Consider the following 144,179-nt stretch of genomic DNA (forward strand, 5'->3'; position numbering starts at 1 on the left):
TGCAAACACACACACACTCCTGAGAAGCTGAGAATAGAGTAAAATTCAAGAGGGTCCTCAGCTTTCATAGATTTTAAAACTACACATGATATTGATTGCATGAATGGGAATTAAAAACTTGTCACTTTTTTGAGGGTTCACAAACTCTACAAATAAATGGTAACTATCACAAGTTTAACTAATGGTAGTGGAATACAACTTGTTAATACCCACTGGATCACGGGAGAAAGCAAAACTATGGTTCCACAGAGTGAAAACCTCCAGTGAGTTTCAGCTTGAGATATGTACCTTAACAGGCAAACCACTACATGTGTATGGTTGACCGATTTATCACCTGTTTTGCAGAAATCACTTATATGTCAGTGGGACTGGTTTGATTTTACTTTGCAAAATCGTTGTATCTTGAAAATACTCAAAGCTCAAAAGTACAAGAAGAACAGGTTCTGGTGGTTTGTGTGTCCTACCTTTGCAACTTTTTTTTTTTTTAATCATCGCATTTTAATTCCCTTTAAATCACTGCAAGATGAAATGTCATGTTTTAATGACCGATTTTTATAGCCTTTGTTAGACATAGATGCATAAATATCATTCTGTTTTAAATCCCTAAAGAAAGAAGAAAATATCTGTGCTCAGAAGAGATAAAGAATGTTCCTGATTTTGAAAAATAGGTCTTGATTCAAAATCTCATATTTTAGAGGTTTTTTTACCGGCTTAGGAGAGTTGTGAATCAATTAATTGATTAATGCCCTATCTTATGGAGCGCATACAATCGACACTGGCTTCAGGGAAATTCTCTGAGTTCAGGGTAGCTCTGTCTTTCTTTGATTATGCTAATTGCTATACAGAAAAATATTTTAAATAACATAAATAAAAAAGAAACATTATTGCTGTAATCAGTCAGCCAAAACTGGAAGGAAAAATCAGTTTTGCACGACCCTGAACAAATTTTCTTGGGAGTCAGTAGAAAGACTTGGGATTTTATGGTGGTCTTCCTGTTGATTGCAATAGACACCCAAGTAGAACATTCTGCTTTCTGAGTCACATTTGTGTTCCTGCTTACTATGTGGTTCTGCTGATTCTAACATTGGACACCAAACTATGACTTGGTCTTCTCAGAGTTATTTTTAAGCTAATTAATTAGTATTAATTCCGTGAGCTCCTGTGATGGAAGACTCCATGTTAGCATAATGTACTGCTAATGTGATTATTTTGTACGAGTAATTGGTAAATTGTCCCTTAAATATGAGTTTACCTTAGCCATGATGTTTTGAGATCACTTGCATCACTTGAATCAGACTCTAACTATAAATAGATTTCATAGACAAAATTTTCACTGGGTTTGCTTTTTTTTTTTTTCCAGATTCTTATATACAAGACCTTGAAGGTGAAATGTACACTTACTCAGTCACAAGCCAAAGATTTAATGTCCCTCTAATTAGAAACAAGACCAGTTCTGTTAATTTACCTGAAGAAGGAAAGGCTGTGCAATGGAGTGAGCATTAATCTGGGTCTCAGGAGACCACCACTCAGCTCCTTGCTCTTCCAGGTACCTCCCCTGTGACTTTATATGAATTGCATATACCCAGATTCTGAAAAGTATTTCATTACCTGCCATTAAAATCTCATGCAATCTCAGTCAGCTACCTAAATCACAGAACTAAAAATAACCCTATGAAAATAACAGATTTGTGATATCTCAGAATATTCCCTATTCCACTTAAAAACACCATCTATATCTATCGCATTACTTACAGATGTTTGCTTGGTATTGCTACCTGTTTGACCTGCTTATATATATAGTTCATTAAGAAAATTCCTTGATTTACCTCGAAAAGCTATTCCAGTACTTAACATGCTTAAAAGGTTTTCTGTGTTTCAGAACTGAAATCATTCCATGCCTCGTTGCTTCACTTAGAAAATGGGGTGACTTTTATTATTTAATTGAACTGCTGAAAGAATAAAAATACTTTCATCTGAGAAACTTATATTAATCAAGTTTAGGTGCTGAAATCAATGTACTCCACATTTGAACAGCTTACTTGAATAACTAATCAAAACTAAGCACTGCAATCTAGCAAAATTATAAACAGTCCACACAAAAAATCTGAGACATTCAAACATAGCCAAGCAGCCAAGCTACAAAGGTTTTTGAGCAAATCAAATTCTGTTGACAGCAACAAAAACATTTTGCCAAATATAGATTATATTCCTCCATAGATATTTTAAGAAAAAAAAGGACTAATTAATTGCTGTATTTCACTGTGTTACCCTCACCAACTCCTGTTATAAAAATTGAATGTGAAAATACTATATGGGAAGAATACACCACAGAGGAAATACACTCTTCCTACTCATCAAGGCACAGTGATAGTATTCTTTTCAAAACTGATCTCTGTAAAAGTGTAACAGATGCTGACAAACACAAAGTTTCAAAAGAAGACATAATGCCATGCATCCACAATTTTTAAACTTTATAGTTCAGAATTCATATCTTCAATAAAAAGTTAATTTTTCTGATTCAGAATATGATTTTAAGCATCAGTTTTATTCCTATGAAAAAAATAAATAGCTATCAAAATTAGAATTCAAGATTTTCAGACAATCAAAATTAAGTATTTGATTGGTCAGTTATAATTTTCTGTTTGATTACTAGATCATGAAAATGTTTAGAAGTTTGATTTATTGCCTCTGTGGATACATTTATTTTAGACTTGAATACTGAGGTATTGGAGAGAATTTCCTTCTATTTAGTTTTCCCAATAATAGACTTAATGGGTTTTTCCCAGGAAATATCAGGTTGGATTTGTTTGGCAGCTGCCATTCAAATGACAGATTAAGTTTAAACAGCTTATTGCATAAATTTTGGAAAAGTAATCACTTCATCTTTGTCAACATTCCCTTTCCTACAACAGATTTTAAAATCTGACACCCCTTCCCATATGTGAAATAACAAGAAAGGTGTTTCTCTGTTTCTTGTCAGAATTTTCTAACAGAGTAGGGATTACTGGTTCCTAAGATACATAATTGAACATGTGCTCTGGACACAATTTGTTCAGCTGTGGCTAACTCAGGTAAAACAGACAAAAATCAGGACCCTTTTATCATTGTAAGTCACAAGATATTGAGCTTGCACTGTACCTTCATCCCCAATCACCTCTGTAAGTACCGTCTGTGCTCCTCATTTATGCTCACCTGCTTTCTAATTAGCACCTTGCAAAGCTGCACACCTGCAGCAGCTCTGTTCTCACCTCCCTGCACATTGCCCATGAAGTCTCCACAGCACACCCTACGCAGAAATAATTTTGTCACTACATCATTATATACCTCCTCCCCTTTGAGGGAATACAGGCAAAAATCAACTGCTTAAAATTATGTTATTCTTGGGGAACAACAGCTATTCCTTTTCTTTTGCATCTTTACAAATTTTCACATAAAGTTAAAATCTCACTTGTCCAATGTCAGTATTACAATTGACTCTGTTAAGACCAGGGTAAGGGGTCAAAACCCAAAAAAATTCACCAACCAACCAACCAAAAAAACCCAGAAACCCAGAGTTTTCTCTTTGGATCTTGTTAACAAGGATGCCAAACCACAGCCAAATGTTTTGAAATGCTCTCACTGTTGAAACATACTTTTGCATTAGGTGCATTTCTTGTAAAGTCACACCAACCCTGTTTTCTTGGCCTGGTTGCTCTTGATGAGGGGTTATTTTATTTTTCTGTGTTGCATCACATTTTGTGTAAATCACACGCACATACAAACACACACCGCACCCACCCACAAGCCCAGCTGCTCATGAATAACCTAATTGTGAAGTAGTTCTGCAAACCCTGAACATCATGTGGACAAAAAGCATCACTTCGGGGGTGTCTGGTGCTTGGTCCGATTTTGAACTGTAGTAAGGAACATTGTCTTCTTATGCATTCTCATGCAGAACTGTGTTCCTCTGAGCCTCTGTCATATGATCAGTACACCCTGTCATAGACTGTATTTTCCTCTGATTCCCAGACAGCTGTGCATGTGTATGTTTGTGAGAGTATGTACACAAGGAGTGCATAGAGTGGTAATCTGCCCTAATATTATTTAAATCACAATCGTACAATTGTGATTATTAATGATAAATTCAATGTATAATGGAACTTTTTTTAATGTTACAGGGGCTTTATTTTTACTCTCCACCTATTTGGTATACGTCTTATTTAAGGAAAAAAAAATTGAATAGTCTATGCTTTTCTTAATCCCCTAATGCCTGTAAATCTGTTCCTACGTGGTCACTTATGCCTCTTTGAAGCAGATGGGGTAGGATGTTAAACGCTACCCAAGCAGAACTATCATGAATCACTCTCATTTTGTGGTCATGTTGCAGAGTTGTAAATAACTTCACCAAAGCCAATAAGCACAGCTTAGACAGTCAAACGCTCTCTTAAAATCAGAGTATTGCAGTCTTCACAAAACGTAAAGTTATAAAACACAGGAATGGAAAATTATGGCTGGGAAGAAACTGTGATCCACATTACTAAAATTGGTGCATTTACAAAAAACATGGAGTAAAGTATATGTATGTGGAATGACATTTTCTACCTGAGCCACATCCTCTGCTTAGCAGGGTCTGTCTGTGCCTTCAGCGTGGTAGATCACTGGTCTGTCAGCCAAGGACTGGTCTGAAAGGTCTGTGCTGTTTCCTGGTATTTTTAAGAAAAGAACATGCAACGAATCCTTGTTGATGAAAACAGTCATAATCCATTGACTTTAATGGCAAAACAGAATTAGGCCTAAAAATATATGCAAGCAATTTCAGAGCAAAAACATTTCAAGGAAATTGCAGGGAATATTTGAGATATTGGGACCAATATAGACTCCAATATATTCATCAATAACATAGACAGTGGGATCGAGTGCACTCTCAGCAAGTTTGCAGATGACAACACCAAGCTGAGTGGTGTGGCTGACACACTTGAGGGACGGGATGCCATCCAGAAGGACCTGGACAAGCTCGAGGAATGGGCCTGTGTGAACCTCATGAGGTTCAACAAGCCAAGTGCAGGGTCTTGCACCTGGGTCAGGGCAACCCTCAGTATCAATACAGGCTGTGGGATGACGGGATTGAGAGCAGCCCTGCCTAGAAGGACTTGGGTGTCCTGGTGGATGAAAAGCTGGACATGAGCCAACAACGTGCGCTTGAGGCCCAGAAGGCCAACTGTATCCTGGGCTGCATCCAAAGAAGTGTGGCCAGCAGGTCAAGGGAGGGGATTCGACCCCTCTACTCTGCTCTCATGAGACCCCACCTGGAGTCCTGCATTCAGCTCTGAGCCCTCGGCACAGGAAAGACATGGATGTGTTAGAGCAGGTCTGCAGGAGGCCATCAAAATTATCAGAGGGATGGAACACCTCTCTTATGAGGACAGGCTGAGAGAGTTGGGGTTGTTCAGTCTAGAGAAGAGAAGGCTCCACGGAGACCTTCTTTCTGCCTTCCAGTACTTAAAGGGGACGTATAAGAAAGATGGGGACAAACTTTTTAGCAGGGCTTGTAGCGATAGGACAAGGGGTAATGGTTTTAAACTAAAAGAGGGTAGATTTAGACTAGATGTAAGGAAGAAATTTTTCACAATGAGACTGGTAAAATACAGGAACAGGTTGCCCAGAGAGGTGGTAGATGCCCCATCCCTGGAAACGTTCAAGGTCAGGTTGGGCAGGGCTCTGAGCAACCTGATCTAGCTGAAGATGTCCTTGCTTATTGCAGAGGGGTGTGATTAGATGATCTTGAAAAGTCCCTTCTAACCCAAACTATTCTATGATTCTGTGATCAGAACTTTCATCAATGAAACATACTTTAAAAAAATTAAAAAGCATGTTAAGGTATGGAAATACGCAATACAATTTGACTGCAATATACTTACATGCAAAACCCACAGACATTTGCAATGTAGAGATGATGTTGCATGTTTGCAAGTCAACAATAACCAAATACCAGCTTCACAGTGTGCCTCTTGTGATGACACTCCAATGGATTAGCATTAAATGATTTCTGCCAATGGAGTACAGTTAGTATAAAGCTCAAGTTGGTCATACAACTCAAATATGTCTAAGAATTTAATGTAAAATATTTTTTAAAATATTGAATGAAAATAAATATGGACTGGAAAATGTCACGAATTTGGAATTTACTGGTTGGAAAAATATTTCTTTGCCACACCTTCAGAAGGGGAAAACCCCATCCCGTTTCCTGTCCTAATCCCTGTTCCAACTTGCACAGCATATTTAGTTCCAATGAGTGCAACTACTTAGCAGACACATTCCTGCCTAAGAAACCCAGCCAAGTGTTGAGATTATATCTTTATTTAAATTGTAAGATAAAAATAGTGCCACATGCATATTTTTGGGTAGTACTTCTCCCTACACCATGGTATTAAGAGCTAGATATCAATCTCTGTAACAACGATTCAGTGAAACAAGCCATAACTCCAAAATCTTGTTGAAAAAATGCCCATTATATGGTCACAGAATCACAGAATGGTTGAGGTTGGAAGGGACATCTTGTGGTCACCTGGTCCAACCCCTCTGCTCAGGCAAGGCCACCTAGAGACAGTTGTCCAGGACCCTGTCCAGACAACTTTTAAATATCTCCAAGGATGGAGACTCTACAATCTCTCTGGGCAACCTGTGTGCCAGTGCTTGGTCACCCTCACAGTAAAAAAGTGTTTCCTGATGTTCAGAAGGAACCTCCTGTATTTCACATTGTGCTCATGGACTCTTGCCCTGTCACTGGGCACCACTGAAAAGAGCCTGGTTCTGTCTTATTTATAACCTCCCTTCAGATATTTATTCGCATCGATAAGATCCCCCAAAAAGTCCCAGTTCAGCTTTATGTATCACAAAGATTTGTTCAAACCTGTTTCAGTGTTGGGCCAATGTTTAAATGTCTGCACTAGGCAGCAGACAGCTACTCTAATACCTAAAGCATGGATATCTGTCCTTAGTAAGGTGAGTCCTGATACTGTTAAACATGCAGGACTTTTCAATTTTTTTTTTTAACATTATAAATCATCCTGAGAGCCCCTCTACTTGCTTTCTGAGTTAGCAGAAAAGCTAAATACCGGTTTAGACATGAGCCTGTCCCTTTTTGTGTCCATACGCTCCAGAGAAGGGACAAAGTAGCCTGAATATGTCTGTACTCACCCATATAGTTAGGACTTCATACATAATTAGGGCACAATGCATAGAAAAAGCTAAATATCTCTGATGGGGCACTTCAGCATTTATGCACACTAACAAGGAAACTGCCTTAAGCCCATCCCCTGTGGGGAATTCAAACCAGAGTCATCTCTTGGCCTTTGCCCCCAAACTAGCAGGGGTCATGCTTTGTAAACAGAAGGAAGACATCATCTAGCCATGCATGTCACCATCCAGCTTCTCTAATACTCTAGTGGTTAACATGTTCAGATGAGGTGTGAGGTTCTTGTCTTTTATCAGTGACATCTTCTTCTAGGAAAGTGTCCAGCTACCCAAATACAGGATTTACTAAGAAAGAACACACTTCACCTCTGTGTTATAGCTGGACCACTATATAGCCAAGAGATAAAGGTAGTTACTTTTCTTCACAAATATTTCTTCTAGCTCACTCTATTATTATTCATAATAAAAATTGTATTGTTTTAAGTGCAGTAATCGTGTATAATTGACTAAATCTACTAGGCAATCTACCTCTATTCTTTGTTGTTTCTTCACCATATGCATTCTGAAATGACTCTATGCAGTCAAAGAAAAATTGCTTATCATATGTCAAATAAATGTGTCCTACAGAAGACATAGTTTATAAAAAATATCTCATACATACATAAATACTGATATGAAGGTGCTTATTTTGCATTACCAACACAATTAAGTCCTGTCATTTTTGTACACAGCCTTGGGAATCAGTTGCCATTAATCAGAGGAAATAAGACAGTAAATACTAATCAGCATAAAGAAAAATAATCTGTTCTTTTCTGACCACTACCAAAATAAGATGCAGTTGGAACACAAGTCATTTACAAGACTTCTATGTTTATACAGCCAGAGAATTTAGCATTTTAACTAGACTTCAACTGATTAAACATAATGTCCCAGTGACAAGCCAAGACCTGGACTCTGAAAATTCACACATGGCATCAATATAAAATATTTTAGTAACACAACGGGGAGACTAACTCTTAATAAACTATTTCTCCAAAGAAATCTGCTGCTTATGAAATACATGCCACATTCTCAAAATGCATGTTTTTTCTCAAATGTTTTATTACCCTCTATCACTCCAGTTAGTGTGAGATGGAGGGTGGGGGTTAGATCTTGCTAATTCATGAAGGTGACTATGAAAACTTCCAAAAAAGTGGAAGCCATTACTGTTCAATCTGCGTTACTTATTTTAGCCACGTGGTATGTTTTATGCATTGTGAATGCAAGAGTTCTTAACCCCTTTTTGCTTGTATTCTTATATCTTCAGGTGTAAAAAAGACTCCTTGAAGATCAGTGCAAACAATCTTACCATTTATGGTAACCACAACTGACTACACAGATATTCACATACACAAATAATAGAAGTTTTCTGTCAAATACCCAGCGAATAGTACAGTAACACTTGCATCTATTAAGGAAACTCATAACTTAAAATTTCTCTCAAGGTTTCTCTGATATCTCTGAAAATTTTGTGGAAGAAAATATGTCCAGCACCTGTATTTTGTATCAAAATATCAATAATTCAGATTTTTGAATGAGCTTTTTGATATAACAAGGTATGTTCTACAGAGGCAATGAATTACAAACATTTTTACAGACACTTCTCCTTGTTGCTTCAGTGTCAATATGGTTCCAGTTTGTTGCAAAAGGTACTGTTATATCCAGACTTCCTTTAAAAAAAATTATCTTTTTGGCTGTACTAACTTTTAAGCCAATGTCTTACATCTTCCCCGTGAAGTGTTGTATATATGTGCTTCATACTTTAGCTCTGCAGAGTCATGAACAGAGAAGGGAAAATGAGCTTGTAAAAATCTGTGGATTATGGATATATTCCTACAAACCTTGTGCTGGACAGTAGCAGAGCTGATGGCTGCTATTAGCAAAAAATTGTTATGGTTCTCCCATGTTTCAGCGATACAAAAGGGTGTACTTGCATCCCCTATGTATGAATGTACTTTTAAACCAGCTAACTTGGCCAAAGTAAAAAGGAATTTTACCTTCATGAACCCAGAGTGATACAGTGAAAAATAATCCACAGAAATCTGTATGTGGCACTCCAGTGTGTAAATAATTCATCTCTTAATCTCCTCAAAGATTGTTGATGGACAAACATGTTATCCAAATATAAGAGTTTCTGTTATTTTACAGTTTATCAGCCTGTCTCATTAATTTTTCAAGCTCTTCCAGTAACAAATACTTACATTATTTGGATAAAAGGAAAGCAGCAAACAAAACAAAAAATTGTTTATATCTTCCTTAAAGTATTTCTCATCTATGGAATTGTTGTAGCTAGCTGCTTATTCAAGTAGAACACATTTTATCTCTCCTTGTTTAAATTCATGGTATTAATAGTTGTTTGATCAGATAATTATATAATTGCATAAAGTACACAGCTACCCTAAGTTTGGAGCTTTTTTATTTAAGGAGATTTAAATATACCTTCACTAGTACTGTAACACTGTAGATACATTTTCCCTACAAACCAGCCTGTTGAGGAGGTGTAAGTTGCATTGTGTCTACAGGATTCATGGATAAGCAAACAAAAACAAACACCGCTGCACATATTTGTGTCAGACAGCAGTACGGATATATATTTCTGCTGCTGAAAACGTCATCTTTTTATGTGCCCAGTTATTAGAGCATGCACAAAGCAAAGTACTTGAATCAATATCCAGTAAGCCAAAATAAAGGTACTATAATTGCGACAGTCATAAACTGCCCATATCAACTATTTTAAAGCATCTCTTAACAAAATGAATTTACATATTATCACAAGAACAGCTAAGCAGATTTAGAAGGGGTATTTTTTAGGAGTAGGTTAGTTGAAAAGTATTTTTAAATATGAAGGACACTATTTTGCTTCCATTAAAAACAAACAAACACAAAGGGTTCCACTGCAGGAGCACAGAAACTGAAATGAGCTTTCTGACTCCAAAGCAAAGAAAGAGAAAACCCAAACAATCATTTGTATGTTTCTGTTCAGAAATGCCTCACAGCTGCATATATTCCTATGGGAGCTTCCTAGAATACATGGAAGGGAATAATTAATCAATGTTTCATTTAGGTGTTTGTTTTAGACTTTATTGTTTATAAATAAAACAATATATTTGTTTATTTATTGCCTTGTGTACTGTGCCTTACAGCAAAACCTGATAAAACGTATTAGAAATTAAGTATATATGTTTCTATTAATACTAAACATATTTTGTAGTGGTTATTAAAACCACTAAATTAAGATTTAGTAGATAATTGTCTCAGAAAATTTTGTGGGATGGTTTAAGAATCCTCTACTAAAGAATGCAATGCCATATTAAATTATGTTGAAAATTAACATAAGCAACAGAGAGCCAGCAGAACAGAATGCAAAATTTTTCAGAACATGAATAAAAATCCAAGAGTAAAATATTTTGGTGTTTAAAACAAACAGTAGGGTCACTTTGCAGAGACCATTTTTCATTAAAATGTTAGGCATGCTTATTATACCTACTGTACATGGATTAGAGGTGCTCTTTTTAGTAAAGTAGATAACATCCTATTGATTGAGGATTTTTTTAAAAATCTGTCATGCATATAAGGCACAGATTATGGGTCCATAATTATATGCATTGCCATGAAAATGTTGTAACAGATGTAAGGAGTTGTGCTGTCTGTTGTGCAAATGAAATGAAGAGCAAAACCTATTTTTTGAAGAAGACTGGAAAATAGAGCAGGCTCTGGCATACACTACGCACCTTATCGCACACTTGGATTGGTCAAATGGGTTTTTGCTGTTACTTCAGACAAATCTCACTGAATTAAGATTTCTGAAGTAGTGAAAAGAAGAAATAGTAGTCAAATAGAGGTAGCTTCACAAGTAAGAATATTCAATATTAATTTCCTAAGAAATTACTAAAACGTGCATATGCCCATTCACAGGAGCAGGAAAGGTGCTGCACGTTTATTATGTCTTTTCTTCTGAAAAATTTCTTCAGACTATGATGGAAAGTTATAGCTCTGCTTTTCCACTGACAACCTCATTTAACACAGTGATCACAGATGATTGCCTCTTGGTCCCTTGGCAAGGGTCAAGTTTCTAAATTCTCTCTGTATTTGTGCAATTCAAACTCATTAAACTGATATTGCTAGCTGTTGCCAGAAGGCTACCACAAGGTTAGGGATAAGTAGGCAGACTGTCAGATTCATTTTCATTACTTGTGAGTAGGTGATTCCCTCCTGAACAACTCCAAATATAATCTATTTTTTTTCTTTGTTTTTATCTTTAGAGGTCAGAATATCTCAATTCAATCATAAGGACTGCAGAACTGAAAACTGTCTGGCATCAGATTTTGTTGCATTTCATAGTAAGGAGTAACAGTATAAAATATTTATCTTAAATACTTTCAGAGAAAGATAAAGCAAGAACACAGGAACGGTGGCACCAAATAATCAGTATCACTCTATCACTGTAACGAAAATATCCAATTGGGATGTAGCTGTCCTGCAATGAACGCAACAACACGTATAACTTTAGCTTAAATTTCAATGTCATTCATCCTTAAACATTAGACTGAGGCCATCCTTTTTTTATGCAACGTACAAAATAGTGCAACATCATTTATGCATCAGCAGCCAATACCTGTCCATGGAGGTTCAGAATGGTGATGAAGGACAATAAGCCCAACAAATACTTTCTTTTGCCTGTCAGACAGAATCAAGTGTCCCAGTCTTAAATTTCATCTTTTATTTTATTTAAAAAGTTGTTTTTTTAAGCTGCAATGCTGTTTTTCAATACCTTCAATATAAAAAAATTAAGCAGAGTTTTTTGTTCAGTAGCTAGAAACTTTGATATATAATTACTTTTTTCCCACCCAGTGTATGCATACCTAGGTCACTACCAGCGCTACGTTGCAGAACTGTATCATTTGTTTAGCATTACCTGTTTAAGAAAATGGAGGAGATTAATTAGTAGAATCAGTTTCCTCCCTGGACCATTTAACTTGTCACAGCAAGCACAAGGAAAAGGGGTTTATCCCCACTCCGGCTGCGTTACGAGCCCAGCGCCGCACGTGGACACCCCAGCTGGCGGCAACTGGCACGACGGCTGTCCCCAGGCCCCTGAAGGTGCCAGGTGCGCACGGGGAACTAAACGTCCACCCGCGACCTGGCATGTGCTAATGAAATCCCATTGCCAGAATTGCTCTTGGTGAGCGATGGGGTCAGCAGGCGAGGGAGACGAGGGCAAGGTGGAGGCCCACCAGGAGGCCCGCGGAGGATTGCTGGGGTGAGGGCCACCAGTGTGAGAGGTGGCCATGGTGACAGGCCCCACCACGAGGGAGGCCGGGCGGTGGAGGCAGCCGGGGTGGCCGGTGAGGGAAGCCGGACCCTGCCGGGGGGAAAGGGTAGCCCCTCAGGGAGGCCACCAGGGACCTGGGGAGCTCAGGAGCAAGAGCTGGAGACACCAGTCCTGTAGAGAGGCAGCAAAGGCGGGTCCCGCATGGGGGAGACGGAGGCGCAGGCCGTGAGGGCCGCAGGAGAGCAGGAGGGAGGAAGGGAGAAAGGAAGGAGGAAGGGAGTGAGGGAGAAGACTTCGGCATTAAAACTTGTATTTCTAATAAAACAGAATTAGGATTTGCCTTGTCAAAAGTTATTGCTCTGTGTGTTATATTGTCCTATATTTCATTAGAGACAGTATTATATTGCACATGCAGGCAGAAAATTGAAGTAACAGCCTGCCTTCATCACTGCCTTTTCTACTTTTGTGCTTTATTTTCCTCTCTTATTTTCTGTCAACAAATTTTTATTCCGAAATGGTTTTGCACCAACATGGAGCACTGCATCCAGTTTACTCTGTGCTGCAACCAATTTAGAGTAGTACAAATCAAACGTCATCTCATAAGAGGTGACATAATAATGGAGCAGTCCTTTTCTAGCCAAGGCCTTCACATTCCCACACGAACATCAGTTCTTCCCTTTGACTATCTTTCTCTGTGATGGCCAAGTCAGCAGGCTAATATTTTGTCATCCAAAAAGACAGTTGTGCCTCTGCTGTAACTCCGGCACCTTTCATGGAAACAGAACTAGAACAAAGGGATAAATAACCAGCTTGCTGTAAAGCCATATACAAAAGCTATTGAATAGTTTGGGACCATTCCGGCTACACACACAAGTTTTGGGTCAAACCCCATTTAAGGATGGGCCTATGGCACTCCTGTTACAGAGCTCAGGCATGATATTGTCTAATTGCTGAATTTTGTAAGAGGAACACTTCTGCTACATAGTTAAGTCTCCAACTATAACTTCTTTGAAATAGTCTTTTGAACTCCATGGCCAAAATGTCCCCGTATGTGTTCTTCCATGACTCAACATAGGAAGCACCATCCTTAAAGGTGTACAAATAGTTGGAAAGAATAGTCAGCAAAAATAGCACAGGATTATTTGTTCACACAGCCTTCTAGTTGGACAGCTGTGAGGAGCAAACACAGGAGTAGCAAAAAAAAAGGAAAAAAAAAAATTATCTCAATTGGTTCATAAAAATTATTATCAAATACTGTTTTCATTACAAATATCCAGATGTATACATGATTAAAAAGAGGAAAGATGAAAAGTCTGATCATTAGATTCCTGATTTTGCCAAGACAAACATTTAAGAAATACACACACATACGTATACAGAAGCATAAATGTATGTACAGTGAAAGGGAACTCTGGAGGTCCCAAATCAGAGTCAACTTCCAAGACAGGTGAGATTGCTCTAGCTTTGTCCAGCCCAGGTTAGAACAGCTCCACAGGTGGAGATTCCAGAGCCTCTCTGAGCAGCTGGTCCAGCCTCATGTTCTTAGCCACTCTGAATCTATGGTCATTTATATATTATTCATCTGTTATTGAAGTATAACACCCTCATGGCAAAGAAACCCAGTCACATGTCATCGATATTCACTTTGTTTTGCTTTGTGTATTTATGTAGAGAGTACCTAACTCCCTGTGACACAAACTGAAGAAACTAGTAGATAGGATAGAGGAAAATCTTTCTTTCTGCAGTTAAGAGTAGAAGGATTTGGCCACATGAAGCTGTACTGATATTTTCCCAGAGGTATTGACACATGAGTGAAAGCTCATAATCAGGTCTTTTTGTTAGCACTAGATAATATCACATTCATTGCAAGATTGGTCTCCAATCTCAGAAGGGCACCTTGAAATCCATGTACCTCTAGGGCAAAGAAGTCACTACAGTTTTACTAGCTGTAATCTGTAACAATAGTTCAGATATATATACAGGCAAAAAAGTCTGGAATAATCTGACTCTGATTCACATTCATAGTTTAAATGGAGTCTATCTTTGATCAAATTATCCATCTGTCTATTTGTGTGCATATTAAAAGAGAACAGAAAAAATTCAGAAGAAAAAAAGAACAGTTATCTAAACGGTAACTTGGGGGATAAAATATGGTCTTGATCCAGGAGATAGAGGAAAACACATGGCTTTTTGGATAGCCTTTTTGGAGGGTCAGAGGGGAAAATTATCTACAGATTATCAGTGTGTAGGTGTCTGAAGGTAATGATGAAAGGGAATTTATTTTTAAAACAACATGGTGTCAAAACAGGCATATGCAATTTCATCATAGATTGTTTAATTGCAAACCCTTATGACATACACTAATACAAAAACATCCATTACAGTGATATTATCCCTTTCTTAATTCAGCAGGATGGCAACAGTTTTTGCCTAAAACATTCTGAGTAGCCTCCACTACAAAGTTAACCATGTTTACCATGTAATTCTGAATTATTTGGATTTGTATTATATTGTAACACAAATGCTTTCAAAATATTTTGGAAAGCATTTCAAAAGACAAACTTAATCCAATTCTGTCTGCCAGATCATCCACATGCTGAACCTGGAAAAATCACATTACTGCATGAGTCAAGTTTCTCTCATCCTTTCACCTAATTTTGTTCTCTGATTTTTATGTCAAAGATATAAATTTAGAAATATTTAGAGTCAGTGCAATGTTGGAGGGAAAATAAGTTTTCTATTCTTGTAAGATCAGTGATTTAAGTGTTTTCTTTTATACACACACAGAGTCATGTAAATTATTCACATAAACACATGCTAGTTTTGATGCTATTTTTAGTGCAAGATCTAGTTAAAGACTTGGATGCCTTAAACACAGTCTGAGTGTCCTATCATTGATCTTTTTTCTCCTTGTGACTGAACAAGGCATTCATAAGTGTCAAGACCAAATGGCTCTTTCTGCTTTTTCTCTCAAGCAGCTGCAGAATTACACGAGAAGAGAAAGAAAATTGAGAGTGTTATATTGAGAAATGGACATGTTCATGCATGAATTTCAAACAAAATGTGCTGGCAACACAGAACAAAGTTCACCGTGTAATTCCAAATACATTCTTCGGGTAATTTTTCAGAGGACAGTGATCACAGAGTTAGTGTAATAAAGGCTCTTTCAGTAAGTGAACTGCTAAAGGAACCAAAAATGCCCTTCTTCTCACACACATCTCTTGAAGCGTAGATGTAAAGCCAAGACCCTGCCAGCATACTGTCTTTCTGTGTGCCCACTATGTTCTATATGCCTGCTACTCTGCTCCATATGTTCTCCTGGACTGCTTTTTTCTTTTCTGTGGGTGTCTCCTGTGTAATTTTGCTTTTCTCCATGTCATGCCTTGGAGAAGAGAGGGACATTCTGAAAGGCTGCATCCCGATTCCTGTTAGAGCTCCTTTGAATAAAAAGGACTCTTCTCATACCATACTTCTAAAGTACAAGTCATATGCAGAACATTTTGAGCTGGTAGAGCGCTCTCGTTACAGTTCCAGGTCTACAGGTGTGGCCTGGGAAGTGGATGTATCTGGAGCTGCCAGGATTAAGATATGTAATTTATCTTAACCCACATGAAGACCACAGGTAAAACTATATTAATGCAAAACACAAAAAGGAGATGGAAGCTTGGAGATGTTCTCAAATGTAAGCTACCACCATAAAAATCAGAGAATGTGACATCAAGATTCAGTCCCCCTGGAAGTGTAGATGTTACAAAGGAATGCCAGAGTTACGCTGGTATGCGGTGTATTAGAATATTCTAATATATGCTAATAGAATTTGTTCTGGTACTAAGCTGGAGGGAATAATGCATGGAAACTTGTATGTAATTAACAGTCGCCCTTGTATCTTAACAGGATGACCACGAATCGATCTATTCTGTATCTTTGATGTGGGCTAGCCTATACCATGCAGCTATTTTCTAGATGGTAATCTACACAGCATCATGAATTCAACTTTTCCTCTGTTTTGTGAAAACATAAGTATATTTTGCATAAATGTTTACATATTTTAAATATACAGTTTCTTAGCTCTTCCTGTCTCAAGACATGCAGTGATACTTAGACCTGAAAAAAGAGTATCGGTGGTGGTATAGCAGATCCACTGTAAATCTACAAAGAAAGCCTAAAGCCAAAACACATACACAAGAGATGGAGAATAGCTCTACAAAATGCTTTTCAGTAATTCTCCACTGAATGGCCATGAAAATGCATTAGGCATAGAGATGGGCAAACACAGCTGTGGATTCCTCTGTGATCCTGTATCAAGAGCTGTTCTGTGGATAATCCATTTAAAAATGCTCTTTGGCCTGAGCTAGCATGTGCCAAGTTTCTGCATCAGTCATGACATTCTGCCTTGCCCAGATAGAAGCCAGTCAACAACTAATGCGATTACATGGCCACGATAGTTTTTAACAGGAAAATGGCTTAGAAACTTGCAATTGGATTTGAACTGATAATCTCTTGAATGCAAAGGTGGCTTTTCATGTACTGATGCTGAATGACTATTTCTAGCAATGCAAACAGGAGACAAAAATCCAGAACAAATTTGATTTTCTTGGTGTTTTTTTAAGGCTTCAGTGTGTTAAAGTGTTCATCACTTAGTTTGGAGGTCGTACCTCAAACATTTGTCTGAGAAGAAAGAAAGATCCATCTGGATACAGTGGATATATTCTGATCAGGAAAATATTTACTGTAAATGGGCTGTGTTCCTTGCAATCTACATTGCAGGCCATTGCAGCTCTATTAGAAGGCAGCAACAATCAAAGATGTCCATAAGCATCATTTTCTTCCTTTTGAAAGTGCAATTATAGTATAGTGATTTTTGCACTGTTTTCAGCTGAGAATTGCTTATTAACTATATATGAAAACTTAAAGTATTATACCCTAGCAGCACTGTTTTATGTTCTTCTAGCAGAACTAAACTCCATTTCAGTTTAGCAGAACTAATTTTACCTAAATAGCCAATATGCATTACTTTAGACTACAGGACGAATGAGACAAAACGCATATCACACTAGTGAGGCTAATTGTTGCATTTCATTCAAGTGAACAGCAACTTATTAAACATCAGCTTGTTGCACTCATTTCCCTGTCACCTACATTTTTTTGCCTTCTCAACACATGGGCCTATCCCAGCAGCAAGTTTTAACTCCCTCAATCACCCAGCTCAAGGTGTAAACTCAGCTCTAGCTGGAACAAGCAGAAGGCACTGCAAATCCAGAGTAAGATGCAGTATGAAGATTACCTGAGCAGAAGCATACAGAGCCTACATTTGCCTGCTTCGCTTTGTGTATCAATCACAAACAGCACTTTTAATGGAAATCTTGGAACTTTTCCTGGGTCATCTTATTATAATTCAGTTGTTAGCAATTACTTGATAATTTTACTTAATTAATATTTATTTTTTTAAATCTCTCTGCAATTGGAAGCACTTGCATTTTCCCCACATTTCTAGTCGGGAGAAGCTATCTTCAGGAGTTAGCCTGTAGTCTGAGGAGCTTTACTGAACGCAGGCGTCCTTACATGACCTTAGGCTGACCCTTGCTTGACACTCAGTAAATCTAGGCTATGGTAAAACATTGTGGCTTCTCTGCAACTTGATACATAGAGCACACCCCTCATATTAGGTTCCATTCCTGTCTACAGTTGCATTTGCCTGCCAGTCCTTTGCCACTGGAGAAAACTAGAGCTGTTTTTCTATGGTGAGTTGCCGTCCATCAGACAGCTCTGCATTCTTTGCTCTGTTACTTGTGTTAATACTTCTTTCTACAATGGGTTTTGGGGTGGGTATTTTTTTTCTTCTTTTTTATGTAGGTTTTTTCATACTACTTATTAGTTTTTCCTTTTTTTTAATTTAAGCCTTTTAAATCTTACAAGTGAGTTTATTGTTGGCAGAAGAGGCTGGATTTCTTGCATTAAAAACTGACATGCTCATCATCCTTTATTTTGAATAATTTATTATTCCAAACCCCAAGAGTACCTTACAAAAACCCAAAACCATACCTCCTGTGAACATACCACACCCATATCCACAAATGCTGATCAGTTGAGCACTCTCCCTACAACCTAATTAGTACATCTGAGCCATTTGCTTTTTTGCCAAAGTAATCTATGGCAAAGAATTCAGCCAAAAGCATGTGAACTCTAAGTGTTTTTGTTGCTTTGCATCTGAAGTTAAATGACTTTTCAAACCTCAGACTACATTCAAAAAAGACCAATAAAAATGCATTACGTCTTCATACAGTGGGGAAGTTAGCAGCTCTGTGTAAGCCTCTTCCCAGAAAATCTCTGGATCTTGCCTCAAGATACCACGCGAGAAATATGGGCACAAACTGAACAGGATGGGTAGCGTTTAAGGGTGGGATTCATGAGATTTAAACCTCAGCCAAAGTTTCAAAGGGCTGGTTCACATCCAAAGACTTGACTGTCAGTTTTGAGTTGTGCCAAAACAAACCAGGGACCTAAAAATAAGACTCTGCATTGTGTCTACCATCTTCCTCCTTGTTCTATTTTTTTCCTAAATGAAAGAAAAGTGCAGTGATACAATGCATCAAGAAACAGAAGGAAAACAAAGGCGTTTTTTAAACCTTTTCCCACTGAACAAAGAGGTGATCCAAATGAGAAAGAGTAAGCAGACAACTGGTTTATAGTCCACATAAGACAAAGGAAGAAAGAAAATAAGGCAAGTCCATCTATCCTTCTGGCTTTAATAACTCATTCACTTAAAAAAGAAAAAAAAAAACCCACAAACCTCTTCTAACCAAGTTAGGTTAACAGACTAGTGAGGCTGCCTGTTTCCTATTCCATCTTAATTATTTTTATTTTGCTAATTAATTTTGAGAATATTAACATTAGCTTTAATGTTGAGGTTCCTACTTCTTTGTAACTAGATTAAGTGATTCCAAGGTCTTTCATGTGTTTTCTAGTTCTCCTTTCAACAGCTTTCATAACTGCCTGCTTCTATTTATACTTCTCCTACCGCAAAGCCAATGTCAGTGAGATACTTCTCTTGCTCGTAAGAAATGTTAAATCTGCTATTTTTGGAAAGGGGCTCAGCATCATTTGTGCTGACTAATTACTTTCATTTCTTTCATCTTTTTTTTTCTGTTTTCACCTCTTTTATTTTGCATTAACCCCTTACTGCTAACATTCTCCGGGCAGCAGTCTGGTGGAGCCAGGCTACCATGGCGCTGACAGCTCCTGAACAATAGGCAGAGATGCTGGAGTATTTCTGTGTGACAGGCTGCAAAAAACATCCCCGCTTTCTTGATACAGTCACATTCAGAGATAAGCTGTGATGGGTCACATGTTTTCCTTTCGCACTGCTTGTTCCTGCCCAACTGAGCAATAGCAGCAGGGAGACATTTTTCTCCTAGCAGTCATCAAGATGTAATAACAGGATTCCTATTGTTAGAGAGGCAAGCCTTGCTTTTGTTGGCACCGATAAGAGTTTAATGTAAACATCGGCCTTGAAAGACGGCATACTTGTAGTTAAGAGAATACAAAAATGTCTAATAATAACATATCTTGATTCTAAATTCTGTCACGTGCTTCTGAGATTGTCAGTCTTTCCTGCTGAAGTCATAAACCTAACACCATACCTTAACTTACAGCAATTCTATAAAAGACATAGAGGTCAGAATACAAGGTGGCTTTTCCCCTTCATGAAGCTTGTTTAAAGCTAATACTGAAAAAAGCCAGAGCCTTCTCACAAAGAAATGGATGTAAAAATAAAGGTCAGGATCCTGGCTCTGCCTGCCTCTGCCTTGGCCAGAAGAACCACCACAGCAAAGACGTGTAAGCAGCTCACTTTGTGCTCCTTCAAAGGGCCAGCAAGGGTGACGCTGGCATGTGGTATGCATCAAAACACAGTGCCTCCTGTTCTCTGGTATTAGCTATCAAACTTGATTTTACTCTGCTCCAGGCCTGCAGGTGCACAAAACACTTCAGGAGCTCCTAGCCCAAAAGATCTTCCAGCTTGTTACATGCTGTTCCTACCCTACTTGCAAGCAACAGATCTCAATACAAGATTTAGCGTGATTTATATCTATCAAATGTTGTTTATAGCGTAAAGTAAATCCTTCTACAAACCAGACAATTTTAGGAGTAATTGGAGGTGATGATAAGCTTTGGTATACTGGCCTGCTATCTCCAGGTTGCAGAAAATGAATGGAATGAAGTCACTTAGTATTTGGCTATTACTATGTTTCTGATCCACCAGAGCAAAATTATACCATAGTGCAATGCAAAGTCAGGAGAAAAATAGCAGCTCTAAAATATCAAGTTTGTACATCTAACACTAGTGATTTAAACCCATGCTCAGACAGGTAATAAACCTGATCACCAGTTACAGAGGTCACAGGACCTCCACTGAGCCAAGCATCTGATTTTGCAGATTTGGTTTCTGGTTGCCAGAGCACTGTCCAAATGTAAAGAAGTTTTTCAAAATACTATATAGTTTATTAAAAAAGTCATCAGTTGCCTGACAATAATTAGCCACAAGATCATAGAATCATAGAATCTTTGGGTTGGAAGGGACCTTTAAAGGTCATCTAGTCCAATCCCCCTGCAGTCAACAGGGACTTCTTCCACTAAAGATCCACAGTGTCATTAGGATCGGAGAGATCGGCCGTAATGACATTCATTTTTCTATTGCCCACATAAAGCCACGGGTAATGACTGCCAGATATATCCTATCCACTTTGCCTAGGTCCTACTGCCACGGAATGTGTATGACATGATTATGGACCTGGGCACTTGCTGTACTATGTCAGACATTTTTTTAAACTGCCATCTTCCAGATTCATGATTTATATTTAAACTGTCTCTAGTACCAGTGCTTTAAAACATAAAATGAGTGTGAAATCAACGCAGTGATGTCTCTCTGAGTTTACAGTCTGGAACAATGGATTGAAATGTCATAAATTGCCTCGTATTTCCTGGCAGGACATTATTGCTGAAGTCTGGTGACAATTCTCTTAACATCAATTATTTCACCACGGATTCTACTAGATCACTACTTGGTAATCACCCACACCGGACGCACCTACAGCTTTTGACAAATGTTTGCTGTGTGAGATTAAAGACATTCACATCTTTTCACTGCATGTTTAAAGTAATTCCCTACCTGGCCAGCAAAGTTGGGGAATGAAGAAATATGTCTGCCTTCTGAATCAAACCGGTCCCTCGATACTGAAAACCAAACATTGTCTTATGGTGTTTTAGGTGCCTGAGGACCCAATTATCCTTTCTCTAACTGCTAGCCTTCAGTTTCCTTTTAGCTTCTCAAATGGCTTGTGATGCTGAATGTAACCAAATGATATTTAATATAAATGTAATACTAGAGGAACAGATAACTATTCAACAAGGCTGTGCAAGAAAGTGGAAAACAAGAAAGAAATCACACTGAGTGACCCAGCTACTTAATTTCATGGTGCCTACCATACATTTCAAATCCAATGTGTGTCAGAAGCCACTGCTTATCTACTGTATCTAGATTGTCAGTGATATCCATGGATAGATACTGCTACAAGGAGAGGTTATTGCTGGGTCCACAGAGACACCATCTAAACCCTCCTTGCCAGAAAACTTTCCAGCTTTCTAATACGCAGCAAATCCTGCAGCATGCAATGAATGTGCCACAGTCACCTTTCTGTTTTCTGACAATTTTCTGGCCATGCTTTCCTCAAGAACAGTTGAATAGGTTACTCCATAATGTGCTACCATGCCCGTGGGAGAAAAAAAGCCAGAAACAGTTTTATTTACTAAAAACATATGCTACCTTTTTCTTGAAGATCATTTGGTTTCATTTGGTTAGCATAAGGGAAAGAGGGGGAAAAGGAGGGAGCAAGCAATGTAGAGTAAACTGTACCCTACCCTCTGAAAGCAGCATTTGGCGTACAGTCAATTTACTCGCAGTTTCTTAGTAGCGATAATTAGCAAGTCAGCTTCTGTCTGACTGTCTCCTGTTCAGTTGTGTTTTGCTATCACAGTAGTTCCAGTCATCTTCTTTCTTCCCATACAGCAAATCTACCAGTAGATGAATTATTCTGGCACTATTTAATAATTCATTTTTTTATTGTCCACAGGGTTTACATGTAGCTATTTTTGTAATGAGTGAAATTGCATTACACAGAGCATTTTTGAACATTTGCCCTGTCACATCCTTTGCAACTCTTATATTTGTGGAGGATGAGTTGAACAAAGTAGTTTACGAGCTAGATATAGGCACCACTAAATGAAGGACTAGCTCAGGATGGGAGCAAACTTTTGGGATTACAGTTGCAGTCCCAGGGCAGCAGCATTCCCAGAGGGCAGAGAGAGGTTCAGATGAGAGAGGGTGATGAGCCTTGGACAGGATGGCTTTATGCGTCTTCCAGAGACCAGTTCTTTTTTGCTAGACTGTGTTTCTGATTTACCTGTACTGTCACAACAGCTCCAAGGACACATGTCATGACAGGTTTTCCCCCACTTGTGTACAGAAGAAATGATCAGGAAAAGCTAAATTTGCATGCTGCAAATGTTGAGGCCTCCAGACATTGAGGCAGGCCTCCAAACTCTTTTCCCCTTTTTGTCCCTTCTTCATGAGACACCTTCATCTTTTCACCAGGTTTATTCCGTCTTCTTTTCTTCTTCTGTACTCCTACTTTCTACTTGTTCTTACATTTTAAGGAAATTTTCATTGTATTGCTGTTACTTCTTCCTGCAATCAACTATATTTTTTTCAAATTTGGGGGCGGGGGGGAACATGAGGGACTTTTTTGCATAAATGTACAAATAGATTGCTTCTCACTCCCATGATGTTAGAAGGAGGGCAGGTCAAGGAAAATATAGAGGATTAAAACCACAATTGAATCAAAAATTCTGCTTTGCATTCATGAACTGTTTATGAGAATAAAATCTTGCCACTGATTGTCTAGCTACAATCAAGATGCACATCCCAAGTGTGACTAGTAAAAACTCTGTGACCACAGCAATAAAGCTGCAAGAACAATACCAATCAGACAGGAAGAGAAAACAAACACTGCCAAGCACAGTGTTTATAGCTTTCTTGAAAAGTTTTACTGTATGTTGGCTTGGAATAGAGAGAAGAGAAATAGTAAAACTTTTTGTATTTTTGGAGAAAAATAGTCTCATGTTGCAATATCAAGGAGACAATGCACTGCAAAAGAAATCTGTAATCCTGACTGAAAAAAATATGTATATAATAAAAATGGAACTGTCTAGAACCATCTACTATCCAGCAGGGATGAACATAAATAGAAAAAGAAATAATCACAAATAGATGCAAACTGCCTAGAAATGAGGATGAGTATAACAAGCTCCAGTGAAACTTGGATGATAAAGGAGCTTTTAAAAGCAAATTTTCCTATTCAGGATAAATAAAAAACAATTAGATTGCAGAGAGATATTTAACTATGATAATTCATACTCTCCACAGGGATTTTTAGAGTGCTAAATCTAAGGCCAAGGCAAAGAGCAGTCCAAACTAGAAGAACTCAATGGACAAAATCAAGCTCACAGAAAAAATCAAGAAACTAAATTAAGATCACCTATGCCATCTTGATTCAGGATCCCACCATATCATCTGCTTTAGCATGGATTTTATTACATGTTAATTATTCTTTTGCTACATTCAGTGAATAATTGCAGTACACAGAGTAAGATGATGTTTATTTCATAGGAAGCAAGACACTAATTTTTCAAAGCCTCCAGCTGCAGTGAAAATGAGACTAAAGGTGCTGCGCTGACAATCCCCTCCATTATAAGAGCAGGCCCATGGGACCAGGTTATGAGGTCATGCAAATAAAGGTAACGCTACAGCGTAAGAGGCAAGCTTCTGTCTGGCATTTCTTAATCTTGAGTATTTGGGAACTTTGTACTTCCTTAATGTGTCGTTCTCTGTATGTATTTTCTAAAATGTAAACTGAAGTAAAAAAAAAAACCAAACAGAAGTTATTGTATCATGGTGACGATCTGTATAGGTTGTCAGTAGAATCAGGAACTACAACAGAGGGTTGATGACACTCAAGGAGTACGTGACTGTGGTCACAGGACCTTTTGCAGTCTTTACCCACTCTTTTCCATCTTCTCCACTTTGTTCCACACCAGGCTTTTCCCCCATGGGTTACCTGGGTTTTCCCTTTTCCATTCTTCTTGACTGCACAATGATGATTTCCCCCTTTCATCATCTCACTCTCCCAGTTTGTCCATCTTGTCTCAATACTTCACTAATAACCACGTTTGTCCCTGATGATCCCAGCCGCCAGGCTTTGGTTTCTCTCTGCCCTGTCCCTGTTCTGCTGAGCTGTGTATCAAAGCCTCCTCCTCCTCCTCCTTCTCCAGCTCACAGTCCAGGATTTTCCACCTCTATACTCGAGGCAGGCACTCAGAGAGATTTTCATAAAATGATCCTCTAGTTCAGAGAAGAAGCCTAATTTAGAAGCCTCCCTTTCTTCACAAACTCTACAGGATTTTAAAGCAAAATATCTTTGTAACTTGCAAGCCTAATCTTAGGTGGTACATACGTCATCTACAGTGCCTGAGCAGTGACAGTAGTGATGGGAGATCCCCTATTTATCCCGGGATATAATCTTAAGTTTTTTACTGATGAAATCTAAGAACTCTACCCAGTGGTTGTATACAACAGTTCTTCAAAACCTAGAATGGCTGGATTTTGAAAGGGACAGCAATAGGTGACAGAAACTTAGCACAGTAGACTACCCTTATTTTCATGAGCAAACATTCAAAAAGAAGGAAGACCCTGAATACTGCTGTTGTATCTGAACAATCAACCATACATATGGATTGAGTTGCCTTTAAGAAATAGGTTTTACAGCAATTTAAGGATACATCTCTTCTTACTCTGTTCACACCATAGTACTGATGAGTACGTTGCTTTTAAAGAGACTCAGTTATATTATCATAAAAATAAACATCCCTCTTGTTTTCTTCTACATAACAGAAGTTAATGGGAAACCTACTCTAGATAGGTATCTTAGTATGATCATTCACAACTTATACAATAAGAATACATTAATATAGCACCACTTGCCTAAAGAGCGTCACTATGTAGAACTAACATTTTTCCATTTATTCAGAGCAAATCAACAATTTGTGTGGCATTATACTTCACAGTTGGAGTTTTTTTCCATTAGTAATGCAATGTTTACTGCTGGTTTATGTTGACTCTTTTTTTTTCATAAGAAGTATTGTAATTTGAAATGTGGGTGACACCTATTTTTCAAGCACAAAGTTCTAAAATATCTTGTAGTCAGGCAGCATTGCTAGTCACAATCTCAGAACCATAAAAAATGCTAATAGAAAATTCCTGGGTAGCGGCTCTGACCCTCTCTAAAAGCAGATGATGATCTGATGATGATCATTGTATTAATTAAAACACTGATTATGTGCTGGTGGCTTCCATTGTACAACTCTAGCTCTTGAGAGATGGCTTCTCTGTAATTCATGACTGGCATTGATTTGATAGGGAGAGATAAGTAAAATTTGCTTTTTACACTGAAAAAATTTAAGATGAGGAAGGCTCTAGTGTTCAAATTTTCCAAATATTTTCTCAAAAGTCAGTCTCTCTTCAATATTTAAGGTGGGTGAAGTTTTTTAATTTAGAATATTTTCTGATTACCAAAGGTATAGTTTAATTTGGATTTATTTATGTTAATCTCTGCAGTTGTTCCCAATGATTCAAATAAGATTGATAACATATCACCCACAAGAATAAAAGCTTATTAGAATGAGTCAATTATAATGAGAATTTATAATTTGAATCTGAAAGGCAGCACTCAAGTGGAAATTATTTTATTTTAAATTAGCATCAATCTGAACTTCTATAATTACCAAAATTTTCAAATACCATGATGTAGCTGAGCTATGTGATTTTATACTACACACTCCGTGTATTATCCATCTAATTATTTAGTTTCTGGGGATCATATACTAAGTCCTGTGATGCACCGATCCAGTATAAAAACTGGCAAGAGGTAAGGAGGCATAAAGCTCACTCATGTATTCTGCCATTACATTTCATAAAACCATAGAATAGTTTGGGTTGGAAGGGACCTTTAAAAGTCATCTAGTCTAACCCCTTTGCAATGATTTTCCATGTATTGAACCAAATCCCTAGCTTCCTAGTCCACACAGGGTCCAGCTGTAGGATACCAGTTTTATACCAGTTTGTAGCTCCACTTTTAGCCACATCCAACTCATTCAGGGGGTAAAATCCTCTCCAGAGACCAAGGTGCTACTGCCATTAATTTACAAGAACTCTGGAAATGTCAGAATGGCATAAGAACAAAAATGTTACCAAGTCCATCTCCCTCCCTTAGGCAGGCTAGACCATTCTTAACGAATATTCACCCAGTCTCTCTTTCAAAGTCTCCAATAATAGAAATACTATTTTTACACTAGGCAGCTTGTTCCTGTTATTAATTACCAATGTGTTTTGAATATTATCATTTTGCATTTAACTTAAACCTCTCTTGTTGCAAATTCAGCCAACATTGTCCTTATCCTCCAGTGGACGTGAAAGATAACTGAATACCGCTCCGTAACAGCCTCTGTATACTGGATGATATATCCTTTAAAAGTCTTATTTTTCTAGACTAAGTTAACTCAGTGCTTTCAAATTGTCCCCAGAGATCATATTGTCTAAATCTTTTACCTAATCTAGATAAATTTTTAGATACCTACCTACCTAAAAATTTACAGCTAAATTTTTAGCTGTACTCTGAACTCATTCTAACTTGCCTACATCTTTCATAGAGAGTAATACCTAAAATTAGACACATCATTTTACCTGAGGCCTTACTAGATCTGGAAAAAACAGAATAATTACTACCTGTGTTATACATAACACAGCTGCTAATACCCTCTAGAATGAAATTTGCATTTTTCTAACCACATCATACTGTGGATTTACATTTATTATGTTGCTGTATGCAACATCTGCAAAATCCTTTTCTGTAATTCTTCTGCCTAAGGAGTGATTCCCCATTTTGTATTTGTTTGGGGTTTTTTTTGATCCCCAAGTGCCTAAATCCAATTTCTTTATTGGATTTCATCTTACTAACTTCAGAAAATTTCTCTAATTTATCATATTTGTTAAATTCTCACCTTTTTTTCTTTGGTATTGATATATTTTGCTGTTGCAAAATTTAATTAATTCTTTAAGTGAGTTAAAGCTTTCTATCCTGATAGTTTTTCTTCTTTCATTCTGCCTTCCCAAGACTCCCTACCTATCAGCACTTTGAATTTGCTAAATCTCTGTTGCTGAAATATATTTCTGTCAGTCTTTATCCTCGTCTTCCATCCATGCATCCTCTTCCTAGAATCCCAGATACATCATAATCACTTACATCAACATGTCTTCTGTCTTTGGATTTTCAAGTGGTATTTTCTGGCTAGTTAGAATCACAGCTAAAACTGCTAGTACTAACCATTTATTCAAACAAAAATATTGTGTCCAGCTGACAAGTTGTTATGCCTTGTGTGAAAAGTAAAATTACTCTTCCAAAGACACAAACTTAATTAAAAACATCTACTGCAACCCTGCTATTTTGATGCATTACATAGCTACACAAAAATAGCCTCGTCCATCTACTCCTTCTGTTTGGCAGTTTATAGTAAATCCTTACCATTAAATTAACCTTATTCTTTTCCCCTTTCATCTTCACCCAAGTATCCAACCACACTGCCTCCTCCTGAACTTCAGAGCAGGTATGTGTACGTTCTTGATCCACAGAGCAACAGTTCTCTGTGTTCTTCCTTCAGCACGGGAAGGGTTTCACCCTATATTTAAACTAGGCATGAGTATTGTAACTATTTCACATAAACGTTGACTTATATCCTGAAGCCTCAAAACTTGCCTGGATACTTTTCAGAGAAAACAAAGGATGACCTATTGTAGTGACCTGCATGTGTACCAGCCCAAGAACAATGCAGACGAGAAGTGCATGTAAGGAGAAGCTGGCTGAGTAGGCATTAAAGTGGATGAACATAAAACGGCGGTATTTTATTCACACAACAAAATGCCACACAACATAGCCAAGCGAGTAAACAAGAAAAATCTCTAACAGCCCTATAATTATCATGCAAATTGAGATTAATAATAGTAGAAATACTCATCCCATGCTCTTCTAATCAACAAATAGTAGATTACAGGGTAATTAGTAGGGAATTTATATATGATTATTAGGCTGTAGATTACATGGTGACTAATTACAGTAGCAATCTGAAGGCATGCTAATGACCATGGAAACATCTGGCAAAAAGTACATAAATTAAAGGTGTAGCATGTCCTAGAATTGCATACATGATCAAACATGGATATAAATATAACAAGATATTTTTCATTATTTATGAATTTCTCCAAAATAATGAAAAATAAGGCATCTAAATAACGTTTTTGAAAAACCACAAGGTAGGTTATCAGCACAAGATTTAGTATAAAATATTATTCATGATTTATTGAATGACCATGACCATAAAAATATCTGTGTCAGTTACACTAATTTGGAAAAAGCACAATTCTGGGAAAATTTAAAAGCCTAAGCAATATGATGGGCACATGTTATTTTTGTGACTGTCACTCTTAATTAATTCCAGTGAGCAATGTATAGGACAATCTCTGTCCTTTCAAATGAGAGCACATCCTTAAGAACATAAAATCCATGTGAATTTTTCCTGAAAATCTAAAAAAAAAATTTATGAGATTTTCTAATTCAACCAAATATAGAAGTGGCTTCCTATGTCCACATAGGGACACCATTTGTATGATTTCTGATGTCGTAGTGTATGCAGCAACTATCTTGGGTGAAACTATTGGAGACTGAGTCTTAATGAAACTCAGACCTTAACTCAGGAGCTAAAAGTGAACTTCCAGTCTTAAGTTTGGATAACTTTAAAAACAATCCTCAGAATAAATTAACATAAAGCACTATTTTAGTACGATTATTTTAAAACAGTGATAATTTATTTCCTGGGAAAAACAGAAGAGAGAGTAACTTCTGGGCAATAGAGGAGAACATTTGCACAGCCGCTGCCATATCCACTCCTCCTTTTATCAATGTCTGCTTTCTAATGCATTCTCAAACAATAACAATGATCTTTAAAATTGATAGAGACTTTGTAACAGGCATGAAAAGAGAGCAAAAGAGGCAATGGAACAGAGCATACACTCAGTAGAATGTTAATATAAGAATGGAAAAGTTCAATGCTAGTAAAAAGAATAAAGTGTGGGAGAAAGAACATCTAATGAGAAATAATATGGAAAGAGTGTAGACCATACTCTTGTAGCTGCCTAAACCAGCTTGACTTTTAAGTTCTACTTATAGATGCTAAACAAGATCAAAAGAGACTCATTCTCAAGGAAAAAAAATGATGTAGCATGCTTCATTCTCATATTAGTAAGGACCTGGGAATGTGCTAGAGAATATTAAACTGTCCAGTGCTGTTTAGCCCCATGGAAGATGCTTCAAAAAGTCTTTCTTACACAAAGGCTGCATTCTACTTATCAATTCGCAGTTCTCATAAACACTTGAATCAGGACATATATCATTTGATCTGTGAATCTTCCGTCACTCAAGGCAGGAAATATTTCTGATACTCTAGAACTGCTTGATTTCTTTTGAGAGTCAGTTTGGAAGGAGACCTTGCATGTATAGTTCTTCCCCTTGCGGCGCAGAAGACTGGCTGGGTTGCCCCTCTGGCATCATCTAGCCTCCTTAAACTGGTACAGAAATGTCATGGGCTGAGGAATCACACAGAGACGAATAAATGGTTATTGAGTAGCCCATTTTCTGGAGCTAGAGATGCAGGGATCAAAACCAGGGGTGTTCTCAACCTCAGAAAAGTTTAGGAAGCCTGAAGCTATTTCTTTTCATTTTGTGCTAATATTTTACACCTTCTCTGCAGGGCTTTTCTCCAGGGCCTTTTGCCAGACAAAGCTTAGCAGTGAAGTGACTCCAGTATTGCTGTGAAGACCACGGTGAGGCCAGAGGTGGAAACGGATACCTTGGGCTGCAAGATGCAGTTAAAGCAGCAGGCTTTATAATTACTTACATAGCTTATATCATACTCTGTCAGCATGTTTCTCCTCTTCAGCTGAATTTTTATTTCCATATGATCCTCTCTGATGTTTTCTTAAAAATGTTCCCACACTAAGGTCACAACTACAGGGCCCAATAGCGTTAATAGATTCACCTGGTACAACATAGAAGCAGCATTATTGTTGCATTAGCCATCATTGCACCTGAGTTAGAAAGCCCTGCTAGCTGGGTACTTGCATGACTTCACTGCTTCCAAAATCCTGAGTGAGGGTAGACAGGCTCTGTTCCACCCTTCACACCACAGTGAAAACAAATGCTAACTTCTTCCTGAGTTGCTATCCTTTTTAGGGAAATCCAGCTGCTGTATTTACCTTATGCTCATCTATCACCAATCATAGCAACAACTAATCAAGCCATTATGACTCAAAGGGAATTTTTGCCAAACAGATTTTGAAAAAAACTAAGGGGTCAGCTGATAAAATAAATATATGTGAAATGGATGAGAAGGACAGAGAAGGACAGTTGGCATAGGAAATCTGCTAAATGTGTATATCCCTGTAAAATAAGTAAAAATTTGAATCATTAGGGATCAATACATTTTTAAAGACATGTGTGTAAGACATAAACAGATAGAAATGCTGCTACAGAAGGTAAAATAAGTCTAAAACAGCAGAAGGGAAGACAGCTGTGAGTGATAATGAGTGAAATATGTCAGAAATTGTCACAGGTTTTACAGAAATGAGAATTAGATAGAATGGAGGGTAAGTAAGTTTGTAGGCTACCAAACAACAAAAAATAGCGAGAGCTACAAAACAAACTGTAGTCCAGAATGACGAAATAGATGAAAGATAGGGAGAAATATGGAGAAATAGGTTAAATCTGTAATGAGGAAGAACAAAACCTAACACAGGTAAGTTAAGATGTATTTTACAGTAGTGCAGGGTCTAGTCTTCAAACTAAGAGCCATGACAGATTTTACATATTTTATAAGTGGTGAGATGCAATTACAGAAGAAAAAAAGAGATTAAGACAGGAAAAACAGAGATGTGAGATAACAGAAAAAGGAATGAAAAAATGTAAGAAATCAGAAAAGATAATTGCACCTTGATAATAACTGTTGAGAAATTCATATGGGGACCTGTCTAATAGTTGTGGAAATGTGTTTCAAAGGAAGGTAGTAAAGAACTATGAGTGATAAAAAGGAGTCAAGATTGGCAAGATCTTGGGTTGAATTTGGCTCTGATGAGAGATTTCAGTAACAAGATTACAACAAAACAGAGACATTAGAATGTCAGATTTCTTTTTCATCTGCATGAAGATGGGTTCTTCCCAAATACTTGTGAGGATAAAGCCAAAATAAGAAAAAAAGAAAACAACAAGAGACATGTCTCTGTTATAATGCACTATAGGAATGCAAAAGAAATAGGAATACAAAAGAAATCACTTCAGTTGGAATCAACTCATGGAGTATATTGTCAAGGACTACAGTTTTAAGATTCAACTGTGAATGCAGTCCAAAGAATGCTAGAAATCACTAAAGACAGGTTTCACTATCCTTGTGTCTTTTCTGACTGTTCTCATTAATTTTGATGAACCAGATAATTTCTTAGGTAAAACAACTATTTTCATAAGTAAATTTAGATAATCAAAGAAAGCTTTTTTTTTTTCTTTTCTTTTAAGAACAGTGGTCTTATAGCTTTAGATGATATCCAGATTCAGGAGAAAACACAAGTGTTGTGATTCCACTATATTCTGTAGTGAGTCAACACTCAGCAAGAAATAGTTTGACAAAAATACATCTGTGAGGTCATCACGTTATGTGGGTTTCTTCAGCTGCAGCACCATTACACATGGCTCACATACGTCCTCAATTCCTGACCACCTCTTCAATTTTTCTGGGAGAGCTATTTCTGCAGCTGTGTGATGACCAAAACCAAGGAGCTGGTGAGGCTGGAAAAAGCCCTTTCTTTCTATTACATTGGTTTTCAGCCTGATGACTTTACCAGGACAGTTCACTGGGTGGTTGTGCAACTGAGGGGACAAGTGGACGGGGCTAGGGGAAAAAGAAACAATCGGCTAACGGCTGCTAAACTTGGACTGAATCCCATTTCACCCCAATGGTTGAGGTGATAAGGCACGTGCATTTCCAGATTGATTTTATATACTACTAATCTGCACATCAAAGGTAAAGTCTTAGCTTTGCCCACACCGCACTTGCCCTTGACTCCTCTCGCCTCCACTTGCTCATGGGTTACTACTAGTTCCTCACTCAGCGCACTGGGCTCTGCAACTCTGGTTTCAGTATTATGTTAGTGTAGTTATCAGTGCTCATTCTTTCTTCTTTTTATGCCACAGAAATAATCTAGCCCTTCAGGAAGAAACAAAGAGAATTTTGCAGAATGGAAGTAAAAAACAATTCCCCCGCACTCAGAGAAATGGAATTTTGTTCAGAAAGCTGTGTGCTATCTGTAGTAAATGTGCCTGTTTTCAAAATTTAAACAGTGACAAAAATCAATTTTAGATGAGATTTCTAAATGAAAACCAAAGATACAGAATGGCATTTTACATTGTAATTATATGCTTTTGAGAAAGTGCAAAGCTTAACTGTCTTAGTGGCACCTCAAGTAAGTATCAAATGTGTCTCTAGAAGAAAAATGTTAGTCTCTTAAACAATGTTTAGTTTAAATTTGAAACATTATATTTCAAACTAAAATATGGCAATATAAATTCTGATTCTAACCTAGCTTTAAAAGTTCCCTGGGTCAGGTAAATGAATTACTCAGAAAATGTCTGATTTTCATCAGCATAAACCTGGATAAAAACAGGAATACTGAAATAGACTGAAATAAGTGGTAGACTATTTTCATGTTTGCATGTCACAAAAGCAAAAACTAAAGAATAAAATAGTGAGTTAATAATTTGAGTTGTTTTTGGAGGCAACATATAAAATTCTCATAAAAGTTTTGATATGAACACTTCCTTACTCTAATGATATGAAACTTTGCTAAGTAAGGACAAATAGATACCACCAGAAATCCTTTGGTGGTATAGCAAGACGTCTTGAAGGGCTCCAGAAGTCATATAGTTTTCCTCATCTTAAAATAGTTCCCTACCTTGATCTTACCAGGCTTCACTGCAGAGGAGGTATTCTCATGGCCTTGAATGATTGTCACAGCTTCAACAGGAACACTTCTCAGAACAGAGGCAGACCTTCCTCTAATGCAAAGAATAATCTTTTCAGGGTATTTACATCATTGAAGTTTTATTTTGGGATGTCTAATGCATAATCACTTCTAATGACCACTGATGGTATTTCTTTAATATGGGGTGACCCAGTTCTTTAGATTATACTAACATGTGTGGACTAATAGAAAATATTTTAGTTCTTTGGAAGGCTTTAGCACAGAGATTTAAACGTATCAATGATGTATCATTTGCTAGTCTTTTACTGCTGCACTGCACTGTAGGGTTCATTTGGCATTCATTTCATATTTTCAGCAAATATATAACACAAAACAAATGTACATTTCTAATATCATATTTCCTTTGCATCAATACTTCCACTTTCAATACTTATGCTACTTTGTGAAACTAAAATTTAGTACATATTTGGAAAAGAATAAATTGGGGTACTAAAGAAATACTTGAAAGTGAATTCTTGAGTTTCCAGCAAACTTGTGGCATGAGTGCACCTTTTCCCTCTGTCAAATCATTACCCACTGTCAGAAACCAAGAGTGTGGTACTTTATTTTTATGAGGTATTCCTTGATCTGTGGTTATGTCATGCTTTTGGATTAGCAGAACATTTCACACCCAGTGAAGTCAGTGTTACATGTCATAAGAATATGAAGTTTGAAGCTTCGTTCTGCTGAATTGGACCGATTTGGTACAAACGATTCCTAGAGAGCCATGCCTATAATTTAAAATGGTTCAGTGAGATCAAAGGTAATTTTTCTTTTCTTTTTTCACTCTAGTCTCACCACTACTGGAGAAAACATTTAAATTATAAGAGTTTCAATCTAGTAAAGCACTTACTGTTAAGTATGTGCTTAGGTTGTTGTTAGCCAACAAAGCACTTAAACATTTCTTTCATTCCTACTGACTTCAAATCATATATAAGCTTCAACCGAAACACACATATTTGCTTTCATGAAACAAAGCCAAACTGAGAAATACATTTTAAATGGCATTATCCAAGAAAAGCTTCAAGCTGCCATCTGATTTCATTAAAACTCATTAAAGATTTTATCCTGCTCAAAATCCCTGTGTATAGCTGGGGAGATTAAATTGTCTACCTTTGAACCTTATCTAAAGTTAAAACATTTCTGTCAAAAATCTTCAAATAAGTATCAAAGCTGTCATATTATGTTCAGCAAATAGCTACTGATTTTAAAGAAATAAAAATAATCTATGATGTAATGAGATTGACATGCAATATTTGTAATATTGCCAAATAAATGCTAGTAGTGCTTTTCAAATTAGCTAGCGATAACCACTTCTCACTGAATCTCAGAAATAATATCAGCAATTCTCGCATCTCTTCTCAAATGTGCAAGTCATCTTGGTGCTGCCTTTTTTTTCCCCAACAAATATTATAAAAGAAATAACGTAGCAGACTACACCACTGAAGATCTTGAATATTTATAGTGAACAGAGTATCTGTTAATGGTCAGGTAAAAGTTACTCCATCCCATATAACAGAGTAGAAGAGTACTAAATAAACCTGAAGAAACATTTGATGTCTCCATCTTCCAATGTAGCCTTGTTACTCCACTATCTGTAACACCACCATAACATGATTTTTATACATTCAGCTCTTGATTTCCTATCTTCTGAAAACCTGCCTGCATGTCCCTTTGTTAAGATCCTCACTCATCCTAGGTGACATCCACTGGAGGCATAGGCTGGCACAGTCAGGTATTACCACTGACAGAAAAATGAGGTGGTCCGCTGTCCAGCCTAAAGAGCATATCGCTCATTCAGAAACACCTCACCAGCTGTTCCCCTAGTCAACTGTACCCTAAAACTTGTACCTCTGCATTTTTAGGGAAGCACTTCTGTCTCTTCACCACTGTTTCTTTGTGAAGTCCCTGTATCCCCTTACCTATGTTTCTTTCTGCAGTACAGTAATTTTCTTCTTTTCAATTCAAGAATTGAATTGAAATTTTCAATTTCAATTCCCCCAGTTCCAGATGTTCAAATTCAGATACTAAAAACAACTCATGAACCCAGCTAAGTCATCCCTAAAAAACTTCAACCCCCTCCCATTAATTTTAGAATGAGATTCGTATCTGGAATCAACCACAACTTACATAAACTACAGATGCCTTCACACACACACACAAAAAAGTCATGTGCTACCATATGTGCATTTATTGCCCATTCCACCTATGGGATTTGAAATGGACAGAGCTGGCCAGGAAAAGTCATGTATGTTCAAATCCAGTTTATCTCTTCAGCAGCTTCTACAGACTGAGCTACTCAGTTCCCAGCGAAATGTAAATCTGCCATTCCCCACTAGAAGTTCAGAAGGAAGCTGCAAAAGGAAACCCTGCCAAAGCTCTCCTCCGAGGGGCTGTCGCTGGGGCTCAGAACGCCTCGGCAGCCCCCCTCGGCAGCGCCACTTGGAAGCGCTGCCCTGATCCCACTACCCTACCCACCCTGCATTTCACTCCGTTTTGAAACAGGAACGCTCCTTCTCCTTGGCCTATATATCTGCCATTGTTTATTATTTACATTTGTCATTTTTCACATCCTATGCTTTTCTACAGTGAATTTGGGTATCCTTTTTAATGGAGAATGTGAAAAAGGGGAAGCCATCTGGCACGGTTTTCTATTCATTTTTGAGTAGTAACCTTCTCAGCTGTATAAGAGTCACTGGGAGATATGAACCTTGTTCTAAGCAAGAGCCTGCTTGGCTGTCTGATGAAAGGGTGTGTAAAACCGGAAGCAGATAAGAAACCCACAGTATATAAACATGAGGAGAACAGCTGCTTAGAACATGACAGCAGCACCACTGATAAAGTGGTTAAAGGCAGTAAAGTATCTGAAGAATAACAGTCACAAAAAAGGAGTAACCAAACAAAGATCAAAACCTTATCCCCATGCTACAGGACCTACCAAGTAGTTAAACGCAGCCCAAGTTAAAAACAGAGTGAACAAAAAAAAAATTATTAAAATATATATAGACAGAGGTTTTTTAGTAAAATAGATTATATAAATCTGTGTGGTTTTCATGACACATATAACATACAGGAAAGAGAAAGAAGGAAAATAGAAGTGTTCAAAATGAAAATAAATTTATTAAATATATTAACTTTAAAAAATCTTTCTGAAATAAGTGCAGAAAGAGCATTTTTATGGTTTTTGTTCTCTCCCCCACCTGAAATCCTATTTTTTCCCTCTTCTGTTTCTAGTTAATAGGTTCCAGACATGCACAGGCACATCCGAGAGCAGAATAGCAACAAAAACTAAACTTATACGAGGAAAAAAAAGTGAGTGCAGAGAGATAAAATAGAGTACAGACACATTACATAAAGTACATTTTAAAAAATAATACATAATAATAAGGGCACACAAATAACAGAAATGTCATACCTTACACCATTCCTAAACGAAAGGTCATCGCCTTATTCTTTTGTATCTGTTTATGCGTCGCAGACCAAAAGGAACAGGGGCTCTAGGGGATTGCGGTGTCCCCTTCTCAAGCATGGCGAGAAATGGAGAAGAAGAACATTCAACAGAGGCCGCGGACCCCAGTTTTTGCCGTGTGAAGCCCATCTGGAGCAGCTGGGGACTGTGAAGAGACAAGCCATGGCTGAAAACAAAACCTCAGAATTCATTCCAATAGAAAACTAATGCGAGGTCTCTCTTGCTCTGTGGTACGCTGATCAGCGGGCAGCTCCATGCCCCGAATGGTGAGCCCAGTGAAATCAATGGCAAAGCTCCTCTTGTTTTCAGCATGAGCAAGATTGCCCATCACATTTATAAAGGATAGCAGCAGCTACAAAGTGTCATCTGGAGTTCCAGTACAATCTCCTAAACAACTCTTCGACCTGCAGTTTCCTTTACCTGCAAATATGCCAAAAGAGGAAAAAAACTACAGTCAGAGCCAGCGAGAGCCTTCTGCACAAGAGGAATGTCTGTATGCATGCAAAAAGCCATCCACAGTATTTTGGACAAACTTAAAGTATCACAAGAATTGCCTCCATTAATGGCAAGGAAAATACTTGGCATGTTTAAATGGTAATGACTCCAAGTTACAATAATCAAAGTAATTTTTAATACAATTTAAAGTTGTCATATTTTTAATATATAGATATATATATCACAGGCAAGGTGAATAAGTACATAACACGTTGTAAGAAATTTACTAAAATGGAGAGAGGGAAGCATCAGAACTAAAGATCCTTTTCCTTGTAAGCTGAGGCTCCCAAAATTTTCGTCTTTTACAAAATCATAGTGTCTTCTAAGTTTGCACATCAGTAAGTGCAAGATTCACATTAATTTCCATTAGGTTTGAATCAGTATCAAAACAACCATCTTTTAATACTTGAAGCATGTCATTATTAATTAATCCCAGCAAACAAACAAACCAACCAACCCACCCCAAGTGTATGTAGATTATACCTCATACAAAGCTTCTGTCATCACAGAAACATCTCTGTGCCTATAAGGAGTAGATAGGTGGATGAACAAAAATAATCATGGCCAAAAGAGAGAAACATGTTGAGAAACTTTGCAAAACAGTGGAGATAAGCCTTGATAAAGTGAATTTGTTAATGATGAGAATAACTCCTCTGCCTCATGATAGACATGATCTGATTGCTAGACATACTAAGCTCAAAGCTGGCAAGGAACGTTTCCATTTATTTTTAGCTGACTTAAAGCATCTCTTCTTCCTAAATGAATTTTTCCTCTGATTCAAGCCACTGTCTTCCTCATTCTCCTCAGACTTGCCGGAAATTGCACTGATAGTGCATCGGTTGAATACAGTTACCTATCTCCTGAAATGCTATTAGCTTGAATTCCAGCTGTTGGATTTTACATTTAATTAAACAATCCTAATTTCATCTGGATAAATTTGTAAAATTACATCAGTGTGAACCCTGGATAACAGAATGGCTGTGCACCAAACCTTGGCTTTCTAAAAGTTCTCATTCTTAACAGAACTATGAACGAGTGATGCACTCCAGCTGTCCAGAGAAATGATCCATTGCCTTCCAACAAACACAAACACTGGAAACAAGATCAGCTGCTCAGTATAGTAGGGGAGTTATGTAATTAGGTATTTTGCACAATCAATGAACTATTGATTTGCTTATGTGCTGCTGAACTCATCTACATTTGTATTCTGTATTGCCTAACATTCACTGCATTGTGTATTTATTATATTGACTACTTTGCAGATTTTACACTACACAAAAGCAATACACAAAGAAAAATAAAATGCACTATAAATTAGCAAAAAATGTGAGAACAGTAAATGAATTCACATGTAAAGCCCTTGATGGTAAATTGTCCTTCTTCAGGACTGAATGTGACCAGCTAAGTGGTATATGTGCTTGGACATGACTTGGGGATTGCACAGATTTATAATGACTTTTCCAAAAAGCTACAATGCTTTTTTTTTCCTGAAGTTCATATTTAAATGGGAAAGATGACTGAATAAAATGTATTTCCATTTTATATTTGAAAACAGATTCATTCTCAGTTTCATTGCTTTAACAGTTTTATGCTTTTTGGTTTATGTTCCCGTTCATAAAAGCACATAAGTGCAAGTATGCCTGTAAATTCAATCATAGTCATTGAAACATTGCATCTTGTGACTAATTCCATTGGCTTTAACAGAATCTAGGCACTTGCTTAAAACTAATAGAAATTAAGTAGGTGCTTAAATACTTTGCTTAATGAGTCTGCAATGACTCTCATGTACTGAACAGTTCATGAACTGAACTGTAAATAGAAGAATGAATCACAGTTATATCACTTCATATTTGTTTGGCAAAATACATATTTGATTAGCAGAAAAAGAGTTTGAAAATCATCCATAAATTTTATTTCATACAGAGGAGTATAAAACTTAATTCTAAAGAAATCTAAAATCTATTTCTTCACCTTCAGTAGTGATCAGATTGTAAGAGTATCAGCAGAAATATTTTTCAGGTTTTTCTATACGCTTTAGCTCATGTTTCTATAAGGATATTAACTGATAGTGAAAAATAAAGGTATAAATCAAGATAGCTTGGAGTCTTAAAGTGGTAAGTGTGCCATTACAGAACAAATTTACAGAACTTATAGTATTTTAATTAAACTAAATTAATAAATTACAGAACACCAGAGAACAGATTAAGAAAAGAATATATTACTTCACAGCAGAAGATATCAGTTACAGATAATAAAGGTATAATTAATGTTACTGGATTCAATTGATAATGTCCTTTCTCTTCACAATTCCATTCCATTTTTAAAGATGTAGCTATCATGCATGCAAGTATTTTGCTTTCAAATAATAATTAACAAGACTTGCTTACATTTAGCCACGAATATAAATATTTATAAAACATCTTTGCATATAAAACATCTTTTACATTATCTGTAAAACTCCGGGGACTGTGGTATCATCTTTGTTTTAGAAATAAACTACAAAGACTTCTAGAGAGTTGCCTAATCTTGGAGTAAATAAGGGTCAGACTTTGCTTAGCTGATTTTAAGTGTTACAGAAGCAAGAGGGAGAATGCCAGCCTCTTGCCTGGAGCTAACCTGGGTTAAATCTAACTACATATTTCCTTACAGAGCTAGGCAGATACCTCCAGAATACAAGAAATTGATAATCTAAATGAGGTGCCCATCTCTTTCCTCACTTTTTATGGCCAGCCTCAATGCCACTGTGAGGCAATTTATTCGCCCAGAACACTGAATGCAGATCTCTTTAAAAACCATTCACGGGAAACACTAACCTCGGCTGCAGCCATGTACATCCATGGCATATTCAAAGTGCTGATTTTTTATTTCAAGGGGCAATAGGAAGGACAGCAAAGGCATAAGCAGAAGGAAGTAGAGGATAAAGCTGAACCAGCAATCTGCCTCAGAATTCCCCACAGCTGAGTGAGAAGGGCACTGAATGCCCTAAAACTTTGCGCGTGGCAATAACATGGGGAACTGATCTGGCTAAAAACCCTAATAACTTTATTTTTTAAACAAATCCCTGAACTAATTCCTGAACTGGCTCACCTGGGAGCTACATACATGTCAAATGCAAAAGCAAGGGCACGGGTGGGACTGATGGTGCGAGAGAGGGAGGAGGATGACACAATTGTGGCAGCCTGGATTTGGATCAGCTTAAAATGAACCACACCTTTCTAAGCCTGAAGCTAGTGTAAATTGTGACATGGGAAAAACCTGACACTAAATCAATGAGGATACGATGGACTCTTAATACTGGCATCTTTCTCACTGATGCCTGTGACTAAAGGAATATTTTAGCTGTTTCTTTTTCCTTGTTCAAGTCCTTAGTCTTGGATATGAAGATATTAACATGAAACCAAATAGAATTTTAAAAAATGTTAAATTAAAAGATTTATTCTGTTCATGTGTTAGATGTGTGTGCCTCAGAAAAGACATTACATGGAATTTCACTTTAAAGGCCCTTTAACTGATCTAAATATGGGGAAAAAAATGTTTTGGCACACAAATTTCACGTTTATCTAACTGAGGACTCCTTGATGAGGTAGCTTATTTCCCTGAGATTGGTAGCTACAGATGGGCTTTATTATTCTGTTTGACTACCCTGAATGTTATAAAGTTCACATAATGCATGTCTTGCTACAAAAAAAATTGATAAAGCTCATACCAATTTAATCATTTGTGTAATTTATAATTTGACAGTAATCTTTGCAGATTTGATTTGAAATATAAATAAATAAATTGATAAAATTTGTAAAAACACACCACAGTTACATGCCATAAATTGTATAAATAATTGTGTCTTGTACTATATTTAATTTCTACAACTTTTGCAGCATTCCACAGAGCAGTGAACCAAACACCTCATCTCATGGCCACAGTAAAAAAGTAGTGTCTGTGAAGTAGGAATGCACGATATGGGAGAATATGTCCTGCAGTTGCCTGCCTTAACTTAAAGGAAGGAGGCTGGCATGAGAACTCCTTTCATACAATTAAGATCAAAAATGCTGGATACTCCATTTGCTGAGTGACTGCAATAACCAGCATGCTATCCTGAGTATTCAAAATGAGATGTGCTAGTATGAATATACATAACTAGTTCTTTGGGGAAAAGAATGCACGAAAAGAATGAACAAAAAGTTGTGCTAGTGCATTGCTACTCTATTTTGCCTTCCATCTGAAGAAAATACCACCATCTGCCTTTGAAGAGCTTGTCCAGCACACTGGTATTTCAGTGTCTCCTATTATATAACACAGCGTTCCTCCAACATTTGTTTCTAAAAAGGTGGCCATGACTTAATTTTGTGAGGGGAGCAGTTTTGCATATATGTGAGATATGCTTTCAGAATGCTTAAGAGAACAAGTTCCTCAGCAAACGTAGGCAAAGCAACGTCTTGTTTCCAGATCTCAATCTAGTTTTGGCAGAAGCTAGGCACAAACTTGCTCAGACTGGGCAGAAGTCTAGACACCCAGTAACAGCATTTCCATGTTTGAACTGGCTAAGTTGATGTACTGCCGAAGCGAGGCATCAACTCGGCAAGACTCGACAGAATCACGGTTTTGGATGTAGGCATCTACATGGTATTCTTGGTGCTTAAATTCTCATTTGGATTCAGCCACTCATAATCATTTAAATGCTTTTTAAAAAAACATTAAACATAATCATATTAAAATACAAGTGTGATTGATAGTTGCTTTATGAATGTGTAGATATGGTGTGACTGTTCATTCTACGAATGGTCTTATTTCCCTACTGTGAAGGAACTACTTCAGATGGGTGGGACAATTTTCCCCTTCCTTTGTCACGGGCAGGGATTTCTTACACGAAAGGGTGCTTGTTTACTTCATAGAACTTGCCTGATCATGAGCTTCTTTAGCAAAACAAAACAAATGAAAAACACATACCAGCACTAATTATCTTTACTAGTTATTCTTCCTCCTCAGAGCAATCCCAAGTTTTTAGGCACTGTATGTAATGCGACAAAAGGAGAAGATAGGGAGCTATATATTAGTAATAACTACCATTGAAGGACTTCTCCATTTCCTCCCTACAGGTTTGAACAGGTTCCCTAGCAAACTTGTTGTAGTAGTTTTACTATGATGGTGATGGTAAAGTTATGTTTTAACAAGATTTGTAAGGAAAATTATATATTTGTAGGGAAGAAAAAAGCATGCTTTCAGGTAGACAAACACAAATCTACTCAGACCGCAGGAGAGACTCTTTTGTCTGCAGTCATGGAGACATTTAAATGACTAATTCCTTTCTCAGAGAACCAAAAGACCAAGAGTTAGGTGCTTAAATCCTATTCCATTTGCATGGTATGTGTATCACAGTGTGCCCTCAAAATGACAGGGAAATATCTCTCTTATCACTCATAGATAGTCAGGTAGAAAGTTTGTAATCCTTTCCATTATGTTAAAATTGTGAACCAAAGGTTTTCTTGAGGGGAAATAAAAAACCTGCAAACAAACAAAAAGGAAGGAATGGGAGGTAGGTTAGTAATTTAGCACCCAAAGAATCACTGAGCTACCAGTGTGGCTGTATGTGCAGCAAACTGAAGTTTGGCAAACGTACATACGTGAAAGGCAGCATGCAGTAGCCAAACTGACATCTCAGACCCTTTTGGCTCCTCAAAATTCTGAGCTTATGAAGGAATATAAGTATACTGAATACATTTTGCAGCTGAAATGGAAGAAAACAACCAAAAGTCATGAGTATTGAGAAAACTATTTAAACTACTGTTCTCTGTATTAAAAATAAAAATCTCTTTTAGTAAGACATTCACTATCTTTGGAAAGAATAATCTGTAACATCTGGTACTTTTAAGGGAAAATGAAAATAGAGCTAACCCTTCGTGTAAGCACCTGCGACGTAAAGGAATGGAAACCTAAGGCATTAAACTCTGCTTTAAGCTAAAGGAACCTGCTGTAGGCATCTACTGGATGTGTGGGGAAAGTGAAAAAGATGAGAACTATGAATTACCAAGGGCAAGGGAAAAGCTAAAATTATTCAAAAAGTACCTGTGACCAAATCTTCACATATTAAGTTAAAACAGTGGCAAAAATGAAAGACAAAAGGAGAACAGGGCTGCAGACCTTCCTACGAAGCATGGCCAAATGGGGCGAGAAACTAAGTTTCATTTCCACTATTGCAATCCAGTGGCCAGCTGTACTTCCACAGGCAATTTATGAAGGTATGAGTTTTGATTCTCAATCTTGTATTTAAAGAGAACAGCACTTTCTTTCCCTGAAGTATTGTGAATAATAATCAGTATCTGCAAAATAAATTCTAAGTAGGTTATACAGAGGTGGTAAAGCAAACTAGTAATACACTGACATTCTAAATATAAGCATTGCAATTATATTGCTACAACTAGTGAATGCTTTGGATGCCTGTCTAGCAAGGCAGGAAGCTAACTTTAATCATAAGAAAAGAAACATTGCACTGAATGGAGCTAATCCGGTGCTTACGAACCTTGCTGAATCATAGGCTTTTTGAACGTGTGCTGTCATACAGGCCACCAACTGTTGAAGCATGGCACTGGGAGGCTCTTTAAAGAAAGTTTTAAGTTCCTGAATGCAAGCAGTTAGATCACTAAGTAAAGTTTGTAGCATCAATAGAAATATCAGTTGAAAGTAAATCAGTACCTTCTGTAAATTATTTTATGTCCTTTTAAACATCTGAACAGTGAATGATTTCTTAGTTTTTACCAAAAAAACAAAGGTTTCAGGAAGATCACATATAGATCTTCTTGGATAGACTGAATTTAAGGTACTCTCTCTTGAAAATAATGATCACAATTAGCTTGTACCCTTTCCTAAAAATCATCTCAATTTGCAATTATTTGGCTAAAAAAACAAAGTTGCATTTTTATACACACCGAGATTTCTTCACTGTACAAATGTTTATTTTTCAAACTGTCATCTTAAATAAAATTTTCAGTTATTCTTAAGAGACATTTGTTGGCTTGCTCATCTTTTGACCAAGCAGGAACTAAATTTACAGCCTGCCAGAACATTTACAATTTGCAATTTAAGGAATCTTTAAAATATTCCATTCAAGGCATGTATCATGACAATTTTTGTATACAATGTACAAAACATCATACAAAAGGAAATTCAGTACATTAGTGAAGGAAAATAGAAGCGCAAAACTTGCGTTCTGAAGGGTACACAAATGAAATTTGAAATTTTGTAGCAAAAGTGACGTCATCCTCCTGGACTGGTGATTCTTTACACAGGCTGACAGGAAGCAGAGATGACCTAGCATTTTTCCGAATTAGTCATAACCCTTCATGTCAACAAGCTAAAAGATAAAAATACATGTTATATCCTCTGAGTATCGTGACAGCAAACGAAACCGTAAGGATCTTTTAAAATTCGGGAAAGATGTACATAAATTTGTAATTTCTCTATATAATTTAGACATTTATATACTTTTTTTTTGTACACACACACACAATTATTTAAGCTACTCCACACAGAAACCAGTAGGCCTCATATACAGACGTTTTCACATTTAATAAAAAAGGAGATGCAAACTGCCACCTGTGTGACTTGATTTACACACCAGCTTTACAGACATCCTGCTTATTGGAGCATAGGGTAGGGGCTGTGAACTGTGTAAATCTGGGCCAGCACAAGGCATGGAAAAAAAATTTGGATTTCCTTCCCCATTTTGACACGAATGCTTCTCAGCGACTTGGCTCACACGCCTGTTTTCCCCGTCTTTCAGCATAATCGTCAACAGTTTCCTGGCCGCTGTGGAAGGAGCTATATTCGGTACTCGAGCGCGGCTGCGTTAGGTGCCGTCCCAAATACTTTGCAGGCTCGAGAAGGGAAGACGGAGGGGCTGCGGTGATATCCACACCCACTTGAAAACACGGAGTAACATAAAGCGTGAGAAACCCTTTGAAATGTGCGGGCGAGGGACATTCGGTAACCCTGAAGCACCCGAGTTACTCCGACGCGCGGGGAACGGCCGGCTCTTCCCAGAGCTGTCAGCGTGAGGCCCGGCGGGCCAGGAAGCCGCTTTACAAGGGCCCCATCAATCACTTTTAACTTTCCGTGGGGAGCGGACGGGACCTGCCCCCGTCCCCCCGGCTGCCGCCCGCAGCAGAGCCGCTCTGCCCCTCCGGCGGGACGCGGGGGAAGGACGAGAGAAGGGCGCCAGCGTTACCAGCCCCGCCGCCGGCTGCGCCCGCGGCGGAGGGCGAGCTCCGCACTCCCGCCGTGCGGCGGCGCCGCGCCTCTTTCCCCCCGCCCCGCTGCGGGGCCGTGCCGCAGCGGCAGGAAGGCAGACCCCGCCCCTCCGCCCCGCGTGTGGCGCGGCACGGCACGGCGCGGCTCGGCCCGCCCGGGCTTACCCTCGCCATTGTCTGTCTGCGCGGCGGTCCCTGCTGCGAGCGGCGGGCGGCGCGGCGGCTGGCCGCGATGCTGAAGGGCTCCGCGCCCCCTCAGAGGCGGCCGCGGGAACGGGCTCCAGCCTTGGGGAGCAGCCACCCCGCCTGTTGAAGACTGAAACTTTGCGTCCCCGCCGCTCCCTCTCCTCCTCCTTCCCCTCGCCGGCCCGGCGCGCCCTTCTCCATGCGGTGAGCGGCCGCGGGGCGCCTGCTCGGCCCCATGGACGCCTTCAGCGCCGCCAAGGCCAAAATGGGGGCGAAGAGCAGCGGCGAGGAGGCGGCAGCGGGGCTGGCCGTGCCTCAGCCCGCCGTGCCGGCCCCCAGCCCCGCCGGCCCCGGCTCGCCCGCCGCGCCCGAGCCCGCCACCTACAAGCTGGAGGACCTGGAGACCCTGGCCACCGTGGGTGAGTGCGGGCAGGGCGGAGGCGGCGGGACCGGGGAGGAACAAAGGATCTGCCCAGGTGCCTGCCTGCGGTCGTGCCCGGCGGGAGGCGGGCGGGCCCACCTCCCGCCGTGTGCGCCCCCGGAGGTACCCTAGCTGCCCCCTTCCCGGGCGCCCGCTTCTTTTTTTTGTTTCCTTTTTTTCCCCCCCCCCCGCTCCTTTCTTTCCCCCGCCGTGACCCGGAGACGCGGCCACTGGGCGTTGTGGGCCCGTTCTGAGGCAGCGGGGTTGGACCGTCGACCGTTTAACGGCCGGCAGGTGCAGTTGCCCCCCCCCCCCCCCCCCCCCCCCGCGACCGCGGCGCTGGGGAGGGGGCCGCGGGCTGGTGTTAAGGCTGCTCGGCGCCGCAGGGCTGCCCGTGGCTGCCGTACGCGGCTCGGAAAGACGGACTGCAGCCTTCGCGTAGCCGGGAAGCTGTGCCTTTGAGCCTGCGGGGGCTGAGGGCACTGCCTGTCGCTGGCGTGGCTGTGCGGGAGCGCTGGCGGGCCCCCGCGCTGCCGGCGTCGTCGTCTCCGGCTGCGAGATCGCGGTTTTTTGATCTGCCGCTGAACGGGCCCGTAAGCGGGTTTGGCCTGTCTGAGGTGGGGACAGTCGCTGCTGAAGCCTAAGGACCTTTTGGTATAAAACCTGATTTATCTGGTTTAACTTCATTCAGCTGCATTCGTGATAAAAAATTCGTCATTTAAATGTAGTTGTCGGGCTAGTGGAGAGATCAAACAGGTTAACCGCATACAGCTAAGTATATTACAGAACCCCAACGCGCTGTTGTCCTGAATATTGATGCAAAGATGCTTTGCCTGTGTGGAATTCTGGCAGAAGGCAAGGTTGCATCTCGCATCTACCACTCTTACTCAGAACTGCCTGTAATCAACGGTGTTGCAGAGTAAATGCATGTGTTTAGTAAATTGGCATTGCAGACCGAAGTGATGATGTTCATTGTGTTCCTATCCACTGTATCTGTCTGTGCATTGTGTTTGAACATACACGTACGTGTAGTTACATACGTTTTTGCACCTGGTTTGTGGGATTGTATGTTCGGCGATATGGAAGTTTTATTCTTTTTTTCTCTATAGGAATACAAAGTGATTTTGCATAGATTTAGTGCTGTACATCTAAATTTCCCCTAAGCTCTCTTCAGCGCAAAAGGTGTGATTTAAATCCTTTCTTAGTGAAGTTGATGTTTTTAATAAGTCTTTAAAAAAGGAGTTGGGGAGGCCTAAGATTGTTGTGATCAGTGAAAACCACGTTACCGTCTCTTGAAGTGTGAAAAATTATGTAAAAAAACAACACATTTGAAATGTAAACAGTCGTTTTATTGATAAATTAATTGAGATTATATAGGAGACTGCTAAAAGCTTTATGATGTCTTTTTTCCCACCAGAAGTGGTTGATCTTGTTTGTTACACGATGACTAGTTGCTGTGGATATAATTATCATCACAGAAGATTATGACTTCAAGTGAAGCATAGGCTGCAGAAAAATAGTAATTTCTAAAGAAGGTGTAATAGTCATGGAAAAGTTCCTGAGGCCAATGAAGAAATGTAGAAGCAAACCTGGTGTCAGTTCAAAACAGCCTATCTTTTAAGAATGTTCTTTAATGTGCTCCTTAGAGGTTAAGAAAGAGGAAAGTCATGATTTCACAAGGAATAAACAGAGGCATAAAAAAAGAGAGCCTGCTTGATACAGAGAAGAGAATAAAATGTAAAAGGAGCGGATAGCTGCCTATCAGGGCACTGACAGAACAGTCTCCCTTCTCTGTCTTCCCCACCTTGATTTTTTTTTTTTTTTTTCTTTCCTTGAATACCTCTGACTGAGATGATGTCTGTTCTTTGCCTGTGGCATTGGTTGTTTAGTAGGGAGAAGGAAAGCAAAACACAAAACTTGAAGGGTTTGAAAACGTGTACAGATAGATAGATAAGGCCTTACCTTATCAAAGAAGCTGAACTGGCTTATTGTAAGTTGGTTTTAAAATGACATGCCTGCGCACCTCAGTGAATACTGTGAGGGAAGAGATCAAGCTCCTGACCAGGAAGCAATACAGCAGACTCAAAGTGATACTGAAAGTGAACGCATTTATACCTGCCTCTGAGTGGCAGAGTTTATAAAAGATGCAATGCCCTGCAGTAGTGCATCTGAGATCTGAGCCAGTAACTGTGTGTGAGGTTGGGCTGCTCTATACGCGCACCTACCAACATGCTACATTGCGTTCTCAAGTTAAATGGGCTGCAAGTTATGTCAGTGCAGAATACTATGTAGATGTGTAGTTTAGCTTGAAAAACTCATTTTTGCTTGGCTTAAAACCTTTTTTAATTAAGTTAGTTAGCTTAGGTTTATATCACGTGTACTGAAAGAGCGTATCTACAATTATTTTTTTTAACAGTGGTTTAAGATAATATTACCTTATTCTGTTTTGATCTCCCTGAAAAAATAGATGAGATTTTAATGTATTGTCATAAATTTCACAACAGCAATTTAGAGTCATCTGCAATAGCAATTTTCGTTTTGCTGATGTTCTTGAAAGCTATGTGCTCTATCTAAGATATTTGGAGATGTTTGTGGAGGGGAGGGGGATACTCAGAAATTACAGGACAAGAAGTTCTGGTATCTTTTCTGCTAGAATCATTTTTGTTTATAGACCTATCCAGGCTTAGAAGCGGTATGGCCTTGGAAACTTTCGACTTGATAAAATGCCAAAATAGGGAGGTGAGCTTCATGCTCTTACAGCTGTTTAAGAGTAACATTTAAGGTAACAAAATGACATTGGTGTGTGAGAGTGTGGTCATCCATTACTTGAGGCACCTACTCTTGGAGGATGGAATAAAGTTTGTGTAAAAATAAAATACAATTTGAAGGAGTACCTGCTTTGAATATAATAGCTACTGTTTCAAGTATCCTTCATAGTCTAAGAGGATTAAAATCTCTGTTAACCCGACCATCGTAATCCAGGCTGGATTGGATGTGTTGGACACTCTTGCCTGGTTTAGCAAAGAACTCACTGTGAGGGAGGAAAGAGCAAAAGGGGATAACAGTTTAGCATAATGATTGGGAGGACATTTATCTCCCCAAAACGTCCCACGACTCAACCTTTGTTCCAGTGTTTGTGAGCCCTTTTATCAAAGGCATTGGGAGCAGAGAGCAGAGTACAGGTGTGCTTTTGGGAGAAGTGCCCTAATATTTAGTCAATAAAGTGAAGTTATGGGTTTGGGGAGGGCACAGGAGTGGGGTGCATGCTGGTTTCTGGCACTAAGAGAGGTTGAACAGGAAGAATATTTCTTTGAGGGTGCTTCCTGAGAGGTTGAAGATGTGGCTTTGAACCTTTGAGATGTATGGGGTTTTTTTAACTAATCCTATTATATGAAAGGTGAGTGCTCTTGCTCTGAAGCTATTGAAGGTGCCTGGTTGTCCACTTCTGTTTTTGAATTAATTATCCTTCCAAAGGAGGTCAAAATATGAATGTTTGCTCAGCACGCTCAAAAACTGCTCAGACCAGGCTGAAATATTCTGTGAATCTCAGTTGAATTTACACACCTAGCTGTGCCAAGATTGAGGTAGTTCTGTGCTGCACAGAAGCCGTGACTACCATGTTCATTGAAACTTAACTGCTGAAAGTTCATGGCCCACCTGTGCTTGTCTGAGCCCATTTCAGACTTTTTGTAGGCCTGGTCAGTGGAAGAGAGAGACTATGAATACTAGTGGCATAATTTCTGAATTATCCATGTTTTTGATGAGCATTTAACAAGAGCAACTTTCCTATTCCAGTAGCCATAGCTGTTGCAGTCAGACACCTGACATATATCCCGAGCTGGAGATACTAAATTTTTAATTATGCCATAATAAAGTAGTAATTCAGGTAAACTAGAATAATAAATACAAGAAAACCAAAGGATATTTCTTCACTTTTGGGTAGGAGGAGTTGGGAGAACAAATGTTATATTCCTAAATGAAATGTATGGTAATAGGGAAAGGGGAAGGAAGAGAACTCTAGGAGGAGAAAAATGATGAACTTCTTATTGCCCTCTCTCCAGAGATGTGTTTCCTGTCTACTTTTCAAAGTGCAATGAATTCCATAGCAGGCTTTATAAATGTAAATTGGGGTTTTGCAAATCTATTCAATTGATTGAAATATTTTAATAATAGTATTTTCATGTGAAAAGATTTTTTTAAACAACTGTTCCCATGAAGTGCTTTACACTAAACAAATGCAGAATAAAAAATTGGGCAAACCAGTATTTTAATTTTTATGAGCATGGGAAAATTTTAAAAAGTACATGGGAAAAGTGAGGCATAACATATTTTTAAATACATAATTTCACTTTGTTCACATGCAAAATATGCTAGCCAAATATATTTCAAATGGCATTATATCAGCAGGACAGTAGGACAGAACTGTAGTTTAATGCTGTAAGAAGGAATCCGTTCCTGTATAGGACATTACAGTGCTATTTTCCCTATGTGTAGTCTAAGTAGAAAATTCTGCACCAGAATAGCTAACTTTTTTACTAGTGAAGAACACTGATGGCTTTTTTTTTTTTCCTCATTCTTACCAAGTGTTATTTTTGGTTTCACTACCGAAGTCCTCATCTATTTAAAAATACTATATTCTAAGGGATGTGTGAGCTTTTTTTTTCTGTTTTGTCACCTTTTCTTGATACTGAAATGATAAATAATAATCCATTATTTTACTTGTCAATGTCTTTAAATACCACAAGTTTTGAAAGAAAACATGGTCTGAATGTTGTGACTGTAATGGTGACCTGAATTCATCGTTTCATTTGTACCTCTTTGAGACTTTAGTCATAAAGCTAAATGACTTGGATTTTGTTTTCACTCTCTGTCTGTGGAATGTCTTTCTTGCTTAATTTTTCCCTCCCACAAGATCATACCTGTCCTGAAATAAATCCTTAGTATTGTTATAGCTGATGTTCTGGAGAGAAAATGACCAGGTATGACTCAGCTTTCTTCTCTTGCTTTTCCTGTTAAACACTGCTGAGGTGAATTTCAGTAGCATAATGTTTATTGTGAAGTAGGCAGCAACAGGTCCTTTCCCATAAGGTTCTCGTTCTGATCAGGCTGGAAAGAATGTATTGAAACAAATATTCTCTTCTTCCTTATACTCTTACTTTTCTGAACTTTCTGAAAGATAGAAGTCTGAACATGTGAAAACTGAAAGTTCACATTTCTGCTTTTCTATCTGCAGTGTTTAAAATCAGTGTGGAGGTAAATGGCTAGTGTTTGCTTGTCATCTGTTTCTTTTGCCTTAAACTTATTTAAATATCTAACTGATTGTGGAAGGGAATTCAGAATTCTTTCTCTGATGTTGTGAACTTGATGGTGTGTTATAGAATGGACTTTGACACTCAAACAATAATTCTTGAAGATAAATAATTTGTTAAGTTCTATAAATAGCACAGAGGTGCCCAAAAGTGCCTGTTGCAATGCAAATAATCAAATAATCTGGAACCCAGCTAATGCTACTATTTCAGAAATAAGAAGCATGCAAAACTCCTCTCCCACAAAACCTAAAGCACCTTGCGCCACACCTTCTCCTTGACAAGTTTATGCTTAAATAAAACTGATCTTCCAGGTGAAGATACTGTTGAAAAATTCTTCCATTGAAAGTGTTGTGTCTCAGCCCAAACTGAAAAAGATAGAAAACCTGAAGAGAATTAGAGATTTGATTCCCTGCCCCCCCCTTCTTTAAAGGAAGGAAATAAGAACTTGAAATACTGGTGGTTGACAGCACATAGGCTCTTAGGGCTATGTTTAGGTTCCTGAGTTTGCATGTCTGGACTGTTTGTAGTGGACAGACCTTTTGGAGATGGATGTCTTGATATTTTGGCTTTTCCATACTGAAAACTTCAAGAAATGAATTCCAAGCTAAAGTGCATTTAATCCTGGTTTGGTCTGCTTTAAGGGTGATATGCAATATATAAATATTAGAAGAAAGAAAAGGGTAGTGGGGTTTGTGTACCATTTCTGTTTGTTATGAGAGGCATAGACAGTTTACCTAGCAAGGTCTTGTCTGGGCATAAGCTGTTCTAACCAAATTAGTTAAGGTTAAACAATACAATTCCCTTACTGTTGATTCTTACCCGTGTAAAACATCTTCAGCATTAGCTCGTACTACTGGGGAGTAGTTTAACATGATATCTTTGCTTGGGAAAGCATCCTCCCATTTCTACAGTTTTAGAGGGGTTTTTTTGCGGCTTCAAAGATGTTGGTAAGTAAAATTTTGCTGAGTACTCTGTTAGTGTGCATCTGGGATATTCAGGTGGTAGGGAAGACAAATTCTCAAAATTAGACTGTATTTCTGTTTTCCCACAGGAAGACTATCTTTCAAATGAGAGAAAAAAGTGTCCCTTAAAAAAAAAAAAGACAGGGGGAAGGTATGTGATACAACATTCTTTTAACCACTGTTAGCACTTCACATTAGAGCACTGGTTCAGTTTTTATTTGAATTACATGTCGCTTTATTATTCTTTTTTAATACTGAAGGTGTATCAGAGTTTTTTCCCTTAGTACAGCCTCTTCTTTACTCTAGAGACTGTAGAGCACTAAGGAAATTCACCTGGGAGACAGGTGAGTAAATTGTGAAAGCAGTTAACAAAACACATTATATTTGGAAAGTGAGTGGAATGTTACAGAATGAGAAAAATAGTAAAAAACCACTTACGTCAGTCTCTATTATTGTATTTCTGTGGATAATTGTAGTCTTGCTTTGTTAATTTTGGTAAAAGAAATGTTCACACTTTTGCCCTTCATATTATGTTTACCATTTCATTTTTGGTAAATAATGTATTTCAATGGTATTGGAATAATTTCAGTTGTGATGGTAAGACTGTAAGCTGGAAAATTAAAGATATGTCTCTTGAGAGGTTTCAGGGGGTGGTGTTTGAAATGGTATCATCTCTGAAGCAGTGAATGATGCTTGTTTTCTTCTAAAGGTTAAGAGGGACAAAATAGATTAAATAAATAGATTATTTTAATAGATAAATATAATAATATTTAATAATAAAATATAATAATTTAAATAATATTTAAATAGTATTTTATAATTAATATTATAACATATGTCTATAAAATACCAATGGCGATGGAGTGTTAGACTTGTCTGTTGGGTTGATTTGGTCAGTGGAACCATTCCTGAAGTCTTGTTTTGACCCTCAACTTTCTTAGTCTATTGAGGGAGCAGGGAAATCCAGCTCAATTTGACCTACATTATCATAGAATCATAGAATAATTTGGGTTGGAAGGGACCTTTAAAGATCATCTAGTCCAACCTCTCTGCAATAAGCACCCCTGCAAACATCTTCAGCTTGGACCAGATTGCTCAGAGCCCCGTCCATCCTGACCTTCAATGTTTCCAGGGATGGGGCATCTGCCACCTCTCTGGGCAACCTGTGCAAGTGTGTCACCACCCTCAATGTGAAAAATTTCTTCCTTAGATCTAGTCTGAATCTACCCTCTTTTAGCTTAAAACCATTACCCCTTGTCCTACCACTACAGGCCCTGATGAAAGTCTGTCCTCATCTTTCTTGTATAAGCCCTCTCCTTTAGGTACTGGAAGGCTGCAATAAGGTCTCCCTGGAGCCTTCTCCAGGCTGAACAACCCCAACTCTCTCAGCCTGTCCTCATAGGAGAGGTGTTCCATCCCCCTGATCATTTTTGTAGCCCTCTTATGGACCCACTCCAACAGGTCAAAGTTAAGTTAAAATTATATTTGAGTAAATCTGAACTGCACCCCTCAGGCAATTTGAATACTTTGTGAAGTAGTTGGTTTTCTAGTCTTGTGACTCTTTATTTGTTGAGGAGTGTTTATTTAATACCAAAGTAAAGGTAGATTGGTTATATGGTTTTATTTGATTTGCAATGTATTTCATAGCCCTTAAGCTAACAGGTTATGATGTCTAAACCAGACTAATTTTAATGTAAAATCTTATTTGTTCTTGTTTATTTTCTGGATATTCAGTTTGAATATCACCTACATCTTTCTCTATCACATTATAAGTTAAATGTGTATATGTATATGCATATATATTTAAGTTTATATAAACTCATAAAACTTAACTTCTACAATGCTACTGCTTGATGTACGAAGAGTGAGAATATGGAAAAGTCTTCTGCTCATTTTTTGTCAGCATATATAGGACTTCTTCATTCACTATTGTTAGCAGGCCTTTCAGCAAACTATTCATGCAGTATCGATAGCATGTAGGAATTTTTAATTTTTTTTTCTTTTATATTTTTGACTTTTTTAAAGGTTTGATTCTGAGCTAATTTTTCATGAAAGGTCACATATCTGGTATTTGTTAATTTGATTCCAACATGCAATTTACAAGAATTCAAGTGTAATGATTTATATTTTGCATTTATTGGAGTACTTGAAAGGCAGCTCAAGGCAGAAGAGCTAGATATATAAACTATTATTAGCAGTTATAACCTGTGACTTAGACCTGCATTTGTTTTTCTTGTGTACACTTGGCATTGTCTTATGCATACTTTTAAAAAGCACTAAGGCTATCAATGCAATACATTATTTTGCCTGGAAAATGCAACTACATAATATCTGACATTGTTTGATACAAGAGGAAAGCATGTGGAGTGCCAAGGTTTTAATTTTTTTACATGATTCTTACAAAGGAGGTAATGTTTTGTTACAAAAATCATATCAAGTGACCATTTAAGGTGCCCATTATGCAGCACTTTTTATGAGGTTTTTGTATGGTTCTTCACTAAAATGTAGCTTCTTATGCCACTTTCATGGCATTTACTTAAGTGTTGTTCTGTTTGTACTGCGGAGTAAGTGGACTCTGAGCAATCTGAATTATTTACAGTAATGACGCTGCCATTATAGTTGAAGGTGCAGGGAGCTCCCTGGATTAAAGCAAAATGTCTAGTTAGTATTGCTTTTTATGCCTCTCAGGTATTGCTCCAGTCAGTAAATTAAATGCTCCAGAATTCTTTAGGTAGATGTTAAGAGAGCTATCCCTCCAGAGACTCTTCAAAAACAGGCTAAACTGGGTATAAAATTTTTGCTTTGCTGATCTACTAATTTGGATGCACTGTAATAGCTACATGGATGGCAAATGTGAAAAATAAGAGGTTGGGAGCTGACTCTGTTTATGTAAAACTTCTGGGTGCTATAATATCAGACTCCTCTAGCCACCTGCCCCAAAACTGATGACAGACTTCTAGCCTCAGACCTCTTCCCTCCGGCTTGGTGTTAGCTTCTTACAGCTCCTTGGGTGCAGGACATGATAGCTTGTACAGTTTTAATTTGCATGGCCTGCCAAAAATAACTTAAGAGTATGCATTGGAAATTTTTAAAATTTTAGTTTGGTTTTGGGAAGATTAGTGGGTAACTCCTTGTCTGTCCCTCAAGAACGAATAATGAGGACAGCTGCTGGTTAGTCTGTTTCTGGGATTCTTGTCCTCTCTTTCATCAAAATGTTTCGGGTTGCATGTCAGTATGCTGAATTTGTGTTTTGCGGCCGCTAAACTCTCCCTGACTTGTGACTTTCAAAGGCCTATGAAGACTTCTGCATTATGTCTTTGTTTTAACCCACCCAGTTGTCACACTCGGAAGGAGTGGATATAGAAGTTATACTGAATCAACAACATTGTTCTTCCTTCTCTTTTAGTGACTGGCATAGTTCAATCCATTTAAAATAAATTCATGTTAGCAACCATATATGTAGAAATAGCTTGTTCATTAATATCTTTGGAAATAACGTTGTTTGGGATATAATACATTTCAAAATATTTCTAAAAGTTTCCCAGTATTGCAACTTCATTAAAATTATTTTGTTTAAAAGCTTTCTGCATCTCTTCTAGTAATTTCACAGCGAGTAGCAGTTATTGGATCTGTTCATGGAAAATTTTTCTTGATGAAAGTCGGTTTTGTTATTTATTTTTTTTTCCTGTTAGAAAAGGCTGCTGGGAAGAAGCTGTGAGAAGGACAGTGTGTCCTACAAGACAGAACCATTAGAAGGAAAACAATGTAGCTGAGAAGAGATTTGGAAAGAGCCTGCAAAAAAGAACTAACGTCAAAGACAATGTAAAATATTTTAAAAGACATGGAAATCCATTTCTTTTGGGAGAAAAGGTCATTTTTTAAAGTTAATTTTTTGGGATTTCAGTTGTATACAGTTCACCCTTCATCCTTTGAAAAGTAGAACTAATTTGGGCCATATCTGTTCCTGATGCTATAAAGGCCTATGAAAGCTATCCCTTTTAAGTGTTTAATAAAATAAACTCTATCCTTTGTTCTAAATGTCTAAGTGAGGTGAGTTTCTAGAATTATCTCAAGTCTATTTATCTGCAACACTTGTTGTAAGCTGAAATATTTATCATGGTGATGCTAGAGATGATTTTTTTACTGCCTTTGTTAGGTAGGCCTAAATTTTTCAATGCTCCTACTGCACTGTTCCTTATGGATTAGGCAGAGTACAATCCTGTTGCATTGATTTGGGATAATTCTGGGAAAACAACGCTCTAGAAATCTGTGATAGGACAATCTGAGTGGGCCATGTGCATTTTGTGAAATAACAGTATATGAGATCTGAAATCTAAAGGACATTTTGGAATTATGCCTTTCCTTCCCCACTTGGGGTGGGGGGAGGAGCAAAACCCAACAACTTAACATGATTTAGTTTTGTGAGCAGAAGTTGAGCATAAGATGTGGCTAGGGTGTAATTTCATGAATATTCAACTTGACTGACATCAGAGGCAAATTGAGAAATAGAATCTCAAAATCCTGTTTAGCAAGATTTTTAATATTCTTTTAACATGGAATATGTATGAATTGTACTATACTGCAGGTAATGTTACTTATCAGTGAATGCTTTATCTGTTGAGAAGAGTTTGCAATATGTGCTAATAGTAAATAGAGAAGCAACATTGTGAAATGGGAAACGCAGAAGACACCTGGCTTTGTGGCTAATTCACCAGTTCCTCAGCAATCTTTACTGACAGGTCTGCAGGTAAACCCATCTAATGTAAAACTAAAGCAGAAGTTGGTTGCATAGTTACTGATTTCATAGCTTGAGTATTCCTGTTTCACATTGTTTTTAAGAGTTTCCTTGGAGTGAAATGGTGATTAAAAAGGTGATGAAAGCCTGCAGTGTAAATAATTTTGTCTTTAAATCTTGATCTTTGAATGTTGAATTGCAAGTGAAATACTTTGATATTATGTATTTGGAGACAAAGGTTCACACCTCCATGTTAATTTCTAAATGGTTGTATGTGAAGAAAAAAAATGTTAAAAGTGCTTGATTTGGTAGGTATACCTGGACTTGTAGTTGTTGCTAGTTAATACTGAGTGTGCAACGTCAGCAGCTGTTACTGCTTCATCTGGAAATAAGCCAGCTACAGATTCACTGATACCCTAAAGTTGGGCACTCTTGCACAAAATATTGCCAGTTTATCTCCTGTAATAAAATAGATTGATAAACCTCCCCCTAACCTTCATGTGTTTTGTCATTTAAAATATTTGTAGGAGGAAAAAATTTTCCTGCTGGCAATTGGATGTATCAGCTAGGGAGAGATTCAGAACTTCAGATAGTCCCAGACTAGTTGTGATTTCTAGACTAATTTGCTTTCATTTTTGAGATGTGAGAAGATGCATTGTTTGAGAACAAACACAACTCTGTTGTTTGGCCTCCCTTGGTTCTCTGAAATATGATTCTTGAAATAAAATTAAACAATGATTGTAGTAATAGGGGGGACCCCCCCCCCCCAACCTAGAAATGCTAGGACACTTGGGAGAGGGAGAGCAGAGAGAAGGAAAAAAGCCATGCTATTTGATCACACTGCTTTGGAAATCCTTCCATAGCATAGTTGGTTTAGTTTTATAAGCAACACAATTTTTTTGTGTGTGTGCAAACTATCGAATAATTTACCATAAAGTATAGTCATATCTAAAGAGTTTTGCACAGACTCATTTTAAAGACTGAGGAACTCAGTAAACTTGACTAAAAAGGGCAGTACAGTGAAAACAGGCACTTAGGGGCTCTAAGTACCACATTTATGTTACTTAACTTGTGTACTGGCAAATCCTATTAAGGTTAACATTTAATTTTTATATCAAGAAGGAAGATATTTGTATTAGTCACTGTCACAGTTTTTTCCTGGTACCTCCTGAGGAGGTATATTTTGCACAGTGCAATGGTAGTTTCCTCTTCCATCAATGACGTAAGAGGACCTCTTATATATGAAATAATAATTTCATCAGTCTCTGTCCTGTCTTCTGAGACTGTTACTTGTTCCTAGGAAACATGCAAGCATCTGAAACAAACTGCAAGTTCATTTCATAGAACAGTAAATTTCTAATATGACAAACAAGAAAAATTATTAGGTGTATTTCGTCTCTCTTCAGGGCAGAGGTATGCCTTTTGTCTTTGCTGCTGAAAACTTACATGCTTCAGCTTCTGTAAAAAGTGTTAATGGATGATAAACTAATAACCATCAGATACCAGTAATTTTCAGTTACAGTTGATTTGGGCTATATATGAACTGATGACCTGGCCCAGATAAATTGCTTTTGTGTTAATTTCCAATCCTTATATCTGGCCCTGCCTTCTAATTGTAGCACATTGGTGCTTGTGCGCTATTTCTTTAAGAGTAAATCCTGAATTATAAATTATATTGAAATGCTTGTTCTTTAAAATGAATAATTTAAAATAAATTTCTGTTGAAAGGTGTGCTATGTGAACTATAATAGTGAGTGAACCTCTTAGTAAAGAATGATGCTACAATTTTGGAGAAAGAGTCCAGAAGGGCATGTCGAGTACTCTTAGTGTGTGAACTATAGCTCATGAATTGAGTTAGCTGTAATTTAATCTAGCCTATCAAGGCAGTGTTGGATTTACTATTCATTACTGCAGACTGTGATCCTGTTTTTAAATATGTCAGAGTAGGTTAAGATAATTAATTCTGAGATTTTATGGAGCAGGAGAATGTGAGAGAGTAGAAGTGAGAAGCAACTATGGTAGTAAACAACAAACAAAATAAATTAACCTGTGGTTGGGTAAATGGGTATATGTGTGTGTATATATATAATACCGATACATATGGGTATATGTTACTAAGAAATTTGATGTATGATGAAGATATACATAGGATAGCAGAGTGAAGTAACTGAAAATCTAAAACAAAATACTGATTCTTAGGAAAAAAAGAGATTTTGGTTTTATTTTCAAGATTTGAGTATTAAAGACTAACTGCGTTCAGTGACTGGAAAGTGGGAACACTGGGGAGATAAAAAGGGCTCTGTATGGCTGCCTAGCTCATAACTGTAATTGTGATATGATGGATTGGAAACTATGTTTCTGTTAGTAAGGTCTATCTACTAGTCTTGACTATCATTACTACTATATAATTGATACTCTTTATGACCATACAGAGCATTATGAGCTAAGATCTGGGAAGTAACTGGAATAGAGCAATTGGTAAATCTTTAATGCTGAGAATTGGTTTCTATGCAGTGTTCTAAATACATTATATGTAAAAGTTAAACTCTTGTGTCTAGAGTAGAGATTTGTGAGAAAGGGTGTAACCAGGTAATGCTAATCACGGACTGATGATTTCAAGGTTGTGATCTCGTGATGCTTTTGACTGTCACAGATAATGGAGAGGGGCTTGGCGGGGGGCGGGGGGAGTGTGTGTGTGTATTGTTCTTAAAGTGTTGTTTTCCATTTGGGGCATTATTCATGTGAGCCAGTCCACTTAGGATGGAGAGCTGTCCCTGTATAGTTAGTGTATTGTCCAAACAGTTGTCCTGAACAGTTTTTAACATCTCGATTGGCTTTTCTTGTGTACATGTCTTAAGTGATTTGCCACTGTATTACTTGGAGCTTAGTCACCATCAGGTTAGCGGGTTAATCCAATGTGGTGTTAGGCTGAGATTCTGCAGTTTGAGGTGAGTCTTGAACACTGTATTGCTCCTAAGTATGAGATTTTATCAGCCCAAGCTCAGCATGTGTGAAGAGTTGTGTGGTCTTTTCTTTTCAATGCATTTAAAAACTGAACTAAATTTTAGTGGTTTTTTCAGTGTTTAAAGTGCTTCCAGATTTTATGGCAACTTCTCAGGTCTTGTGGAAGGATTTGTGTAGGGTATGTGCTCATGTATGTGCCTACTGTTTTCCTTCTGCTGGATTTATATGGATTTTTGTCTATGTTATTATTCAAATCCTGCAACGTGAGGATGAGGTGACTTCTTTTAATTTTAATGGAGCCGGTCCTTGGATTGACAGATAATATTTAAGAAAGGCCTACTCATAAACAATTTAGAAATCATAGATTTGAACAAAATTGCTATCAGAAATGAGACTTGAGATCTGTATTTCAAACGATGGTACAGAATTTAAAGAAGCATATTCTGTGCCTTAATGGGACTAAGTAGTGTTCTGCAATACAGGTTTTGATTTTCTTAGACTTGAAGCCTTCTCACACTACACATACTGTTTTATATTTGGTAGGCTGGTTATTCTATAAAACTAGCTATCAAATAGTATAAAACGGGTCCAAAATCACTTACCTACATTTTGATAGAAATATTCCAAGAAGTAATGAGCTCTTTTCTGCTCTTCTCCAGTGTTTAAATTAGCTTGGAAATTTAGGAGTGAATATTGCAGCTTGGTAAGTGTAAATTGAGGTAAGCTAAATTGTGCTCACCTGTCCAAACAAAGCATCCTTTTGGGAATCTTAAAAGCCTTGGCCTATGTGTGATTGGAGCACATGTACTGTAGGATATTTTATTTCCCTATGTCATTGGTGTTTAATTTTGAACTTTATCCTTCTCTTTGCTCTTCATGTGACTGTATGAAGAATTCTCAGTTTCATGTTGTGACTCATGAATAATTTCAAATTTGATAAATCCTTTATTATATACATATGTATTCACTCTTCCAATATTTTTGTTCAGGAGTGTCTAATAGTGATTGCAAATGAGATTTATTTCTATAGCATTGTATACTAGTCTTGCTTTTGGATGGGGAAAAATTTATTGTTTAGGGAGTTCACATACATCCTTACCTGTTAGTGACATGCTGCATCTTTCCACCTGTGTTTTCAGATGTATGAAATTAGCAACCTATATTTAATGCAAATGGTGTTAAAATAAATATTGTACCTTAGATGATTTTATGCTTTTTTAAATTAAAAAAAAAAATAAAGGAAAACCTGTACAGAAACAGTGCCATCTGGTATCAGCCAAAAAGTCTATCCTTTCTGTTGCAAAATGAATCATATTGTTACAATTGTTATGATGCATGCCATAGCCTCTGAAAGTTACTTTAGTATTGACTGTAGTGACCTATTCACCTCTTGATTTCCATTTTCTTGTACAGTTTGTTTCTTGAGAGTCACTTTGAAAATCAAGGTTGTTGCACAAAAGGAATTTATTTGTGGGTTAAGTGTACTCGTTCATAAATTCTCAGATGTTCTCATCCTGGTTCATCTTTGTCCATTTAAATAACTGTCAATTACGTACCACTTTCTATTTAAAATCTTTTTTGTGGGTTTGGATAGTTTTCTTGGATATGGTATTCAGAGGTATAATATTGGAGAGAGACTTGATCCCAGTTTGGAGATGGGAGGGAAAGGAAAGTGTGTGTATAAAGCTAACAAGGGCAGTTGGCTTCTAACTGTGTAAACTTCGTAGAGTAGATTTTCTTTCCTATTAAGAAGCTGCATAGTGACAATAATAGGACCTAATTTTTCTTCTGTTTCTGATATTCTGTGTTTCAGTCACATAGCAGACTGAACTGATGTTTGAAAACAGAGCAGAATTTTAATTGAGTTTAGACTTATGTTTCTGCGTTATAGAGGAAAAAAAGTGTAGTGGTGCATATGATCCTGAATAGCGTGAAAAATTTGAAGACCACAGTCCTTTTCTTAAGTGTTTACACTAAACATAACTGTTAAATTAACACTGGCATGTCTTCAGTAATACTAGCTATTAATACAAAGAATATATTCAGTCTTTACTTCTATCAGTAATGTAATTCCTGGGCACTATAGGGATTTTATTCTTAAATGTTTAATTGATATTTGAGAATGGAATTTGGAGACTGGGATTTTGAAACTTAATATTTGTGTTAGTGCATTTGTTCTAGTTCTATATCAGATATAACTTTATTTAGATATTCTAGGCTTGCTTCCTCTTTCTCACATAACAGCTCTTTATGTGGAGAGTATTATGATGTCCATTCTAGTGCCAAACAACAGTGATTTCATCACTTTCCTTGGACAGTGTTATACTATTTTTTGTATGGTATAGTTTGAGAGAATTTGGAAGGGTAATGAAGACGTGAAGTAAATTCTAGATACATAATGCATTTTTACTCTGTAGTCTCAGGAATATCAGTTGACAACTGCCTCACAAATATAAACAAAACCTTCCCTTTGAGGAATACTTTGTTCCACTCATGAATTCTCCAGGTATTAACCCTTAACCAAAAATAAATGCATTTGCAGTGCTTGTTCCAGATTGAAATAGTGTTTTAGGAGAAGGTTCTTACTGGCTTGTAGCTTGATTTTGTTTTGTAAAACTTAATTTATGGAAGATAGAGTACAGGGTCTCAGTGGCCCGGCATGCTGTTCATAGCTTATATGCAAGGAAATTATTTGAGTCTTTCAGGAAGGTATTAATTTTGCTATAGCTACAACACTAAGTCCTTTGTGCATATTATAATGAAATCTTTAGTACTCAGTACAACACATTCAAAACAAAGGTCAAACTAAATAAAGTTTTCAGAAAAGGGCTTAGTTGCATTAGAAATCTTTTTCCTGTTTTTGTCTGCATAACAGCTCAAGTGTAAGGTAAACATAACAATAGTTTTAAGTACCTTCTAAGACTCTCTTGTGCTGTATAAACTTTAATAGCATATGTAAAATTACAGATTATATGGGTAAATGCAAGCTTGCAAATTGGATGTGGTTTGAGCTGTAAAAACTTGAAATTTGTAAAAACTGCATCTCTTCTTTCTGGTGTGTAATGTCTGTTTATTAACTATATCAGTGTTTTTGTAAAAACTGCTAGATAAATAACCTGACCTTTTTAATAGCACATCTGTAGTATTGTGCCAGTAAGTTTTAGTTGGGTCACAGTGCTGAAGATTATGAAGTTGTATAGGTGTCATTTGGCACAGTTTTGGTGACATGTATGAAGAATTTAGTGAGTTGCTAACATTTCTTTTTTCAATGTCACAAATGTATACTTCCTTATACAAACTAACATATTCTGTGTCAGTAATTTCCATGTTATGAAATCCCACATGCACTTGTCAGACCATGTAACTTTGAGGTTGGTTTCATCTGTCTGAATTTAGACCTATGGACTATCAAACCTACAAGTGTAGAATCACTGTATAATCAGCAGAGGGAAATAGGTACTTCTGGGTTCATAAATTGGATGTGTAAAACTGCTCAACTGACTATAGAAGTGCCTTTTTCTCTCCTCGACTTGGAAAGGATTCCATCTGACTGGTCCAAAGGTAAGCCCTGTAGGAAGCAAGGTCAAGTTCCAACTCAAGGTGTCTGAGGTGGCTTTTGGTTGTTTGCCTAAAAGACGGAGAAATTCTGTCTCTCAGCTTGTCTTTGGGGTACAAACAAGCTAGTTAGTTTTTGGCTAACCGTGTACAAACAGTAACTTTACTGCTTCAGTTTTTTTGTATTGTGGAAAGACTTTATAAGTTCCCACCATAAATTGCAACAGGCCAAGAACAGTGGCAGCCTTTCAGGACATACATCCATTGTATCTTTTAATGTCGAACCATAAAGAGATGATATGGGGCTATGTGATCTTCTGTGGTAATCTTCTATCTTTGAAATAAGAAAGAACTCCCGTTTGTCATTTTTCAAAAATATCAGTCTTAAGGTTTGAAGAGAATCTGAAGAATGAACTTTCTGATGTTTCAAGGCCTTTAACTAATACTCAGTGGACAGGCTTTGTCTTCAGTGTGACTGTCCACAGGTGTGGTTTGGTGTTTTGGTTTTGGGTTTTTTGTTATCTTGAGTTAGCTCTAGGTCAGTGAAATTTTTAAAATGAAAGTCAGAAGTCTGAATGAAAAAAGGTTAAACTTAAAAAAAAAAAAAGGGGGTGGGGTGGGAAGGGAAAAGTAAGCCACCACCAAACTTTAATTTCACTGCTAATTTGATAGAATTTGCTTTCTGAATATTAGTGTATCTGGATTTTTACCTGACCTTTCTAGCTAAATCTCAGTTTTGCTGGTATATGTGTGTGTATATACATGTACAGGTGTGTTTCCAGACTAGGGCCTTCTATGCTTAATTCTGTGGTAACACACAAAATAGTAGGGAACAAAATAGCTATTTTGTGAAACATGCAAGAGAACTAAAATGTGCTGAGGGCATTTAAATTAAGTCAAAGTCTGTGATCTGTCTTCATCCCGGAGCTCTTCAACATAATGTGCTCTTCAATCTTAATCTTTAAAAGCGTTGTAGAAATACTATATTAAGTAGCAAATAGATAAGCTGTTTTAAAAGTATTTAAAAATACAGTTTTTGTGCACTATGTGAAGTCTGTTTCTCCTTTAGCACTACTTTAGGTGAAGATGGAAGCAAAATGTAATTGAAAAGAATGTATTGTAAGAGGTACCAGTCCTTCAAAGGCTGCTGTCCAGCACTGGTGAAGGAGGAAATTGATCAAGTACAAACAATATGGTTTTTATTTCATTCATTCAGCAATAATAAACCTTTGTATTTTAACAAGATTTTTTTTGTTTGCTTTTTAAAAGGACACAGTCAAGGATATTAAGCCTGATACTTTCTTTGCACTAATATGGGACTGACTTGCATCAAGTAGTTCTTTCGGAGAAAATAAAGGAATAAATCTGCGAGAACTGAGTTTCAGAACAGGCCAAAATATGCTGATATTGTAAAAATCCTGGAAGTGTGTAGAGGCACATATTTCTGGGTTGAAAAGGAAAGTGGCTAATTGAGTGTTTAGATGCCTACTAGGTACCCCTACTTAGCCTCACATAGTTCAGAGGGGGCTGCTGTTAAAGTTTTGACCCATGCTGCTGCACATATCTCTGATCTTTATCAGACACCATGTAACTTTAACTTCTATGGAACAAAGTGACTCTTTAAATCCTTCATGGATTATTGCATTTGTAAGTGTTTGTTTCTTAGTCATCAAGATGTTTATTTTTCTTAGACCATGACTTTTGGGCAGAGCCATGTTTTGTAGTTGTTTGGCTAGTCAACTTTATTCTAAGGTTTGCCGTTTTATTTGGGTATAATTATAAGCTTTATCCATAATGGTAGTTTTGCAGTGAAATGTAGGACCTAATATGTTCAACTGTAGCAATTGACAGAGCAAAAGCTGCTGGAACAATCTATTAAGTACCTGAACTATGGTGCATCTTCTACAGAGGCACCGTTTTAAACTTTTAAGACCTTAGTTACTGTCTCCTTTAGTTGAAGTTACTGAAAAGGTTTTAAGTCTGTCCTTGACTTTATGACACAGCAAATTGGGATTTTGGGGTTTCTTTGGTTGGTTCGTTTTGTTTTTTTCTTGTTTAGAAAACCAAACTAAATATCTCTGTGCTTAATTTAAATAAAGCAACTATCCAAATCAGTTTTGTAAATGCTTCCTATGATCAGGGAAACTGAACATGAAGATAGAAGTGCTGACAAACAATCAGAGGGAAAGCTTTACTGTATGGGGTAAAGATTTGATTGTGAGAATTAAACTTAGCAACAGAGCTGTTTTTTTCCAATTTAATATGTCCCTGCATAGGTTTCACTCACCATCTTTCTTTTTGCCTTCATTGGGAGGGGAGAAAAGTCACTGGGAAGCACTTCTAGCACATCATCAGAACAGAATAAGTGAAAAATGGTGTATTAGTGATTTACCGGAACTGATTCTTTATGAACTACCAGAGATAAACTGCAAGTTATTTGTCTTCATAGAAAATTAGAGATCAATCCCTTTTAGCTTAGACTGCTTCTGGGACATCCAATTCAAAATTTTCAGTGTAGTACTAATCCCAACTCAAGAAGTAGGAGCCATGTATTCACAGCAGCAGACCCCAAATTAAACAGTATCTGTATTACTCTAAACTTGATGGGAGTTTTGAGCACCAGTTAATGAACAAGTGGTGGCTAGATATTGGGTTTTGTATGTCTGGTTTTTTTTGAGAGAATCTTGGGGGGGGGAAACCACAAAAAAAATCCTTGTCTTTAATATTTGCATTCCAAGAAGCTCTCAGTTAACATGCTTATTTTAATCTCTTCTTACCTGAAAGAAGCAATTCTGTGAATAAGATTTGAATGATGTTCTATAACTTCAAAAAATCCAAAGATGGCCTATCTTGCTGGCATACTTTCTAATTTATGGATTCTTTTGCAACTATTAAAAAGTGACACTTTTTTTGATATTGCTTTAACTACCTGAAATTCTTATCAGATGGAGTATATAATTTAATGCTTTCTAGTGTTTTAATTTGGAATGTGTTGCTTGCCAGACAGGTACCCTATTCTTAGCTTAACTGTGCTTGTCTTTTAAAACATGAGAGACCCCCCTGATGAGGAAGACTGTCAAACTGGTAACAACAGATGAGGAGAAGGCTGAGGTACTTGACGACTTCTTTGCTTCAGTCTTGACTGGCAATCCCTCTTCCTGCACCTCTCGAGGGATGGACTGCAAGACACAGACTGGAGGAGCAAAATCCCTCCCATTATAAGAGATGGTCAGGTTTGAGACCACCTGAGGAACTTGAATGTACATAAGTTTATGGGACCTGATGAGATGCATCCCAGAGTCCTGAGGGAATAGGCTGATGTAGCTTCCAAGACACTCTCCGTGATATTTGACAAGTCCTGGCAGTCAGGGGAAGACCTTGGAGACTGGGAAAAGGGAAACATTGCACTGATTTTTAAAAAAGGTAGTAGGAGGACCCTGGGAACTACCGACCTGTCAGCCTCACCTCTGTGCCTGGGAAGATCATGGGACAGGTCATCCTAGAAGCTATGCTGAGGCACACATAGTACAGGGAGGTGATTCGAGACAGGCAGCATGGCTTCAGCAAGGGCAAGTCCTGCCTGACCAACCTGGTGGCCTTCTAGGATGGAGTGACCACATCAGTGGACAAGGGAAGAGCTACCGATGTTGTCTATCTGGACTTCTGTAAGGCCTTGGACACAGTCCCCCCCAACATCCTTCCCTCTAAATTGGAGAGAGATGGATTTGATGAGTGGACTGTTGGGTGGATGAGGAATTGGTTGGAAGGTCAGTTCCAGAGGGTAGTGGTCAGTGGCTCAATGTCCAGATGGAGATCAGGGACAAGTGGTGTCCCCCAGGGGTACGTATTAGGACCAGCACTCTTTAATATCTTCATCAATGACATAGTGGGATTGAGTGCACCCTCAGGAAGTTTCCAGATGATGCCAAGCTGAGTGGTGCAGCTGACACACCTGAGGGACGGGATGCCATCCAGAGGGACCTGGACAAGCTTGAGGAGTGGGCCCCTGTGAACCTCATGAGGTTCAACAAAGCTGAGTGCAGGGTCCTGTAGCTGGGTTGGGGCAACCCCAAGCATTCTATGATTCTATTAATCACAGTTAGGGGAAGGGATGGGAAGAGTTAGAAAAATAACATTGAAGAATGAAATGGAGAAATACCACTTTCATGAGAATTGTCCTGAATATTGTTGATGTTAACATTTTGTGAAGGGACACGGACATGCATTTAAATTCACTGTTCTAAGAGCTTTTTAGAAATGGAAAGAATTAAGGGTTATCTTATCACCAGCAGGGTGGTGACTTTCTGGTATCATTTATTTATTGGCACCTGGTATTTCAAAATAAATAAAGAATAAAGAGAAAGGAGAAACTTCCAAGGATTCCGCTTATTTTGTTTAAAGACACCGTGGTAGTTACAGTATTTTTATAGAGACCAAATAAACTGTGAGGAGGGAAAAAAAAAGTATAATCTGGAATTAGAAAGGAACTTCTATCATGGGTCTTCTGTTGAATGGCATTTTTTTGGAAATCAGGAACTCGTCTCTGAACTATGTGAAGAACAGGAAGCTTGACTGATGGGTATTAATTGGTCTGGTGATTCCTGTGTAATTCAGATAGATTGTAATTCAGATAGTTTTAGTGACAAGAGTTGTTGATGCTATTGCTTGCTATTTTTTTGCATATCAAACCTTATCCGAAGTTGAAAAGAGAGTATGCCAAATTCTAGATTGTTAAATGTAGTTTTAGTGGTGTGTTGTAGGCTTCCTATGTACTAAGTAAGAAAAATCCTGAAAGTATATCAGATCTTTGGAATATGGAAGCAGCAGAGGTGGAAAATTTTTACAGCAGCATCTTTGAGTCAAAAGCTAGGCTGTACTTCAAACATGCTTTGCTACTTTCTTTTCAACTTCAGCTGAGCTGGGATAGAGAATTAATGATACTGAACTTTGAGTTGAAAAATGGGTTGACAAGGGATGAGTTTAGAATTCAAAACAGAAGTAAGAGTGAACCACTAGCATACTACTGGCCATAACATTTCTGGGACAGGTAGTCTGAAAATTATGATCTTGCCTGGAATGAAAGCAGGCATATTTCTTGCTGTGTAGTATCTCTTTATTCTACTCATTATTGCTGAGTAGAAAGGCATTTTCTCTATCTGAGGAGTTCCTAGTGTAAACTGAATCATAGCACAATGGATGAATGAACAAAGTCATAGAAGCAAGCTGCTCTGGCAGAGCTGCACATGGTGAACAGTACATGAGGCATCTCTATTTTATGCTTTTAAGCTCTTTTAATCAGACTGTCTCTTCAGATATATGATCATTGAAGGACATACAAAAGCTTTGCAAAAAATACCGTCTGACATTTACTTCTTGCATTCAATAGTATGAGATACACAGTTCTAGACAGAACAACAGGCAGCCTGTAAAACCTCATCTAAATTTCTTTATTTCTCTGGCGTGTTTTTCAGGTTTAGCTCAGAACCCTCTAGAGTGGTATAGAAGCAGTGGTCTAAGAATTATGGTGATCAGTCCACAGCTGGTTTGTGGAACAGTGTGAAGACACTGAATTTGAGAAGGTTGAGTGAACATCTGCAAGGCATTTTCAGTTGAGACTGGTCTATGGGTTGAAAAATAAAAAAAATGTGAACTTGGCTTCTGTGATGTCCAAAATCATCATCCTTGTTCTGTTTTGCCCTGTTCATGTGCCAGCCACATCTTCTGTTGTAGAAGCCCACAGCTGCTTGTGTCATGTGGTTTCCCCATATATTTCTTTGAAGTGTTAATCTTCTTATAACAAGTCTGTTTGGGCAGGCTGGTTTCCTTTGCTGTGCCACTTCTTCCCCTTCTTTGTCAAGAATTACTGACAGCCCCCACTCCTCATTTTAAGACATGTATTGCTAGGCTGTTCAAGTTCCATCCCAAAATGAGACAGAGATTAAATGGCAGACGAACTCAGCATTTAATAATGAGTTTGTAATCTGATACAATTCACCTAGTGTATCTCTGATATTCAACAGAATTAAGTCGGCCATGCTGTGGCTACCAACAAAGACTAATATGTGGCACAGTAGGAAACATTTCTTCTAACTGTAAATAAAAGCAAATAGATCTGATGCTTTTTGTAGGCATCTGTGGAAGTCAGGGCCAAGCCCTTTGAGACTCAGAAAGCAGCCCTCAGGGTCGTGGATCTCACATGACCTAGTTTATTCTTCATTAAAACAGATGGTATCTATCTGAGTGAGGCAAACTTGGTTTTAAGAAAGAGGTGGGGATTAGAAAGATGGGAAGCTGGAACAGTTGGGCCTAATTAATGGGAACAAAAATAAGAAGCAAGCTGAGCATTAAATTAGTCACCTACATCAATAGCAAAATAGTCACTACATGACTACTCAATTGTTTTAGCTGATCAGAAGTTGCAGGATTGGTTTTCCTAGCATCAAAAGTATCTAAAATTGCATGAGAAATCTTCCCACATTCTTTATTCTTTTTACCAGGCTTCAAAGAGAGCAAAATCCTGGAAGCTGGCTATGGTATTTTGGCATGGCATTAGGGAATCCTAATTAGGGAAGCCTTTTGTAAGGCTGAGAATGCCCTTCTTGCATTTGATACCTAGGCCAACCTGGTCCTCTGCAGTTTTTGGCCTCCTCCCTTTGTATGAGAAGGTTACCTAATTGAGAAGATGGTTGGCATTCCTTCAAGTTCTGAAACCGCATCACATTTGCAAAGGCATCCAAAATTCTTATTTTTTCTGTTGTAAACAGATTATACTGGATTAGTGGTTAGCATTTTGCATGCTTGTTCTGTTTGCCTGTTTAGTCCTGAAAATCTTGAATGATGTTGTTGCATGCTGCAGATAGCACAGGCACTCTTTGCTGGAAGTGAAGAAACCTTAATTTGCTATATGGCTTAGCAGGGAGAAGGGGACTGTGCTACTATTACCTTCTAATAAAAACTGTTTATGAAGTATAATTTTCTGATGTAAGCACATTTTTGCTCTAAACCTCTGGCATTACGTGGTATAATAAAGAGAGTCAGGCAGGGATGTGCATGTGTTTGTGTAGCCATTGCTCTTCCTTCAGCAGAGTAGTATTTGGTACATCCCAGGACTCATCCAGAATGGTACACAGTCCCTAAAGTTCTCTTGTTTTGAAATAAATGTCAGTAGATTATTGTGCAAACTTGTAAACACAGTTTATTTCTCTTAATTACTATGTGCAAGATGGGCAGGTACAGAATATTTCTATTTTAAGGTAATCCTGAGGAATCTTTGTTTATCTGTCACAGAGGGTCAGATTTAGCTGGTTCATACAGCTGAGCTCTCAGGTCATCAGGGCAAAAAATTGAACAATTCTTTCATGGGGATTAACAAAGCTGTTCCATGAGCTTAGTGTCTTTCTCCTGGAGGGCAGGAGGCAGTGGTGCTTTCATAGAAGACTAGTAACCTTGCCTTTTTCTGCTTCCAAAAACCTTGCCTCAGATTTATGGAGCTAGGCCTCCATCTTACACACTGCCACTTTGCTGCTTCACTTTTTTAGTTTTCTTTCCATGAATGTGAGGGGCAGAATTTGCACTGAGTCAGAAGAGTAAGACCTGTTTTTATAAAACAGCTAGATTTTCTTGACTGTGCTAAACAACCATGATAATAGTATCTTGTTGCAGCCTCCCGCCTTGACTGTCATGTCCCATCCTGTTCCTCTCTCTTCCCTTCTCCCCCATTTGCAAGGAAGAGAATTTTAAAAATCTCTGCAGAAGTGGCTAAAAGCATGAGCTGAGATCCAGACCAAATGTTTGAAGTGAGATGTTTGAATCATAGCCATTTTTGTATGCAAACTTTATCTGGTTGTCTGAATACTGCAAAGCATTAAAAAAAAAAACCTCAACAATTAGTCTTGTATGTGGCTGTAGAGAGGCATAAATTAAAGCGGATTTTCATACTTTTATACAACTGTTCTTAATTTTCAGCAAGTTCCCCTGCTCCCCCTTGTTAATGGCCCCACGTGGTTAGAGTAAGTGGTTGAAAAAAATACGTAGTACTCCCTGTGTTTGCTCTTGCTTCTCTTTGCAGTGAGAAGAATTTGACTGAACAGCTTAAATTGTGTAATTTCCAGAATATCACGATTATTTTTCTTGTTAGGGCTTTAAGAGAGAATATTGTTTGTCAAAAGTGCTGGAAGGGCGGTCGTTGTGTGTCTGGGTACTGTCACTGCCAACTCATGTAGGCCTAATGGATTTTCTGAGACGACTTGAATGGGAGAAAATTCATATTATGAGAACAAATATCTGAATACAAACGTTAGATGACTTCAGGTCTGTATTGTCTTTTTGATTTCCGTAGTTGCTTGAAACTTGGCTAAAGATGTTTGAAAAAAGACTGCCTGCAATCAGCTCAACAACAAAACTGGTTAGGGAGGTTGTATGTTCTCGCCTGTCTGTGTGGTCTTCTGGTTTTCCCAGAGGCTGTCTAGATTAGGTGCTTACCACTATTCTGGAACAGCCTGCCAGGATTTGCTGCTCCTGGCAGAGACATTTTTAAAGAGGCCGTGTTTCCAAAGTTAGAACTATTGCGAAATACATCCCTGACAGGTCCTTCTTTGAAAGTGGCTGGAACTTGTGATTGCTATTATTATTACTGTTACTATTTCTGAGCAGCACTGTTTGTAAAGTTAGACCAATAGCATAATGAAAAATTAAAGCATTCGAAAATAAAAAATATCTAGGACAAGTGCAACAAGTCATAAAACATGAGATCACTAAAGACCTAGGAACAAATAGGTATGTGTTCATTTACAGCTTTCCTGTTGAATATGTCTATGGAAGCACTTTGTTCATATAAGTATTAAAATGCATATAAAACCAGCATTTACTTATGGCGTTGGTACTGTTATTTTCCCCATGTCCACATTTGCAAGTCTTAAAAATGTAAACCGTTTTTTAGTTTTGGTGTGCAATACAACTATAGTTATTCTTGACAGTGTTTTTCCAGATACTCACAACTAAAATTTCAGCCTAACTAACCTAAGTTAGTTTTTTGTCTATGCACTTGATAAAGATGTAAATAATCAGTATTTTAAGTAGATTGAACAGATGACTCTGCTTTTTGGGCCTTTTTTTGTGTATGTTTTTTTTTACTGCAGAAGTCCATCTCCATGAAAATAAGGTTGTTTACAGGTATAGTCATGTGATGTTGACTGCATTGTTAAAGGATTTCATTGCATGATAAATTTTCCAGGGTGACCTGGTGGCTTAACCTCACTATCTGAGACCTGTTTACAGTATTCATGGTTAAAGAACTGTAACTGAGGACAGGTGGGAATGTAAAAGTGCTTTGATAGAGTCCTTTGTGCTTGGACAACTGTAATCCTTGGTGGGTTTGCATAGTGAGAAGTTTTATCTTGAAAGCTGCTTTTGAAAGCTGTATTGGTAATGGAGCTGAAAGTTCCATAAAACTGGATTGCTGAAGTTGTTAGTTTCTAGTTTGTAATATGAGTATTTTGTTTTGGTTTTTAGTAAAGGTGGTGCTCCTACACAATATTACAAGTGACTGGAAAGAGTAACTGTTAAATAAAATGTAAATGTTTTAAGTGAGAATACACATACAGAACACAAATATTTTGTTATACATTCTCAAGTTCTTGAACCTACTAAAGGCAAAAACTCCCTTGTTTTTTTTCCCCTCCTCAAGTAATGCAGTTTTGGAAGTTCATTTTTTGGTCTCTCTCCCATCGCCTTTCTCTCAAAAATCTATTTCCTTTCACAGATATACTCATCTCCCTGCACCCACTATAAGTCTTTAAAAATTGTCTTGTAGTATAGGTTGATCATAACCAGTCAGCACAATCTGAAATCAATTGACATGCCAGTTAATAATACTGAAACAGGTGTATGGGCTGCCTTCTAGGGTATGTGCACAGAAGGGGCTGATCGTGAGCTTAAGTATAAGTTTCTGATTTTTTTTTTTTAAGGTATTTCTTGGCAAGGGTGACCTTTTACAAGTTAGGCAATTGGTTTAAATGCCAAGCATCCTTTATAGTGGCCCATATTTCTATGTCAGAGAACAGGATTAAAAATATTTGTTCTACTGTTCTAATGGAACCTATATGGCATTGTTTACTGAGCAAAAAAACAATGAGCAACCACCCAGTGAGCTGAAATATGTGTTCATCTTCAAATGTGGTACAGTACAAGTAGCAGTGTGGCTAAATGTGCTGGTTTAACTTTCATTTCAAACTAAAAGAAATGCTCTGTTCAGTTACCTATAATTGTCTTGAATGCAGTGCACTTAAAAGGAACTTTTAATGACGAATGTATTGAATAGAGAAATGCATAATACATTATTTAAAATACAATATGTTTTTATTTTCCTTTTATATTTTTGAGTGAATTGAAAAAGGAACACATTAACTAGAAAAAAGGGTGCCTTGATATTACAAGGGTTTCCATGTAATATAACAATGCAGCACTATAAGCAGATTTTTTTTATTATTTGTTTTTAGAGTCAGCAACTTTTAAGTATTTTTTCCCATCACTCCCTTATTCTACTGAATTACTTCACCTCTCGGTGCACCTTTAAGGGAATAATCTCCTCACCTGAATAATCACAGGCAGCTATTCTCAGTCACTGAACCTTGGTAGATGAATATTTTTTTTTTGGTCATTTTTGTATATTCTATACTCTTCGTGTTCTGAGTTCCTACATTTTAAACCTTGATTGATTTTTAGCTACCTTGTTTCAATAAATAATATATGGAAAGTTAAGTAAGTTTTTTCTGTTGAGGAATTAAGTGTGTTACAATTGAACATTATATTCATGGTCAGTGATGATTTTTGTTTTATTTTATGCCACACTGCGGATATAATAAGCTGGATGCTGCTTTTGGGTTTATCCCAACCCTCCCCACCTGATCTAAAGTAAAACTGATCACTGAAATTTAAAAGAGTATTTCCCAGCCTTTCTTCTGCACTTGAGAACAGTTTTGCTTGCTTCATTTATATTGATTATGTTTGAATCTTATATATTGCATACTTTTTTAATACATCACCCTTACCTGTTCTCAGGACCACTTCTCTCTTCCCCTATCTATCCAGAGAGTGGCCATATCACAATACCTTTATTCTTATTAAATCATTATCAGTAAAAACTTTCTTTTCCCAAGAAAAAAAATTGTGTGAAACGAGGTAAAAAATATAATACTGATATATTGATGAGAAAAAACCCAAACAAACCAACCAGGAATTCCTGTAGGTTTTAATTTGTAAATTATCTTTGCTTTTTTCTTTTTTACAGTAAGTTGATGTTTCTTCGTTGACTTTTCAGGCACAGGTACCTTTGGGCGTGTTCATCTAGTGAAGGAAAAAATGGCCAAACGTTACTTTGCACTAAAAGTAATGAGCATTCCTGATGTCATTCGACTGAAGCAAGAGCAACATGTGCACAATGAAAAGTCAGTCTTGAAAGAGGTCAACCACCCCTTTTTGATCAGACTGTAAGTTGGTGTATTTTTTTTAATTAATTTAACTCCTATATAAAGTGCAGTTAAAGAGTTTGGGAGTCTCACTGCAAGTTGTTATGTACTTAACAACACCAAGCATTTAATTTCTATTATGTAATCTAGACTAAAATAGACTTCAGATTAAAATATTAGAGGAGAATCAATAATTTAAAATCAAGAGGCATAATTTAAACATTTAAGTAATAATATGTTATAAGCTTTACTCCATCTCTTATTTTCATCCTGCAGATGAGAAATTATCTTAAGTGAGGGGAAAATACTAATAAAGAAATGTCAGGATTGGCTCATCAAAATGAATTCCAGAACAATTCTTGATGTTGGAATGGCAAGAAAAGAAGTATTTCTACAGATATATTTCCTGTAGATATCTAGATGAAGATATAATTAGACTTAAGTATTTGCATTTTGAAAACTTTGTGAACTTTATTTTTGCATACTTTATTTTTAAAGAGTTTAAATTACTGCAGCACTTCTTGGGCTTTGTTAGTCCCATGTTTGAGGTTAAGATATGGAACCTATTGAGAAACATCATTTAAACACAGTTCATGAAGAATACCTTTTTTTAGTGGAATTGTGATGATTCTAATGATCTCTTTATTAAGGAGATAAAGCATCATGCTTTTCTGTTCACAGCACCACAGCGCCTTTTGTGTATCTGAGTGCATATTTATTAATGGGATAACGAAACCTCTGGGTAATTGCACAGTTAATTTCCATTTACGTTTTCTCATGCATGGATACAGAGTTATTGAGCAAGATTTGTTTTGCATTTAAAAGCTGCCTTAATCAGTTTTGCATAAAATTAGACAAAATTAGCTTTAGTTAATCTCTAGCTGCGGGGAGTGCAGCCTCTTCCCTGGGCTAAGAAAGTATCAGAGGGAAAAGAAGAGGTAAAACCATTGTAGTCATCCAGAAGATAGAAAGAGCCCTCCAGGAGGACACTTTCCCAGGTATGCGGTTGCTTTTTCCAGCATCATGATGCTGTTAATTTCCAGCCAGTGTTCAGATATCCTGTGCCTGGCATAGTGTCAGTAAGATGAGTGCTAGAGTATGTGGAGTTTGAGATGCATGCAGGAAAGCAAGATGGAGAGGCTGAGTACATGTTATTAGACTGGTTAAAATATAGACAAAACAAGGGGAACAGGGTTTTATATGTATATCTATGTACATACATAAATTCTTAAAAACTCACAAAACCAAGCAAACCCAAACCTACCAGAACCACCCAACCAAACAAAAACCCAGTACATCTGTGCATCTAGAACAGAGCAGCAAGTATGGGAATAGAGAAACTTGGATGAGAAGTCAGAGACACTGATGTCACAGGGTTTATGTCCATACAGAAGTGATCAAAAATCCAAACCAGTAAGTTTTCTTGGATCTCATTCATGTCTTGTTTCCAAAATGTCAGATTTTAAAGTTGCCAAAGGAAGGACGCAATTCAAACAGAAGTTCGCTTGTGCGCAAGGCAAACATTCTTCATGTCAACAGAAAAGGCAGAGAGCTGGAAGACATGCTCAGTGAGATGCTACATCAGCTACCCTCATGTAATTGTCCATGTGCAGCCCTAGTCCGTTGGCAAAGGAGACTCAAGGCAACCTAGCTGAAATGGGAGAGTCATGTTAATATTTTGTGTGCTTTAGGTTAAACTAGCATTCATGTACGATTATCACTGACTGTATGACAAATAAAACTTTCTTCAGCCTTTTATGTGGCTAACAGCTTTTTCTTAGCCACCTCCTTCCCTGCCCAATACATGTTTTTTTCCATGAATTATTTGATTATAATTGATCAGCAAAAAGAGGAAAATTTTTCTATATTGTTCTGCTTCAATGTCTTTGAATTGTGTTATCTACATGGTCTGTTTTTTATATTTTCAATTACCATCCCCACCTTAAACCTGGATAGTATCCTCTGGTTGCAAAACGAGGAATATGAGCCAGTGCAGCATAATACAGTAGTTTTTTAGCACTTGATGATGGAGAATTTTAAAGTAATGCTTCATGTGATTTATTTCTGGTGTTCATCCTTCCTGTATATTCCTTGTATACAAGACATTTTTTTTTCCTTTTAATTTTGAGAAATGCTCTCCCTGCGTGTAGGGAGGTCCTGGATCATCTTTTCCTTTTATCTACTTACTTTTTAAACTGTTTTTTGGAAATGTTTGTTTGGTGGTCTGGCAACAACTGGTCACAGGAGACTCCTAGGCAATCTTTACTGACATGTTTGAGTGATATATCATAACTCTGTGGGTACAGCAGTTCATATTGTGCTGTAATTTTGGCGTGTGTCTTTGATTTTTTTCTTTTTCAAGAGAACAAGAATTAATAAAAATCAACCTTGTCTTATAGTCTTAAAAGCTAAAGTTCATTAAAACAATCTGTATTGCAAATATTGAAGTTCTTTATTTTGCTATTTTTCATGTATACCAAATAATGTATCCATTTTTCTGTGTATAGACAATCCTTTAAGAGTCAGTTCTTGAAGAAATTAATTCCAGTACAAATACTGTGTTTTAATGGTCTAGGTCTTCCATTTTTTTTTTCTCTGTATTCTTTGTCAGATTTTCTCCTTCCTCTCCCTTGTACATGTGTTTTCTTAAATATGCCGTTTGCCTTGTTTTGGCCATTCTTGTTCCTCTTCCTTTGTTTATTGTAGGTGCAACTTTGCCTAACTCCTTAAAATACATCTCAAGAGTGCTTTTACACAGACAGTAAAGATACTATGAACATCATCAATAATAGTCAATTACAGATGGCCAAAAAATTACTTTGGGATAGGGAAGTAGTGCCATAAAAGCAAAAGGCAAGCCTGGCCTCTGCTTCCATCATCACTTTGAAGGAATGGAGGAGCTGTTTCTGATACCTGTCTCATTTTCTTGGTTGCCCTCAGTGCCAGTATCAAGAAAGAAAATCTTACCATGCAAAAGTCACTTATGGGTTTGGGAGCTCAGTTTGAGAACCTGAGACTCCATGCCTTGATTAGAAACCAACTAATGAAGGGAGGGTGGGGAAAAAAGATACTTGATCTTTGCATTCCTGTGATACTGCAGAATCATTTACTAGAAGCTAAAATAACTTCTGTTCTTATCATTACAGTAGGTAGGGATACAGTGTTCTTTATCTGTTATCATAGTAATAGGGATAGCTGTTTGTTTTAAAATGGTAGATCATTATTCAAGATGTTACCAGACGCTTATTTTGTTCTTAACTGTTGAGCTACGTTTAGGTGTGTGGTATATGAGTTGTTTAATGTGGGTAAAAAGAAAAACAGCTTAGTTTTGAGGAATGTAGAAGAGAAGATTCCTGTATTCTGTAATGAAGCATTTGAAAGCCATGTGGAATTATTTTCTTGATTCCTTAGCTGCTCTTTACTGAACTCTAGTAATGAATGTACCACAATAATAGTTCTTAAATTAAAAGCAACAGTCTGAGGAACGGAAGGTACTTATCATTAATTCTGACGCACGGAAATTAATCTTATTTTCTGTCATTTTTGCTTTTCTGTTGCTTTTGTTAAAGATACTGGAGAAAAGCAAGCATTATGATCTGATGCTTATTTAGCAACTAGTCACTTTAGTTGGGATTTTATATTTCCAGGGAGGCAGGGATAGGGTAGGGGAAGGAGAACTCTCTGGTGTCCTGTTTTTGAATATACTGTCATAAACATTTTTACAAAAGCAGATTCTGCTCACTTCCCATCACTTTGGCAATATTTGATTAAATAAAATGTAAGGTAACAATTGTCTGGTCTTAGCAGACTGGCAGTGTACAACGTCAGTTATTATGTGCTTAGCAGAGACCTGTTTTGTATGATGCAACAGATTCTATCAGTTAGATTTTCTTAGCCTGTGCTGTGCACATCGTGAACTGTTTGTTTTACTTTTCAGGTTAAGTCAGCTACTTGAACGTCTAATCCTACTAGATTCTTGAGGGTTTAAAATTTGCAGTATAATTTGTTTATTCAATAAAATAATATTTTTTTATTACAGATTTTGGACCAACCATGATGAACGTTTTTTATACATGTTAATGGAATATGTGCCAGGAGGAGAACTTTTTAGTTACCTGCGCAACATGGGGCGTTTCAACAACAGCACAGGACTGTTTTACTCAGCAGAAATTATTTGTGCAATAGAATACCTGCACTCCAAAGAAATAGTTTACAGAGACTTAAAACCTGAAAATATATTATTAGACAAAGAAGGACATATCAAGCTTACTGATTTTGGATTTGCTAAAAAGCTGGTTGATAGGTAAGTAGGTTTTTGTTACAGTTTAACATGCAAAATGTAATTACAGGTGGAAGAAAAAAGTTTTATTTCAGAGCTCAGCATTTCACCTAACATTCTGTGTGCTTCACGCATGTCAAATCCCTTAATGTGAAGGAAATGATCGTCTTAAAATGGTTGTATGGAAACCAGTATTACACCTTAGGTATAACTAAGGAGCAATATCACAGATAAGCTACCATAGAAAAATACTTTATATGAGTAGATTTGTTTATTTAAGTTGTCAGCAGACATCTTGTAAAAAGGGAGTTCAGTGAAGTAAAATGTGCAAATACTGGGATGTGTACATCAATATGTTAAATGGGACATTGATCTTCCATACAAGGTGAATTACTAAGTGTTTTGTAACTGCTGTTCCCTTCTGCTTTCCTTTTAGAGAAATTTTTGAAATGTGGGAATAACATTTTAAAACTGTATCCTGTGTTTTTATTAGACTGTTGCTAAAATGAAACTGAAAAAATCTAGACAGAAACAATAAGGCCAGCTTCAGCAGAAGTATTTATTTAACTGTAACTTCTACAATACTGTCAGCCTTATGTGTGTTTTACTAGTGTATGTAAACTTTTTGATAAATCAGAGGTTTTTTCCCCCAGTGATCTCTCTGTTCTCTCTGGTTGACCTGCACTTCCAAGATTATAACACATGTTCTTAAAAGGAAGGAAGAGCCATCACTGGGACTGAAAATAAGGGAGGAAAAAACTCATATTAGAAAAACAGCCATATTAGAAAAGCGGTGTTAAAATGTTTGGTGTTATTCCCTAGGGCCACCTCTTGAGGAAGACCATATCTGATTGGTCTAGTTGAGGCAGCCTAGTAAGTGAGTTAGAGGATACCATAGGTGCTCATCCTCTCCACTCATCTGTTGACCTGTTTGATGCTGCTTTTGCAACAGGTCAGGGAGGGGTGGAGAGCAGGATTCTACAATATCACTTTGAAATGAAGGTGGATCTTAGGGATCTACTCTTAATGGATCCCTTACAAAGTAAAAGTCAGACGGGACAGATCAAGTAGTGTTACGGAGATCATAAAGGTTGCTTGCCTATGGGTTATGTGCTCCCAGTGCTGGGTTGCCTCTGCACAGAAGAATGGTAGGCAACTGGTAAGTACGCTGGTTCTATTCACCCTTCAGGTCTAAAAGTCTGTTTTAAAACTATACTGTTTTAATATCAGTATGTTTGATTGAATTCAGTCTCCACTGGGCAAGCAGATAGGTCTACAAATGTTGGCTCTTTTTTTTTTTTTAAGTATTTGGTTTTTAATTCAAAGTAACTTTTTTTGCACGAAGAGGTAAGGCTACGTCCATGTAAAAAAGTAGGACAATCTCTTCATAAGACATTTTCATACAAATTCTTATTACTTCCTTTTTACATGTAGATACTGCCACTTAGTGGTTATTCTTAATTTGTATTTCTGTGGGTTTCAGGCACGGCAGCAGTAACCCTTCATTAGTTAAGGTGATAGATCATATCAAAGTATATTTTTTCAGTGTGGATGATGAATCTATAAATTTGTTCCAATACATTGTAGGACATCATAACAAGTTATCACTACTTTCTTTAGTTGGGTTTTTTTGTGTCCTGTCTTGCCAGGGGTGGGGAGAGGTGAGGGGGTGTGGGTGAAGTTGATCAATTTGTGATCAACTGAATCATAGAACTCTGTAGTATTTTTATATTAGTACCTGCTTTACCTATAAATGTACAACAGGTGATGTAAAATGCAGAACACAAAGTTGGAAGATGACTTTGTCAATTAGAGCACGGTAGTTACTTAAGCAAGTCTGATCCCCCCCTACACACTATATAGGTTTCACCCTACTAGCTGTAGTAATTTTCACAATGCTGTTTTTTATCATTGTAAAAATATAGTTGCCAGCAATTTATCCACTAATGCACTCCAGTAGGTTATTTTGTTTCCTAAACTATTTGACCCAAAGTATAGGAGGTTTTTTGTCACTTTTATGCACGGCAAAGATCTATACATGTGAACCTTACGTGTATGTATGTGTTTTTGTATACACACACGCACACACAGATATATATGTACAGAGTGCATATGAATTGTGAAAATAAAACACAAAGTATGTATCTTTCTCAAACAGCTGTGAGGAAGTGTGCCACTTAGGACCAACAAACGTTCTCCTAGAGAAACTTGGCGTGTAAAATAAAACATGGTCTGCAGAACACCTTCAACACAAGCATACATTTCTTGATACATATTATTTCCTACAAATGATTCTGTAGTTGCTTAATTGAGATTTTTCTGTAAGCATTTTCCTTTCTTCCTACTATCATGTGTGAAAGGGTGAAGTGTTCACCATGTCCATCTTCAATTAAGCTGCTCTTTAGAGAGAGTTGCTGGCTCGTAGCTCACGTTCCCGCTTTGGGAAGCTGCCTGCTTCCATTTACCTTCTTACTAGTAAGTTTTCTGAAGGGCTAGACTCTAGAGAAAGAGGAAAGGGAGGAGATTTTCTTGTCTCCTCCTGTTCCTTATTGTTATGTCCTTCTGTTTATCCTTGTTCTTCCCTTTTTGGTCATAGTTTACTTCTAAAAATTGTAATTTTTTCTCCAAAACACTGTGTCTTTTGCCTCAGCTGCTGTTTATTTGTTCTCTTTTCTACCTTGGTGTTCCTTAACTGAAAACTTAATAACTTTTTCATTTTTTTGTAAGTACATTCACATAAAATAGATATGCCACTACTTTAAAAAAGGGGCAGTGTCAAGAAAAAAGGAGGAGCGCATGGGACTGGAATAAATAATTGCTACTTGAAGGATGCAGAAAGGATTTGCTTTGAATTTTATAGCCATTACATTTTTAGACCTTTCTTTTTCTGGAAAGCATATACCGCTTTTCAGGTATAATATATCCATTAAACGTGTTTCTGATCTTTCATACTGGTTTTTTGTTTTTGTTTTGGGGCTTTTTTCCCCTCTCTTGTCTTTCAGAAAAACTGAAACAATAGTTCATGGAATTTTATACTTTTTAATGCAGAGATTTTACTCTATTTTTTGAAATTTTTAAGTAAACTTACGATTTTATTTTTTTTAGAGGAATGTTATTCTCTGCTAATTCTAATTTGCTCAGTATAAATTCCTAAATAAGAATAAAATGTTTTAATGTTTTAAAATTACATGTTCAACCTTATCAACTATTGCTTACCTGTATTTCAGCTTTTGTCTTGAAAACCCAGAGCAGTGTAATTTTTGTAGCAATTTGAAGGAAACAGTCTATTCTTATTTTTCTGCTTTATAATTTATCTTAAAAAGGATAATTGGAGTTTCAGATGAATATGCACCAGTCATGAAATAGTAATGATAAAAAAAAAAGCCTACAGAATTTACTTGATGCATTTTCAAAAAATATTAAATAGTTTGCTTTCATGACTGACAAAAGAGGAAACACAAGGCATGGTTGTATGGCACAAATACACAGCTTGACAAAGAATTTGAGCGTCCTCCAATTTTTTGTGTAGCTAGTAAACATAAATTTCATGATAGAAAATAAGATTGGTAATAAATTTTATTTCCCAGTGCAACTAGGGGACTTCAAGTTATGTTGACCTTTCCTTAATTTATGGTTTTCCTTTTGCTTGAATAAAAAAGATCTTGTTATTAACCTGTAAGGTAATTGAGGGTCATTTTCATTACCTTGTAACCATCAAATAATGTGGGTGCTGGAAGTCATGGTCATCATATCCCTTGATAAGGGATGAAAACCACCAAAGACTACATATTTGCTGAATTTGTATGTTCATAATGTTGGCAATTTTGGGGCAGGAAGGGGTGACCTTTGTGGGGCATTGTCCTGCAAACTGTCTGGCTTGTCCATTAAAACAAATGTGCCTGCCCTGTCTGCTTTTCTTGTACAGCCCTTCTTCCCAAGTAAAGTAAAACCGGTAGCTGCTTAATTTGCAGAGCTGGCTAAATCAGTATGAATAAAAATGCATATGATGGATTGTAATATGACTTTTTTAATTGGGGGAGGGGGGCTCTTGGCTATTCTGTTTTAAAAGACAACAAAGCTTTGTTGTTTTTCTTAATTACCTAGTCCTGATCTAGGCAGCTGCTAGATGGCAGTAGTGTGTAAAGCAGTGCTGTAGGTAAGAATTTTATTGAGTATGCTTGCTTTGGAAAATTAGAGTTTGTTTTCTACCAATAAAAATCATGCCACCCTTTTATAATAAAAAATTAAAGATGTATTCTTCACACTAATGAACATAGTTTCAAGAACCATGAAGCACTTGAGTGCATAGTGTGTCTAACGCATTCTGGCAGTTTAACTGGAGTAATTTAGCTTTTGTCGTATTGAAACTAGGCCTAAAGAAAATCAGTTCTGTGTACCATAAATCCTCATTGACTGACTGTACAGCTCGACTTCCTTGATCTTAAGTATTTTTATGAATCTATGCCAAGGCTTAAAAAAACCCAAACAAAAGAGGAAAAAAAAGAAAGGGAAAAAACCCACCCAAAAGCTCAGTTTAAAATAATTCTGCAGTTTCAGAAAAGTGTACTGTTGAATCTTCAAAAAAATTAAAATAAAATAAAGCACCATAGGTGCAGCTTGAATATAATGAGGAAGAACTGTGTTACAGTGAGGGTGGTGAAACCCTGGCCCAGGTTTCCCAGAGAGGTGGTAGATGCCCCATCCCTGGCAACATTCAAGGTCAGGCTGGACGGGGCTCTGAGCAACCTGATATAGTTGCAGGTGTCCCAGCTCATTGCGGGGGGGTTGGACTAGCTGACCTTTAAAGGTCCCTTCCAACCCAGACTATATCCATTTCTGCTTAAGAAAAAGAAGGTTTGTGAAGTCTAGCAGAACAGTGGTAGGAAAAACTAGAAGTTGAAAGAGGTATGTATTACTTCTAAAAGTGATTGCTATTCATCTTAATGCATTTGTTCAGGACCACATGACCAGTTTGATTCATGCCTTGGAGAGATTCTTCCTGCACTCACAAATAAAACAATTAGAGTTTCTTTTGCTCCAAGTTAGAAATTGTGTGCAGTGACCATTAGTTTCATGACTATTTTCTTTGTCATTTCTTATTAGAACGCTTCTTAAAATGCAATATGTGGTTTTTTTTTTTATTCTCTGCTGTTATTTCATCCTCTCTTGAATTAATGAGCACTTTTTCAAAGTTTCCTCTTCTGACTTGCTATCAGGGAAGTGTAATTTATTAAGTATGAAAGCCCTTTTTTTTCTCTAGCTTATATTTAAACATGTCAAGGTAGTGAAGCCAAGCAAATTCTGCATGGGTATTTTTACAAAGATGATTTCACATTTCTGAAAGAAATTGTTTCAGAACAGTCTGTGTTTCAAATTGGAATTTGATCTTTGTAAACATTAACTGCTTAGCTTCAATTTATTTAATGAATTTATAGAACTTGAAATACACATTTCAACTTGGTAGCAATATAACAGTTTTGTATCCTGAGCTTATATAAGAAAGATAAGACTAAAAATGACATTTAAATAGATCAAAAATAGTGTAACTTGCATATCTCTTACTTGCTTAACTATATAAGTATTTTAAATAAGTAAAAACACAAAATGTGTTCCTTTTAATGGATATTGTTGGAGTGATGACAGGTTACGTCAATACTATTTGAAAAATGTTGCTTAGATTGTAAAAGGAATCTCACTTATGTCTGCAGCTATTTACTGATTTAAACTAGTACTTTTTTTCTGTGTCCCTCTTCCCTTTGTTTTTTCTAAACAAAAATTTTTCATTTTGCTGGAAAATGCCAATAAGCTTGCCTTCTGCTGCGCCTGAACTCCCAGGGTCTGCAGCTTACAGGATGAAAACCACTATTAATAATTTTGAAGCAACGTATAACCTAATGGATAGAGTACCACACCAGCAGTTGGGGAACTCAGTGCACGGATGTTTCCTGCAGCCAAGTTTCTTAATTTTCATATATCTTTGTTCCAGGAGAACTGGAGACCCTCATCAAAACAGTCTTTTTAGATCTTGTAGATTCCTTTCTTTTTTCTCTGGTTCCTATATACAATAAATACATGGGCATATGTTGGGTACTTCCTATGTGTGCGTTTGGTTTTTTTCTATTGCTGTTATTTTAGTTTTACTTCAGTCTGGTTTTGTTGCTTGTTTTGTGGTATCTTTTTTTTTTTTCTCCTTCTTTTCCTATCAGGACATGGACGCTCTGTGGCACTCCTGAGTACCTTGCACCAGAAGTTATACAAAGCAAAGGCCATGGAAGAGCTGTGGATTGGTGGGCCCTGGGAATTCTTATATTTGAGATGTTATCAGGGTAAGTGGTAATGATTACTATATCACAGCAATATTGTGTGTATTCATAATTTTTTTACACACATATATAGGATTCTTTATTAGTTCTGTTTAAGATATTTGGAATAGCAAATTTGGGTTAGATATATTATTATTGATATACCAGTTTCATTTCTGCCTCTGAAGAAGAGAATCGTGAAGCTGTACAAAAGAACGTACTTCACTGTTACTGGGATTTTTATTTTTTTGACCTTGTCGGTTTTGTTTGTGTTTGGTTGGTTTTTTGGTTTTGTTGTTTTTTTGTGGTGTCTTTTTTTCTCTTTTTTTTCTTTTTTTTTTTTTAGTTAAGGCTTTTTAACAGCGGCTCTTTTATTTATCTGTTTTGGAAATTCAGGTTTTGTTGAAGTTTAGATTTTTATACATAAAATCCTTTGTACTTAAAGGGTGAAGAAGACGACTACCAGTTTTCTTTGCTGTAATTTCTAGCATAGTGAAATAATGTTTGCAGTGGGAGCTTTAGTCTATAAAAATGCATAGTGGCAAGTAGGAATACTTTTATCAGTACAGTTTGTATTACTACTGAGCACTGGTTTTCTTTAAACCAATGAAAAAAGGAACAGGGAGAAGCTTCAAGGTCTATTTGGAAATCAGCTTGCTCGAATGCTATATTTGATGTTTTGGTATTTGATTGATAAGCAACGTTTCCAAAAGATATAAATTGAAACTGAAGAGAGGCTTTCTGGCATTAGTATAACTAACTGTCTTAATTTGCTCTGATTTCAAAGAAGAAATACTATTTTCAGTAAAACAAACAACTGGTTTAAAGAGAATGTGAAATTCTGCTTGTGTGCTGAACAAGGCATCCATATGTTTTTCCTCGTTTCTCTGTCTTGGCTCTATCTTTTGAAGGCAAAAAAGAATGGGAATTTTGAAAGAAATTGGTTTTGCCATGTTTGGTGCAATAGAACAAATGTAGGTGAAAGCAAGGAGTTCGTAGCTTGGGAAGAAACTCAATGTATTTCATCAGTTTTGTTTTCATAGTCATTAGAACTTCTTTTCGGTTCCAGGCCCCAGCGTGTGCTGTGCCTTCTTACTACCTGAGTGTGTGTCATTTTGCTTCTATGGCCTTTCATTCTGGATCTGCAGCCTCATAGAGTGAAGTTGGAACAAAAACATTCCTGGATGAATTTATTCTTCCTTTTTTCTATACAGTACTGTCAGCTCAGGGTAACTTTGATGACTCCTCTGGTGTTCGGACAAGCTCTGATTGCCTGAGCAGACAGTTCCCCTGATGGATGATCACTTCAGAGCTCCAATCCATTGCGTATGTTTGCTGTGAAGAAGTCCACCCAGTAGCATCAAAACTTGATCCCAGGACAGTATTACTGCCCACTGCTTGCTTTCTTAATGGCCTGAAGGCTTGCATGTGCATTTACTTTGAATCTCAAGGCAATTTCGGAATAGCAAAAGCATAAAAATGTACTAGTAGTTCCCTACTGACCCAGGCGGGCTTGGCTGACTGTTCTAATAAAAAGTTGTTATTTATATAGGCTAATCTGTGCAGAGGTCAGGCTTCACCTTTCTTCCACCACTCCATGTAAAGATGAGCAGCCAAAGTTGGTCAAGGGAATCCTGGGAGGGATGAAAGGAGCAAGAGATTCCCAGCAGCCTTGTTGCCACTAATTGTAGTGCTAGGCAGAACGAAGAGTGTAGATAAAAGTGTCTGGTGCCGTAACGTTAGCAGAGGTGCTGCTGTTTCCCAGCTGTAGTCCTTCCTGCCAGAGGTTTTGGTAGGAACACTCTGTTTGCACTGTGTGGTCTCAGTGTAAGTGGATATGGGGTGGTTTTTACTTTCTGTCCCTTACAGAGATGTTGATAGGATTCTCTCTACTAGACCAGTAATGGTTTCTAAAGTTAACATACTGACTGATAGTCAAGCAAGATCTCATCTGTGGAATCAGTGAGACTTTGAGACTGCAGGGTGCTCAAGTATGGCTGGTATATATCCTTCATAAAAAAAGGGAGCAGCTGCAATCATTTCTGTGTCCTGAAACTCTCTGGCGCAAGTGATGAGATCTGGATTCCCCCCAAGCGTAATATAAACACTTTGGCTAGAGAGACTCTTAATCAGTACATAAATTACACATTTCTAAAAGGCAACTGAGATCTTATATAGGCTGATTGACAGAGCAGCTGTCTGCTGCAAGTGATTTTGTAATTGTTTTTACTACAGTATTTGTGTAGGTACGCTCTTCATAATAATTGGAAGCTGCTTTTTACTTTTTAGTATTTGGGTGGAGTCCCTATCCCAGCTTCAGATAGGGACTCCACCCATGGGGTGTTTTTTTTTTTGTTTTGTTTTTTTTTTTATTGTTGTTGTTGGTTTTTTTTTGTTCGGGTTTTTTTGAGATGTTACACAATCATTAAGGTTGGAAAAGACCTTTAAGATCATCAAGTCCAACCATCAACCGAACACTGCCAAACCCACTAAACCATGTCCTGAAGTGCCACGTCCACACATTTTTTGAATACTTCAGTGATGGTGACTCCACCACCTCCCTGGGCAGACTGTTCCAATGCCTGACCACTCTCTTAGTAAAGAATTTTTTCCTAATATCTAGTCTAAACCTCCCCTGGCGCAACTTGAGGCCATTTCCTCTCGTCCCATCACTAGTTACTTGGGAGAAGAGACAAACACCCTCGGCGCCACAACCCCCTTTCAGGGAGTTGTAGAGTGCAATGAGGTCTCCCTTCAGCCTCCTCTTCTCCAGACTCAACAACCCCAGTTCCCTCAGCCGCTCCTCATAAGACTTGTGCTCCAGACCCCTCACCAGCTTCGTTGCCCTTCTCTGGACATGCTCCAGCACCTCCATGTCCTTCTTGTAGTGAGGGGCCCAAAACTGAACACAGTATTTGAGGTGCAGCCTCACTAGTGCCAAGTACAGGGGCACAATTACTTCCCTACTCTTGCTGACCACACTTTTTCAGATAGCCAGGATGCTGCTGGCCTTCTTGGCCACCTGGGCTCACTGTCGGCTCATATTCAGCCATGTATCGACCAGCACCCCCAGGTCCTTTTCCGCCGGGCAGCTCTCTAGCCACTCCTCCCCAAGCCTGTTGCGTTGCATGGGGATGTTGTGACACAAGTGCAGGACCCTGCACGTGGCCTTATTAAACCTCATACAGTTGACCTGGACCTATAGATCCAGCCTGTCCAGATCACTCTGCAGAGCCTTCCTGCCCTTCAGTAGATCAACACTCGCACCCAAGTGTCATCTGCAAATTTACTGAGGGAGCACCCGATCCCCTCATGCAGGTCATCAATAAAGATATTAATCAAGACCAGCCCCAGAACTGAGCCCTGGGGAACACTGCTTGTGACCGGCCACCAACTGGATTTAATGCCATTCACCACAACTCTGAGCTTGGCCATCCAGCCAGTTCTTTACCCAGCAAAGAGTGCACCTGTCTAAGCCACGAGCCACCAGTTTCTCCAGGAGAATGCTGTAGGAGATGCTGTCAAAGGCTTTACTAAAGTCCAAGTAGACAACATCCACAGCCTTTCCCTCATCCACTAGGCGGGTCACCTGGTCATAGAAGGAGATCAGGTTGGTCAAGCAGGACCTGCCTTTCATGAACCCATGCTGGCTGGGCCTGATCCCTTGGTTGTCCTGAACATGCCCTGTGAGTGCCCTCCAGATGAACCACTCCGTAATCTTCCCTGGTATGGAGGTCAGGCTGACAGGCCTGTAGTTCCCAGGATCCTCATTCTGGCCCTTCTTGTAGACGGGTGTCACATTGGCAAGCCTCCAGTCTTCTGGGACCTGCCCTGTTAACCAGGACTCCTGATAAATGATGGAGAGTGGCTTGGCAAGCTCCTCCACCAGCTCCCTTAGCACTCTTGGGTGGATCCCATCAGGGTCCATAGACTTGTGAGTGTCCAGGTGGCTTATCAGATCGTTAACTGCTTCCTCCTGGATTATGGACGGGTTATTGTGCTCTCCATCCCCATCTTCCAGCTCAGGGGGCTGAATACCCTGCAGATACCTGGTCTGACTATTAAAGACTGAGGCAAAGAAGGCATTAAGTACCTCAGCCTTTTCCTTAACCTTGGAGACAATGTTCCCCCCCACATCCAATAAAGGATGGAGATTCTCCTTGGCTCTCTTTTTTTTGTTAATATATTTGTAAAAACAGTTCCTGTGGTCTCAGAGATTTTGTGGTAGGTGGGGGGGTTAGAGGGAGTGGATTGGTACAACTTGATTAGGATTTTTAAGATTCTGGAGTTTGGGGGGCCTGGAGCATGCAGGGCTTGTAGCTTGTGTGTGCTTTCTTTAAGAGGGCAGGTTGTCCCGTAGGGCATATGCCTTTAGCATTTTATCAGCTTTTTGCTGTTGTTGGCAGTAGTGTTTTAAAACGCTTTTCCTCAGCAACTCGAGATGTGGCTTGACATTTACTATTAACGTTATTAATGCAGAAACAATCCTAGGTAACTTTGTCCCTTGAAATTTAAAGATTGAAGAAATACGAAATTATTTGAAGGTGAACAAAACCTGACTTCAAGACTAAGTTATTGTCTGCAAGTAAATTACTTCAAGCATTTGGTAGTTATTTCCTGAAGTTACTCTCTCTGAACCCCAAAAGCTATTGAAAAGAATTGGTGGATGTGTGTGTAAGGAAATGGTCTCTCTAAAAACAAACAAACAAAACCACACTTTCCTGTTCTGCAGTGTCTTATTTCTCTAACTTAATCTCTAGAGGCCTGTGGAATTCTAGTTCTGCACATATCAGATTTAAGGCAAGGTCCCATTTAGGTTTAAGATAGTAAAATAGAGGAAGGGGAAAGAACAGGGAGAACCAGGGGTGAGAAGAAATCTTTACAGAACGGATTAGTAATACGGCGTTTAACAAATTAATCTAAACAAGCTAAAAAAAACTGTCTGTGGAATGAGTTGAAAGATCTGTTTATTTTGAGTAAATGTCTTCTGTTACAATCTACCATAGAGAGGAAAATGTATTTATTATTTAACATTAGATGTGTTAGGTCATAATTGTACTGTCATCACACATGTAGCTATCTGAATTTTCTCGTTTAGTGAGGGCTTTCTGTTTTCCATTTCTGCTTTGGTGGTCATACGTGATGTGTTGGTCTATCGTTTTAGGTAGCTAATGGTTCCTGTCTGCAGTTTCACATTCTCAGACCACCTGTGTGTTTTCCCTTGAGGTTTTACAACTTCTCTTCTTCAGTGCTAAAACTGTTATCTTTGAGACCAATATCAATGCCATTGTCATGCATCAATTAGCAAAAGGAGTGGTTTGCAGCTTTTTTTTTTAAGCTTCTTTTCAGTTGGTGGTAAAAAGGCAGCTGTTTGTGTTACGGTGTGAAGGCAGTCTGAAACTCAGAGGGAGGTTTGTTGATTTATTAGGTAGCGTCCAACACAGTACTTGCGTTGTTTGTTCTAAAATCTGTGCTGTGTTGCAGATTGGCATTTGCAAGTAGTATCAAAGTCAAGTTATTTGGTTTGTCCGTAAGAAAACTGTGTAATTTTTCAAAGCTTTTCTCATTTTGAATACAGTTCAAATGCACTTTAAGCAGTATTGCCATTAAATTACTAAATAGCCAAGTGTGATGTAAATGCCTCTCAAGAATTCTCGACGTAGTAATTTTGGATTGTCAAAGTGGGAAAACAAAGTGCAATTTAAACATATGTAAGTATGTAAAAACATATACATACTTCTTAATTCTTCCTGACTGTGTACCTCAGTAGTGTACAGAATGTTTGGAGATGGAGGGAAAAACCCTCGCATTTCATATCAATGTCCTTACTGCAGCTATGTAATACAACATTACAAGGTCTGATTCTAATTGCTTAATGTGTTTATAGATGCTAATATGTAATACCAAATACAAAATTGGAAATTGACTGTACTGTTTACCAGTTTGCTTTGGAGAATGTGAAGGACATAATGGTGCCTGACTGAAAAAGAAACTTTATATGACAGTCTCTCTGATGTGGGAAAATGTTATGCAAGTTAAATATCTATCGCGTTTTCCTTGTTGTTTAGTGTCAAATCAGGAATTTACAAAAACACTCTTATATTTTCCAGTTTCTTTCTAGTTGAGACTATTCAGTTTTTCGTAATGAACCTATTCTGGTTTTCTAACAGCACCAACAAATGTTCTTCAGTCTCTCCTTAACCAGATAGTTTTGTCATGCTTTTCTGTGCTTTGAAGTATTACTTTTTTTTTTACTGTACACGCACAGACAGCTTTAACTGTTTGGATGGAATTTAGTTTTGTCTGTCGCTGAATTTTAGAGTATTTCAAGGGAAATGCTAATCCACTTGACCATCATCTGAATAATGAAAAAATTCGTACTTCTGAAAACGCTTACGTATTGGAAGTAATGTACAGTACTTGTTGAGGAACAAGCTAGTTTGAGTAATGCAAAATTAAGGAAAGAATGTGAATGAAGAAACGTTTTCACCCTTGTTTGTGCTACCAATGATTTCCAAGGCCACCAGCACTTTATTTGTGTGTGTATGCACACAGTTAAGTTCTTTTGGAAAGTAACTATAAAACATTAGGGAGATGTGAAAATATTTGAAACATTGGACTGTAATAGTTGTCGGATGTTATTACTATGGTTGATATTCAAAATCCCTTTTTTCTATTCTGTATGGGTTTCAAGACAGAAGCATAGTAAGAGGGATGCTTTGGTCAAGTTACGGGAGTCAGTGGGACTGAGGTTAATGAATGAGTAGTTAGTTATTCCATTCCCCTAAAAGTTTTCCTGTGGTAACTTCTGAAAAAGTGACTGCTGCTCTGAAAACCTACTGGCACTTGGGCTAAGCTGCTTTATTGCCTGTACTGATGCACTCATACTTTGAGCTTCTTGCAGTAATCAGGGTATGTATTATACTAGTAAAGGAAGCCCAACAGAAAACTCTCAATTCTTACTGTAGCTGTAAAACAAGTAGTAGTCTCTCTGTTAACTCATAACTTCGTGAAAAAGTTTTTAGAAAATAGTACATGTAGAATTTTAATTGCATCTTGATTTACTGATCATCTTGGGAAGATTATGAAATAACTATCTGTCCAACATAGAGAGACAGCTGCACTTTGGGAGGACTTCAGGTTCTGAACAGTTTGTCTCTTTCAAACCTTCTCTAACAACCTTCTCCAACAAAACATATACTTGAATACAAGAAATATAACAAATAAGTGACTGGACAATCTATTCATATGAGGGTCCTGTGACACTTTAGGTAGAAACTAGTGAATAAGGGTATGCCTGCAATTACAGGACAAGATCAAAAATGTTTTGAAAGGTACACTCTTGGGTTTTATAGATAAAGGCAAAGCATTTTTTACTTTAAAACTGAAAATTTGTTTTGTAATAGCTATTTTTACTGTAGTAATGTAACAAAAATCTTCGTTGTGATACTTCAATTTTAATACTATATTCAGTGTGTTGCATACAAAAATGTTTTCTGTTTTGCAATAGCAGCCTTAAGTTATTCTTCAAGTTAGTATTTGTTTGATGATGCCCTGCCAAAAAAAACTGTATAATCAATGATTTCTGAGGGGAATTGCTATAATATAATATTGTTTATAAGATTTTTTAGAAATCCCTTTTCTAACCTCTAAAAATTTGCTGTATTAAAATAGGTTTCCTCCATTTTTTGATGACAATCCATTTGGTATATATCAGAAGATTCTTGCTGGCAAAATAGATTTCCCGAGGCATTTGGATTTATATGTAAAGTAAGTCCATGACTCCAAACCCTGTCTTTTATATTCTAAACACCTCCTGAGCACTGTTTCTAAAGGATTTTCATGGAAGACCAGATACCAGATTCTGATTTTCTAAAACACTGTGTTAGAAAATATTTTAGACTACCTTTACTCTTGCAGTCCAAGTAAAATTATGTGTTTGGTAGACTTCCATCTGGAGATAACAGTTGTAAGATAGTATCTGCATCTCTTACTTTTCTGCATATTTTGGAATATTAAATGCTTTTCCACCTTGTACAAATCTCATTGGTGCCAGGTTGGTGGGGGGAAGGAATAAAAGAGGAGAAATATGAGGAGATAATTTAATATGAATAAAAATTAAGAGATCAGGAAGTAAACACTAAACTGTTCCTTTGTAGGCATATGTAACAGTTAAGTCACTCTGAACATAACTATTTGAATGAATTTTCTGATAATTCAGAAGTTACAGGATAAAATAGACATCCACTTCTGATAGCAGGGCCCCAGTTCAATATGCAGTCTTATATATACACGTGTGTGGGTTTTATGCATAGTATTTTGCAATCATTACACGTATATTGAAGATTAAATGCTTTTTTTCCTATTTAAAAATTCTGTAATTGAAATAATTGTTAATAAACATTAGAACAGAGGAAGTGTAATTTTAAACATGAGGTTTCTCCGCAGAGGCAGAGATGATTGAGTGAGAACAGGAAGTTATTCTTACATTCCCAGGTTAATCATTCAAAGTGTTTTGAAGAACTGACCTTAGAGATGGCACTTTCTTACTGCCACCACTAGATAAATAGCTAAAATGTTGTATAGCAAATCTAATGAAATCTGTCCAACTTCCTCTGAACATTTATGAATTCTTTTGCGAAAATCATCATTTGGGGAGGATTTTTTTTTAAGCCTCCATTGAATCATCAGGGGCACTGAATCAAGCATGTCTACATCACCTTAGGCTGATTAGTGTCTAATATTTGTGTCTGTTCTTAACAGAGTTTTCCCTTACTATCTCGATGCCATTTCCACTTTAGTGTGGTCTCATTGTCTGGTCTTCCTAACCCAGTCTGTCTTAGAAAGGAAACAGTTTCTCACGTAGTATTGTGTGCCCTAAAGTATTAGAGTGTGACCGGAAGATGAACAGTGCAAATTAGGTTTTTATCACTAGCAATCTGTCTAACACGGTGAAAACATTTAAAAGTAGAGATGCTGTTAGCTACTGTTTGTGCTCAACATTCACAGAACCAACACTGATTTCTACTATCCAGAAGATGCTTGATGCTGTGACGTTTCCTAGTTATGGTAGTAAGCATGCATATGCAGGTTTTGCCCTTCAGCCTAGATGTGACTGTCAGTGAATTGTAGGGTACATTAATCAACGTAGTTGTTGATACACTTCTTTCCCAGCTTTTCTTATCCAGATGTTCTTTCAGTGTGTGCTTGGCAGCTCATTCCCATTACACTTCTGCCTTTAAAGGGGTTTCATGGAATTCTAGCTTGGGCTTTCCTCCTTTCGCACCTTGGTTTTGGGTGATCCCATTCATTTGTGTGGCTTCACCTGCTTTCTGCAGTGATTTGTTAGCATAATGTATCTCTTGTTCCATCAACCCCTCTTCCTTTTCTTAAACTGCGGTGTGCAGAACTGGATAGTCTTTGACATCTCTGTGCCATTATCTTAAAGCAAGTGCCAAGATCGTTTTGTCATAAGAAGATGGTCTGCTTCTTACCTTATTTATATCCCATTTGCTTTCTCTCTCTTCTTCCTTATCAGTTGGTATCTCAGCAAACATGAAGACTATCTTGGGTCCTGTCACATCCAGGCTATGCCTGAAGTATTAGTGCTATGCGGTGTTTATAACAATTGAACTTTAACTCTCTGCTCTTAGGCAGAAAAACTAGTTTCCTTTTTGAATTCTGAGAAAACTTTTTGACATAGATGTGCTACATAACTTTACTAGTTGATGTCTTTCTACCTGCCTAACCCATATCACCCTTCTGCACTTTTTACTTTTTGAATTTGTGCCACTTTTGCTTTTCTTCCTGCTGCATGATGTTCACTGTTTCTTACTGTGCTGTGTAACTGCTGTGTGTCTTGTATAAGTGCTGTTCCTTCTGGCCTGAGCTAGTATCTCTTCACATTGCTCTCTACTGTGTCCCTTTTGCTAGCCACCTTGCAATTTGATCAGATGTTTTCTCCCAAGTCCTTTCTCCTGTATACATAAAGTCCTTGACACGTGACCATTCGTTCAGATCTCTTCTGACGATTCACTTCTGCCATGATGATGATAATAAATCAACCAACCAGAAATTCCAAAATAAGAATGTCAGCTGAGTTTTGTGTTACTTAATTTCTGATAAAATATAAGTATTAATTATGGTCCGCCTATTTCTTTGGCCACTAATGAGTTTATAAGTTATTTCTTTATATTTTTCTTTTTTTGCTTTTGTAAACTTTTCTTTGCAAAGACAGTTTTGGAAAATACCCAGCAAAACATCAGTGCTACAGCAGTTTTAATTATTATTGGTCTGTAAAGACCTTGATGTAGAATTTAATTTCCCCAAATACATACAGCAACATATCTATTGGATTGACTTTAACATGATAATTTCTAAATTATTCTTTAGAAACTATGTAGTAAAGAAGCACTAAACTATGCACTACTTGATTCAATTTAAAGGATATTTGTTCTATTGAATGCAGCAAATGTCTTCATCTTTAGTGAGAACACAGTATTGCTGAGAAAGCTCATCCCTTAACTGTGCTATTCTAAGATGAATTTTTGAAGCAAGCCAAGAATGATCCATTGAACGTATTCTGGTTATAAACTCCATGATTTATCTTTGGCCATATAGCCCGTGAGTCTAGTTCTGTGTTTCTAGATTTCTTTTCTGCTATTTTAAAGTCTGGTTATAGACCAGAAGGTGACTGTAAAAGGAGTCAGTCGCATAACTTAGTCTAATCCAAACCTTTATTGGCTGGAATGATCATGAGGGTTTTAAAAATTGCTTTCTACCTTGACTTTTTTATTTTCCTTTTATCTGGCAATTGAATATTTTTCCAATTGAATTTTAGAACTACGTTCCTGCTAAATACAACAGCCCTTCAAACAGTCTAGCACATTCACTCTCAGTTCATATATTCTTTGTGCATATGCTTTTGTGATTTCAAGGATAGGAGACAGAATACTGTTTTTGTTTTGGGATAGTAGGTATTATAGCTAGGGATGGAGAGAGGCAGGTGTGTAATTACAGAATCACAGAATCACTCGGTTGGAAAGGACCTTCAAGATCATCAAGTCCAACCATTAATCCAGTGCCACCATGTCCCCTAAACCAGTTGTTGGGTTTTTTTTAAACCTTCTGCAAAGTTAAAAATTGGGATTAGTCATACCCTGTAGATCCCCAGCATTTCATGCAGTATTGCATCTCTCAGGTCTGTTTGAGGCTGTAGGAATAAGAAGGTTGGCTAAACTTTTGTTCTTTCCTGTCACTGGTACTTTATGCAATGAGACCAGAATGCTATTATTCTATAAATAAATAGCAAAATAATCCTTGAGATAGAAAATAACTGCTTATAGAAATGTGAAGCCAGATTTTTCTCTCAATTTGTAAGTAATCAAACTAACTCAATAAATTTTGATACTGGCTTTGATTTATGTTGGAGTTTTTTGGTGCTTAATATTTAAAGTACTTTGCTATTGAAGTCCTTTTATGTCTCCAAACTTACATTCATCTTTTAAAATGTTGACTTAGCTTTATGTAGAACTGTTCAATGAACCAGAATATCAAGGGAGGCTTTTCATTTTCAATGAAATTAAAGTTTATAGATGTTAACTAGTGTCGTGGTTTAGCCCCAGCCAGCAACTACGCACCACGCAGCTGCTCGCTCGCTCCCCCACGGTGGCACGGGGGAGAGAACTGGAAGAGTAAAAGTGAGGAAACTCATGGTTTGAGATAAAGACAGTTTAATAAGTAAAGCAAAAGCCGCGCACGCAAGCAAAGCAAAACAAGGAATTTGTTCACCACTCCCCATGGGCAGGCAGGTGTTCAGCCATCTCCAGGGAAGCAGGGCTCCGTCACACGTAATGGTTTCTTGGGAAGACAGACGCCATAACTCCGAACGTCCCTCCACCCCTTCCTTCTTCTTTGTCCCAGCTTTATATACTGAGCATGACATTATATGGTATGGAATATCACTTTGGCCAGCCTGGGTCAGCTGTCCCAGCTGTGTCCCCTCTCAGCTTCCCGTGCACCCCCAGCCTGCTCGCTGCAGGCCAGCATGAGAAGCTGAACTGTCCTTGACTACTTAGCAACAACTCAGAACATCAGCACCTTATCAACATTTTCTCATCCCAAATCCAAAACATAGCCTCACGCTAGCTTCTGTGAAGAAAATTAACTCTACCCTGGCTGAAACCAGGACACTAGTTTTAGGCAGATGACTAGCGCTTCTGTGGTTTCTCTCAATCTTTAGCTGCCACAGAATTTAAATGTCAATGTATAAAGTTGCGAGTGCAACTTTATCTGTATTTTTAAAATAATATATTAGAGTTGTGTTCTGCCAAATAGGTTTGAGACCCATTTTGTGATTTGGAATGCCCAGCAAAATACAAAAATACAAAGAAAGATATGTCACTGCTTGTTCTGGGGGCAGGGGAAGAGAGTGAGAAAGTTTTTCTCCTTTGTTTCTTGAAAGAGTCTAAAAGGAACTTGCAAGAATTCTTCAAGGTCCTTTTAGAACAGGTTATTCCTTTTTATCATTCACTGTTAAATGTCGTAAAATATGAAGGAAATGAATGGGTAAATTCTACACGATTTTAGCTAGTCAACGGGCAGTATGGTCACATTCTGTAATATTTGTATGACAGTCAAATATAGATTTCTTTTGATTAACAGAGAACATGTTTTCTTTATTGCAGAGACCTTATTAAGAAGCTGCTTGTGGTTGACAGGACAAGACGATTGGGGAATATGAAGGTTAGTATAAAAAGTTAGGTGTAATGCAGAACATAGCACAAGGCTGAAAGAATTCTATACAAAAGATGTAGAACAGCTCTTCTATGGCATTTGTTTTTATAAGCATGAAATTGGGATCTGTTTTTCCCATACATTACTTTGGTTGTGCAATCCTAAATGCAAAGTTTACTCTGTATTTCTGGAAATCATACTCCTATTGTCTGGATTAATGCTATCCTTCATAATAGTTTCTCACTGCCCTCACATCCCCTCCTCCCCGCCCGCCCCGGAAAAAAAAAAAAAGAGAAACCCTGCCTGTTTACTGATTAATTTGAAGACTTATATTAGACCAGAAGCATGGTGCTGAGTCCCGTAGGACAAGGTGCCAGCTGATTTGTTTTTTTTTCTTTGGCGTTGTTTAAACCCAGAAGGAGCACTAATCAAATTTGAAGCTTAAAATTATTTTAAAGAATATAAGGGTTGTTGTAGTACCATGATGCTTGGTCATTGTCCTGATAGTTTGGTGGTGGGGCTGACTAAGCACAGTCAAATAGTCTTCCCCCAAGAAGAATTATTAATCCTATTCTGAAGAGACTTGTGAAGGCAACAGCTTACTAGTCAAAAATATGTTCAAGTTTCTCAGGTAGCATTCCAGCCTACCTCAGAAATACGTCTATATCTGATATATCACAGGCGAACACAAAACAACCCTGTGAATCCTGTGCCATGTCCTGGTGTGGTACTACTTGTAATGCCAAGAAGATGACAGCTGTATTACAAGCTTATTCGATTCTGCAACTGTGCAGTAGCTATGGTTGGTAGTGCAGTGAGAAGTTGTCTGCATGTGAACTAACTCAGGTGCTTTAACAGGCTAGCCAAAGCACCACACAAAACTCCTTGTAAGTTAATTTACCTTTCTGTCAGAGTAAATTAATCCTGTATTCATTGACTTGTCATTGTTTTTACAGTGTTGCAGATACCTAAATTAGCTTGTGTAATCTTTTGGTTCTTTAGAGACAGCTAAAATTTCCATTTCCCTGGGCAGGTGAGGTTAGAGGTTTGCTTTTTTTGCACAAAGCACAGTTTATGTTACGCATAGGTGAAAGGTGAAGAAGGTAAAAGATGCACAGTCATCCGGGTTCCTTGAACATATTTATATAAGTATAGATGCTAGCACCTGCTGTCCAAAGTTCCTTTTCATAGCCTTTTATGGCACAAACTTAGATGATAAGAAAAGCTAGGAAATAAATGTTTTCCTTATCCTTCAGATTGCTTTGCAATGTTTTTTGGTGGGGACAGCAGGAAGATTAAAAAAGAAACTTTCACAAGCTGGAAATTTAGGTGGTTATTGACTAGTGAAAACTTTTATATCTTTCGACAGTTTTGGAAGAAAACAAAAACAAAACAAAAAGCAAACATTAGTTTATTCAAAATATTTTGTGAAATATGTTTGACTGGCTTTCGGGTTTTTTTAGTCTGTGGTTGTTTTGGTTTGTTTTGGAGTTTTTCCCTACAATTGGCTAAAATGTCAAAATCAAAAATAGTTCTAATTAGAAATGGGACTTGGGTTGGGGGCAGTGGAGTTGGGGTGGGGGCAGTAGGTCAGTCTTAAGTCTGATCCCTTTCCGTAATTGTAGTGGCTTTAAAAAAAGTTAAATTCCATTGGGCATTTTCTGGTGAAGCATTCAATCAGATCTGCTTTTGTGAGAACTAGGTGATAAATTACTTTCCTTGTTGCTGCTTTGAGTAGGAACATGGATAGTCCCGTTCCATATAAATCTGAAAAAAACAAATGTGTGGTATGGGCATGCTTTGTTCCGTGGAGCTACATATGGTATGAGCTTGAGTGCTGTGCATTAACTGTACTGTGATCAGGCCTGAGACAGAGAACCAGCTGGTTTTCCCCAGTGCTTAGTGCTTTGAGAATGAGCCTGGGCTTGAACCAAGCATCATCAGGGGGGGACAACGACAGGGGAAGGGAAGACATTTTCATTCTATATGTACATAATCAAAACAGTCAGCCCAGAAGAACACTTATTACAAGACAAATAGGCCTTTAACCATGTATCTAAAATGAAAACAAATGGGTTTCTACGTAAACTTTTGTAACAGTACTGAGAACCTCTTGTTGTCAGCACTAGGTGCCTGTAATATTTAATAGGACTACGTGCTTCCCAGACATTATTTTTATATAAGACACCGTCAACCCTCAGTTATTTTTTCTTATTAGTGTAAGAATTAGAAAGTATATCCAAATAAGAGGTGTTTTCTAAAATGTTGGAGAAAACAGAAGTGAATAGAACTGCAGTGAATGGTTTTGTGGGTATTTTAAAGCCTGTTCTTGATCTCCCTTGTGTCAGAAGAATGCTGCTAAAAAAATGTAAAAAAAGACATTTGGATCTTATTCCCGGAACTCAGTATCTGCTAGAGAAGTAACACTATGAATTTATCCTGTAGAATCCTTTAATGATTTTCACATGAGAACAGAAAAAACGTTAGATGGACCATTAATCTGCCTTGATACCACAGTCCTTATGATAAGATACATGGTTTGGCATACATATAATTTACTAAATATTTCTTTTTATTTTTTCTTTAAAGAATGGAGCAGATGATGTGAAGAGACATCGATGGTTCAGGTCTATAGATTGGGACGCTGTACCTCAAGGGAGACTAAAGGTATATTCTGCAAAATACTGTTCAGGACATTACAACAAGAAATTGTTGTTCATTTAAGCAGATCTGTTGAGGTTTTGTTGCCTGTTGCAAGTGTGTTCATATGTATGTATGAGCATGTGTGTATATGCACACATCAATAATTACATGCATTTTTACCCTTTTACAGTGCAGGATTAGTTATATTATCTACTTGCACTCCTATCTATATACGAAGTGTCTAAACAAAGAAATTCCTGCTGTGTTTTGCTGAAGTTAATTAGTTAATACAACATTTAATTTTCAATTTTAGTGTCTTGTAAGTAACTACTTGTTGTAGGTATTTTTTTGTCTGGGGGGATGGTGGGGGATTGGTGGTTTGGTGGTTTGTTTTTTTTTTTCTTTCTTCCCCCTTGCCCTTATATCTGTGGAAGAATTTTACTCTGGGCTTTAAATTTTTGTGCCAAGTTCAATTCAGGTAAATGCTTTAATAAAGTGTAAAGCATATGGGGGTAGGCGGGATAGGGAAGGTGAGAGAGAAGGATTTATGACGTAATTCTAACATACTTTTTAACACCACTGAATTCTAGTATTGTATGGGGGCAGATGTTTGCAAAAGCTATCAACAGTGCAAAATGCTTTTTAAAGTCCTTTGGAAGTAAAACTGCCTTCCTTATTTCCCGTTTCAAAGTTCTAACTCGTACGGTTTCAGCAATGATTTTCAGTAACATAGGTTGCCATATGCAGTCAATCAAGTACTAATTAAATGTTTGGTTTTCCTTTTCTTTGCATTAGTTTCTTACAATGAATTTCTGGCTAGGTATCTTAAATTGAGTTCTTGCAAAATAGATAAGAGATGAAAATGTTCTTGATGTGTTCTTGTAGACAACATCCTAATACAAAGCTGTAGGTGACTTTTTTCTTTAAAAAAAAAGTTTATATTGCTTTAAATGTGTGGGTTTTGGTGGTGTGGTTTTTTTGAGGATTACTACGCTCAGTTGACATTTTATATAGCTCTATTATAATGAAGTCACATTTTTAAAATTATTTACTGTAAATTCTGGTCACATAAATCCACAAAGAACAGAAACTGAATGATAACGTGTTTTATAAATATTTCAACTCCTGAAGTTTATGACAGCCTACTGTATTACCAAATATATAACAAACAAATAGTGTTAAAAACTGAATGTTAGAGGTACAAATCAAAAGTCCTAGGTCCAAACATCCTTTGTGTTGCATTTTTATTTAAAAAACAAAAAAGTCATCATAGCATTCAGATTATTATGAATCCAAAACTTGTTTCTTAATCTTTGTGTTGGATACGTTAAGCTCTTAGAAGACAAGATGCTGCTTAATTATGCAAGGATGTGAATTGTGTCAGAAATTTACGTTGTTATTTCTAGAGGCAGACATATACTTCAGAATTAGTTTTCACAATCTCGCTCTTTCATACTGATTAATAAATTGAAAATATAAAATAATGGATACAGTGCTCCATTTTCCCTGTAAAAAGTGTGAATTGGCCTGTTGTACAAATGAAGCATTGATTTGTGGTCCTGATAAGATCTAAAGTATCAGTACTATACAGATAATAGTAATGGCTGAAAGAGAGAAAATAATTTTGTTAACCTAAAATACAGGATTTTCCTTTCTCTTTTTTTTTCCCCTTGTCTTTTTGTGAGTCACTTAACAAAACTGGTTTTCCTGACAGAATGCTTACATGGAGATGGGGGTACCAGGTATTGTGCACAGTGGAGCAGATAGTTCTCTGGAGCAAAGCAGATTCTGCACATTTTATTAAGCATCTGGGCAGTATGCAGTCACTGCCACATTGCAAAAGTAGGACTTTGCTTTTGGCTGAAGCTTAGTCCCTCAGGACCCTTTCTTTCCCACTGAAAACGTGCTGATGGTATTGCTTCAAACTGAGAAACCCAAAAGGTCAGATAAGATCTCAGAGCTGGTGGAAGCCAGACTTTTCTCTTTTGAGGAGATGCAGAATAACTTTTTGTTGTACTTCATAGTTCTGTCTGTGGTATGACTTTTATTAGCCAGTTTGGTGATTGTCTGTAAGGTTTTTTCATCCCAGAGTGTCTTATTGGACTCGTGATGATAGTTAAGCTCTGTGTTACTGAGAAGGGGATAGAGAGATGAATGTCCTTTGAGAGAAGAAAAGGGTTTTGCCCTACATTAACCCCTGCACTTAATAAAGTGTTCCAGAAAGGAGCTTTATCTCATAACTTGTAGCCAGAAGGGCAGAGTAATCTTGATTTTAGATATAAGACAAGGAAAAACTACAGGTGCTGTGAAGCTGGTGGTCAGTACTAGCAATCCAAAGGATCCTCTGAGGAAAGAAATAGAAAACAGATATTTCTTTTGGCAGCTCCAAGTTTCCTTAAAAAGATCAATTTGAATTAAGATGCTTTTTACAGACATCCTTGTGAAAGTAGTTTTTTCAGTGCACCAATGTCTTTACCTGCTTGAATTTATTGCTACGCTAGGAAAAAAGCATAGTAGGTAGTGTGAGGCATACAAAAGTTAGTCCTTTCAACCTTCTTAAAAGCAATCAATCTATTTGAAAGCAGTGAAGGGAAGAGGAGGCTTTTTTCCTTCAACTGGAAAGCAGTTACCCACACCGCTATCAAGACTCTTTCTTAGTTGAAAAGAACATAATGTGATTACAATCCGTTTTGCTTATCGGTCACAGAAGAGAGAAGGAGTGAGGAAGGAGAGTGGCAGATTATGCTGTAATGGCACATGCCTGGAAGCTTAGTTGTAGTAATCTTTTGCAGTAGTTACCTTCAGTCTGCAAAGCAGCTAGAACTTGAGTGCTAAATAAAATAGGTGTCTGTATTGTAAGTATCTTTTAACCACAATAATTTAACTGCAATATCAACAAAGTTGGAGCATGTCTGTGTTTCTGCAAGCTTCTCTCTCTCATGTCATTCATTATCGGTGTAAAAGGTGAACTTTTATAAATATGTACCCCTTTTGTTTAATCAGGCTGTTAGAGAATTTTTGCTTTAATATGATGGAGAGGAGCTCATTGAGGAAACTGTACTAACGTGTCTGTTGTGCTGCTTCTGACCAGCCTCCCATAGTACCAAAAGTATCCAATGATGGGGATACTTCCAATTTTGAAGCTTATCCTGAAGATGACTGGAACAAGATGCCTCCAGTACCCCCTAAAGATCTAGAAATTTTCAAGAACTTCTGAATGTGACATATACACTGGCCAAGGTATGTCCTAATGTCAGGAGTCATCTTCAAAACACTGCAGGTCTTGTGAGTGAGAGCTGTATGCAGAAATCACATAATCTGATTCATAACAGTGATTAATACTTCCTTACAGCTTGTAAAACCAACATGAATCACTGCAATAGATAGTATAACTGTTGAAATAAAATATTGTAAAGCAGGCTTACAGAATGACAAAGATAATTTGTCTTGCAGGCTTTGGTATTCTACAGTGATGAGGAGTTATTTGAATACAGATATTTAAGTCTTTCTGTCCTTAAAACTTTTTAAATAGTGTGTTAAAAGCAAACATCTAGATTGATTTGAGAGATAAGGAAATGTGATTGTTCTTGATTGCAAGACTTTTATATTCGGAATGAAGACTTTAGTTAGAGGAGTAAGATTGTCAGATTAATTATGTACTCTGGATTCTGTCTTACAACTGTGATAGGTTGATACTTGTTACTCACTTCACATGCTCCACGTTGTATTTTAGTGTTCCTTTTTCATTATTTTTTGTCTCAGAAACTGGAAGGAAATTGAAGTACTAAGAGCAAGTCTGAAGAAAAATGGAGTTCATACGTAAATGAAGACTTTCTATGTGGATAAGAATGATACTGCATTCAGATATGTGTATTAGTATAGAGTAAATATCTAAAGAGTTGGAGGCAGGCAAGAATAATTTTTGCTGTAAACATTTGACATCAGTAAATTGTAATATTGATAGTCTACTATGAAGTAGACTTACTAAAATGGTATATTTTAGGATTATTTTTTTTAACTTATGGTTTAGTTAAGTTTCCTGCTATTCCCAGATCCTTTTTGCATAGTCAACTCATAGACTTAATTTTATAAGTTTATACTAAACTTGTGTAATTAAAAGCACAAATTAGTATATATGTATATAACGAATACAATACAACTAAAGCACAGGAACTGTGCAAAGATGTAAATTTTTGTACTTTGCAGAGTCTATGATTTTTATTTTTCGAATAATGTTTTTCAAGAAGTTCTCTAGGAAAAAAAAATCTTAAAAGGATAAATGAGTTTTTCATCATCTTATATACATTTTATAATTCTTTGTAAAAAATAAAAATAATTAAGTTTTAAAAAAGATTTGTACCTAAAATTTCCAATGCCTCACACTTGCAACCATAGTACTTGAAAGCAGAAAGACAAGGGCATGTTTTATTGTTGATTAAGATGCATCTTAATGGCTAATTTATGAAGTTCCATTACAGTAATGTCTCTTTACAAACCAGGATATTGAGTGATTATACACTGTCTGAAATGAGATTCCTCACATGAAGACTCTCTGTAAACATGCAATTCAGTGCATTCTGATAAAAGGGCTCTAGCTGGCTCTTGCAGGAGTTATTCTCTTTCAAGCTTCTCCTCTTCTCCAAACGTAAAGCATGAGCCATAACAGACTTGTTTCATTATTGAAATAGTTGTTGAATGCTTGGCGCTTCAGAATGTCAGAGGGAAGACTATATATATATTAGATCCTGATTTTTATGCTCCTGCTTTTGGAAATGTCCTAAAGTCTCTGCTGCCAAGAATTCCCTAAGTACAGAGTTCAAACCTTAGATGTAAGGGGTCTTTTTTTTCATCCTGTACTAACATCTTTCTAGCAGCTTGAATACAGTGAATTTAGGAAATATTTGCAATACTGCTTCATTTTAAGTAGCACCAAATTTCAGTATGTGCATATATATGTGTCTATGTTTATAAATACGCATAAACATGAAGGTAGATTGTATACAGGTCAGGATCTTTTTAGGGCTTTTTCATGTTCCATATCATGCTACTTGTGTTAATATAGGGGAATTGATTTTTGAAGTGCTTCGATTTCAAAAAGTAAATACATTCTTTCAGATATTGTGGGTTTAAATAACTTTTAGTGAGATTATGATATTTAGACCAAAAATACTTTTTTTTTTTTTTTCAAAAAAACTCACTGGAGTACCACTACTATGACTGATGGCTCTTCATAAAACTGTTTAAGTAGGTCCTACAAGCTGCTCTCTACATTTTTGATCTGAAATGCCATAAGAAGTGTAGGCCTAAGAGTCATTTTTCTGAACTAAATCCTGAGTGCTTATGAAGTAGACATTCTAGTAATCTCTAATGAAATACGGTGTTTATCATTTTTTGACAGATGTGCAGCTGGAGTCTCCTCACAGAAAAGTGATCTCTGTTTTCTTTCGTTTAGCCCTAACAGTACAGAAGTGCTGTTGAGAACTTACAATTTCTAGGGTATTATATCTATGTATTCATAAAGAAAATCTAACTTTAAGAGATTGCATAACTTTTTGTGAAAATGCACAATGTATAAGGAAATCAGGATACTTCAAAGTGGTAAATCTGCAATATCACAAAATCTTCTTGATGTTATGCAAGTGACACAAGTTGATGGCCCCAGCTGCCACTGTGTAGGAATTTAAAATGAAATACAGGAAAATCCATAGAAAATGATCATTTTAACTGGGTAAAAATACATTATTTTCTTGAAAGAAATAATCTAATACACTGTATTTATATCTGTGGATTTAGTTACTCCAAATCAATCGAGGGGAAAAATGAAGCACATAAAACACAGTTTACTTTGTCTAAGGGGAGGAAGCACAGTTCAGGGTTTTCTTAATGTGTAAGCTTACAGTGTTTTATGGAATCTGAGTACTACAAAACCAGTTGTTTATTTAAAAATGTACATATGGCAAGAAGCAAGTGTGCTAAATATATTTTTTTTTTTTCAAATTTAAAAACTGCACTGTGTTTAAGTCTTCAAAGCTGAGGAAATGAAGTTGCATTTGACTAATGTGCCACGTTGGTGGTTAGAAGTTTTGAATGCTTGAACAATAGGAGATAGTGGCTTTTCTTTTTATGAATCTTATCCATTGCTGGCAGTGGATGCACTGACACTCATTATGGTAGAGACTAAAGAAACAAATACAATCTTACTAACAATGCTAATCCATTGACTTTACATTGTTTCCAGAGCCATGTGTACATACACCTAACTACTGACCTCGTCAACAAGCTTTCTAGTACAAAACTACTTGCAAATTTTTTCAATTTTTTTAAATTAAAATCCTTAACTAAAAAACAAAAACCCAAACCATTTTTTAAGCATTATTTTAAGTGATCAGTTATTTTCTCTACAGTCGTGGACTTGATGAGCTGTTATTACCTGCCCATTTTATTTATTTGCACAAGTGAGTCTGTTTTATTGTAAGTCTTTGCTGGGACTTCATGGCCCACTAACACAGTTCTGCCTGAATGCTCATGCAGAAGTCCCCAGATGCACACTGCACTAAGGACTCTGGATTTATATGTGGTTTTTTTAAGTAGACTAGAACACTTTTTATTTTCTATTAAAGTATAGTATTCTCTGAAGTTCATTTTATTATGGTTGCTTCTGTTAACATGTGTTTTTTGCATATAGACTGTTGCATAAGGACTGTTTTCTTGCAAGAGCCCATAGGCCTTCGGTATTCTGCTTCAGTGAACAAGAATGTTAAACATTAAAAACAACATTTATTTTTGAGTTTTATATATATATATATTTTAATTGCCCAATTTGAGGTTTTAAGTGATAAACGTGCATTGTAAACTCAATTGCCTTGTAACCAAATGATATAAATGCTTCATGATTTCAATGGAGAACACGCTGTAGATTTTCCTGTAAATTAGCTTGATCAATGAATATGTGTGCTACTGAGCTTTAACTAATGTGATCTTCCACTGTAGAAAGTCATTGTTAATTGATGAAAATATAGGTACTAAACTATGTTTAAATGGATGAACAGGGATTTTGCAGTTTTGAAAGCAATTAAGATCTGGCTGTTCCTCAGCCCATCTGCTTGCCATTCAGAAGAGTTGTGATGCAGTGCTTCCTATGCTATAGAATTCTTTTTCAGCTTTCAATGACTGTAGCATGATTCCTTTTTGTACTGTACTGTGTACAGACTTTCCATGTTTTGCACTTTTCTATGGCAAACCTTGACTGCTTTATAAATACTCTGTTGTGTAGTAAGTAGTGATAGTGGTCGCAGGCATGTGTACTGCATAACTGGTTTGAACTGCTAGACTTGCGAGATTAACTTGGACGAACGTTGTATGTTGCTGGTTGCTTGTTGTAGCTCACATGCATAAGTACTGTTCAAAGTTACAAAGTCAGCCCTCATTGCACAATGAAAATCACTGTGATCTGTACATAAACCCTAGTAAAATTTTATTGCTGTTTAATTTATGTAATACCTGTCAAATCTGGATTCATTTAATAAACCTTTATATCTTTTTAAATGTTTAAATCTAGTTTGCTTCCATTTATGTTGGGAGGAGGTGGCGGTTCTCCATCCAAAAAAAAGATGAAGGGGAGAAGAGAGGAGTAGAAAAACAACTGTTCCTTCTTTTTGGAAGTTAAGCCTTTCCAGAGTAAGACACAAGTGGTGGAACATATTTCAGTTGCTGTGGAAGAAGTACCAAAAAATACATTTTTCAAATTCATGTCAGGTAATGCACTGGTAATGAAAAGTGTTAATTCAGACTTTTCCTTAAACTTGATTATATGACCCTAGTTGCATCAGTATTTTCACAACTTAATGACCAGAACACTGTCCCAAACACTCATTTCAATCTGTTTCTTTAAATCAACAAAAAATATGATGTCAAGCACACATAACTAAACCTTTTTTTGATCTTCTATTAAGAACTCCAGAAGTACATTTTAACAAAATTCAGTTAGCTGTTGGTGTTAAATTACTACTTCTGGCTCAATTGTACTTTATTTCTTAACCCACTAGATAGCTTAATCTTGCAGAGATAATTACATAGGCATAGAACCAACTAGATACGGTTTGGACTAGTTAAGGGTTGTTTTTTTAATGCAGAACTTTGTGTTTCTTTCTGCCTGGCTTAATTCTGTTGTGCATTGACTTTTTCTTTTAAACCAGTATGTCATGTGCTTCAAGAAACTGCTAATGGAAAGTGAAGGAACATTGCAATAAGCTCTGGCAAGCTTTTAGTCATGTCTTTGACATGAATCAAAAGAACTGCTCAGTTAAAACCTACCAAATTTTTGAATGTTTGCAGGTGTCCAGGGTGTTTGTAAAGAATTTTGTTTGGCATCTTATTCTTACCCCAGCCATTTGCCATGTGAGAGTTTTTGTTCATTTTTTCTAACCTGAGTACTGTATCTTTTTTGATGTAGCACAAATAGCTCCGGATCTTACCCAATGAAAGGCCATTTTAAATATGCTTTTTCACTTATGCAGGGCACATAAGTTTTGCTGATAGTGTAACTTTGTCTGGACCATACTCTCATAGCATTACTCACTGCTCCCAAATGTGTCTCACTCCATGGTTCATTAGCCCTTTTTACTGCAAAACACAAAACAGCATTTAAGAAGAACCCACCCTTCTGTGACCTACTGTTACCCAGTAAGAATATGATATTATAAGAAATGGTTGAAAGCAACTGGCACTACTGCAATTCTGGATCTTCCCTAGTGCTTTGTGCATTGGTATGTAATTCACATATTGAGTTCTTCCTTGTGTGAAGTCCTGCTAGCTGCTACAATCTTAGAATCATAGAATCTTTGGGATGTAAGGGACCTTTTAAGGTCATCTTGTCCAACCCCCCTGCAATGAGCAAGGACATCTGCAACTAGGTCAGGTTGCTCAGAGCCTCGTCTAACCTGACCTTGAATGTTGCCAGGGATGGGGCATCTACCACCCCTCTGGGCAACCTGTGCCAGTGTTCCACCACTCTCAGTGAAAAATTTCTTCCTTAGATATAGTCGAAATGTACCCACTTTTAGTTTAAAACCATTACCCCTTTTCCTACTGCACCAGGTCCTGCTAAAAAGACTGTCCCCATCTTTTTTATAAGCTCCTTTTAAGTACTTGAAAGCTGCAAGAAGGTCTCCCCAGAGTCTTCTCTTCTCCAGGATGAACAGCCCCAAATCTCTCGGCCTTTCTTCATAGGAGAGGTGTTCCATCCCTCTGATCATTTTGGTGGCCTCCTCTGGACCTGCTCCAACAGGTCTGTGTCTTTCCTGTGCTGAGGGCTCCAGAGCTGGACGCAGGACTCCAGGTGGGGTCTCACCAGAGCGGAGTAGAGGGGCAGAATCACCTCCCTTGACCTGTTGGCCATGCTGCTTTGGATGCAGCCCAGGATATGGTTGGCCTTCTGGGCTGCGAGCGCACATTGCCGGCTCATGTCTACCTTTTCATCCACCAATACCCCCAAATCCTCCTCGGCAGGGCTGCTCTCAATCCCTTCATCCCCCAGCCTGTAATGATACTGGGGATTGCACTGACCCATGTGCAGGACCCTGCACTTGTCCTTGTTGAACCTCATGAGGTTCACATGGGCCCATTCCTCAAGCTTGTCCAGGTCCCTCTGCGTGGCATTCCATCCTTCAGGCATGTCAGCTGCACCACTCAGCTTGGTGTTGTCATCTGCAAACTTGCTGAGGGTTGCACTCAATCACACTGTCTATGTCATTGATGAAGACATTTGAGAATACTGGTCCCAATACGACCCCTGATCTCTCATCACTGATCTCTATCTGGACGTTGAGCCATTGACCACTACCCTCTGGATGCAACCAGCCAACCAATTCCTCATCCCTCCAACAGTCCACCCATCAAATCCATGTCTCTCCAATTTAGAAGGATGTTGTGGGGGACCATGTCAAAGGCCTTACAGAAGTCCAGATAGATGACATCTGTAGCTCTTCCAGTCTCATCTTCAGAATTTATAAAGCTTTTCACAGTGATAGTAAAGGTTCTTCTGCTGTCCCAGTGGAAGTTTCTTTTCACTCTTCCACTCCCTTTCCATCTATCTGTCAAAAAAATGCCACGCATGAATGTATGTCAAGCTTCATATTTATCCTTGAAAGCAGGAATATTGTAAAATTTTACTAAGCTGAATTGTAAAAATTTCTTTCAATGTATCCAAATATTTTCTAGTCTTGTGCAGGAATATTTTGAAGTTTGACCACAGAAAATTTTAGCAGTAAGAAGAGCTATTATATAAGCTTTGACTTATGTTAGGGTTTTATCTGATTTGCTGCACTTTTTTCAGTGCCAAGAAAAATGAGTTGTTGGGGCAGTTGAGAGCCAAGCATCTCTTATTGTGTCTGTAATTTAGGACACAGACCACTGAAGTCTCTGAGAGAAATCCCAAAATGGATAATGTAACCTGAAGTGCAAAAATGCAGGCCTACCTTCTAGTATGTGAAACTCTAAGGCACTGCGCAGGTGCTGTCTCTACTGCAGTGATTCACTTCATAAGAGTGTATCACAAATACTTTGAAAAGTGAGTCTGTTTCAGCTTAAACAGCTAACAAACCTGAGATTTATTTTTTATTGTATTTGTTCCTTCTTGTCTCCAGCATATTGTCCATATTCTGGATTGTGGTAATAAAGGAGGCAAATGGAAGAGAGAGAACTATTTTGGGAAACCAAATAAGCTTGAATTAGACTTTAATCCAAGAAATAACTTGGTATCCCTGAACAGTCCGTACTTGTACACATACTTGCTCTGTCACTAAAGGTTGTAGAGAAAATTGTGTCTGTTCTAGCTTTATGCTGGCTGCTAAGCTATAAACTGCTCATCTTCCCAATATTTTATAAAAAGAGATAGTTGTAGGAGCCAGAGTTCATTTCAACTTTAGTCAGTAATTAGTCTAGTTTAGAGAATCCTTGAGACTAAAACCCTTTGGTTGGAGAAGGAGAAAAGTACTTTACAGTCATCTTCCTCTTAATTTTTTGTTCTGTGCAAGTGTAAGGTGTGCAGAGGTTGTGCTTTGAATGCTGCTACTGTTGTAAATCACATGAAGAAAGCAGCTGGCTTGAGCATGCAGTGTACCGGGCATCCTTCAGAGCCTAAACTTAAGTCTTCTCACTGTGAAGGGCCAGGTCTTTTTTCTTTCAGCAGCTTTGTGAGAATGTAACTGAACAGCTTAGCAAATATTAAGACTAAGCCTTAGAAAAACTGAGCTTCTCAATGGTAGTTTTCTTTAAGTCCACATTTGTTCAGAAGTTAAGCATTAGACTACTCAACTTTTTGTTTAGGCTAAGAAAAGAAAAGATTCTTGGCTGTTCAGTGCTTCTGAAGGTTGGTGGACAAATGTCATAAATATGGAGTGTTTCAAATTGTGTGTGTAATATCTAGTACTTTCTCTGACCTGATTTTAATTCCTCAATTAAAAGGAAATTTTAAGTTAATTTAGGACCCTCTTTTAATCAAAGTGCTTGGAAAAACATTAAACTGGAGCAGTGCTTTTAGACTGTGTTAACATAGTAAAACCTTCACAAGTGGCATGTCTTTCATTTCTACTGATTAACAGATTCCTTTGAGGTGTGCTGACTGAATTACTCAACATTCTGTTCTTAGGTTTTGGTCAGGCTTTTACCCACCCTAGTAACACATTTTGCAAAAAATAAGCACAGGAAAGTAAATAGAAGTAGGTAAATTGTTTAATCTTTGTGTTAATAAAACTGAGCTGGGAGTACATATGTAAGTGCATTATTGAGGAATAGCAAAGTTTGTTCCAGTTTAATGCATTTATGGTTTGAGTGCATTCAGATTTAGGTTTTTTCTTACTGGCCCCTCTCTTAAAGCAGTGCTGCAGTCCTGTGCCATGACACTTGCTTCCTCTGCCATCATCCACGCAGCAGCAATAAGTCGGCCCATTAACTCAACCGATCTATGAGAAATGTTTCCCTGCTGTGAACTGAACTTTGGATCAAAGGCACTGCTGCTACTTAGCTGGTCCGAAAAGGAATTTCCAATAACTGAGTGTAGCTGAAGTCCTTCTATTCCCTCTGCAGGTATTTGCCACTGGGGAGCGAGACTATTGCAATATGCCATTAAGTAACACAAAATTCAAACAGCATGTTTTGAACTCATTTTAAAAACTTTACATAAGCTCCCATGACTCATGTAATCCCCAGCAAAAATTCAGTGCTGCATGAAGGGAAGTCTGTTGGTGGATCCTTTGAGTAAGCGTTGTTAGAGACTGAGTCTGTTCTTTAATTTCACTGTCTGGCCACTGAGGAAAGGGAGATTTTTTTTTTTTTTTTTTCCCCCCCTAGGCAGGCCATCCGTACATGAGTGTCCATTACTCTTCAGTCAGTTTTTCTTGTTGACCCTTGGTTTTGAGATAACGGATTTTTGGATTGTGAAAATGTCTGTGAAGTCTGTTTGGAGAATCTTCAGGTTCTTCCAGTAATTAACTATTTTAAATTTTATTTATACAGCTAGTGATTGTTTACATGGAAAAAATGACAGGTTTGAAATTAATACATTAATTTGTTTAAAAAGTTAATACTTTAACACACTGACTTGACGGTCAAATAAAATCCAGGAATTAAATTTAAGAACAAGATATTTAAAAATATCAAAGCTTTTGATGTAAAATATATTTAAGATTGGAAATACAGTAATATTGTCTGAATAAACAGGTATCAGGAAGGTGGGCTGATTTCACTTCTGCAACTGGGGATTAAAACTGGAAGCTATTGAATAAGAAATGAAAAGACGGAGTTGGCACCCATTCCTCTCTTCCATCCACATGTCAAAACTTGGGTAGTAGAAAGCTACTGGCTAATGCTATGGCATTAGCTAATGTCTAACAATGAAGCTGAGATATCTATGGGGCATTTCTCAAAACTGCAATCCAGGTCATAGTGAATGCTCCACAGCTTGTCCTCTGTTCTGTATTAGACAGAATTTACTAGAGTGCTTTCATTAAAAAATTGATAATATATGTTGGGGGTCACTTACCTCCTGAAAATAAATTGTTGGTTGTCATTCATTGATGCCCTAAATGCCTTTTGTATGACTTTAAAGTGTAAGTCTTTGATAGAAGTGTAAAATCTGGCGTATTAGGCCTGAAAGCACAGTAATTCGAAGGGGTAAAAAGCAGGGTAAATTCAAAGTATCTACATGAAACATTAAATGTCTTGAAGTTCAGCATGTGACGTGTCACATTTTTTAAGCAAAGGAGGCATTGCAGCTTTAAAATATGGGCCTTTTCCACTGTTCTTGTTCCTGTATGTGTATTAAGCAATACACATGGATGTCAAGAGAAGAGTGAAGTAGCCAATACAAGCAAGTTTTCAGCTTCTGGGTTTTCTGCAAAGTAGATATCTTTTTGTAGGTAGTAAATTTACGATTAATGCAGTGAAATGGCCTACGTTAAGGATAAAATATCAGCCTAGAAAACAAACTTCCATTGGGCTTGTGGTGATAGACAAGAGTTGCGAAAGATTTTTTGAATTTCCAAGTATAAATAAGAAGATTCAATGATCAAACGGTGACAGTGAAGTGATGATTTTTGTTATTGTAACTAAAAATTAAAAACAAATATTGTGCTAGTGCCAAAATCATGAACAATACTGAAACATATCCTCCATATTTAACTTTGTTATGAGTCTGTGTGTTCTGGTTTTTTTTGTGCTGATTTCAAACATCAACAATAATAGTAATTAATACAATAAAAATGCAAATGAGGAGACATTTACCTTGTAATGTCTTTAAGCTTCTAGTGTATTCTGTACACTGAATGGAGATTTCATCCTACTTGAAATAATTCAGTCCATAACTTTTTTCTCTCTAAATCTCTTTGGTTGATCTTAGATTGGCATAGCTTCAAGCAGCTAAAAACAAAAAAGCTGCAAGAAGATTATAGAAATAGTCAATGACTTTTAGAACATATATTGTCCAAACGTCTGATTTTTTTTTCTTTTCTCTGCATAGGGCCATAGCATATGATGTGTTGGAAGGAAAAATACAAACCACCTTGAAAATCAGGTTTGAGTTACCATATAGTTTCATATATTGCCAAAAAGTTGTTGCATTTACTGGCTTCTTTTAGCTGGTTCCCTTTAAAGACATCCATAGCTGTATTCTCCTATATTGGTTTGGAAGTGCTTGCTTCATGTTCAGGCTTGATTCCCTGTTGCCCTGAGGGTGTTATGGGAGATAGCAGCAATAAATTGCAGATTGAAACAAGGCATTATCGTCAGTCACATGAAAGACTGTGAATGAGAAGTAGACAAACAAAAGAGAGATAAAAAGCCCAGTCATGCTAGAGTCTTATTTAAAAGGATTGCCAGTAACACAATTAGGTTAAAACTCTTTAAAACAAGGTCTTAAGATACAAAGGTTAAGAATCAAAGACAATTTCTCCTATTAATGTCACTCATTCCATCTACCTAATCTATCTCATTTTTCACTTTTTGAATAAGGGGAAGTTCAGTAAGTAGGTGTATGTAATTGCCTGGAAAAAGAGGATCTCTGGGTAAGGGAAAAAGTGAAAAGAAACATTTTCTACAAACTGCTCTAATAGAAATGTAACACTGCATAAGAAATGTTTACCTGTGGCAAGAAGAGGGAAAAATAATCTGCATTGTATTTAGGCCGTGCTCCTTTCTTTGGTCGTGGTTTTAATTTTTTCAAATTGGAAAAGGGACTGTGCGACGTAAAAATCTTCAATGCCTATTTCCTTTGATACTGTATCCTCTTACTTGTATAAGAATAAAACCAAAGAATAAGAACCAAAACCAACTAAAAAAACCCCACCACCCATGAATTAGTTGATTTAAGGCAGATGCAGCTTCTAGGGGTGGAGAGAGTACTTGAAAATAAAGAATAGCAATGTCTCAGGAATGGGAGACGAAGTGCTATCTCCTTGTTTTTGAAAGTTATCTATATGAATCTCATACTCGGTGCCTTATGTTACACCAGAGGGACTCAGGACTTCAAACATCAAATTAGGAAACTTAATTGGGGGCGGGGAGGGAGGATACTTAGAAGTTTTGACTTTCGTTTGGCCATTTCATAGAATCGCAGGATGGTTGAGGTAGGAAGGGACCTCCAGAGATCATCTGGTCCAACCCCCCTGCTCACTCAGGGCCATCTAGAGCCAAAACAATACAACAGTGTTTTGCATACATCCCAAATGACATTTCTGGAACTGTCCTCAAAAGTTAAGAAAAGAAAATATACAATGCTAATTTTTTTCTATTCCACTAAAAAATAAAGCATTTATTTTTACTTTTTTTTTCTATTTTAAAGTTTTTCAAATAGCCACCAAACAATAAATTCATTGTTCTCACAACTTTAACTTAAGCAGAGTTCAAATAATGAGCTAAGGAATTTGTTTACTTCCTTGTCTTCTCAAATGCTGTGGGAGGACTGTTTAACCTCTCTGGACTTGATTGAGGTCTGAAGTTGTGACATGGACAATGTGTTGATGTCAACTGCTGCACACTGGTTGCTCATGACAGGCAAGTTCTTCTGTTTGAAGGTAGTGCTGTCTCTATAGACAACTTCGGCTTTTCATTTGGAAGAAAACTGATTTTGAATGTCAACCAGCTCATGATTTACCTGAGTCAATGAGCTACCTCACTGACATTTTTGGAACTGTCCTCAAAAGTTAAGAAAATAAAATATACAATGCTCATTTTTTTCTATTTCACTAAAAAATAAAGTCAATGAGTTACCTCATTGACTTCCATGTGCAGAACCAAGTTTCCAGCAGTTCATAAACTTTTTAACCTCAGAGGTGTTTTAAATGGCCATGCCATTCAACCCCATTTCTCTCAAGTTTAGAAAGCTAGTGTGGCCTTTCTCTGTCTGGTGGAGGGGGGCTAAAATCAGTGCAGAACCCAGCTCTTTGCAAACTGAGGGACAGAAGACTGGTGTGCCTCACGTGTTGCTGGATGTGCACTGAATCCAAAGAGTACTGGATGCTGCTCAAAATGCACCTCTGTCAGATAAAGACGTTTCACCAGAAACTTGTTTCTACCCAGTTCTTTCTGTGGTCATGCAACAAGCTGGCAAATAATGAAGTCTTGTAACACTGTGTTTGCATTTCCACCAGACATGGTTGTCTGGGTGATTCATAAACGCTGAGGAGCTCCTGTACGGCAAGCTGGAGTGTGGCAAGGGAATACGTCACCACAAAAAAGCCCTTCCAGGACCCATGAACCCAAGCATGATCGCGTTCGGCTTGCCAGCCAACTCTTTCATCACAGGCAGACAGGAATAGAGCACAGCGAGACCGCTTGGAAAAGATGACATTGCCTCGGGCAGGAAAGGCATTCAAGGCAAAGGCTGGAGCAGCTTCACATCTGTTCCTTGGGCTGGGTGACAGAGAGTTGTGCGATAGGTCTAAAGACATAGACCTGTCTGCACCCACCCAGCTTTGTTCAAGCACCCCAAATGTATAACTACCATATTGTTCATGCAGGGTGCCTCATGTCAACAAAATAATTCCCTTTAATATTTTGGCTTTTACTAATACAGAGAGTACATCTCCTTCCTCCTCCACTGAAAATTGTGCAATGGGAATTGGCCTGGAATATGTTTAATTGAAAACAGAGGAAGACTGATGCCATTTCCAAGCAATGCCTTTCTTGTGATACACTCCTCGTTTACTGAGCAATCATTTTATGTATATACAGTAATAAAACCATCTCTTTTTTTTAATTCCCTCTCTTTTGAAATACCATATAATGAAAAAGAAAAACATTCCAGACAAAGTCAAGAAACATTTGACCACTGTTAATTAACAGAACCTGAATTGTTCTTGTCCTTTTGGTGACAAAAGGATAAAGGAAGAATAGCTCTCCCTCTAAAAAAAAAAAAAGGAATAAAATAACTGCAAAAGTACTTTTATAGTATACTCCAGAGTCATCATATTTATTTTTAAACAATAGTAAATCATTCAATTGTTTCAACCAGGCTTAGTTCCAAACAGTTCTAAATTTGGAGTTAAAGAGTTGATCTTGAAAAGACATGCAAGAAAACAAAACACTCTTCCTCTTTCTCGTTTCCTGCTTGAACTGATGAGAATTCGGGCTCCTCTTTAGTTGGCAAACATTACTCCCCCATGAACTGTCCTTTTAGTCAAGGATCACAGAATGTCCTCTTCCCATATGAAAAGCATGAATTTATAATCCAGTGTGTGTTGTAATTTTTTTTTTTCTTTAAAAATGAGCCACAGCACTAATAAAAGCATTTTAATGGTTTTATACTACTGTGTACGGGAGTGATTCCACTTTCAGCTTGCTGTGTTTTGAATACATTATGTATTGCCTTCTAATACTGCTGATCACAATCTTAGAAGTATAATACATAGCAATAAAAGCACATAAGGGCACAGTGAGATAACAAGGACATCGACTGTCAGGTACCAAGTGCTCTGATTCTTCCCGATAGTCCTGATTCAAAACGGAGTGATATAAATGAATCGGGAGGTGGAGACTCTGTCCCAAGAACTTAAGTAAATGGCCAAGGAGCTTCAAAATGTCCTTAGATGGAAGGAGATTGCACGGACTTCTGGAGGGGCCATGTCTTCACTTGGGTAGGTCATCAAGGATTTCTCTGAGACATTAAGTGTAGACTTAGAGTATAAGGAGGCTCAAGGTTTTTGAGACTTCAGTCACTACATTTTTTATTGTATCCTTTGCAATCCTCCTGTATTGTGAGTCTACCAAATTTGATATTTTATACTTGAATTATATATTTAATGATATTTATGTCTGCAAATACTATTTATTGTGAAAGTCATAGCATCACTGGCGTCAGTGAGTGTGGTAGACATCACTTCACAAAATACAGTCCATTTAACTGGGAGGCATCTAACAGGAGCTTTTCAGAAGGTAATTTTGGTTTTCATTTGTTTTTCTGGTATTTTCTAAGAAGTTCTAACCTGGAGTGGCAGGTTAATAAACCTAATCATAGTTTTATTTGGATGAAAACTATGCAGCTGTTTAACTGAGTAATCATTAAAGACTCCATATTCAGGTAAGTCAAGGTCATACAAGTAGCTCTGATATGTGACTTAAGAAGGCTGGGTATATCACATGAACTTAAGAATGTTGAAATGCTCTGCTGTCCTTTTAGGTTGCCTTTACTCACTGAAAAATTGATTTGTCATCACATTAATGGCACTTGTAAATTTGGTTTATACTTGAACACGGTAATGAGATTGGAAAGCTTTTTCTTCTGTAATAGTTTAGGAATTTCAAAGCACTTCACAAAAACAAGACAAATTTCTTCCCATGTCTGTGAGTCCATCTCCCTTAAGCCAGTCATAGTGGGTTAACATAATAATGTTTCTGTTTCAACTGAATGAAACAATGTTTATTAATTTTGAATGTATAAATCAGGCATTTTGAAGGGAAAAGTGTATGGTACTTGGGCTAGCACCAGAGTACTGTGAAGATAAAAAAAAAAAATCCAAACCTGAAGCAAAGTTTCTGGTTTTCACCTTAAATAGTCTCCCAGAGAAGTAGCTAGGAGATAAATTAAGGACAAAGTGATGCAATTCATAAGAATGCGTCAACACATGATTTCACAGACAAGAAAAACCTTTACTAACACAACAAAATATTTTCATATCCAGGTCCCATACGCAATCATTAAAAAAGCGTGATTCAACAGGCTGGAAATGTGTCATCCTCGGGTACAATGACACTGCCATGATGCAATAAACAGCTTCTGGCAGGCCTTTTTAAATCCGAGCTTTCCACAATAGCTGAGATACCTCTGAGTAGTGAGTAAAAATTCTCTTGAAGGCTTGCAGTACGCTGGATTTTTGCATGCTGCTGGCCACTGAAGGGAGCCTGGCACTTTGAGTCACGTTATTTCAGCTTGACTCCAGGCTTAGTACCTGCCAGGCTCATCTGTCAGGAGCAGTCGCTGGGAAGGTCCTGCTGGAGTCAAATGAGTACTTAAAATTCATCTGGACTTCTATCTCTGCAAGCCTCTGCCGGTGTTGACCAAGTGGAAGGAGGCGGATGAGCGAGTGCGGGGCAGGGTCAAACCCTGCCGGTGGTGGCACGGCGTGGGGAGGCCCGGGGGGGCCGGGACCTGCCGGCTGGCGCAGAGCGGCTGCCTCCAGCCCTCGGCACCTGCTAGCCACAGGCGCGCGGCCCCGCGCGGCCTTTGTAGCAAGTACGTCTGTGGCGGAGGTGTCGAAGCCAACACCCGCGCGTCTCTTCTGTCTTTCCAGCAGGCCGTCTCTGCAACGGTAACGTAAATACGGGAGCCAAAATAAGGAGTGGCCTTTTTCCATTGTATTTCAGTAAAACGAGAGTCTGTAAGCATGTTCCCGGGGCGGGTGGTGGGAACACCACCAAAACCAAAAAAACCCCAAACTTCTGGGGCAGAGCCTGTGGTCTGGGGTTTGCATAGATGGTAAATAGCAGCCAGAGAGAGAAAGCAGAGCTCTGACAGCTAGCTGGGGAAGAGGCCAGATCTGAAAGAGCAAGGGGGTAGGAAAGGGAAGCTGTCAGAAAGCCAAAAGGTATTAAAAAGGAACAAGGCTGAAAGGCCTCGAATGGAGAGATTTCATTTGCCTCTTCTTGGATGAAGCAGCAACCTCCTTAGAAAGGAACAATATTTTTAATGTATTTTTAGCATGTTGCTGCCTAGGAGTAGGTCTGTCTTATGGCGTAGGTTAGTCTGCAGAGAAACCCCCTTCTTGCGAGGGGAGCAGGGACAGACTCGCCTCACCCCGCCATGAAGCCTCCCCCTTCAGCAGGCAGGGCTCCTGTTTCTGGTGGCTGTGGCTATCAGTTTAGCAAAGCCAATTGCCCTGCTGGGAACCCCCAGTTTCTTTAGCTCTGGAGGCTGTAAATGCCCACTTGTTTGTCCTCTCCTTGTAGAGCTCTCTCTTTTGGTTGCTTTTAATGAATACTATTTTATTGTATTGTGGATAACTTAAATAAATATATATATTACTGTCATTACATAGGTAATAACATAGCCTTCTCTCCTTCACTCTCACAGGTTTTCCTGTAAAAACTGAGCATAGCTATTAGGTATCAGTTATACATTGTGCAGCACCCAAGCTCTCGGTTTGAATTTGTTTTCTGGTATACATAGATAGCTTAATCTCATTAGTTGTAGTCATTTTTTATAGTGAGAACCTATATTATTGCTACCTGTGGTGTGTCCTCTGTGGGTAAATGTGTCTGCCTGGTACCTTTGCATAGCAGTACATTCACGTACTGAAGAGCTTTGCCATGTGAGAATTTATGTTTTTCCATACTCTTGGGATAAAATTATGTAGAAATCCTATAGTGGGAGGGAAAAGAAAATTATTGACCCAGGGATACCAAGCCTTTTTCTGTAGCCAGAGATGGAGAGAACACCAGAAAAATTATAGTAGGCAGTAAGAAAGCAATTGGTTTTGCAGGCTGATTACTAAGGACAAGCTTTTGCTGCTAGTTGAACAAAACGCCTTTGGGAGTCCTAAAATAGTTTCTGCTTTGTTTCTTGCCTTCTCCATCCCTCTATCCCTTTTCTGTCCGTCCTACAGAAGAACTGCTGTGCCCCCTTGTTTGCAGAATGTGATGTTATAGGGATAAGGATCTAGTATGAATGGATGAGAAAGAGAGCAAAAGCTCAGGGTCTCGGAGCCTGGTACGGAGTCTTGGGCTCCATCCCTGCACCAGAGATTATTTCTATGTAAACCCATCTAACTAGGAAGCACATGCCCCTGCTTTCTCAGCATCCTAACTACTTTGGTAGTAGTTGTAGTCTGTAACCGTAGGCTCAGTAACTCACTCACTCTCTAGTCCTGAGCCTGCAGGACAGAAGACCTTGGAAATAATTCAGGTTCCTCTCTTTGCTTATTAAATTTCTTTTGTTCCTTTCTTTTCTGAGGAAGTTGAAAGGATAAGGAATAAATAATTAAAACCAGATTGCTTATATAATCATATAACAATCAAGAAAATAAACAAAATTCAAACAGCTCAAATAACTTAAGCTCTGTTGCCAAGCCTTGGCAACCTGGCTTACTGGGTTTCACTGTCCCCATCCTCCTAAGATCCCATGGAGTCTGCAAAGAGCCAGTGCTCATGGAAGGGGCACGTCCATGCCCTCTGCTCTTCCACGGGTAGTTCCCAAGGGTAAGGGCTGCACACAAGCAAGATACCAGCATGGAGCCCCTTTCCTTGTATTCCCGTGTCTTTTTAATCCTGTTCCAAAGTAGCGGCAAACAGCTGTGAGGTCAGTGCGAACCGTTTTCTCTCAGTCATATGTCAAAGGGTTCCTGTGCCCTTTCACAGTTGGGAACACAGTGATGATGTATTAGCATTTACATGCAATACGGTCGTGGTACAGCTGCAAGTAATATAAAGGAGGCTGGCCACAGCTCCGTCTATCGCTATACGTTCTCCAGCTCGGGGCTTTACACTTGCGTTTTGTTACAAAGGCTTTGGCCGAACTCCTTTCTTCTCTGAGGAAGCTCAGCACAGCTCCCTCACCCATCACAAAGTCCAAATCAGAATCACATTTCTGGACAATGAGCCGGACTCCTGGCCCCAGGCCCAGCTGCTATGTCTGGCTGGGGAAGCATATAACAGCCTTGAAAACTGCCCTGAACATGCTGTGGAGTAAGACAGAGAGGAAAATGGCTTTTGACTCTCCTAAACACTCACAGCAGTAAGGGGAGATGGGCGTGCCAGAGCTGGCTGGGGCTCCTGACGGCGCCTAGGTTAAAGGAAACATAGCTCTCCTCCCACTCCTCAAATATCTGCTCCATTGATTTGGTCTGATCTTCCTCTAGCATGAGAAATTTAGGGAGTGGAAGCTGAGATCATTTTCTGATAAAACAAAAACATCTGTTAAACTTGAGTGCTGTCATGTCTGCATCCAGCAGCCAAGAAACCTCCGTTTCTGCTCTGCATTATCACTGGGCGATACTTTGATCAGCAGGAAAAGTCTAGGGAAATCGGATTTATGGAGAACAGAGCTTTGCTGGTGTGAATCAGAAGGGTGGCTGCTCTCGCTCAGCAGTGAGGTTGCTTGGAATGCAGGTCCTTCCCTTCACTTGCTCAGTGAATTAGTTGTGCATGGTCAGTCCTGCACAGAGGACTCTGAGAGGGAAGGAATTTCTGGTAAATCAATAGCCAGGAAATGGACCAGCAGAGGATGCAGGAGGCAAACCAATGTCTTCTCAGAGTTATTTTAAATAACGGGGAGGAGTTTGGTGTGTGCGGTGATCCTGGCTGTCACTGCATGGAAGTTCTGCATTGTGAAAAAGAACACTTGAGTAAATAAAAACCTTGTTTTTTCAGTATAAAGTTGTCCATGCCATCCTATATATATATATATATATATGGATTCAAACTGAGAGTTAGTTATCTTAAACAAATACCAAAAAAGAAAAATCTTGATTTAAGATGTCTACGACAGTAATATCAGGTGGCACAATAATTGGTGGACTGTCTCAGGACTCAGACAGTCAGTTCCCTGAAATCCTTTCTGAGCGTGTGAGAATGACAGGCAGTCTTAAAGCTGGCATTGATTTTCATATGTCTGTTCCTGAATCTTACCTCTAAATGGCCTGAGATGGTTTTTATTTTTCTGAAACTCATGGTCCGGGCCATTGGCACTTCCCTGAATATCTCTAATCAGAAACATTTGTAACTGATATCTGTTTACATAAATTTAGTTACTGAGGAAGTAGATCAGAGAGACAATATCTAGTAAATAATTTTGATTAAATCCTAGGTACTGTGTTCTGAAAGGAAAACAAAAATATTTTGCAGAAAGGTCTCCAATATCTAACAAATCACCAATGATGTAACTAGGATTTTCTACCTAGTATTGCTATGGTTATATACTTGTTACTCTTTCAAGGTTCTTTAAATACATCTTGACAGCAATGCTAACAGCTTTGGGGTCAGGAATGCAGAAGGCAGTTATTATTCAGGAGATCTGACTGAATTTGGATGCTTTCCTTGCAATTTACTGTAATTATGTGACTGCAAGAGGTGCTGTTAAAGATTTTAAGGGTCAATGAGAGAGAATTTAATTATATCATGCTGATAGTGCTTTAGCTTTCCACGCATAAAGTATTAAGTGTTAAAACCCTTGGACTGATTAGTAGAAAATCAAGATTAATGTCTTATCGTACTGTAAAGAGAAGGAAATTTGGGCATTGTTAGTAAAAAAATGAACCCTGATAAACTAGACAGCTATAATCCTTTTGTGGGAAGGACTAGGATAACAGAATATGACATTTGGCTTTGTTAATGAAAAAAGCCTTATGAAATAAAACAAGACTCAGACGTTTGGTCAATTCAAGGTGACATCATATAGGCGCTAGCTGCCTTCACGTATTCTCACTGTATGCCTTCTATGTGGAGCTCACTGTGGAGGGGGCTAGCTGCAAACAGCTGCTTTGCCTCAAATATTCCAGATAGCAGCTTCTCAAAACAATCTGCTGGTAAGCAGGGAACTTGTTGTGACTAGGTCATTTTTAGGGGATGTTTCATCTATTTGTCTCATTTTCAAAGCTCTGCTTCCTTCAGGATTTTCTAGTGCAAGAGTCATGAAAGACAGCTAATGTTAATGTTGTTTGCATTATGGATTATTGTTACTTTGTCACTAACACATAATTTTACAATCTGTATATGTGTTTTTGTCAGTTTTGTACTGTGTTCAACACAGATGGGTTGACTCTGTGACCAGGGCTCTTGCATGTGAGTCATGCAAATCATTAATAACAGTGCCACCCACCCAGAAATCTCAGTGTCCTGGATATTACAAATGACAATCATGAGGGAAAACTGATGTGCAGAATGAAATGACTTGCTAAGGGTTGCTCAATTAAATGTTTGATTTAAGCCTGCCATTCAAGACTCCCGACCTCCAAAGCCTTTTTCTTCTTTAACCGATTCCTTGGTAATACTGCATGACACAGGAAAGCAGCAGGTAAAAAAAGGTACCGTGTACCTTCCATTCACACAAGTTAAAATGAAAAGCAAGAAATATGATGCAGTTGAGTCACCAAGGCTTCAAGACAGCTGAGATGACTCTTGACAGCCTTCTGCAGTGGTTAAGAAGAACCCATTACACATCCTGTCACCTATGTCAAAGGCCAGATCTGAAATGTAGATGAAGAAAAGTATTTTAGATTGCGTGGTGGTGAAGACAAATTCATTGCACTTACAGGCCAACTGAAAACATAACTCAAAAGAATGAGGTAAACACACATTGATCTTTTCTCTCACTTACAGAAAAACAAACACAAGCTCATCGTATTTCCTGATTTTCTTTTGACTATATATGTATTTGAGTAGAAGTATTACCAAGAACAACAATGTTTGAGTTTAATACAAATGTTATTGGGGGTTTTTAACAACAGTGAAGCTGCACAGCTTCAGGATTCTTAAGACCATTTTCTGAATGTTTTTTTAGCATCCGCCTGCCATTGGTTTTTGGATATATTGATTAGTATGTACTCCATCAACTCCATCAACATGGCATTTTACTTACAATATTTTCTACAAACCACATGATGAAAATGTATATCATTTGGATGAAATAATGAAACTGACCTTACATAATGTCCTCATGTAATGCTGCCAAAGTCCGTAAAAGTAATGATAATTAATATAAACTCAGAATTTCTTAGCTGAGATTTTGTAGTGAAAAAGCATCAAATTCCACAGACATTATATTCAGCAGTGTAATTGCTTTGTAGGGACTCTGAGATAGAGCAGGTGGTTGGGAACAGAAACGGTTCAATTTGCCTCATTTGGGTGTGTGTTTACACAGTGAAATACTCTTGATTTGTACATAAAAATTGTACTAGAGGCCAAAGACACACCCAGAGTCCATATGTGAGGGTATAAAACTGCAACATAGCATAAAATAGAGCAAGAGATTTTTTTTTTTAAACTATAAATCTCTAGTCCTAAAACTAGAATACCCTCCAAAAATACCAAATTGCAACAATAGCTTTACCTATTTCCATCTTTACGTCCTAAAAAGCATTATTCAGTCATTAAATTCAATATGCCGGTTAATATATCCACACAAACCTCTGCTCTTTTCTGGCATTTGCATGCCAGACACTTAAACCTGATTTAGCCATTCCATTTGAGACTGTCTGTACAGGATGCAAACAGGAGTTGTAGGAAGCAACCCACCAGCGACCTATCAGGTTTCGCTGAAACTGCTGTGTGGGATTAAGCGCAGAGATTGCAAAAAAAGAGGATGGAAAATTCTATGCATCTTTGTGTCCTGAGGCAATGTCTGACAGTTAATTCAAGCCTTCTTAGACTCATACATGCGCTGTCATATCAGCTGAGAACCGAGATTTCGCTGCCTAGCTGGAGCTGCAGAATCCCCTGGCTGCTGCGAGGATGCGAGGATTTCTGATGTTCCCAGCTGCCTGGATAACAGCAGTGCTGGTGCCTCCTGCTACTGCCTTGGCTTCACAATAAATACGTAGGTGGTGGGTGGGTACTGCCAGTCTGCGCTGTCTACGTGCCGTGTTTAGCAGCAACCGTGTAGCTGTAAAAATAACCAAGCCAGGCTTTCCCCACAGATCTTCCCCTTACGCTGAAAGCAAGAAAGGCAAAACATCGCCTGCACTTCCTACACCCTGGACATAATTTTAAGGACTTTCTTTTTTAATGTCACACATCTTACTTTCCTTTCACCCCCCATTCCATCCAGAAAATACTAGATGCATAATAAAATCCTTAGACAATGGATGGCAAGTCTGGAAATAAAGAACAGTCCTTTTAAGGTGCTCTTTGACCTTTATCAGTGCAAAAATGACCTCATCTCCCTTGTTTGTTTTCCTCATCTTCCCCATGACTTTCGGCTGTTACAATTTCCACGAGTTCATAACATATATTAAAAAGACAGCATTTTTCTGCTGATTGTAGCAGAGATGGCATGAAGCCTCGAAACATGGAGTCTGTGTCTGTTGTGGTTGGAGCTGTTTTCAGATCCAGGAATGCTAGGTGCAGAGAGAAAAGATTTACTCGATCAGTCGGCACATCTCTCCATGAGGGCAGGCATGTTACCCACAGCACATTTTCTAGTGTTAAGTCTAATTTTAAACGTGGTTTCTACCACTTCCTTACACTATCCTTTCGTACTTAGAGTTGATCTCATTGTCAGACAGCTTTTCCATATGCTCAAGTGTTTGCTTTCTCAATTCTATCCTACTGCTCCTAATAAACTCCCTCATACCATGTTTAATAACTTCTCTTCTTACTACCTCCAACTGTATGCAGACGATTATATGTTTCCCTGTAGTCAGAACTTAATCAGCTTGCACATGCTGAACACATTAGGACCTTCGAGGGTTTTGTGCGCCGAACGTCTGGCCCTGTGTCACCGGGTTTTTCTGGAAGAGGCCAGTCCCTCACACATGCCAGTGACCTGGGAGCATCAGTCAGAGCTGCTGAAGGGTGCTCCAGCAGGAGAGTGGCCAGGGGACGTCTGTTGGGGGAGGAAGGGAAGCAGGGAGAAAGAGAAAGAGAGACTTCATTCCCTTCTAGGACCTAGAGGAGACCTGGGCACAGGTGGCAGGGAAGGGAGACAAAGCTCTGTGTTTATCAGGTACCCGTTTCCAGCAATATAAGGGCTGAGAGACTTGTACTGAATGATAAACCTTCCTGAGCATCTCTTCTTCCTGCCAGTAGGGAGAGGAATGGAACAGGTAACTTCTCAGCTCACTATTTCATGACAGACTCCCTCCCTCTCTCCCTCTGCCTGGTGCCTAATCTTTATTTTAGGCTTCTGGCACCTCTAAGATATGTGTGTTCAGCTTGAATTCGGGTGATGGGCACTGGCTGAGTGCAGTGTGACCCAGTAGACAGTCCTGTGGGACCAAGGGGTGCTTCCTCCCAGCTGTAGAGGAGAAACAGGCAATAGGGAAGGAAACAGTGACAGGGAAAAGGAAATTTGGATAAGGGAACTATTAATCCACTTAACAAAAACAATGAGGATCCCTCATGTTGAATTTAGATAGATATAGACAATGCTTTAGTGTATTATTCCTCTGGAGAGATTAGGATAGCAAATCTTATTCATCCCATTACGTACAGATTTTCCTAGCCAACTTCCATCTTCTTACCATGATGGAATCTACATCAGGATCATGTGCTCGTGAGATGCGCAAAACTCCCCTTCAGCTGCCACCTTATCTCATAGGTATCTAATTTCCACTGCCAAACCACCATAGGGTCATTTAATCCATCACTGTCCCAGCAGGACACAATAATCAGTATGTTTTGCTAATGTTGTCCAAGGGACTGGTTTTACAGATATGTTCTGAGTATCTGGACTAAAGACTGTGCCCAAAGTAGTGTCTTCTGGCTTTCCCAGTATTGCAGTGGAGAGACAATCCAATTTGTGCAGGATCCAGTTCAGTTTCTTCTTTGCTTGTCAAGATTTGAACTAACATCACCTCCCCTCTAGTGGATGTACCACTGAGGAAAGTCCTTTCCTGCTCACTAATTAATGCTACTTACACTATGTATAAAATTCTTTAATATTCAAGCAAATGGGGAATCAAAGCTTACCTACTTCTATGGAAGAAAGCTGGTCTGCAAAGTTGTCCTTCTTTATGACTTCCAATGTAAATGCTGAATGACCAGACCATTAGATATCAGAGATGCTAGTTGCTTATCTTGTGTAAAAACGGGTTATTTCAAGCAGCTAATTAAAAAAAAAAGAGGATCCCAGAGATAACTGGAACAGGTGCCATATTCATCAGGAGAATCATTGGTGATTTGAGACAACATCATATTCCAATGGCATGGGACGTCTCCTTAGTGTTGGCATGTACTACTGGGTAGCCCATGCAGCTCGCTGTCCAGGGCTGTATGGATCTCCTGCCTAGGTGTCCGTGCATTTCATAGGAGTGCTCTTTGCTGGGGGTATGGATTTGACTTTGCAACCTGATACAAAAAATAGATCAATAACTGCTTTCCTGCATCCCAATTGAATGTCCTAATCAATGTGCTGTGGTTTCAAACGTCCACTGTATCCCTCCACACTTAGAGTGAGCATTAAGTGATTTTTATGCACAGCTTCGCTGGGGACCTTGAGGTGTGCTCCCACCCTGGCTGCGTGGGAACTTCAGGTCTGAATCCCTCCAGGTGGCAGGAGCCTTCCAGCGCTCCCATGCTGAGGGATTAGTTCTGCCCAGGAGCGTGCTCAGCAGAAGCTGGCTGGCTTTCTATCCCCCATGGACTGTGCTTAATGAAAAACTGCCTGGACTCACCTTTATCAGAGGCTTCTGGTTTTTAAGGAGGTTTTCCTCATAGGACAAGTCACTTAAGCACGAGAAAGCAGGATTGAAGATGCCCTTCTACTTAGCGTTTTCCCATAAATGCTTTCCTACTCACAGGATTGGATTTTTTTTTTTAATAATTCTATTTGAATCTACCTAATTTTCCCCTAGCACTACGGAGGGGAAGCCTCAGTGCCTTGCTCCCTGTTCCAATGGGAAGCAAAGTATCAATGTCTGTCTGATCTGCCCGCGGATACTGGACATTTCCATCTCTGCTCGTTTACTGCAGAGAACCAAGTTTTATTTTATTTTATTTTATTTTATTTTATTTTATTTTATTTTAGTTTAGTTTAGTTTAGTTTAGTTTAGTTTAGTTTAGTTTAGTTTGGTTTGGTTTGGTTTGGTTTGGTTTAATTTTTTTATTTGTTTTTATTTTATATGTATTAAATCTAAATTTATATCAGGGAATATAAATAATCTATTTTTCTTTTCCTAATATGAATGTGTCAAAAAATGAAAGCAGCTGAGGTAAAACACAACTTTTTTTTTTTAATATACATTTTGACAGATGTTTGTTTTATAGCCCACTAATTTAACTGTCCAGTTGCCTTATATTTTAGATTGCTATGTCTCCTGGGTAAGAACCATGCCCTCTTTTAGTTTTCTAGTGCACTGGAAGCTGGTAGCATATTTTTGGGTAGTAATTATAGTAAAAGGATAAATTAACAAACATAATCAAGAAATAGGTGAAAAGGACTATCTAGATGTCTTTGTGTTAAAAACACTTCCATTCATGACATCTTCCTGAAGCTGGTTGTTTTTCTAGCATAACGCTGAGTAAAATGAAAATAAATTACAAGCGCTTGCATTGTTTTGAAGCCTAGAATGTGACTTAGAAAAACAATGATGTGGATCACCATGAAAATGGCTTATTACTGAAGAAACTGAAGTATCACCAGACTTAATCCATCACCTGCTTGTCTGCCAGTAAAATTATGCCTTGCGTGTGTTTACTACTCTGCCCTTCCAATTCTGCATGTTAATACATGCAGAAAATTTCTTTTAAAAACTTGAAGAGATATTGAGCTGGCGTTAATTGGAGAGGCTTTGTCCAGTCGGAGAGAATAACAACAACCAACCATACCCATTTCAGGGGTACTAGACACAAAAGCCTTATGGTAGGACTGAAATGCTCTGAGGGTGGAGGAAACGTCTGGAAGTTGTTCAATGCAGCCTGGACTTCTTTTTTTCATTTGAAACGTAGGCTGAGCTGTTCAGTCATGAATGAGAACAATAGTGGCTTTTAAAGGAATGCAGTTGGGAAGGTTGGCTTTTATTGGCAGTTTGTGCAGGGTCCGTGCTCCAGAGTGCTGTCAGATGCAAGTCTGGAGTGACTGAAGAGCTGGACCAGCTCTTTTGTGTTGCGTAAACTCAGATTGGTCTTGCGGCGTGCAGACCGTGATAGTGGCACCAGCCCAGCAATAATCGAAGACAGACAGGAAAGGGAAGAGAGTCTCCTCTGAAAAGGGCACTATAAAAATTGAATTATAAACCAGAATGTGCAGATTCCACTTGGCTGGATGGAAAAGCCCACTGTTTCTCCGTTGTTGCAGTAGTTTTAACTAAAGGTAGGTTCTGGTTATAAAATTTATGGCAACCACATCTGGATGGTTTCTTAACACCTAGGCAAATGACTAAAGGTATGGCCTTCCCAAGATTTCAGAAGGAAAGTTTCATATAGTATTTTCTCTTGGCAGATTTGAAGCTTCTGTGAAAGCAAGAATTAAAAAGAAATCTTCAGAAATTCATTGACTTTTGCTGACCAAAAATAAGGTTAAATCTGTTCAATCATTTAAGGTCACTCTTAATGGAAAGTCACAAATGTGTAGGAAGGAACAAATAGTTCCCAGAATAGGGAAGCAAAAAGCATTGGCCAGGTCAAAGCACATTCAGATGCACTGCAGTAATATCCTGAAGAAGGAAGCCTGGCAGGCAGACTTGTTAGCATTTTATTATTATTTATATTACCATCACCCCCAAGAAGACTCCATTGTGCTGGAGTGGCTCAGGCCCGTCCCAGAGTGCTTGTGACCTGCTCTCCACCAACCTCTTTTCCAAAATCATGTTCTGCAAGAAGGCACTGTAAAATATATGAAATGCAAATTAAACTTATGATTACCAGACTCTTCCTTGTCAGTTTTTTTAAAAACAGAAATAACCAGTATGATGAATATACAGCGAAAGGAAATAAAGGTAGTCAGTATAGGCAAATCAAGCCTACTCAAAAGGAGTTATTTCTGAACAGAAGGGATGTTTAGGTGATCTAAGTACGTTACAAGGTACTGTGAATTTCTTTTCTCATCTTGCCATTCTTTCCTGGGACTTAAACTCCATAATCAGTAAACTATTCTTTCCAAGCTATGATCTGCTCCCAGAGCATACTTTAATGTAACAGGGGTTTTCACACAGTCAATACAGAAGTGTCATTTCAGGTTGTAATAAGCGTAAGGACATATTTCAGATGTACCATCCACATGAAATATGTATTTCCACCACATATATGTGCACTGAACTATCTTTGTCTCCTAACATGACAGCTTTATCTCAGAAAATGTTTCTGAAACTCCCACTTACCTTGTAAATTCCTTAGATGCAGTTATATGGTGTTTAGTTTTTTGTAAAGAACCAGATATATATTGCAGGATTTAAAAATTCCTTTTATCCCATCGGGTTGAACATATTAAATAACATGAAGAAATCCAAAATACCTGTGCTTTATCATAGTATTTCCAGAATGCTGGCATATGCAGGAATATACTTGTCAGAGGAGAAAAAAATGTATTTGTGGTTATACTACATTTGGTAAACAGAATAGCCTATTAAATAATTTTCTGAAGTTGGAAAAGTTCAATAAAATTGAATCCTTTCATTAATCATGTTTATTTTCCTTGCAGTACAGCTACAAATCCTGGTTAGACCCTACTCTGCTAACTTTCATCTAAAGGTAACCTCGCCCTGGAGAGCCCACAGCCTACACTCGGCATGCACAGATGAGCAAGCCACATAAAGGGAGCACGTAAATGCGGAAAAACTAACAGAGAAAACAAACAGAATACACAGAGGCGGCCAATTCTCCATGAGCATTAGCTTTAAGTCCTTGCTTGTCATTATCTATTATTGATAGACACAATCATGGGTTACACACCAGTAATGTGTTTTGACATTTTTATAATTTGATTCCTGACGTTCGTCTGATGTTGGCTGAATGGAAGCCTGTAACGCATAAAGGCTCCAAAAGCTTGGTCAGGATATCGGGAATGAGTTACAAGGGGCATGTACTTCACAGTATGAGGATTTTTATCATTGCCTTCACTGGGGTCTCTGCATCTGTGGTCCAGTTGCCAAGTGGGATCATTTAACTCATTCCATCCTTAAGCCATGTGAGAGAAGCAAGCAATACAGGTGCCCTTGGCAGCAAGCACAGAGAGGCAAGGGCTTCTTGCCTAGGCATTTGCACAGCGTTCACGAAAGCTGAGCTCTGGCCCTGACTGAGGGCTGAATTTCTAGGTTAATCGAACGTATGACATCATTACTACACAGATTACCTGTCACTCATAGTACTTCACCAGGTTTCTCTACACACAGCCACCAAGCAAAGGTGCAATACTGTCTTACAGATGTTCCTCTCTTTTAAAAACATTTCTGAATTGGAGAAAACTTTGCATAGGCTTTCTGACAATGGGAATTTTAGAGCACACAAAGCCATCTGCATCTCATAATCCCACCCGCTCCAGAATAGCTATTAACTGCAGCATTGTATACTGTTTTTCTACAAAAGTTGTGCTGAGTTCCCTCTTGATCTAGTTTGTATTTCTTCTGTACATTGCTAGCTCTGATAATTTGTTTTACACTGTTTCTGGTAGTCCACCTCTACAGACATTTCACTTAATTCATGGAACAGTTCTTCCATTAGTGTCTGCTTTAGGCAACATAAGAGAAAAAAAAAATTAAGTTTTGGTAAAACAGGAATAGAAAAGAACAAAAATGCCTAGAAAAAAACAGTTGTTTAGGATTGTGAGGAAGAAAGGGTCAAGGAAAAGACAAGAACAAAACCAAAGAGGAGTAAAGAATCTTTTAGTAAAATTAGTGATAAGCAAACCACTGGATTTATTGTGTCTTGAGTCAAGGACTGCTGACAATATTAACAAAAATCACTAGTAACATTACCTTTTTTCAATTCCTTTCTGAAGTGCTGTGCAATTCTCTAAAAAAATTTACCATCAGCCTTTGAAGCATGTGAGAACTGCAGCAGGGTACAGCACTTCCCCAAACCCTTTTTCCTTGCCTTGCCTTGCCTTGCCTCGACTTGCTTCTCCTGTCTTGCCTTGCCTTGCTTTACATTGCCTTGCCTTGCCTTTCCTGTCCTTGCCTTGCTTTACATTGTTTTGCATTATGTTGCCTTGCCTTGCCTTGCCTTGGCTTCCCTTCCCTTTTCCTCCCTTTGCCTTTTTCTAAAGAGATCTGTCCTTAACATGTTATCAAGTACCAGCTGTAAATCAAAAAAATGAAACGTGAAAGGGAAAAAAAGTTAGAAAAATCAGAGGAGGAAAAGAGTCTCAAAGAAGGGCTGAAGTTTCCCAACCCCAGGATATACTTTTTATGAGAATTATACTTGAATGAGGCTATGCACTCACCGACATGCTTCATAGGCTTGGTCCTGGGGATCTCTTGGAGATGTTGATGTACTTTCCCACAGAAATCAGACTCCTGGGAAGTGGTGCATACCCATATCTTTTTCCAGAATGGAGCTAAAACTGAGGAGAACTGTAGTTACCAATATACCAGTTAAGAAAAGAAAACTGCATTTGTTATTAAATGAACATTTTCGCCCTTTATTGAGCCCAGAATATGTAGATGTCTCAACAGCTTTGCTTGTTTTTGCAAAAACCAAAGAGAAAATGTCATTTCATATGAAAAATATAAATAAATTCAAATAACTTAAATTGTAACCTCCGCCACTAAAGTCAGGAATGTTATGTAATGCACTAAAAATGGAAACCTTTATCCAACATAGTTCAACATTTTATATGAACATTAAAATAGGTGTGGTTTTACTACTTTCCACTGCTTCAATAATACAATAGACGCCCAAGCATAATGGAGAAGGGTAAGTCAGCATGATGTCTGCTTTATATTGCTGGAATAGCTACCAAGAATAGTAATGAATGTGATCTCAGTGGATGCATTATAAAGTATATTCTATTGATTTTTCCCTTTTGAATAGTCGGTTTGCAGATGAACATGGCTACGTAAAAAGGAAAGCTAGGGGAATGAATGTATAACAGTGTCCGTTTTTAGGATATTGTTGCTAACAATATGTTCTTGCCTGTTTTATATGAAGCCTTCCAGAAAACAGTTTTTTAGTAGAATGTACTATTTTACCTTCTGATGTCCCTTCCTTGAAACTTGGGAAATGGGAAAGAGAGGAAACAAGGCCTTCAAAAGGAGAGAGAACATTTACAATGTTCAAAATCCAGCGATTTTTGTACACTTACCTCCGAGGATTAGGGGTTTTGTGATTTTCTGAGAGGGTTCCCTGAGGAGTTGCTCTAAGAGCTTACTACCCAGGATCTCTGAAATGTCACGATACAGTATTTTTTTTTAATTATGACCATCTTTGTGGAAAAGGAGTCTTCATTTTCTAATTGTCTTAGTTTTCTTAATTTTAAAGAAGAAGTCTTCCGTGTGAATTGTTATAGCTACATAAGTAAGGGATGGGGAAGTCTGCTATATTAAAAAAAATGTTAATGAAGGCTATTTCCCGTTTGCACGAGTTGTTGATCTGTGTTCAATGACCAAGTTCTCTGCTCTTTTAAATGTGCTAAACTTCCCTGAAGACACTGAAGTGCTCCCAGTTGAACTCACTCAAAATTAACCTTTCCTGAAACTCAGATTTTTAAGGATGGAAATATAATCAAGAGCACTGGTCAAGTGATTCAACTTCAAAATTTCTTAGGCCTTCCTGAGATACTCTGAAGGAAATCCATCATTAAGCCCATGATTATTGATAAGATTATAGTCAAGTTTGCATTACTGAAGGTGTGATCATATGGGTTTTTGGATTATCCGTGCAAAGACCCTTCACTTCATAAGTCTACATCTCGTGGTTTAGACCCAGCCAGCAACTAAGCACCACACAGTTGCTTGCTCACCACCCCTGCCCAGTTGGGATGGGGAAGAGAATTGGAAAAAAAAGCCTCACGGGTTGAGATAAAAACAGTTTAATAGGCCAGCATTGAATTATTAATATTATTTTTATTTTAATATCAATATTAAAATTAATATTAATAAACAAATACAGAAACCCAGTGATGCACAGTGCAACAATTGCTCACCACCCAGTGATCAATAGCCTGTCCCCAAGCAGCAATTCCCACCTCCTGGCCAACTCCAGTTGTATATACTGGGCATGAGGTTACACGGAGGGGAATGTCCCTGTGACCAGCCTGGGCCAGCTGTCCTGGCCATGCCCCCGCCCAGCTCCCCGGGCACCTCCCCGCAGGCAGAGTGTGGGGAGCCGGAAAGACCTTGACTGGGTACAACCACCACAACTACTTAGCAACAACTAAAACCAGTATGTTATCAACACTACTCTCACACCAAATCCGAAACACAGTGCTGTACCAGCTATTAGGAAGAAAATCAACTCCATGCCAGCCGAAACCAGGACACTACATGAAACAACGTGTCCTCCAAAGCGCTGCTGTGGTGTGTAGATTCCCCTGCTCAGGTCAGCTCCAGCTCAGAGCTTCCTCATGCCACAGCTGATGCAAACACCTATGTCCTGTCTCTTTCCCTCTTCTTCTAGACCAACTTACATTATTACTTGTGGTTTTGTATTATTGTATTTTGTATTACCTGTGGCAATAGGATATTAGGTTATTTGAGCAGATAGTCTCTAGCAATCCCAAACCGTAGTTTCTCCTGAAAGCACACCATCTTCCTATAGTACAGGCAGAACAACTGTTTTCCCAAAAACACAGGCCATGGCCAGCTCTGTAGGCCTACATTTGGTAGGACCCGGGGTAGATGTTCATAGAAATGCAGGAACACTAGTGCTTTTCTTTGCAAAGCTGTATTGCGGTTTCAGCTGTCTTACTATGTGTGTGGTTAGGGACCCACAGCACCTCTGCTGATATCAGATTAAATTAAATTGTACCGATGTTTTTATTCTTTGGGGAAAACTGAAGTTTTGTATTCCAGGTTAAAAAAGTGTGTGGTTAGACAGACTTTATGCCAGTTTTGTTATCTGGTACTCACTTAGTTTAAGATTATTTTTACTGAGAGTGATGCTCAATGAACATAAGACCTTGTTTTATAGTCTGTTTCTCAGGATGTTTATATACTGACTTTCTTCAGCATCACATGCTTTGATACCCCAAAGAAGTTTCTTTGTATACACATGGTTTATTACAGGAGACAGAGATGTTGCTTTGATTTTGAAAATTTTAAACTGAGTTTTTTCTTTTCTCTCTGTTTTTGAAAGGATCGGTATCTCAGAAAGTATATGGGAGAAAGAGTAAAGGATATGAATACTGGAGTTTTTACTTAACTTATTGATAAAAGTATGGAAGTAGGCCTAAGTAAAATGAGAACAGAGCTTATCTTTTTTTTTCCTACCAGCCCAGAACCACCATGGCAATGTGGGAAAACAGGTGTGATTAAGAGGTAGCACTTTGGAGGGAAAATAAATAAAAGCATAGATTAAAGAATACAACTGGTATCATTAGGTTTCTGACTAATTCTTCACAGACGTAATTCCAAAGCCCTAGAAGTCAAAGGAAAAGACAGAGACAGCGCCACTGGTTGGCATTCATCCCAGGGACACAGCTATATATAATTGGATTTCAGTAGTCTTCCTTTCCTGAAAATTGAGGATAGAAAAACAAAAAGCCCTTTCCCATCCTAGAATCTTTTTTGAACATTTTAGCAATTTAAAAGTTATCTGTTTTCATCTGTTCTAGATAGAGCTGTGTGAAGTATTACATACATATCAGCTAAAATCTTTAAGACACAATTAAAACTTATATGAGGTATTTTATTAAAAAGATCTTTGAAAACAATAATTTCATTAAGGATGCAGAAGCAAACTTCCTACAGACATATATGTCTAAATCTTCTCGGTTTCCATACAACTTGGTTGTTCTGTTTGCTTTAGTATTTGAAGAAATAAACCTTTCATTGACAAATGATTTAACCTCTTTTAAAATGACATTGTCTTCTCCTGATTGACATGTGAACTGTCTTTCATCTCTCTTCCTGTATCCTGTAAATGCATGACTACCGTAAATTGCTTCTTGACAAATACGAGTGCAGTGAAAGCAGATGACGTGCTATCTCTTGAAAAGCTGTTTAAAAACACCCTGAAGCTTCTGGAAAAACTAAAGGCCGCTGGTTTGATCTTAAACTGGACAGTATAAATTTTCCTGGAAGACTTAGGCCCACTGATGAATTATATGTCTGGAAAAGATATCATCATTGATTCTCATAAAAATTAAGCAGTCTTTCTTTTTACATTTTTGAATATTTTCACATGAAATGGTTTGATAAATATGGAGAAATGGCAACACCCACTTAGCCAGTGACTACAAGTTTTGCCAAGTGGGATGAGCCTTAAAACTATGGGAACCCCTATCCATATACATGGCTGATATATGAAAATCATGTGCCCACACCCAACCCTCTTACAAAAGCATAAAGAACTCACACAGATCATTTTTCTTAGTGCGGCTGGTCTGTTTCAACAGTTCTTTGTGTGAGTGTACACATCCAGGGATCTGGAATTTGTCTGGGAAGTAAGAGGAAGCCGCTAAGATATAAACTGATTGCCTTACTGCATTACCAATGCTGAGGACGAAGTCTTATTAGATGCATCACATCTTTCTAGTAATTTTCCGCCACAAATTCTAAATGAACAAGATATAATAATTTTCTGTCACTTGTTTTCATGTTTCTTTTATAGTTTTATTATTCATTTTTCCAGATTTTTTTCTTTTTTTACTACTAAATCCTACTTCTCCTTCTAATAAATAATAGTAGTGGGATTTGGTTTTGTTTTTACTCAAAAGCAAAAGATAGAAATGAGGCAAGTTTTTAAAGCCCAAATTCACATGATCGTATCTACAGATGTAAAAAGATGGTCTACGAGTTGAAGATAATACATTAAAGTGATATTGTTGGGTTTTTTTACTTGGCTAAGATTTCAGCTTAGGATTCTTGGGTTCTCCTGTAGTAAATGAAGACATCACTAACACTCAAAACACAGCAAGGAACTGAGAGACTTAGACAGCTTTGCATTTAGAGGGGGAACCTCTGGAAAGATTGCCATATGGATTTGGCATCTCTATGAAAAAAAGGGTAAAACAAAAAACCCCGCAAAAAACACATTCCATAAATGTGGGGTCTGTATTTATGATTGCAACTCAGGCCCAGTTCTATGACAAGGTGATGTCATGAACTTGACTTGTGAAAAAAAGGGCATTTTGTTTTTAGGACAGTAAATGTTTCAGGTTTTACTTTGGAAAATAAAAAAAAGAGGTAAGATTACAGATTTATGAGTGATTTTCTTTTTCCCTGCGATAAAATACAAAGACAACCTTTCTATTTCTTTATTAAAAAAGAAATTTAAAAAGAAGAAAAGAGAAAAGAAAAAAAGAAAAAAAGAAGAAAAAACAAAGAAAAAAAGAAGAAAAAAAAAGAAGAAGAAAAGAAAAACCCCTCAGATCAGAGAATGGATTTTTCTGGCAAATACTGTCCCTTTACTAAATTTCTGAATAGAAACTCTGAAGACATAAACAGGAGAAATATGGAAACTCGGAAACTCCTTGCAAAAGAAAGAAATAGAAGCAAAGAAAACAAAAACACCAGAAGCCAGCCGTCACACTGTCTTTTCCAATGCTCTTCTCCTTCAGTCTCAGGACCAAGTCCAAATCTGTTCAGGAAATTGTTCAGTAAGCACCCTTTGCAGAACTGATTGCTGCAGATCTCCGTCCCTAAACAGGAAGGTTCCTTTCGTAGCTCAGATGCATCTAGTGTGCGTGAGAAGCAGTTAAAGTAAAACTCTAATGGGCAGCGTGAATTTAAAGTATCTTCCTTCTCTTTTAATGACCCGTTGGCTTACTGATTTCTTTTCCAATCTGGATTCAGGTTTGGCTTCAGTGTCTGGAGAGGAAAATTGCAACAGCAGAAGTTGTTCATTTATGTTTTCTTTCTTGCTTCTCCTTTTTATTTGTGATCATCCCCGGTTCCCTCACCTCCCTACTGCAGCTGTAAGTGCAGAGTTGTTTGTTTCAGAGTGACAAATAGATTACTTGACTTGATTAACCTTTTTTTTTCCAAAGTCTTGTTTGTTTATGAACTTTCGGATTGTTGTTTTTACATTCTATTTCAGCAGCCTCAGCTTAGTTTTGCCTCAGACTCTGGCAGTTAATTGTAATTAATTATTTCATTACTTTCATTCAGCATCTTTCTGGAACAAAGAAAAACGCATTTACTTCCTACAAACCGCAGTTTTCTCTGAAGTCTGTTATGTGATGATGGCTTGGAACACGGGGACCCAGCAGAGGTCTGCCTTGCTGGCAGAGGTCTGACAGATCCGTGTTTTGTAAGACGATCTTTTGCATGAAATCGCAAGCTGTGCCAGCTGGCTTTTTTGACCATGTCTATATGGAAAGGCAAGGAGAGGGTCTGAGAACAGGCATGCGATTTCCAAGCCTTGCACATACTACTGGTGAGCACTTGGCCGTGCCTGCATCTCAGTTTCCCTGCTACTTTTTGTATCTGCCAATGATTATTTCAGATCCCTCCCATACCTCTACAGGCCACATGAATAACACAGTGAGCTTTTGGAGCACTGGAGTAGGTCACTGAGGGAGGCTAAGGATTTCGTCCTTTTTAAGAACAAGTTAGATATGATAAGAGTGAATTAGGAGCAGCTTGAGGAGGCAGATGGATCTCAGTATCATCTGAAGCTCCCTCCAGCACTGCCCCTTAGTCTTTCATGATACGCCTGGTTATACCATGGCACGCAAAATGTATCGGAGACTGGCTTCTGCAAGGAGGATGAAGCACATTTTTAATGTCAGTTCACAAACAGGTGATCTTGATGAACCTGGGTTAAATTTAACAAAAAAACCCCTGTAAGCAGACCCTAGGAATTCCAGTTCCCTACAGATAAGGGTATTTGTCAGGAAAAGTCAGAGTTGCACGTTGTTCAAACTCATGATTTAGGCCAGATTAGGCAGTACTTGGGTGAGTTTTAACCTAGAAGAAAGCTTAGAAACATAGTGTCACTTCTTCAGAAATGGCTCCTGTTTTCAAACATCTTCTGTGTTGTTTTAGGGCCTTCTGACATCTTTGGCACTTTACACCCTACAGACTGTGCAATAAAAAATTAACCAAAATGAACTAAGCAGGAATAATGAGATTACCTTCAAAAAGAGATGTTAAATATGAATACGTTTAATAGAGCATATTTCAGAAATATTTGGCAGTGTTTTTTGAATAGAAGAAAGTGATCTTCATTGTTTTTCTTCATCCTCACAGAGAGTGATAGAAAGACGTCGTTTTACTGTGTGGAGGTGCTATGTAGGACCAACTGTGGCATATCAATGCACAAGGCTCATAAAATCTTTTTCAGCTTTCAGACTGTAATATCTCAGGAGGTGTTTTGTTTTCAGTTTTGGTTTTTAAGAAACTGTACACTGCTAAGAGCTAGGGGAGAGAATGAGAGAGGGACCTATGCCCCCTAAAGGTCATAAAAAGTTTTCTGAGGAGAAACAAGCATGGGTTTTGTTATTCTCAATAGTAACACTCAAAAATGTCATATGTAAATGAAACATACAGTTGCTTAGGTTGCATAATAACGAACACAGGGTAGAAACATAGGTATATTTTGAGCAGTCAAGCCATGTAGTAAAATGGATGTGTTTTATCTATCAACATATTTGAAACCCCAACTGTGTGTATTTGTTTTAGCAGAGATAGATGTTGGATTAATGTCATTTTATATATATAAAAATGGTATGTATCTACATACACACGCATATGTATATACCTGTCTAAAAATGTAACCTAAGTGCTTTCTTTCCAAATTGGATTCTACTGAACTTAAATTAAATAACGTCAAATCAGAGTTCCCCTTAAGTTAAATTCTGAAATCCCAGTTTCATTCTAAGGATGCTGAATTTGTATTTTCATCACCACAGTCCTCTCAAGCCCACACTGGCAGCTCCACAAAAGCATTTTGGGGGAGTTCCTTGTTTATGAAGTGACATCTTTAGCTGAGAATTATGGGAATGCACAAGAATTGTTTGCCATAGAAGTTTCTTGCCTGTGGCAGCAGCTACTGCGATCTTGGCCAGCACATGGTTTTCAGGACTGGTGAAGCTGACCATGTGCAACAGTAGTCCACTTTACTACTTCAGTAGTTATGAAGGTGATACATCCAGCATAGGTAAGAATGGGGTCCATGGGATTTTCCTTGCTCTCCAACTTGTGGTGGATGATAGTGATTATCATTTTCTTCCCAACATCATTTGTATTACAAATTATTTAAGATAGACTGTGATTTGGTGCTAGCTGGGTGGGCCATGGCCCACAGCTACCTGAGGCAATGCCCTTCAGTTAAAAGTAGTGAAAATGGCATTATCTTAGAAATGTACTTGGCACCAATTCTCTTAAAATGTCTGATAAAGATTTATATGTATAAACTGTATTCTAATACAGCATAGGTGTTAATGATACTTGGAGAAAATGACAAAGAAATAGCTAATAGAAAATCGCTGCAGGGGGATTTCAAATACTCATGTTGGACTGATGTTCATTTGATTCTTCATTAATGCACACCTGGAATAGTCGTTAAGCCACTCAGCAGGAAGTTCACTGTGCTCCCATCATGATTAAGTGGTGTCTGACACCTCTGCTTGTATGTTTTATGTCATGGTTACATAAAGTGGAAAGCAGGGAAGAAACAGGCTTCGTGTTTTCATTTACTAATAGTGTTACGGAAGACTTAACAGTATCTTCAAGAAAAAACCCAATCCAAAACAAAACAGCTCCACTAGAATAGATATAAACCATCACAACCTCAATATATGTGTTTGTTTAAATTATATTTCCCCTTTTTTTTCCTGTTTTTAAACCATTGTTTTTGTATTTTTAGATGTAGGGCAAACAATTGTTACAGAGGACAGGTTGTGGAAGTTACAAAGCCTGGTTGTGGATTCGCCCATAGAAACTGTCTTTTTTTTTTTTTAATAAGTACTTTCTAAAGTTTATCTTTTAAAACTTGTAATAACAGTGGAAACTTGATTTGCATAGAAGTCTTCAGTGTTTCAGGGTTTATAGGTGTGTGTTATTAGACATCTGCATGTGGACAATTGCAAGTACAGAATTCATGTAAGAGTGGGCACACCCAGACACTTTGGCATAAGCTATTTTTCTAAGCAAGCTCACTAGAAATGATTGAATTTCCATTCAGGGATGCCAGAAACACTTTCCACTTTTCCTAAATGCTGTAAGGGACCAGTTTTGAGTTATATGCCTCAGTATGCAGTAGAAATATATTTTGCCAGAAAGTTTTTGAATCTGAGCTTTTCCCATATCAATTTCAATATTTTATTTAGAAGATATGAAGTCATAATGCAATAAGCAATGTCAATTTCATGCAAGTTATGTCCAAAACCTGCCTTCTTGCATTCCTTAAAAAAGTTCTGATACCATCTCTGGCACTGTTCCTGCAAATAATTCTAGGTAGCTACACCAGGGACTGTGGTGATACCACTAGTTTTTTTGAAATAATTGTTATATAATTTACTGACTTTCCTCATGATGTGGTACAGGGTGATATAGTATATGTATAAGTCTGAAAGATGTTTATATCCAGAAAAGGCATATATTTCAGCATAACTGGATAAGTTCTCTGTTGTAATGCGCAAATGATGGTCACCACAGAGTGTTCAGGGCTTAAAAGTCTGACTATGAGTTTCTTTGGGAAGATGTTTTTATGGAGAAATTGATACAGAATATGGACAGACATTAGGATTGATTCTAGGAGAACATTCAGCTACAAAGATAATTATTTGTATATATGCCAAGCAAATCTCAGAAGGGAAGTGATTTAATCTTGTAAGTTATGTAACTAAGAAGATGTAAACAGACTTCTCCAGTTTCTTTTCTCCAAAAATTCAAGACCTACTCACCCATTTGTATGTGTGGGAGGTGGGAAGAAAAGTGAGGGGTAGGAAGAAGGAGAGATGCGGCAGCAGACC

At 37.9% G+C, this 144,179-nt stretch overlaps 1 protein-coding gene across 1 annotated transcript; it reads left to right on the plus strand.

Annotated features, from left to right (window-relative positions):
• Window positions 1-46,392: 46,392 nt before the first annotated feature.
• Window positions 46,393-104,744, plus strand: PRKX (protein kinase cAMP-dependent X-linked catalytic subunit; the record flags this gene model as incomplete). The annotated part of the gene is made up of 8 exons (XM_082006418.1): window positions 46,393-46,576; window positions 75,421-75,589; window positions 79,608-79,871; window positions 86,054-86,173; window positions 93,824-93,919; window positions 98,836-98,893; window positions 101,474-101,551; window positions 104,619-104,744. The coding sequence occupies 8 exons, from the start codon at window positions 46,393-46,395 to the stop codon at window positions 104,742-104,744; spliced, it is 1,095 nt and encodes a 364-aa protein (XP_081862544.1).
• Between the last annotated feature and the right edge of the window lie 39,435 nt (window positions 104,745-144,179).

This window comes from Phaethon aethereus, assembly GCF_964289735.1.
Source record: "Phaethon aethereus genome assembly, chromosome: 1".
Taxonomy (NCBI): Eukaryota; Metazoa; Chordata; class Aves; order Phaethontiformes; family Phaethontidae; genus Phaethon; species Phaethon aethereus.